The sequence below is a fragment of the Gallinula chloropus genome (assembly GCF_964237585.1).
Source record: "Gallinula chloropus genome assembly, chromosome: 12".
NCBI lineage: Eukaryota > Metazoa > Chordata > Aves > Gruiformes > Rallidae > Gallinula > Gallinula chloropus.
In genome coordinates, this window is record NC_140097.1 from 461434 (window position 1) to 598834 (window position 137401).

The 137401-nt window shown below is 54.8% G+C and overlaps 7 protein-coding genes across 11 annotated transcripts in view; 3 read left to right on the forward strand and 4 right to left on the reverse strand.

The window, feature by feature from the left end:
* Positions 1-812: 812 nt before the first annotated feature.
* Positions 813-77715, forward strand: PLXND1 (plexin D1; the record flags this gene model as incomplete). Its single annotated transcript, XM_084269538.1, has 40 exons — positions 813-829; positions 2205-2265; positions 2379-2459; positions 2666-3261; positions 3392-4841; positions 22385-22561; positions 24838-24969; positions 26722-26822; positions 27437-27566; positions 28690-28864; positions 30296-30404; positions 31250-31352; positions 35669-35773; positions 37951-38040; positions 38802-38895; positions 41180-41343; positions 42351-42502; positions 42762-42861; positions 45996-46135; positions 46887-47054; positions 48964-49054; positions 49217-49492; positions 50403-50552; positions 53274-53388; positions 54456-54563; positions 55225-55337; positions 56542-56649; positions 57689-57819; positions 58253-58451; positions 63949-64095; positions 65868-66024; positions 66510-66613; positions 67410-67473; positions 67854-67888; positions 69270-69374; positions 70132-70295; positions 71693-71840; positions 74111-74251; positions 75144-75218; positions 75824-77715. The coding sequence occupies 40 exons, from the start codon at positions 813-815 to the stop codon at positions 75938-75940; spliced, it is 6693 nt and encodes a 2230-aa protein (XP_084125664.1). The 3' UTR covers positions 75941-77715.
* Positions 77716-80253: 2538 nt separating this feature from the next.
* H1-8 (H1.8 linker histone) lies at positions 80254-81526 on the reverse strand (the record flags this gene model as incomplete). Its single annotated transcript, XM_084269539.1, has 5 exons — positions 80254-80592; positions 80677-80735; positions 80823-80958; positions 81046-81290; positions 81511-81526. 5 exons carry the CDS (start codon positions 81524-81526, stop codon positions 80254-80256), a joined length of 795 nt encoding a protein of 264 aa, XP_084125665.1.
* A 2538-nt stretch (positions 81527-84064) lies between these two features.
* Positions 84065-86737, reverse strand: RHO (rhodopsin; the record flags this gene model as incomplete). The annotated part of the gene is made up of 5 exons (XM_084269595.1): positions 84065-84335; positions 84619-84858; positions 85083-85248; positions 85347-85515; positions 86377-86737. 5 exons carry the CDS (start codon positions 86735-86737, stop codon positions 84216-84218), a joined length of 1056 nt encoding a protein of 351 aa, XP_084125721.1. The 3' UTR covers positions 84065-84215.
* Positions 86738-89719: 2982 nt separating this feature from the next.
* Positions 89720-120780, reverse strand: IFT122 (intraflagellar transport 122; the record flags this gene model as incomplete). 4 transcript variants are annotated; one of them, XM_084269389.1, is made up of 29 exons in its annotated part: positions 89720-90092; positions 90773-90937; positions 91556-91635; positions 92448-92576; positions 92875-92986; positions 93922-94087; positions 95093-95193; positions 96605-96702; positions 97661-97801; positions 98953-99055; positions 100134-100305; positions 100670-100836; positions 104104-104265; positions 106418-106471; positions 108050-108190; positions 109763-109960; positions 110824-110988; positions 111737-111874; positions 112328-112530; positions 113076-113214; positions 113931-114122; positions 114671-114746; positions 115550-115696; positions 116680-116746; positions 117184-117260; positions 118023-118101; positions 118896-118980; positions 120223-120289; positions 120740-120780. In XM_084269389.1, the coding sequence occupies 29 exons, from the start codon at positions 120778-120780 to the stop codon at positions 90003-90005; spliced, it is 3555 nt and encodes a 1184-aa protein (XP_084125515.1). In that variant the 3' UTR covers positions 89720-90002. The 4 variants fall into 4 exon arrangements, with proteins under 4 accessions (XP_084125515.1, XP_084125516.1, XP_084125517.1 ...); XM_084269390.1 differs by lacking the exon at positions 106418-106471; XM_084269391.1 differs by lacking the exons at positions 117184-117260; positions 118023-118101.
* A 420-nt stretch (positions 120781-121200) lies between these two features.
* Positions 121201-125632, forward strand: MBD4 (methyl-CpG binding domain 4, DNA glycosylase). Its single transcript, XM_084269407.1, has 7 exons — positions 121201-121285; positions 121410-122122; positions 122743-122817; positions 123333-123467; positions 123684-123833; positions 124384-124487; positions 125433-125632. The coding sequence occupies exons 2-7, from the start codon at positions 121498-121500 to the stop codon at positions 125508-125510; spliced, it is 1167 nt and encodes a 388-aa protein (XP_084125533.1). The 5' UTR covers positions 121201-121285; positions 121410-121497; the 3' UTR covers positions 125511-125632.
* Positions 125633-127045: 1413 nt separating this feature from the next.
* RPL32 (ribosomal protein L32) lies at positions 127046-128739 on the forward strand. Its single transcript, XM_084269747.1, has 4 exons — positions 127046-127102; positions 127518-127618; positions 127846-128027; positions 128564-128739. Exons 2-4 carry the CDS (start codon positions 127523-127525, stop codon positions 128691-128693), a joined length of 408 nt encoding a protein of 135 aa, XP_084125873.1. The 5' UTR covers positions 127046-127102; positions 127518-127522; the 3' UTR covers positions 128694-128739.
* A 219-nt stretch (positions 128740-128958) lies between these two features.
* LOC311196320 (cullin-associated NEDD8-dissociated protein 1-like) overlaps positions 128959-137401 on the reverse strand; it is a 17479-nt gene continuing 9036 nt past the window's right edge. Inside the window, exons 8-15 of one of the 2 annotated variants that reach the window (XM_084269860.1) lie at positions 136235-136527; positions 135388-135529; positions 132709-134214; positions 132282-132377; positions 131497-131666; positions 131224-131388; positions 130477-130584; positions 128959-130293 (exon numbers count right to left, since the gene is read on the reverse strand). In XM_084269860.1, coding sequence (XP_084125986.1) covers positions 130066-130293; positions 130477-130584; positions 131224-131388; positions 131497-131666; positions 132282-132377; positions 132709-134214; positions 135388-135529; positions 136235-136527 — 2708 coding nt within the window. In that variant the 3' untranslated portion in view covers positions 128959-130065. Of the gene's footprint in view, positions 130294-130476; positions 130585-131223; positions 131389-131496; positions 131667-132281; positions 132378-132708; positions 134215-135387; positions 135530-136234; positions 136528-137401 lie in introns of those variants that run through there. The other variant, XM_084269861.1, reaches the window with a different exon arrangement.

The following is a 137401-nucleotide window of genomic DNA, read 5'->3' on the forward strand; positions in this document are numbered from 1 at the left end:
TCACACAGAAAATGACCCACATAGTACACTTAGAGGCACGGAGTGTGGGAGGTGGGAAAGAACTGGCTGCCTGGATAGGAGCAGAGGGACCTTCTGACCGGCTGCTGCAGCCGTGCCTCAGCTTCTCTGCTGGGGTGCCAGGCGGCCCCTCTGCGGGGGCTCATCCCTGCAGGGGTCTGTGTGGGGCAGAGGAGGGGCTGCTGCTCTGCGTGCTGGGCCCTGCTACCCAGCCAGGCCACCCCTGCCACCTAGCCAGGTCTTCCCTGTGCACTCAGCATCATGAGATGGATGCAGAGCATGTTGCTCTTCTCCCACATACCAGCTCCTGAGCCAGCCGGCTCCCCGTGCCTGCTCGGGCAGGGGGTCCCAGGGGTCCCTGCTGCTGGGTGCCGAGGCAGCGGTGGTCCCGTGCGCCTGTCCCTCAGGCAGTGCCTCTCCCCACCCCTGCTGCTGGCTGCCCGCGTTCCCTGGAGCTGCAGAGCCGAGCCTGGCCACCCCGCCGAGCGAGGGGGAGCTTTCCTCCCAAATCCACAGCCCACTCTGTGATTACCTTGCAGATAAACCCTGCTAAACAAATAGATGTTTATACTCCCGTATTAGATCCTGTTTTTTGACAGTGTTGAGTCAATATAACCTGAGTAATTGCATGAGTAACTCGTGTTTCCTCTAAAGGGAAACTGTTCTGGTGTAAATATATTTATTAATAATTAAAGTGTTTTTGAGTTCTTGTGCTCCCCCACAGAGATGTCTGAGAGGCTGTTATCTTTAAACCTGTGCAGGAGTCAAACAGGAAGGGACTCTGGCAGGGGGTGATGGTCTATGGCAAGAGGTATGTGGTTTAGTTTTGACCTTTTTTTTTTCTTCCTGCACAAAAAATAATGGTGAGATCTGTGTATGAGAGATTTAAAGCCCTCCACTACTCCATTAGGAGCATTACCCTGAAATACTCACTGGAGCTTCTAACAGCCCAGATAATAGGGGTGGGAAATCATTTCTGGAAAATATTGCCCTCAAAGCATCTTACCAGAGGATTGTTTCCTAACAACAACAATAAAATCTTTGTCAAATAGTCCTTCAATACCACAAATATTTTGGCTTTAATTGTATCAGTGTAGATAACCGCTCGGCATAGGAAATGGGAGTCAGAGCTCCTGGGGGATTTTCTCTGACAAGGCCAGTGCTGGATACCTTTGGGTAAATCACACAGTTTTTCTATGTTCTTTGGCCTAATTTTTTTTTTTTTAAACTGTCTGTAATCTGGAACCTAATTTGATATGCCTTAAAAGCCTGATTTCACATGGAAGATGCTCTACTATCAGGATAAGCAGCCATAAGAAATCCTAAAATAGGCAGATTAAGGGTTTGGGATCATGGGGTTTTATTTCTGTGCAATTAAAGTCATGATCGCATTTAAAAATTGCTAACTTGGAGTTAAAAAACCCCAAACCCAACAACCGGGAGTCCCACATTTAAAAACAGCTAATAACTATTAATTAAGGATATGATTAGTAGAGACAATTAGTTAGATAGCACGAAATTCAACGTGCATTTAATTCAATGCACATTTTCGGTGGACATGGCGTGGCCGAGGCAGTTATGTATTAATTAGCGCTCTGGAGAGGGCGAGGAGGACGGGAAGGGGGTGAGGGAAATTGGCAGGTGTAGAAATGAGATTAGACAACAACAGAGGATTTTTCTCTCCAGAACTGAAGTCGTGCAGAATCCTCCTCAGCCTCGCCAACACGTTTTGTATGACCCAGGATGTGTGCCACCAGAACAGGAGGGCAGAGGGGCAGAGCCTGGGGATAAGGGGGGGAGGACAGCTTTCGGGGTCGCCTGCAGAGCATTACCAGGCGGTTCTGACCAAGCACCAGCTCCCATGTCCCACCCTTGCGTTAAATGCTGCCAGCTCTTTGTGGATGGCACCATGCCTCCACACTCAGCCCTCGTGAGGTTCCTGGGCTGTTATACTGATGTATGGCTGGACCCGCGTGGTGAAACCAAGCCTGTGAGCTTCCCTGTTGCTCTCCTCTGCCATGCAGGTGCTCTGGTAGGTCTCTGCTCTCGGGCTTGAGACAGGGACGCTGTGTCCACATCGTGTGACTGTGCTTGGCTGTCAGCTCCAGCTGCCAGCTTGAGGCACAGCACTGTGAGCACCAGGGCATCTGCCCTGTGCTGGAGCCCACCCGTGCCCTGTCGTGCAGGGGGACCTGGGCACGGGCTGAGCCTGCAGACGTGCCCTGTGTCACGGTGGTGCCGCAGGAGGCGAGTGCTGGTCTGGGCAACTGCTCAGGGCTCTGGCTTAGGCGGAACAGACATGAGCTAGGGGGGCAATGTGTCTGTAGCGGAGAGCATGGCCCACAGCCTCCTGTCCCAAGACGGACACCGGCGATCCCTGCCGAGCTCACCTGGCAGCACCGCTCCTCTGCCTGGAGCGCATCCCCTTTTACAACGAGGGGGTAAGTCTGACGTGCCCACGGACGAGGGAAGAACTGCAGCGGATGTGAAGTGACACCTTCACCCACGCAGGTACAGCGTTCCCACGCCGATAAGGGAGGGTGGATCAGAGGCTGCGCTCCCTCGGGGCTGTTCCCCCCGCTGTGGATTCCAGTGGGTGGAATTTGGGAATCGCATCAGTTCTCTTTTTTCTCTTTTCCCTCCACAGTTAAGAAAGAGCCCGTTGGAGGGCAGAGGAGATGCGCGGTCCTATTTCGAACGCGATTTTGGCAAGGCGTGCGGGCAAAGCTTCGCCGGGGGTGGAGCCCGGCGGCGTCCGCGCTTCGCCCCCTGCCCCGTTCCCCCAGGGGCTCTGCCCCCCCGGCCGAGCGGGCGGCAGCGGCGCCCGGGGTGCTGCCACCCCCGAGCCCCCCCCCCCTCCCGCTTACCCCCCGAGAGCGCAGCCCGCGGCGAGAGCGGCCGCCCGGACGGGACGGGCCCGGCAGCCCCCGGCGTCCGAGCCGTATCGGTCCACTCCACGCACTGCCCGCCCCGGTACCGGCCGGCCCGACCGCCGCGTCCTCGAATCGAGCCCAGCTGCGGGGAGCGGCGGGCGGAGCCTTTATTACTGCTCCGCAGCTGCAAGAAGGGTTCCTGCCGCCTCCCGCCCCCGCCCCGGCCCGTTCCGCGAAGGAGGCAGCGGAGAGAAAGGCGAAACGCCCGGAGGAGGCTCCGGGCGGAGCCGTTCCCGAGGCGGGGAGGGGGGGAACCGCTCTGCCCGGCGCTGCCCCGAGCGCGGCCGGCCGGCGGCGCGGGAACACGCCGGTAACTTCACCACACTCACATGACGGGCCCGCACCCAGAGCAGTGAGTAACGCCGGGAGGGCGGGAGCGGGGGCGGGCGGAGGGAGGGAGGCGCGGCCGTGAGCGCGCCCCGCCGCCCCCCGCCGCGCAGCGCCGCGCACCCGCGCACCCGCCGCGGCCGCCACTTCCCGCGGGCGTCGCTGCCTCCGCAGGAAGCGGTCCCGCGGCCCGGCCCCTCCCGCCGCTCGGCGGCGGGCTCATGCACTCTGCGGCGCGGCGGCGCGGGCGGCGGGATGGCTCCGGCGGGCGCTGAGCCGCGGCCCCCCGCGCTGCTGCTGCTGCCGCTGCTGCTGCTGCTGCCCGGCCGCGCCGCCGGCCTGGAGGTGCAGCGCAAGTTCCTCTCGCCCACCCCCACCAACAACTTCGCCCTGGACGGCCCCGGCTCCCGCGTCTACCTGGCGGCCGTGAACCGCCTGTTCCAGCTGTCGGGGGGCGAGCTGGCGCTGGAGGCGGAGGCGGCGGTGGGGCCGGTGCTGGACAGCCCGCTCTGCCACGCACCGCAGCTGCCGCAGGCCTCCTGCGAGCACCCCAAGGTGCTCACCAACAACTACAACAAGATCCTGCAGCCCGACCCCGAGCAGGGCGTCCTCGTCGTGTGCGGCTCCATCTACCAGGGCCTCTGCCAGCTGCGCAGCATGGCCAACATCTCGGCGGTGGCGGTGCGCTTCCCGCCGGGCGGCAGCGACCCGGTCACCGTCTTCCCCAGCATGCTGAACGTGGCGGCCAACCACCCCAACGCCTCCACCGTGGGGCTGGTGCTGCGCCGCGGCGGCGGCGGCGGCGGGGCGCGGCTGCTGGTGGCCGCTACCTACACCGGCTTCGGCAGCCCCTTCTTCCCCCGCAACGGCAGCCTGGAGGACCACCGCTTCGAGAACACGCCCGAGATCGCCATCCGCGCCCTCAACGCCCGAGGCGACCTGGCCAAGCTCTTCACCTTCGACATCAACCCCTCCGACGACAACATCTTCAAGATCAAGCAGGGCGACAAGGCGCGGCACAAGCTCAGCTTCGTCCGCGCCTTCCTGCAGCGCGGCGCCGCGCCGCCCGCCCGCCGCCCCTACGCCTACCTGGCGCTCAACAGCGAGGCCAACGCGGGCGACAAGGAGAGCCCCTCGCACAGCCTGCTGGCCCGCATCTGCCTGGGCGAGCCGGCCGAGGCCACGCTCAACGGCAGCGGCGAGACCAAGAAGCTGACCGAGTCCTACATCCAGCTGGGGCTGCGCTGCGGCGGCGCCGCCGACGCCTTCACCCGCCTCGTCTCCGTCTTCCCGGCGCGGGCGGCCTGGCGCAGCCCCGCGGACCCCGCCGCGCCCCCGCCGCCCGCCGAGGAGCTGCTCTTCGGCGTCTTCGAGCGGGCCGGGGCCGCCGGCGGCGGGGGGCGGCCGCAGTCCGCGCTCTGCGTCTTCCGCTTCGCCGAGATCGAGGAGACGATCCGGGCTGCCCGCAACTCCTGCTTCGTCAGCCCGGGCGCCGGCATGGTCACCGTGCTGGACAGCGTGGTGCAGGGCACCGGCCCGGCCTGCGAGAAGAGGAACATACAGGTACGGGCGGGCGGCGGGCACCTGCCGGCTCCCGGGCGGGGCGGGGAGCGGGGTCGGAGCGTCCCGGGACGCGCGGGGATCCGGCGGCTGGCGGGAGGCAGCGGCCCCGTCCCGCTGTCCCGCCGCGTCCCCTGGGCGGGAGCGCGTCCCGCGGCCGCCGGCGCTGCGGGCGGACTGGTGCGTTCGGGTCCCCGTGCCCCGCTCCCTCGGGTCCCCGTGCCCCGCTCCCTGACCCGCTCCTTCCGCGCTCCCCCGTCTCCGCGCTCCCCGCCGGTCGCCGCGTCGCACCGGGCGACACCGTCAAAGCCGGTTGGGTCCCGGCCGCTCCCCCTGCAGCCGCGTGCGGCGGGGCTCGTAGCGAACGGAACCTGTGTGTGCTGGGGGACCCCCCCTTGCCCCCGTCTGCCGGGGGACGCCGGCATTCCCACGCCCCTGTCCCCGGTGACCCGCGGTGACCCGACGGAGCGCGGTCCCTGCTCCCCGGTGGGTGCCCTGGCGCGGCCGGGGGCCCGGGAGCATCGCCGGTACAGCCGCCCCCCTCCCGCGTCCCGTCTCGCGGCCGCACAGGCTGCCTTGTTCCCTTGGGTTCGGGGAGACAAAGTTTGTCGGTGTCGCGATTTGTTACCCAGTGGCCGTAGACGATAAAGACGCCGATTTCCTTTTCACGGCGCTTCGGAAGAAAGAAAGCAAAAGGGGCTGCTTTAACACTGCATTTTTCCCTTCCCCTGGGAAGGGCGCATAACTCAGCTCCATCAAAGATCGTAAAAACATCTGTTTGATTTCAAAGACTGGAGAGTGGTTTGGGCTGGGGCTTCCCTGTGCAATGCCAGTGGCAAAGAGAGAAAGGTTTCCCATGGTAACCAAAGAGTTTAGTGTGGCATCTCTGTGCTGTGTTAAAATATGTAGTCTTAATGCACTGGTTCATAGACCTACTCTAGCAAAGTTGAATAGTTTTTCCCTGGTGGCAAAGTACAAGCTGCCCAGCAGCTAGGAAATCTGGTAGTTGTCCTGGCTTTTGAATTAATTCCATGAAGACTCAGTGTGGTAAACACTGGGACCCCAGTGCTGAAGCCTTGGCACAGTCACGGCTCTCACAGGAGTCACTGGGAGTCAGGAATCCTGTTTACAGGGTGGGAAGGCACCCACGGTTCTTGTTGGCTGTGGCTGAAGCTCAGCATCCCTGTGCATCAGCCCCGCAGCAGGATTGAGTGGTCTCTTCCAGGCGGGTCAAGAGCTGGCATTGTGGCCGAGTCTTCCGGAGGGTACTTGGGCCCTTAACAGCCTGGATGTAGCTGGAAGTCAGTGGCAGAAAGACACCTGCTTCCCCTGAGCTTCCTCTGTGCTCCAGGACTGATGGGAGTCCTGTGTTTTCGACCTTCAGCAGGGAAAGTAATCGTGGCCAACGCTGGTCTGTTAATGTCTGACATACCGAGTGCGATACCCAGGGAGGTATTTAGACAGCAAATTCCCCAGCGACTCCGGGGAGACGCAGCACAGCCGTGAGACTTCGCTTCCTCCGGGTCTGGCCCGAGATCTGTTCCAGGGCGCAGCACGCTCCCAGTAACAGTGCTCCTCTCCCAGTGCTCCCCGGGCAGGTGAGGAGGGTGACTGGGAGCGGGTTGTGGGCAGGTGCCCAAAGGCAGCCTGTGCAGCGTGGCTGCGGTGGCGAGGAGGGAAGCGGCAGGGGATGTGAGGAGCAGGCTGGAATTCGCTGAGCCTCTGGTCCTGCAGCAGTCAGTAGAAACCCCCGTGTTCACTGTCATGGTGAGATCAGGCGGAGGGGAGTGTGTTTACATGGAGAGAGGAGTACGGCTGGTGGATGCGTAGGGTGGATGGAGGGAACCGGGTTTGAGTCCCGACTGAGCGCTGCGGTGTCGCTGACCTTGAGCCAGCCATTTAGCCCTGGGTGCCTCAGTTTCCTGCTTTGCCACACGCTCCTTTATTTATTCCCATTATTCAGAGACCGAGCTCGCATGTAGCGTGAGATTGCATTTGTAAAGCTGCTTTGAGATCCTTTGATGTCAAGTGCAGCAGGATATAAATGAAGCATGCCATTAATATTCGTTCATGCCCAATATTGCTGTGCTTCCCATGTATTTGAAGCGTGTTCCTCTAAAGCCGCTGACCAAGCCTGCTGGGAAGCCTTCCTGCCAGTCAGAAGCAGAGGCTTTCATAATTTTTTTTGCCTTTTACTTAATCATTAGAATTGCCAACAAGTTAACAAGCTGTTTTCGTTTTCAAGTCCCAGAGTGGCAGTGTCAAGAGAAGAGTTGTAATACTGTGTTTCTATGTGCTGCAAAAAGCTAACATCCATTTCCACCTTCAAGACAATGAAATACTCTAATACGTTTCATATCCCAGCTCTGGGAACGCAGCAGGAAAATGTATTAAAGCAGCAGCTGGTTCGGCAGAGCAGATCAGCATCTCGCTGCCTTCCCATTACGAGCTCCACGTCTCTACCCGTCGGTGGGTTTCCAGGTTTTCTTCTGCCTGTGCATCACTGATAGGTGCTCCAGTATTATCAGAGTTGTGGTTCATTACCTCTTCCTGTGGACTGGGTGGTTGGGTTTTAAGCTCCTTCTGGAAAGAAAAATAAAAACCTAATGATTGCCTGATTCATTCGGAGCGCGCTGGGCTGAGGTAGTGGGTTGTTACAGACGTGGAGCACGGCCTGTTAGGCATAATGCGGTGTGAAAGGGGAATCATTGCCCCCTTGTGTGCTGTTCTGTCTAATTGAATGCTCCTCTCCTGCAGCAGACCTGGCTGCCAGCGATGGGTTTCGGGAGCAGGCCCTGGGTGTGCTGGACAGTGATGAGGGACCAGGCTCACTAATCCTCAGCGTCAGGATGAGAGGTCCCCCAGGAGGCTGGTGCTGAATGGGGAGGGGCTTTGTCCCCACACAGGGGAGCAATCTGAAACTGGTCATGGTCCGTGTGGTGGCAGACACTCATTTGGCTCCTGTTGTGGCCACCACGGTCCTGGCTGCACAGGGGGCTGTGAGGGGTGGGGTGGGCAGGTCTGGGGACAGCATGTCTCCACGAGCTGTTGGGCAGCGGGGTGGCCAGTTGGCCTGGGTCCCCTCCGCTAGCAAGGGGAGTCGGTGCTCGGCTGGGGAACCAGCCCTTTGCTTTGATGGGAGCCAACTTGCAATTAAGATTAAGGGTTTTGTGAGGCATGGAGAAATGTGCAGAGGAGGATGGTGGGGCCAGGAGTGGAGGCTGGCTGGTTGTTCTCAATGAGAAAAGTCACTCGCCGAGGAGGCGAATTTGCAGCGGCAGCTTAGGGGAAGGAGGATGTATTAGGGAAGGATTTAGTTTGATTGGGTTCTTGTACCAAGAGTGAGTGGGTGAGTGGTAGGATTGCTTTCCCTCGACAGAAATAGCTTTTTATAATGAATTCTGTGTCAAATACCAGGCTGTCTGTGTAAGGCATGCAGTTAAAATGAAATACTCGCAGGGAGCCACTGCTGCGTTTGCCCACTCAGAGCCCGGTGGAACTTGGACCCGAGCTGCTGAGGGAGGAGGAGGAGGAGGATGGGCTCTCTGCAGGGACAGTCTGCGGCGTCGGTCCAGGGCTGTGCCGGCAGAGCCCATCCAATCCCGAGGGTGCCGAGTGGGTTTACTTTGTACTCGAACCGTTCTGCCCCAGCAGGGTTATAGCCTGGTAGGTTTGGAGGTCACGCCGGCTGCGTGGCTGGAGCGCGGAGCAGCTGTGGCGCACCGGAGCCCTTGTGAAAGCAGACCCGGCCAGACCCTGTCCCTGAGCGGCAGCTGTGCGGGATGTCCCAGGGCTTCTACCCCAGCGACACTGAAAATAAAGACACGGCCGCTTCTGCAGTGTGTCCCAGCAGAGAAGTTCCCCCCCCAGCCTCTCGCCACTGCCCTGTCTCTCGGGCTGGTGTTTGGGATGGGTGGACAGACCCGGCACCCTTGTGCTGCTCCAGCCGGCAGCTGCCCCTCTGGCCAGGGAATGGGGATGGCAGCTCGCTGGGCCCAGCCTGCTCTGCCGGCCACGGCTGTGGCAGAAGGGAAGCAAGTGTGGGTTTGCAGGCAGCTCTGCCTGCCCATCCCCAGTGTCCAGACATTGCCCGATGTGGGGGGTCTGAGTGTAACACAGAATACAGTGTGGGGCACTCGGGGGACGGCCAAGCTGGTGACCCCAGCCCGCGCTCCCAGCTATGCTGGACGACTCGTCTTGTCTTCTGTGGTTTCGTGACAAGCCCCATGCCCCTGTTCTATAGGCTCCTCGAGAGACAGCTAGGCTTGGGCTTGTTAGAGCTACGTTTGCTAGCCAGGGATCTGCATCTCTCCTGGGAAATGTTTTGGGGTCTGAAACTCAAAAAAGGCTGAAAATCCGGTTTGTTTCCTGTGCTGAGAAACACAGGCACAGCAGCATGGGATAATGATGCGTTTCAGCATTAATTCTCAAGTTTCTGGCTCTTGTGGCTTTTTGTCAGATCCTGCTGCTCACGGAGCACAGCGTTTTGTGGTGTAGCGATCAGACACCCACCAGTGAGCTTTACCATAAGGGGCTGTTAAATTAAACGAACTCCTTGGGTAGACTGTATAAACAGTCCTAGCGTCTGTGTGCTTGGGCATGGAAATGTGGTTTGAAACCAGTCAGAAAACGTTCCCAAAGAAAAAAACCCTCATATACACGTGGGAATATGACAAAGCATCTACTTACTGTCCAAATACACTGTGGCATCTCAATGGGATTGGCTTTTATAGGAGTCAAGCTACTTTGAAGTGATGGTTTATACTAATTTAGAAATTCCAAACATGAAAATAAATGTGCTCTAACCTTCCATCTACTCAGATAAATCCAGAGGATTAGCCACAGAAAGGAAACTGGGAATTTACACTTAATTTGTACATTAAAAATGAGGCAGGAGTTCTTGTGGGGGACTGAAGTTCCGCTGTCACAGCCTGCGTTGTGCTTGGTGTTGCTGGCCCACACCTGAAGGCGCTGATGCCCTTCCCTGCCGAGCTGCATCCCGCTGCTGCACTGTTGAAACCCTCTGGGCCCCTGCTTGTTTTACAAGGGGTGGGATGTCTGTGTCCCCACAAGCTGTGGTCCAAGGGCTGGGCAGTGAGGGGTCAGTGTGCCCATGGAGGGGTCGGCAGGCCCTGGGGTGCCCCAGATGAGAGGTCTGTGCTGCAGCCTGAGCTTTGCTGGGCTTTGCAAGAGGTCAGACATGGAGCTGTGTACCACTGACCCGCATCTCTTACCTGGTGCCAGCAAGTCACAGCCAGCTGCTGGGTATGCTTCCTTGGGAAGTTACCTGGAAATCTGACCTTCTGCTGGCAGGCAAGACCCATGCAGGCAGCTGGGAGCAGAGGGAAGGAGCCGTGTGAACCTCATCCTCCCGGGGAAGGCAGGCTCAGCTCTGTGGGCTGCCTGTGCCTGGGGGCCGGTGCTCTGTGCCACGCAGGGGAGTCTTCTGCGGAGCAGCTCAGCGCCCCGAGCTGAAGGTGGGTGGTGGGAACGTGGCTTGGGGGCCCCTGGGGCTCACTTTGCATCTCAAGCTCAAACAAATCCCAAACTGCAGAGGGAAATTGGCTTCAAGTGGTAGGAGTTGCTGTGCCTGGAAACCAGGGTTGATTCAGGAGGGAGATCAGAAAGCGGCTCCTGGATGTGGCAAGGTGTCCACCTGCCCTGGAGTGCTGGGCCCACGCTGCTGGCAGGTGCTGGCTGTCTGGATGAGGCAAGGCGGGTGCTGGGTCCCTTTGGTGAGGGCATTGGAGCTGCCTCTCAGGTCCCTAAATCTGTAACCAGGTCTGGGCACGCAGAGCTGGTCGTTGTCGGTAGCTGGACAGTGAGAGTGACGTCGACCCACTGAGCTCATTGTACCTCCTGTAACTGAACAATGGCTCAGGACAGGAAAAGGATCATTTTGGCCAAGTCCAGTGTTGCATGTGGAAGGTGCGTTGTGGCTGGGAGGACACTGAGGTGCTCTGGAGAAGGGCTCTGTGAGGGCAGTGACTGTGCTTCAGCAGCAGCCCTTTCCTCTGGGATTTTCAACCACTTTGTCTGTGCTGCCCCAGACGTTTTCCAGGGCAGGCGTTGGGCTCCTGTGTGTGAATGTGAACCTGGGAACCCCGGCGAGTGCTGGCTCAGCTGCGGGGTCTCGGTGGGTGGAGACGAAGGGATGAGCCATCTCTTTTCTGACTTTTCAGTGCTGGAGAGAGGAGACTGGGGGGGCTGAGGGCGCCCGGGGGTTGAATAAGGCACCTAGAGGTGTGGGCGGGTGCCTGGGATGCTGTAAAAGCCCCTCGCTGCTCCTTGCACGACCCAGTAGGCGCCTGTGTGAGCTGGCAGGCAGCTGCAGCGCTGTGATGCTCTGGTGACCTCTTCCAGCAAGTTGTTGGAAACGTAATAGGTCTGAGCCCCTGGCTGTGGTAATTTAATGCAAACACGGGGCAAGCCTGAGCCAGCAGCGGTTGGAAACCATCAATTACAACTACCTGAGCAGCACCACACGCTACCTACAGCAGCGTGGCCGTGCCTCCCGGCCCAGGCTCACGCACAGCACGCGCGAGGGGGGCCCCTGTTGCGGCTGGGGGCTGCCCAGTGCTGGGGGCTGCCCAGCACCGAGGGGCTGCGTGTATGGCCATGAGCTGCTCGTCTGCACCGGGCAGGTCAGGCAGGGGTCAGCCTTCTTGACCAGGGGAAGCAACAGCTCCGTGGTCAGGGGCACGTGGCTGACACCCGGAGGTGTCACTGCCTGTGATGTCCCCTGTGCAAGGAACAACAGGGCCATGGCACTGGCATGGCACAGCCCCAAGACCTCACAGCACTGTCAGAAGGGCAGCACTGTGGTTGTGAACCCTTGGCACAGCATGTCAGGCTGTGCCCGGGGAGCAATATTGCCCTCTTCTCAAGGGGGAGTGGGTAGTAAGAGACCACCTGAGTGATCCTTGTCATGAAGCGGGTGGGTGACAGGACCTCAGTTCAAACCCTGACACTGAGTGCTGCTGTGTCACTGTCCCAGGGGTGCGGCGGGGCAGGGGCTGAACCAGCCCCCTGCATCTGTAGGAGGGAGCTGAGCTGCTTTGCTCTGTTCTGCTTTTGTCTTTTCTTTGTGGATCAGTAAAGAAATGCTCACAAGTGCTTGTTTTCTTTTCAAGTTGGGATCTAACACCTTGCAGCAAGTGGAGGAGGTGGCAGACAGTCTATGGCAATCTCCCGCCTGGAGACACCGGTAGAATTTATTGACGTTTTTAAGCAGAGGAGCAGCACTAATTTCTAACATCTGGAGAGCAGCTCTGCTGGCGGCTGCTGCTCTGGTGGGGGTGTGGGACGGCTCGCTCCCAGCCCGCATCGCACAGAGCCCGTTGGATGTGGTGCACTGATGAGCAGAGCCCGCGATGGCTGCGCCTCGTTACCCACTGAGTGTCAGAGGGGCTTGTCTGGTGTGGGGAGTGTGCGCTGGCTCCTCACCACGTCTGTGTTGGGGTTGGGACCGGTGTGTTCCTAGGGGCTGCAGTGTCCTGCAGCATCAGGGGTGCAGCAGCTGTGGCTTGTGCTCTGAGCAAAGCCCATCTGCTATTGCCAGCCCCGTGCCTTGATCTCCAGTTCAGGATGCAGGGTTTTATTGAGTGTTGGAGGAGGGGACCTATGGATAAGCACAGCCTTGCAGCCAGGGGCACATTGCCTTGGGGGATTTCTCAGGTGGGCAACACGAGAGGGGTTAACTTGGATATTGAGGTGTCTTTCCACATTGGGGCTCTCATTCTGCTGTGTCCTCCTCTGAGGGCAGGCCCCGGGTTTGCTGCTACACTCCCGAGGGTGCTGCTGCCCAGGTGAGTGGTGGCTGTGGGGGCTGCAGGACCTGAAGGGAGCTCATGGTGGAGCTACTCCAGTCCAGAGCACAAACCCCAGTTCAAGGCCTCGGCAAAGTTGGAGGCTCGCGTTCGGATCTGCAGCCACCGAAGCTGTGCCAGCCGCTGTCTCAGTGGTGCAGACAATGTGGAGCAGCTGATGTTGGTTGGGTGGCAGTGGTCTGGCCAGCTGGGACCAGCTGCTCAAACAGGGCTGCACTTTTTTTGTGCCCAGACCATTTGTGGTCATTGTTCTTAAAGGTTTCTGCAGTGGATGCATTGCAAGTGGCACTGGGATACAAACCTTCCGATGCTGACGCAGAAGCCAAATTGCCTCAAAGTCTGGATTTTGCAAATACATACCTCTATTATTTGTAGGAAATTTGGAACTTGCCTTCCTGTTTCTGACTCATCTCTGTTTAAAGTATTATCCTGCTTCGTAGTGCTCCCTCCTGGAGCGAACCCCCTTCAGCTATTAGATGTTCATCCCACCGTCTGCTGACCGCTGCCAACATTTAACGAGTTGTGAGCTGCTGGTGGCCATAAGCCATCACTGGTGGATTGCCTAATTAAAAGGGGCCATCGAAAACCTGGAACGTTCTAGAAATTGCCTGTGTGCAGTGTGATCTTTGTAGAAGCAGTTGGGAGAAGTTTACAGTCTGATAGCACATGATGACGAAGGGGAGATGTGAACTATGAGGAGTGTTCATGGAATATGAAGGAACAGTTGCCAAAGCTGTTTGGGTCCTGGGTCCTTGTCACACTTCAGGACGTCTTGTAGGCCAAGATGTTACCCGCAGGCAGTACGGACACACCGGGGACAGGGTATGTGGCTCCCCAGAGAGTGGCAGGCTGTGGCTCAGGTCTGGCTTTCAGCAGTCAGTGCGCCGGGTCGTTAAATGGGAAGGAAATCGTGGCTGTGTCTCTGCATGAGGGGAAAGGCGGCAGCATCTGGAGCGACACCGATGCAGATGATTTCCTCCCCGCACTGCTTGGTTTGGTTCAAGTTGGGTGGGATGGGTGGAAGTTCCCATGCATCCCTCCTGGGATTCCCCTGCCAGGAATGTGGTCTGCTGGCCTCTACGGCATCCTGGGGCTCCCTGGACATGAAAAGGCTACTTGGCCAAGGTCAAATAAGCTGCTAAGAAAGGTTTGAAGCTTTGTGGAAGAGCCAGGGTTGCAGTGTTGCGTTCCTGGGATCACCTAACTGCCGGAGGCCATATATATCTTTATGTCCTGGTCACGTATTCATTTGGAGTGCTTGGTCAATGAGCAAAAGGCTTTTCTAACCTTCCCATGTCTTCCTGTGCCGCACTACTGCAGTGGGCTGGGTGCTGGCAGCATGTGGTGGTGGCCTGTCTCTGTGCCAAGGCTGCTGAGCAGGTGGTCCTACACACGGTGGTACCCTGGGGAGGGTACCCTGGGCAGAGGCAGCTTTTACTGAGGACGCGTAAAGGAAAGGTAGAGTTCTGCTCATTATCTCAAAGCTTAATTGATTCGGCAGAACTAATGAGGAGAATACAGGAAAACATTTGCTATAAAGTATTGCTGAATGAAACAGATTTGAACTGACACATGCAAAAGACCAGTTGTGTTAGGTAAGAAGTTGTTACTCTAATGGATGCTTTTTTCAGCCTGGAATTGTGCAGATATGCCTCTGGAGCGCTGCCAGCGTGCAGGGTGCTAAGTGTCAGGAGTAGCAACGATAAAAAACATAACCCCTGAAGATTGAGGAGCCCAACTCTCAGTTCACCCAGGACTCCTCCCTGTGGAAAGGGGTCTGAATAGTTTGAGGTTGGTTACTGAAGCCGAAGCTCAACATAAATGAGGAACACAGCTTGAGTGGAGGAAGGGGGGTGTCTCCCGAGGAAAGAGTGGCTAAGAAAATACCGGCTGAATAAATCAGGCGCCTTACTCCAAACATTTTGAGGGGGACACTTCAGTTTGGCTTTCAGAGCAGCACGAGTGTCCTTGGGACGGGACGCACTCAGCTGATCCGCTCCGCTCCTCGTCGCGGGGGAGCGGGTGGGCAGAGGAGCCGCGGTTCCAGCGGGGGTGAGTTTAAAGGACATCCAGACTCCCGCTGCTCAGGCGCATGCTATTTTGACTATGACAGCCCCTTTGGAGCCTGTTGTTCGTTAATCCCTCCGCCTGCCCGTTCCCGGGGGATTTGATTGTATAATCTGAAGTATTGTATTTAATGCAGGATGAAGGCTAACATAATAAGCTTGACCAGTCTTCCTGGCGGCATGAAGGATGTGCAATTTCAGTTAAGAGGCCGCTGGTTTGTTACACTCCTCTGCTTCGAGCGGCTCCCCGTGCAGTCGCACGTGCTGCTCCAGCTCCCGGTGGAGCAAAGCCAGGTCCCTGGCTTGCACAAAGCGAGGAGGGAGGACAGTGCCAGGGCTGCCCAGGACAGGGAAGGTGTTTTTGGGGAGGGCTGTGCAGAGTGGGCCCTGCCAGGCTCCTGTCAGCACTGCCCTCGGCTTGCCTTACCAGTAGCTCAGCCTTGGGGTCGGCACTACGGGGTTGGGGTGTGCAGAGTGATGGGCGCCCACGGGTCTGGCCAGTTGTTGCAGGAGGAGGGGGCTCAGGAGGACTCGCCCTGCCTGCACTGGGGCTGCTGCTGTAGCTCCTGGGGACCCTCAGAGCTGTTGCATCCTCCCTGACTCCCGCTGCCAACACCCTCTGCCCTTTCCGGCGCTGGAGGTGACATGGCAGAAGATGGGTGGCTGTGGGAAGCCTCTGTGTGTTCAGGCTGTTGTCAGGCTTTGGCATCACTGTCACAGACCGACTGGCTTTGCCTATGGGCCAGCTGCCCCCTTATCCTGTCCCAGTCTTTGGACTCACCTGCACCTTCCCTCCGAGAGGGGCTCTTGTGGGCAGAAGCTGTATGTGGGCCCTGCCTGGGGCTGCTGCTGCTGGAGCAGCAGCCAGGTCTCTTGCTTTGCTCTCTGAGATGAGACACGGTGCTGAGAGCATCCTTCCGGTGCCTCAACCCACCTCACCACTGGTGGTTTGCGGCCTGCAGCTGCGGCGGAGCGGAACGTGGCTGCTGCCGTGGTTTGGCCTGAACTGCCGCGAGGTCTGTGTCTGCAGGCTCAATGTTTCTTGTTTGCTTTCTGGGGGCTGGAGGGGCTCAGCCCAATGGGTCCACTCTGGTCCTGAATTCGGTGTCAGGCACAGGATCTGCTGAGCACCGCGGGCACCCAGGGCTGCCGGGCACCCTGTGCCTCCACTTGTGCAGGTTCCTGAGTAACTCTCACTTTACTTAGGTCAGTGTCCTCTGTGAAGCTGCTGAGAGTGAACGTTAGGAGCTGGTGGGAAAGAAAAGGGCTGGAGTTGAGCACAGGGAGAGAGGAGAATGAGTTTTATGAGATGGTGCAGGGGAAAAGCTTTCCTGTAAAATAAAAATGAAGATAAGGGGCTGAAAAATTGGCAGGCATCATGAACTCTGCAGGAGCTGAAGGAATGCTTTGGCATGGGGGTGACATTTGTCTGTGGCGTCAGGAGGAGCGGGTGCACGGACACCATCGTTTTGCTCTCTGTGAGGCTGCTGGGGCCCTTTGCTGGTGCCGCTGGCCATGGCGCAGCGGGTACGTGTTTGGGCAGGAGCAGTGCTTTGTGGGAACCTGGCCATGGCTCTTCATCAGCAATGACTCCTCCTCAGCGAGACATCTCCTCTCCCGCTGCGGGGCTGGAGGCAGCAGTTGTCCCAGCTGTCGCCCTTGCGGGGCTGCATGGGGATCGTTGGGCTTTCCGGGGTCACGAGCCAGCATGGCGCGTTGCAGGGGAGCTCCCAGGGCTGCCGCTGCTGAGCGGCTCCTGCACACGCTGCAGGGAGCCTCCGGGCAGGTCCTGAGGGCACTGATGGGCCCCGGCATCTGTTGGGCAGTGCCCATTTATCCCCAGGACTCGCCCCTGTGCCGTGCCCGGGTGCCAGCCGGCTGGGAGAGCTACTGGTGTTGTGGAGCTGAGGCCCATGGCCCCTGTGGGTGGGAGGCAGTCTGTCTTGCCACGGAGAGCAGGCGGGGGGGTTTGGACAGCCTGTTGCTGGTGGCTCGCCGGTGGCTTGCCGAGCACCGCAGGTCAGGGCTGGCACTGTGCAGACATGCAGAGAGCACGGCAAAGCCGTCACGTCCTCGCTCAGGAAACTTGTGCTCTGAAGTCAGGGTGAGACCTGGGCGCAAATCTCATTTTAGGCCTTTTCTTTGAGAGGAAGTCTGCTGTGCTGGGAGGTGCTGATTGCTTGGCATGGGTGATGCTGGAGGAAAATTGAGCAAGATTCCTTTTATCAACAGTGCTCAGCCACAGTGCCTCACTGGCCAGGAGCGCCCGTTGATCTTGATTTGCCTCTCATTGCCTGAAGAATCTGATGGGACATTAGAGGAGCTCTGTGGTAATGCCTGCCCTTGCAGCAGCACTACGGTTAGAGGCTGCTTGCGTCTCAAGTGCCTTAACAGTAGAGTCCTCTTCTGCAGATGACATTTTCCTCCAGGCATCCCAAGAAGCCTGTTTCTGACAGCTCTGGTTGTGACGCTGCCGCAGATAAACGCGTGATTGTGTGTACAAACTGCTGGGAGTATGGGGGGGCTCCGGGATGAATGGGCTTTGCCTGGGAGGGGTTTCGTGGCCAGTCTGGGCTCTGCCCGACACAGAGGAGGGCTTGTGCTTTCTGTTTTTGTGATGCAGCCAGGCCGGCTTGTCACCATCTCTCGCTTTGCCTGTTCTCCCATGGTGCCTGTGCAACATTTCCGTGGTGGCTTTTGGCCTCTCCCTACTGTTCAACTTTGAGTCTGTGCCCTGCTATTCTCCTTGTGCAGTGTCCGAATTATTTTGAATATTCTCTCTGCAATCAGAGGTTTCCCTGAGTCATACCTAAATGTTAATAAAAGCCTAATGGTTTATGTTAAGGAAGGCAAGAGATAAAACCAGAGCCCTTTTATCACGGACTTTAATGGCCTGAAAATGTCAGATGTGTGGGAGCAACTGCCAAATTTTGAGCCTATGAAGACGATGGCTAAGTCCCACAAATCAACAAGTTTGGAGCGGATTATCGGATGCTGGCTGTGTCATTTTCCCAGGACTCCAGGCATGCTAGAAGCCAAGGCTTTAATCCGCTCTGATACGATGCATGAAAGGGGCCGGACTCCCTCTGCACTTAGTGCTGCTCCCTGAAGCTTTCAGGCCCCAGTCAGAAACGCCTCGCTGAACACAAGAGCTGCAGGGCCTTTTTTCTGAACTGCAGCCTGCTTTTGGTTCAGAAATAAACTTCATCTTTGCTTAAGAACTATTTTTAAGGTCACAAACACCGGATGCAGAAATCAGTCCGTTTCATGGTTTTCCCTAGTGCTGCCTCACCACTCCTCTTCCTCCTTCTGTTTCCAGCAGACTTCCTTCCCGAAGGGACATCCTGCGTGCCTGCCTCTGGGGCGCAGCGCCCGGGGCTGGGGGGGTGCAATGGAAACTCTGGGACATCACTTTTTCTTCTTCTCCTTTTAGGCGTAAAGAACTGAACTTGCACCCTGAAAATAGCTGAGCACTCGAGCTGTGATGTGTCTGGAAGTCTTTTATCTCTGTCCTGCTTTGTTTTCGCAGTCGTGCTCAGGGGTTAATCTGGCTAGCCCTCCTCTTAGATGTGGCTCCTTGGTTTGGATTCATTTGCATCACTGTGAAATTTTGCAGAACCGCTGTGTGCTCCTGCTTGTGATGGCAGCAGCACCGCTGGGCCACTGCCTGCATGGGGCTGCCCCCAGCGTGGGGCTGTCTCCAGCGTGCACCCCAGGCAGCTCTTCCTTAGCACCGAAGTGGCAGAGCCAAATGTTTTGGGTGTAGAAGGATTCAAATCCAGTCTGCCTGAGTATTTCCATGAACTGCTGGGGATCCAGTAGCAGAAAAATAGCAGCAATATGGTAAATGTCCTCAGGGTTGTTCTAAAATGCAGACGGCAGAAAGAGATTGGTTTGGGGAGAAAGCTTCACGTTTCTGGTCTCCCCACTTCAAGGTAGGATGGTCTGGTTTAAGATGGAGCAAGATTTAACCCATTCCACATGGAGGGAGCCTCTTAGCACAGCCTTTAAGTGTGATTTCCCAAGCCTGGTGCCGGCAGAAGGATGTGAGTGACTTGGCTGTATCCTGTTTACTGTAAGGTGACAGCGTTAAGATGTCCCCTCAGCAGTGCTGTACAGACAGCAGCAGCGCAGCGTCTCACCCCACCCTGGGACCCGAGAGAGGGGAGCACCATCTGTCTCGTCCTGCCTGTGGGTCGGAAGAGCTGATGTCATTTGAAGAAAGGTGTTTCGGAGGAAGGATGTGTGCGGCCAAAATACAGCCTGGCTGTGTTAGAATAGTTACATCCTGTTTACTGTGGAAAACACTTTGCACCCATACTAGCTCTGAAGTGTGTGATTTATAAGCAGCCAGGCACAGATAAGGCGCTTCCCGTGATTTTGGCCACCTGTGAGAAGAAAGGGCTGTGTCCCTGGGGCTGGGAGCGGGGCTGCTGCACACAAACACCGGTACTGGCTGCTGCAGGGCCAGGTGCTGAGCGTCCCTCGGGCTCCCACGTCTGGGCTGCCTCCGTGCCTCAGTTTCCCAGCAGGAAGGAGCCTCGTGAGCTTCAGGTGTTGGTGAAGGGGGGCTAGAGGTAATCATCCCCCAGACAAATAAAGAAACCAGAGCGTGTTTCTAAAGGTCAGGCTGTGAGTGAATGGGACCGTTGACTCAGAAACACGATCGGCTGGCGTGTCCTTTGTGTGGCAGGGAAGGGCTGTGCTGCCTGGTGACAGGAGAACGTGCACACTAAAGAGCTGGGGCTGCGATGTTATTTTTTAATAGAGTGAAATGCTGTAAAACTGCAAAATGCATTTAGCAAAGTCATTTGCATCCACAACACTTGATCCTTTCGTCTGTGTCCCCTGTGAGCCGAGCTGCAGCGCTGAGCGTGTTGCCTCCTGCTTGGCGCTCGCTGCAGCAGAGGAAGTTTTTCACATCAATCTCTGTTACTTCACGGCTGATGCAGACGGCAGCGGCAGCAGACTTGGGGTCTGGTGTCTGCTGGGGCGCAGGCACCCCAGGTCAGGTTGGTTCAGTGGAGGGGCCCCGGTCCATCGTTGCAGGGCATGCTTGTGCTGGGCCGGCAGCTGAGGAGTGAGCCCAGGGGGTGCCTCTGGTGCGGTGTGGGGTCTCTGGGCAGGGGCTGGGGCTGCTCCACAGAACAGGGGAACCATCTGCTGTGTCTGTCGTGGGCGCAGGGTGCTGCAGGTCCAGCGGGACCCGGTGCTTGGGAAGCCAGTGCTGGTCAGCAGCTGCAGAGGGTCCAGAGCCGGCTGGCACCCACGGTTCACAGCTGGCCTGGCTGGGTTTTCTGCCATCTTCTCTCATGCAAAGAGGGGGAAGGAGCAGTGCCACACCTCGTGGTCCCCACACTGTCCATCCCTGCACAGACCAGCCCTGGCTGCTGCAGAGAGGTGACCATCCCTATGAGGTCTGGGGGAGGAATGCTTTCCTCCCACCTGCGAGGCGATGCTGTCCCTCGCTCCCAGGGACTCAGCCCGCTTACTGCACGTACACTTGGGGTTTTAGAAGTTCCTTCCCTGTTCTTGTTGAGGGTGCAGTGTGACATTGAGCCAAGACGTGACCATGGCCAGGGTGGTGGATGGGCAGGAGGTGGCCCCCAAGCCAGGGTCAGAGTGGAGGGGTGGTCCTGCCTGGGTCTCATGTTCCTGCTGCAACGCCTGAGGATTCTTCTAATCTTTTAAACTGTGTGGAGAGAGGGGAGGGCTGAGGATTTAAATCTGGTTCCATTAATGAAATAATAATGGTAATAAGGGAATTAAAATACATGCCTGGAGCACTGGGCCCAGGGAGGGGGGGCTATGCTGAACCAGCTGGTTGTCAACTTCTGCCTGGGGCAGCATGTGGTCCGGTCTCTTAACAGATACAGTCTCCAATCCTTGTGTTTGTTCTGCTGAAATTAGCACTCCTGACGATAATTTTGGAAGGAATATCCATGTTATGGCTGAGTTCAGTAAGGCGTAAAATATGCTTAGTTTTGGGGTGTGGGTTGCAGCCTGCCGGCGGTCTCTTGTCTGGAGCCTGGTGTGAGCGGTGTGCTGAAGGGCAGCCCGTGGATGTGGGCACGTCGGGCCCGCAGCTGCACGCCCAGGCCTGGGAAGGGTGACAGCGCAATTGCGGCTGCTCTTAAGAGGAGCCTGGAATTACATGGTGGATGATGCGGTAATGGCCCTTGAAACACGCTCATCACTGGAGCGGCCTCGCCTGCGCCCACAGCACTTCATAAAGCTGCTGCTGAGTGACAGCAGGTAAATCACCAGCAGCGAGGCTGTTGTGGCGTTCAGACCTCGTTCAATCTGTCCACATTGTCTGGGCAGAAATTAAAGCAGAGTCTTGGAGGGTTTGAGTTGAGAGCAACTGTCAGTCTTGGGTGCGTCTCAGTGGGGTACAAGGCATCAGCCCTGTTTTCAAACGCCGCTGTCATGCAGCAACTGTGCTAATTAATTTCGCACGGGACAGGACAGTCTGTTGTCTCGTTTGGGCCAAGTGCCTGCTGACAGGGGCGGCCCACAGGCGGGGGTCCTGGGCAGCTGTCCTCTGCCTTCGCCCCTTGGCACCCGATAGCGGATCGGCAGAGCCATGGTGCTGGCCCTGTGAGGCCTGTCGCCAGCCCCTGCCATTCCTCCTGCCTGGCATACGACTTCCCTATAGCACAGACAGTTCCTGCTCCCCCAGCGTTTCGAGGAACGGCTCGAAAGCAGAAGCCAGAGGCGAGTGATGACCATCTTGTGGTCTCGGACGCTGGGCGCAGCTGTCCTTGTGCACTGTTCTGCAGCCAGCCTGGACAGGGCTGGTGGCTCCGGCCTTTCTGGGCAGAGTTTTGCAGCTGCGTCCTGCAGCGTGGTGCCTTCTCCTGCTCGGCAGCTCCTCCGTCCCGTCCCAGTGGAGGACCAGTGGAAATTTTGCTGTTGATTGCGACAGCAGCAAGACCAGAGCCAAGATTTACAGTCCTGAGAGTCGCCAGCAAGCTTTCACCCCCGCCCACCCCTTGGCTCTGTTCTCAGTCACTTCCTCATTTACTTGCAGGGGAATATTTTGAGTTCTTCTATGGAGATAGGTGTTGCTTCACCTTTTGTTTGAAAGGAAGGAGCCAGAGACGGCTGCTGGGCTTGCAGCCACCCCAGCTGAGCACAGCTCCGTGTGCTCCCAAGCACTGACCTGTGGGAAGGAGCACCCATTGCGGGAAGGGGCACCCAGTGTGGGAAGTGGGGCCCACTGCAGGAAGGGGCACCCACCACAGCACTGGGGCGGTGCGCAGGGCCAGCCCTCTGCGGGCAGGTGGCCATGGAGCAGGGCTTGTCTTTGGTGGGCGCATCCCCCCTGGCAAGGGGCTGCCAGCACCATGCTGGAGAAGAGATTCTGACTGCTTCAGTGGGAGGGGGGTTAAGCAATGCCCTTGTCCTCTTTTACTGTCATCCCAGCACAGCCTGGCCTGGATTTGGCTCTGAGGGCAGGTCTGGCAAGCAGCAGGAAGGCTCTGTGACAGCACTTTGCTCCCATTTTGACTGGTTGGGTTTTCCCGTTCCGTGAGTCAGTGCTGAGGAGCTTCCCTGAGCTCAGCAGATTGTCCATGCTGAGCCTGGGGCAGTGATGGGGGGGAGCTGGTGTTGACTGCAGCCTGCTGACCTGCATGTCTCTCTGCAGCTGCAGCCGGAGCAGCTGGACTGCGGAGCAGCGCACCTCCAGCACCCGCTGGCCATCGTGAACCCCGTCACCGCGTCCCCGGTGTTCACCTACAGTGGCCTGACTGCGGTGGCCGTCGCCAGCGTCAATAACTACACCGTGGTGTTCCTGGGCACTGCCAGCGGAGGACTCCTGAAGGCAAGTGGAGCCTGCAGCGGGGGGGGCAGGTCTGGGGGACGGAGGGTACGGGGCTTCCCCTTCCAGCACCTCTGGTGTGCAGAGAGGACAGTGTCTGTTGTCCAGTTTGTCTGAGCACCTTCCTGGAGAAGGAATTGGATGCTGCCATAATCTCTGTGGTGATGTGTGCTGCCTGGTGACTGGCAGCTGTTAATTACTGCTCAGGGCTGCCATGCGAGCAGGACATTCTCGATGAACCCTGTGCTGGAATTGTTATTGTGGACCATTATTAACGGCTCTTCTAATAAATTCCCCCTCTAGCTGATGGCTTTTGAAGGCTGGCTGCAGAGAGGGGAATCACTGAGAGATGTCTCAGCACAGCTGAGTCCAAGGCAGGTGTGAATCCCGCATCTGATGGAGGATCTGTTTTAAATGATGTGCCAAAGGCAGTGTAGGGCAATGCGATACCCTGGCTCCAGAGCCAAGAAGTAGGGCCAAGGTTTCAGTAACTTTAGCACTTGAAGTTTGCCAAAGAAAGTTTTGATTCTAGCCAGCCACAACAGTTTGGTGTATTCTCAGCATTGAAAGTCCACAGGGGAGAGGGGGGAAAGGCCCTGGAGTGGGGTGACGGCTGGTACCTGCTTTGTCTCAGCCTGGGGTGAGCGGCACATAATATGCAGCGTTGGATCAAAATGCTTGGAGAGGAGAACACTGATCCCGTCTCTTCCCTTGTGTCCAAGTGCTCCTGGCAGAGACGTGGGAGCGCTCGCAAAGGAGCTCCCTGCTTTGATTCCTGCCCATGGGGGCTGGTAATTCCCGAGGAGGGGAGGGCGCTGGCAGCCCGCAGAGGCAGGGCTGGAGAGGCACATGCCACACACAGCGCAGCGCGTACTCACGCCGTGTTCACAGCTCTGCTCCCATTATCATCTCAGGGAAAGCAGCCTTATCTGCCGAGCCTCCATTAGGGAGAGGCTCCTGGCTACCCTTTGCTGGGGTAATTTGCTCAGATAGCTCTAATCTAATTCTGCAACACAGCTGCATAACCAGAAGCCCTTTTACCTTCGGGGCACCTTGTTGTTTGGCACAGGATACAAGACACTTTGCGTGAGTTATCATTCAGATTTGCTGCCTGAGAAAAGACAGCAAAAGGGCAGAAGCTGCTGGGCCAGCTCCTGCCAGCAGCAGTTAAAGCTGCCCGGGGTGTGTGTGGGGGCCGATGGTCACAGAGCTGAAGTGGGGGGTGTTGGCACCCGGTTCATGCACATCTTGGGTGATCCCAGGAAAATGGCTTAGCTTATGGGTAGCCAGGTTTTATAGTGGGAATGATGGCAGCTTCCATCTTTTTCTGCAGAGCAGTTTGTGGTGCCTGCATGCAGTTCTTAGCAAGGGAAGCCCTCTGGTTTGAGCTTCTCCTTTCTTACTAGGACATGTTGGTGCTGCACTGGTGTAAGAATTAATTAATCCTATGTTAATTAATTAATCCAGACTTTGGAGAGCAGAGGCATGCTTGGCCCTTACAATTATTGCCTTGCCCTGCTAGTAAGGCGGTAGGAATTTTCCTCGCTCCCTTTCTGTTCAAAGCTGAAAAGCGACTGTCACGCGAAATTGTGTAGCCCTATTGTTATTTCCTCTCAGCAATGCCACATTTAATTTGCTGAGTTTTCAAGTCAAATGCCAAGACATTCTGGGATCTGAAGGGCAGGCTGATGCTTTGCAGCCGCCTCCATCGCTGCCAGCACGTTGGCTGTGATTTGTGTGGCCAGGTAGCGTTGGGCTGTCCTGTGGCAGGGAGCTTGCAGGGATAACAGCTGCTTTGGGGCAGGAAGGGGAACACTTGCTTTTCAGGCACACAGGCAGCAGGGAATGCCATGCTGTACAGCCCTGTTGCTGATTTCTGCTGCTTTTCATTAAGCTTTAGGCACGTTCTTTGCTCATACATGTGTGCTGAGGCCGGTGCCGCTTGGGTTGGGCAGAGCAGGGCTGACACTGCTGTGCCTTGCTGGGAGCAGTCATGCAGTGACACGGCCTTGGATTAGGAGCTTTTTGGGTGGCCCCTCAAGCAGAAGGACCGTGGGCTGTCCGGGTTGCTCCTCACCGAGCAGGGCTCCTGGCCTGACCGGCTTCCCTGGTGCTGGCCTTTCAGTGAAGCCCTGCAGAGTGTGTAGAGGTCTGCAGGCCATGAAAACATGCGGCACCGTTAGATACCACTCTGGTTCTTATTTACAGCCAAGGAAAAAGAATCTTCTCCCCATAGTGTTTGAAAAGTGGTCTCAGTGAGTGGCTTATTCCCGCTACAGATTAATCTGGACAGTGCCATGAAGGTTATTAGCAGGAGATCCATTTCGGTGGCTTACGGAGAGCCTGTGCACCCTGTGATGCAGTTCGACCCTTCTGATTCCACCTACCTCTACCTGATGACCTCCTATCAGGTGAGACCACGCGTTGGGTTCAGCGCTCAGCACTGTGCTGGGAGATGGGAGGGACAGTAACCTTGGCTCTGATGATCACTGGCAGGGCCCAGATGTGCCGAGCTCTGGCTGGGGCGTGGGAGGGTTTCTGGGGGTGTACCTGTGCCTGTCTGTTCTCCTGTGCAGCGTGGGGGTCAGGCTGAGCCGACTGGCTTGCCAGCTTTCTCCTCTTTGTGGTGCCAAGGTAAAAAGAGGAGTGAAAGATGTGGAAAGCAGCCCCAGGGATTAGGGGAGCACAGAAATACATGGAGGGTGTTGCTCCCGCATAGAAACACGAAAGTAACAGTACCCCATCTTTAAGAGGGCTTTGGGGACCCCCTGCAGACAAAAAGTCTGCCTGACAGGAATGGTCCTTGGGGAAGGTGTCTGCTCAGCCTGGCGGGCGAGGGGCTGGATGGGAGGGGAGGGGGGTCTCTGCGGAGACTGGGAGCGCTGCAGCAGGTAGGAACAGACGGTCTCGTCTCCGTCAAGTGAGCAGAGGAGGAAGATGAGGGCTGAGAGCTCCAGGCGCTGGTGGTTTGTCCTGAATTACATTTTAATCTGTCAAAACAGATGCACAACCACAAATGTTGCATGTTGCATTTATATTTTCCAAGCCCTAATTCCCTGCAGATTGGTCATTATCATTTCACAGAGCCCTCCTGGGATGCTTCTTCAGCCGATGTTTCAGACTGTCTCATCTCAGTTCCCAGGCTGGGCTCTGCACCTTGTTTGGGCTTGATCAAACACCCACTGCAGCACTTGTGATGCTCCGCTCTCTGTGTTTCTCTTCCAGTAAACCAGATGAGTTATCTTTGGTGGAATTAACATCCTGGGAGGCTCCCTAGGAGCTCAGTGAGGTTGGGGAAGGGGGGTGCTGAGCATCATCAGGCTGGGTGGCAGCACAGTGTGGCAGGTAAAGCAGGGCTCGGGCCAAGGAGCCCGTGGTCTGAGATGTGCTTGCTGGTGGAAGCTCAGGGTGTTGTCTGTCCCCACTCTACGAAATAACTTGGTTTTGCTCCCCAGATGTGTAGAAAGTGAGGGAGGAAAAAGCAGAAGCAAGCACATGCTTTTCCTCCCACTGCTCCTGCCGAGCAGGTCCCCAGAGGTACTCTGCTTTCTTTACAAATTAAGGTTTCCAGAGTGGTTTTGCTTTCTGGTCATTTTCTAAATCACCAGATCGCGTTCAGCGCTGTGTAGAAAGGCGCTTTCTGCAGGGCTGAGTGAGAGCTTTTCACAGGGAGGGACGGGCTGTGAAACCATTTCCATCTGACGCGTCGGGAAGGTGTGATGTCACTCTCCGCAGCCTGACCATCACCATCTATTGCCAGGGTGCTGGCTGGAAAGGAGCAGCTCAGCTCAGCGCTGCAGTGCACCCTGTGGGGTGACTGTCAGAGGCAGCAAGCCCTGTCCTTTGGGTGTCCTTACGGGCCCTGGGGCGTCTGGCCCCCCAGCTGGGACGGGCTCTGCGGGAGGCACCGGCAGCTGCCCGTGCCAGCCCCTATGACATGGTGGCACCCAGAGCACGCACCTTGGGGTGGTGTGTGGGCAGAGGATGGTAGTGATGGGCTCTGCTCCTTGTCACCTGTTCTGTAAGGCTTGGCCCAGACCAGGGGTGAAGCAGCCCAAGGCACCAGTGTGGCTGTGTGTGGCCTTACCGGTGTGTCCCGGTCAGGTCGGATGTGCCTGTGGTGTTGTGGAGCATTTGGAAGCAGTTGTGCTGTTGTCGTGCAGATGACACGGGTGAAGGTGGCTGCCTGTGACCAGTACTCGACGTGTGTGGAGTGCCTGGCTGCTGCCGACGCGTACTGCGGCTGGTGCACCATGGAGACCAGGTAGGGCTGGCTGTGTGCCGCTGCGCATGGGCCCTCGAGCCCCGGGCAGGAATTTCTGGTGCCTTTTACACTTCCACACCATTATGCTGCCATTAGTCTTTGTACATTCCCTAAAAAATACGTTCCTTTAAAAAGAACTGCCTCTTGTCTGAAGGGGTTGGGATGTTCTTCAGAGCCAGGGCTCAGCTGCAGCTGCATTGCTGTTACGCTGCAGTCAGCTGCAAGTGCAGAGGATACCTTGCAGGCATCAGCCGCAGCACTGAGAGCCAACACCCTGTTACAGAGCCTCTTTTGCCTTGCAAAATTAGGCTCAGCACTTACAAAGTCAAGAAGTCAGACAGAACGTCACCTTCTCTGCTTTGGCTCTGGGTTCAGCCCGGCCCACCCTCGCTGACCCCGAATCCCAGTGCTCTGTTGATGTTGGTGGGAGCGCCGCTCTTATCATGGCAACCAGATGCTTCAAATACATTAGCAAAGCTTTGGGCTCAGCTGTGTGGATGGAGGAGAAAGATGCAGGCACTGGATTTTCCATGGATCTTGCCTGCAGGGAGACAAGGGTTTTATAACCTGTTTTAGAAATAACCAACCACAAACTGTTCCCCTGTTCGTTGCAGGTGTTCTCTGCAGCACGAGTGCATGAACTTCACAGGGGCCAACTTCTGGGCAAGTGCAAGCGAAGGAGTGCAGCAGTGCCCCTCCATGACCATCCTGGAGCCCGAGATTAATATCGACAAAGAGAACCCGGTGCGTTTGATGGGCACAGCAAATTAACCATGCTCAGTGTTACCCTCTCTCGGGGCTGATAAATATCCACACTACGGCAGTGCTGCCCCGTGGCCCCATGGGCTGAGGGGATCTGAGCTTTGTTGGATGCTGCCAGGTCTGGCCAAGGTTCCCAAGGGTGCCCAGGGGGATGTGCGGTGCCTCGGTGCCCAAGCAGCAGCGGGATGGCAGCTCCAAGCCCAGGGGGAGCAGGGCCCAGGGGGAGCAGGGCTCATGAGGAGCAGGGCTTGTAACGCTGAGCACACTGGAGAGATCTGCAAAATCTGGGGATACGGGTGACCAGCTGCAGGAAGCTCAATTACCTCATCCTCTCATTTTGGATTGTTGCTATTTTAAACAATACTTTAATGGTATTTTAAATGCTTTCATCAAAACATTTTTCCTTTAAAGACAGACCCTCCCCCAGTGGCAGACATCTCTCTGTGCCAAAGTTCTCGACCCGCCCCAACATGGGGAAACCGCTCGTGAAGGGGCAGGGGCTGGAGTGCAGCCCAGACCAGCGCTGGAGAGGGATCCTGCGGGGCCCTCGCACCACTCTGGGTCCTCTTCTGCTGCGCAGGGGTGGTGGGCCGGGGTCCCAGGGGGTCACCCAGCTCAGAAGCATCCCCTTTCTGCAGAACTTGCCATCCCTTCCCCTCAGAGGCTGACTGCAGAACGAAACCCCTGCAGCAAGCTCACTTGGCCCTTGTGCACTGGGGGATTGTGGCTGGTCCCCAGCAGCCCTCCAGCACCAGTTCAACACCTGTCACTGGTGTGGACTGGTGCAAGCTGGGAGGATCAGCCTGGACCACGGGTGGAGGACAGCCTGGGCGGCTGGGGGGCTTTGCCCTTCTCTCCTGCTCCCCCCGAGCGGTCTCCAGGGAAGCCCTGCGCTGGGTTTCGTGCCGGCTGGTGCCACCCCAGTCCGTGGTGACAGAGCTCCTGCAGCGAGGTTTGATGACTTTTGGAGTTCACAGTGCATAAAGTGGAAGATAAGGACTCAGTTTGGAGTCATCAGCCTAGGAAAAGCTTGTAAAACCTTGACAAATTCCAAATATCATTTTCTGTGGCAATCACATTATTTGTTGTTGCTGTCCAAATACAGGCCCTGATCATACAAATCAACGGGACCATCCCGAACCTGAATGGAACAAATATTTCGTGTGACTATGGAAACGACATCCACACAGTAGCCAGAGTTGCTGGGGACTATGTAAACCAGTTTATTTACTGCAGTTTACTTCCACGTGAGAAATACCCAGCGTTTCCAGACGACCAAGGTATGCAGAGGAAAACAAGCTCACAGTGTTCTAACTGCATTTGTGGATGTCATTTTTCAGAGGCTTTTTTCCTGTTTCCTGTGATACATACAGATAATGCACCCAGGGAAAAGAGGCTTGAGCTGCTTCTGTTTCATAGGGCATATGACTTTAAAGTGTGGGAGTTCCACCATCTTAAAATGAATTGACAGTATTTCAAATTCTATCAATTTTTGGTTTAAACATCAGATTTTAAAAGCCAGTTCATGTACTGATTTTATTAAGATTTATCTGGTTTGAGCTTCTGGTTTGGATTTAATAAGTGCTAAAACAAAAATGGCTTAGCCCCGGGGAAATGATGTTGCTGCTGATACAGCTATTTTCAGTTACTTTTGTTTAATTCCCCACCTAAAGTGACCTAAAGGCCACTCAGAAACTCTCCATCCCGTTCATGCGATTAAAACCCGGAGTGAGGACTTCTCACATCCCTCTGGTTTTTGATGGCACCGAACAGGCTGCCCACCCTGAGGCTGGGGGAGCGCGTTCCGGAGGTGACGAGCTCCTGCAGACCTGGCTGAAGCCAGCTGCCCGTATCTGATAGCAACGCTGAGCGATGGAGACCGCCTTGATGTGCAGCTCCTTCTGAGAAGCTGGGTGCTTCGTTCCAGACTTGAGTGCTTGTTAAATCTTCATCTTTCAAGCCTGGAGTGAATGCTCTATTGAAGATGGCTAACTTCACTAGGAGAAGAATTAGCCAGTCCTTTTGAAAATCCCACTTCTCATAGCAAGTTTATAAAGCTGCATTGTTTTTCTCCCTGGCTATGCAAAGAATGGGAGATCATTAACTGTTCTGTATTGTTGGTTTCGGCAATGTCCAAATGAATTTCTGGAATCCAATGTGCTGATTTATTTCACATATTCTGAAAGAGGCATTGTCCCTTTTCCCTGGTGCTTATATGGCAAAATAGCAAAGAAAAAAAAAAATTAAGCAATTTTGGGGGAGGGGGAGTTAGTATAGTGTGTTGAGTCGCCAGAAAAGGGATTTCCAGTCTTCTCTGTGGGTTTGTTGTCATGGGGAAAGCGAGCGGGGTTTTAAAACATGATAACTAACATGTTTTAATTACCACTTTTTTTAAAAAATATCATTTAACACCAACTGTAAGCAAAGACAATAATTAACTCTGCTAATTAACACTTGCACAACACGCTGGAGTTTTCTGCTGAAAGTTGCAATGTTCTTTCTGGCGAGGGTGATGTAGAGAGCTGATTTAAGAGGGAAGAGCTGAAAGTCAGAGGGCAAAAGATGAATGGTCCAAGCTCTGAAATGCAGCTCAGAGGAAGCCCTAGAAAAAACAAATCAGATTTAGCCCTTGTTTTCCCAAGGGTCTCTTGTCTCCTAAGCGTGAGCGAGAGGCTCTTGCAACCCAATATTCTTTGGCTTGGCTCTCTCAGACCACGTGGTCGTCGAAACTGCTCTCCGGGTCAACAGCAAAAACATCATCTGGGCCAATTTCACCATCTACGACTGCAAGAGGACGGGGAACATCTACCCCAAGAGAGCGTGAGTGATCCCGCTGTGCAGGGCTGGGCCGCGCGGGCTGTGGGTGCGATGGGGGTGGATGGAGCCGTTTGAGAGTCCCCCCGTGTGGGGTTAATTGGGGAGCGCAGCCCCCTGCCAGTGCCAGGGTTGGGGCCTGGGCAGCGCTTGGCAGGGGCGCGGTGGCTGCGCTGCCAGGGATTCTCGGAGGAGGGTCCTCGCGGCGCCTCGAGCCATCTGGACGTGCTGGGGGTTTAAATATGAGTCATATTTTTATGTGAAGCTCGTTCTGTTAACCCTTTGGCAGCAGAGCTGAGGAGCTTAGCAATCCCTGGGGAGCGCTGATGGGGGGAGGGACACAACCCCTTGTTGTAGCTCTGGGCTGGAGCAGCCGGGTACCCCCATCGGCAGGGTGGGTTGGAGGGCAGGGGTCTGTGCCACCCACCTTTTGGGAACACCACCACAGGGATCCCTGGTTCCTGCCCACCAGCAGCCCCACGCCCTGTGCAAGCCACGAGGGAAAGCCTTCGTTGGGCACAGGCACACCTGGCTCCTGGGGAGACAGATGGCAGGAAGAGTGTTTTGGGAGAAAAGAGTGGTTTTTGCTAAGATGGGGAGGGCAGCTCCTCCTCCACCATGGCCTGGGTACAGGAGGTGGCACCAAAGGTGTCCTGGAGCAGCATCAGGGATGGTGAGTTCTGCCCGCATCCCCCATCAGCTCCCTGGGATGTGGGGGGAGGAAAACCCAGCACCTGCCACAGGCTTTTCTGGGCACTGTTAAAGACTGAGCAGATGTGTGAAGATGGATGGCATGGCTGAGCCATGGCAGCCCGGCGTCTGCTTTCCTCACCGCACCGTTGCCATTGCAGGTGCACCAGCTGCCTCTCGACCAGGTGGCAGTGCCACTGGTGCCCCTCCACCTACACCTGTGTCTCCAACCACTCTCAGTGTGCCGATGCGCTGCAGATGAAGGTAAGGCCCGTCAGACTTTGCTGCTTCAGAAGATTGTTGCTGTGCTTCCCTCTCCAGGGAGGGAGGCAGATGCTCCAGGTTTGGCAGCGCTGCCCTGGCAGGGGAGGGGGGAAAGCTTGGAGTACGGTGCTGCTGGGTGCTGCTGATGTGCTGCCTGACCTTGGGGAGCCCGTGCAGTTGGAAATGCCATGCCATGCCCTGGCGCCGGTGTGTGTGAGGAGACTGGCAGCCCAGCAGAAGCATTCATCTCCCCCAGCACTCTCAGCAGGCTCCGTCCCTTGGCTCTCCATCACCTCTCCCAGCTGGAGCAGTGCCACTGCATACCTGCATCCTGGGATGCCTGGGCTGGAGTCGTACAGTAACCCAGCAGTATTGTACGATTCGCTCAGCTCTGACTATGCTGCTGCGGTGTGCTGGTAATTTGCTGGAGCACCGCTGGTGGTGCTTCTCTAAAGGAGAAAATCACCCTTTCCAAATTAGAGCTTCTAATAACCCAGAGGCTCAGTGTGTTCCTGCTTCTGAAATTTAAATTGAAGTTAATTTAAATAAAATTGGCTTTTTAGCAATCAATCTGCCGTAGATCCAAGCCAAGCTTTTACACTGTAAATTAAATATCCCTTTGGCACCGGTGCTTTGCTCTCATCTCAGCTGTTCCAGCGGTTCCCTGTGCTTGTCACTGCTGGGAGGAGTTTGGTCCTATGTAGGACATCCCACCCTCATCCCCAGACTCCCCTCCAGCATGGAGGAGGTGGGCAGCCACAAATACAGGGGACAGGGAAGCAACAGGGACACTGTGTTGCAGCTCTTCATGTTGGGTCTGGGGAGACATTTCCCATCCCTTCTGGGTGGCAGTGGGGTGATGGCTGTGGGCAGCACTGGTCCGGCCTCTGGCTTATGAAGTGTTTCTGGATGCGTTGTGCTTCCTGGTGAGCATCTGGTGGTTTGGGGAAGAACCCTCTGCCTTGTCAGGTCCCCAGGTTTTAGAAAGCATCTGGTGTTTCCTTGTGCTGCTTGGGTGGGAGTGGGGCACTTGAAAACCATCGCTGGTGGCTGCTCCTGGTGTGGGACTCACAGGCCGAGCTGTGAGTGGGGTGTCTGCCCCGTGCCAGGGGTCTGGCCAGAGCTCCTGGCACAGGAGGCCGTGTGCTGTGCTGGTACCTGGGTGCCAGCGCTGCTACTTGGTCAGGGGCTCTGGGGAGCCGGTGCCAGCAGTGGCACTGAGTGAGGGGAGGGCTGTGGGGTGCATGGGGACCCCCATGGATCGGACCCCAGCAGTCACGGGCAGCGCATGGTGTGTTTGTGGTTAAAGATGGAGGAAGAGCTTTGGCTGTGAGTGGACTTCTCCAGCATTGCTGGATTGACTTTTCCCTTGACCAGGCACCACAGATGAGCCTGCAGCTCATCTGCAAACGCAGCAGTTCCCTGAGATAGTTGGTGTGCTTTGACTGAAGTGCAGCTTCTGTTGGAGAAACGGAGGCCAAGCAGCAATGCGTCGGAGCAGGGAGCCACGAGCTTTCCTGGCTCAGCCCAGGTGTCCCTACAGACCGTGTCTGGGGAGATGCTGGGGCAGATTATAAACTGTCCCCGCTCCCCTGTGCAGGGGTGCGAGCAGTAAAGCCGATGGTGTGGGGTCAAACCCTCCCGCAGTGCCCGTGCTGCGGGTGGGAGGGCACGGGGCTGCTCGTATGGAGTCTTGGGGACCAGGCCCGAACAACCCCCTGTAAAGCCAAACCCGAGGCCATGGCTGTCGGCCGGTGATGCCTGCTGCAGCACTGTGTGCCAACCATGGGGGCTGGGGGTCTCCGTGGCGTGAGGCTGGAGGGTGTCCCAGGACACAGAGCCAGTGGGGAGCAGGCTGAGGGTGAGGTGGCATCAATGCTGTCCTGTGGATGGGAGATCTGAGCTGGGGGCTCAAGGGACCACGGCTGCCCAGTCCTTCTGAGCTGGCAGGGCATCCCTGCCCTGTCCAAGCTTGCTGTGCCCCTGTGCGTGTGCCAGCATCCCTGGCTCATCCAGCCATGCACTGGAGGAACTGGCCCTGCTGAAATCAAACCCAGCAGAGATGTTGGGTGCCAATGCCAGTGCAGGGGGGGCTCGCAGGTAGTAGGATGGCTGGGCCTTGGCAGCCTAGGCTTGGATCAGCCTCCCTGGCCATGGGGACTGCATGGGACAGCATGACACGGGGTGCTCACACCTTGTCATGGGCAACAGCTGCTCTTCTGCACAGAGGGAGGAAATGAGGACGTTGAGGAGCCTCACCTCCGTGCTGCGCCCAGTCTTCCCAGTGTGTTCCCATTGCCTCAAGCAAATGAAGAGAGCCAGGGTGGCCCTCTGGCAGGGGTAACGGTGCTTGTCCTTCCTTAAGGATAACCCTGCCGTCCTCATCCTCGAGGACCTGCCTCTGATCTCCTCCTTCCAGAGGCAGGGTTTGGTTGGATGCTGCAGGTGGTTAGAGCTTATTACTGTTTTCTCTGTGCCTTGCTTAGCTCCAGCAGGAAAGGTGCTCTGTAGCCCTGGAAACACGGTGCTGATCCTACAGTCAGAGCTTCCAGCAAACAGCCTGTGGCTGGCCTGGCTGCACCTCAGGACAGGCCCACCGGGAAGCCGGCATCGGGCTGGCGTCACCCGCAGCATTTTAAGCATTCAGACCCTTTGCCCTGATCCAGACATGAATGATACAATCAGCTGGAAAGCTCTATTTCTAGCTGCTGATGAACAGCAGGAGAAGGGGCTGCAAAACGACAAGTTAATCAGTCCTCTAAAGTGTATTTATCTGGCAAGCTATGCCAGCTGCTGTGACATGCAAGGACACACCAGGCCACAGGAGCTTTTGCATGAATTTTCAGCAGTAGCCCTGCTGGTTTTATTTTAACTCTTCTGATTCTCCCAGAAGAGGCTCAGGGCTGAAATCTCCCTCCAGTGCTTTGCTTTGTTGTTTTACTTCTCTTATCACATGCATCTCTGTTACTTAATCTCCTTGTTTAGGCAGCGCCAACTGTGCTTGGTTAAGATGAGTGTCCTGATAGGAATGAAGCTGTTTTCCACAGTCCAGCAGGCACTTCCAGATAGTTCCCTGACCCCTAGCTAGGTGTGAGGAAGGCAGGAGGGAAACCGCATGCTCACTGCGTGTCCAGCACCACGGATGTGACCCGCCAGGCACCCTGGTGCTGGAAGGATCCATCTGCCTCTCCTCAGAGCAGCAGCGTCACTGTCACCATGCAGTGCAAGTGAGGAGGAAATCTTGCTGGCTGCAAATTATTCTGCATAACGGACCAAATATTGTGTTGTCTTTCACCCCAGCGGCTGCACTGTCACAGGCATTCATCTGGATGTACCCCGGGGCAGCGCAGGGTCTGCCTTCATTTTTGCGGTAGTTTTGCAGTGTGATTTACATCTCCTGGGAGAACAGGATGGGCTTGTCATACAGACCAGAATTCTGAGTCAGCTCCAGTATCCGAGACATCAATTTAAAGCAAGAACAAAAGTAGGGGGACAGATGACCTTTTGCAATCATTTTTCAGCTTCATTTAGGCCTTTCACTGCAGCTGCCCTACTGCCGCAGCCCCCCAGCTCAGTGTGCCCTGTCCTGGGTGCACACACAAGCCCCCACGCTTCTGGAATGACACCGTGCAGGGGGGAGGCTGCTGGGAAGCAGGATCTTCGCAGGGGCTCGCAGGAACACACGCTGTAATGTGGGAGCCTCGGGCTTAGCGCTGCCGGGGGGGGCACACAGGCTGTTGTAGGCCACAGTGACTCCTTGAGCGTCCCTCTGGCCCCGTCCTCTAACATGTAGGTGTGTGTGGTGAGAGTGCTGCCCGGAGTGGCACCAAGGCGTGCCTGTGCGTTGGCTTTTCAGCTGGGAGCACGGCTTATCTGGCAGCCCCAGCGCCTGGGGTGAGAGCGGCCGGTGTCCCCGGTGTCCCCGAGCTGACAGAGCCCAGCGGGAGCGAGGGGGAAACTGGTGCTGCGGCCCCCCTGTTGCCCACCCATGGCTGCGGGCGTGTGCCCCTGGAAGGTGGCCGCCCTGCCCCGGTTGCCTGTGGGCTTGCGGAGAGCTGGATCGTAAGGCAGGGCCGTGCTGGGCTGGACCTTGAGCCCGGGGCTCAGGGAGAAGGCAGCGCGTGGCGTTACCCTCAGTGTGTCACAGTGCCATCTTGTATTTCGCTCTCGTGGGTTGCAGTGGGATCTGACTTGAAAGATGGAGCGAAATTAATGTCATCAAAGCCCCACTGTGTCTTCTCGCCTCGTTGCTGAGGGTGATCAGCATGCATCCAGCTAACCTCTCTTTTTTCCTCTCTTTTTTTTGTCCCTAACAGAAGAAAATGGACTGTCCTCGCATCGTCCCTGCCTCCCTGGACCCAATGCCCACGGGAGTATCTCGAGACATTACGATCTCCCTGGCTAACACAACTTTCTCTAAGGTGAATATGCTCCTGGAGAGGTGGGAAAGCTTGGGGTGAGCCTAGGCTGGAGCACAGCAAGGTGGCCAAGTCAGGAGAAGGGATTTTGAGTCTGAGCTGGTTTCTGCCTTGGGACCTGGTCCCAGCTAGGAGCTGAAATCACTGTATTAACAGAAGATGTTGGTTGAAAGCAGCCACACCAATGGTGAGTTGGGTGGCATGGGAAAGCTGAAGGGAGATGCTGTTTGTGTCTGGGTGTTCTCCAGGGACCTCCTGCAGCTAGTGACAGGTTTCCAGCCTTTAGTGGAGAACAAAGGTGTGTCCACTGTGAGAGACAGTTGCTAGAGCAAAATGTTTGGGCGAGAGAAAATTCCCAGTTGGCTTGTGGGTGTTTGCTCCTCCATGGAGTGTGCCAGTGTGGTGCTCTCCTGGCACTGTGTGCCAGCCCGGCCCCACTGCCCTGCACTTGGAAATGAAGGACAGAGCCCAGACCCAGGCAGGGACCCTGCGCTGGCTTGAGGTACAGCAAGGAAATGTGGGAAATATGGTTTAACTTAACTCCTGGTCATCATTGTGGAGTTGTTGGGGTTTTTTTTTTTGAAAAACATCTTTTCTGTGAAACTTTCTGGCTTGCAGATTGCAGCAGGGTGAGAAGTGGGGGTAGACGTCAGATGGTGCTTTTAGAGATACATCCCACACCAGGAGGAACCAGAGGAATTTTGGGCAGGGAGGGTGGGCACTGGGATGCTCTGGTATTTGTAGAAAGCCACCCCATATCGTTCCTGGTCAGGTCTTCATCAGGGCCCATGGGCCCTGGTTCCCGTGCCCATGCAGAGGGTGCTGGTACCCTGGGCTGCCGGGCAGCTCCTTGTCCTGCCAGGAAGAAAGAGGGGTGGGAATGCTGATGGAGATGCCCGGCTTGCTGCTCTGGGGGCAGTGGGGCCTGCCAGGCCTCCATGGGGGACAGGAACCAGCTCTCCCTGCCCGGCTGGGTCTGCTGCTTCCTGCAGAGGCCTGGCCTTAGGGAAGGAGGATGTGCCCTCCACAGTCAGCAAAAAAGGGCGAGAAAACCCTCTTCCTCCCTGGATGCTGGAGGTGACTGGTGAGGAAGCAATAGTGCATGTAACCCCATAGGAAATGAAGTCAGCAGGAAAGGGGCCGAGGTGTTGCCGCTCCCGGGGCAGCCTGAGAGGCTCTGGCAGCACCGCTTCCTCCCGCCACATCTGCACACTGTCCCGGGGCACCGGGCGGGATTCCTCCTCCTTTCCTCTCCCCAGGAGCTCGTGTGCGCTACCAGAGCATCTGAGACGTGTGCCTCACACCTCCACTGCCCTGGGGCTGCCTGGGCGCTGGGCAGGAGGCGAGGGGCACGGCCAGCTGCAGAGCAGCAGCTGCCTGGCACAAGCGATGCACTGGAGGAGATGCCAGCTTCCCACAGCTGCCTCCCAGGAGCCTGGTGCTCTCTTTCATGTCTGTTATCAGATCCAGCGGGTTTCAAAGGGTAGTTAGACTTCAGTAGTGGTGGAGCATCAACCTGCTTGGAGATAAGACTCTCTGCTGCAGGATAGGGACACAGCAGTAACTCGGGGCAGGATATCGTCCTTGTGTTATCAGGAAAACAGCACAGAGAATCTTCCTTTGAACATGGTCCTTGTTTGAATTAGAGATTCGCCCTGTGCAGCTGTTGGGAGGAGAAGGAAGGTGGCTTTGAGCCCAAACCACGGACTGGTTGGGTCTGATTTGGGTGAGGTGGCTTGGGACCACATTGGTGCTCAGTCTGTGTTGCAGCAGGAGCTCCACATGCCCCCGGCCTTGAAGAACCCCTGCACGCCGCAGGTGGGGGTCTCCTGGTCTGCACGTACCGTGGGTCAGACACTCCTGGTCTGCATGACCACGTGCAGCTGTGCCCTGCCCAGTTGTGCTGTGTGACAGCAGCACCCTGGGCGAGAGCAAGGGGCAGGGGCTGGCTCCGTGTGTGGTGCCCAGCCTGCAGCAGTCACATCTGTGGGCGTGTGTCAGCCACGGCCCCCAGCCCCACGTACAGCATCGAGTCCTGATCTCCTGTTTGCCTTGAAGCTCGGCTCAGGCAGTGCTGGCAGAAACAGGGTGAGACGCAGCGCCTGCTGTCTGGGCTGCTTGAGGTGGAGCTCTGCACACGGGGCTGGTGCAGCCGTTCCACTCCTGTCTTCCCTCCCCAGGAGACGGCTCTGGAGTGCCATTTTGGGACGGACAGGACATTCGAGGCCCGCTGGGTGAACTCCTCTGCTGTAGAGTGTGTACACGTGCTGGTGAGTTGGGGGGTGAGGCTGACAGCTGGCATGGGGCAGGTCTGAGGGTAGGGAGGGTCTTGATCCCAGCCTCCTGGCTGGCAGCTGGGACGGGGCCCTCCCCTCCTCCCTCCCTCCTGAGTCCCTGATGCTGCAGTCCCTGCTCTGTGGCAGTCTTCAGCCTGTGCTCCACTGGGATTTGGGAATGAGGTGCTTGTTTACCATCTTTGAAATGGGAAAAGTTCAGTTCAGGCAGAAAATCTGGCTACCTTTCAGCACTGCTATTTCTGTAGCTTTAATTCTGCACTAGGAGTTGGCCTGAGAAAACGCTCAGATGTTCTCTGAAGAGCAGAGTGTGGCTGTTGGAGGGAAATCTGCACCTCTGAAATGCAGCAAACGTTTGGGCTTCCAGCAATGGGAGTACCGGGAGTAGAAGCTGGAGAGGAGTGCTTTCCCTCCACGTCACCTGCAAAGCTCTGTGCTGTAGCCTGGCACTGAAAGTGTGCAGACTGGTCGGTCAGTCTGTGAGGCTTCCTGCTCGTTTCTACTAAAGAAAGGAGCAAGCCAGGGCTCTGCTCTCGCTGTGTAGTGCACCCTGCCCTGGTGCCCTTCACTGGGACCCCAGCAAAACAATTAAAACAGAAACCAGCCTGTTGAAGAAGCAGTGGTGAGAGGAGCCTCATGAGGAATGTTGATCCATGTCGCCTCAATCCATGTGCATGTGGAACCTCGCATTTTTCTGGATTTCCCAGGCTTTTGTTCATTTGTGTTTCCTCATGCAGCTCCACACATCAGAGAAAAGCCATCTCTTCCCAGTGAACCTTCAGCTGAAGGACAGACCAGACAGATTTATCGACAGTCCAGAGATGATGACAGGTCTGTGTCAGAAATGTTTTTATTCTGCTCTCATCTGGTCATCTTGAAAGCCTCTGAAATCCTGGTGAAGTTAGGCTCAGGAGAGAGAGGCGGCTCAGCCAGGCACAGCTGTTGGCTCAGGCACATGCAAACAGTGTGCTTTCTGAGGTGCACCCCACGCAGGTGTGCCCGGTAACCAGACGGACCCCCCAGATGTTCCCTTTACACCCAGAGAATGTGAAGCCCCGTCCTTGAGCACAGGCAGTGCTTGGTCCTTGCCTGCCAGCAGCCTGGGCCGGGCTGTGCCGGTGCTGTGTGTCACTGCAGGGATGTGGGGCGTCTGGGGTCAGGGAGGAATTCCTGCTGTGGAAGATGAGGAATTGGGGAGGACTCGGCTGTGAGCTGTCTCTGAGCAGAGCCTGGCATTCAGGTTCGGTGTGCTGTAAACACAGAGTTAGTTGTCTTTTACCCCTGTGTGAGAAGGACTAAAATTTCACCCCTGGCCCGCTCTGTCCCTGGGAAGAGCACTCGTGTACCCAGAAAAGCCTGGCTATGTCAGCAGGCTGCAGCGGGCAGGTGTCGGGCTGCGGCACAGCCGGAGCCAGTGTGGGCACAGCAGCCTGCGCCGGCCAGGTCAGAGCTGGGTGCTCTGGCTGGAGGCTTTGGGCTCAGCCCCATAAGCGGTGTCAGCAGTGGCAGGGACTGGCTCACCCTGGATGCAGATGAGAACCAGAGCCCCACAGAGGCTTTGCTTCAGAGGGAGCTGTAGCTGTAGCAGGCAGAGGCATTAACGCCACCAGCACTGACCTGCGGTAAGCAGGGTCCCCACGGCAGACTGGGTGTATGGTGGAGGTGGCTCGGCTGGCAACAGACCCCTTGCAGGTCAAATAACCTTTGAAATCCCAGGATGGGGAGGCCTGATGTCCTTGAGGAAAGGAGAGGGTGTCTGTATTACTAGGACAGAGAGGTACTCCCAGCGGGAGGGGTAGGAGATCTGAGCTGGGACCAGTTCAGTGTGCAGGAGGAGATTCAGCGTGGTGCTGGGAGCAGGAGCACAGCAAAGAGTGCAGCCCCCTCCCCTGTGCAGAGAAGGGCTCGCTTACACAGGCTGTGCTTGCAACACTCTGAATTTGCCAGAATATTCAGAGGTCCGTTGGGACCCTCAGACTGCTCTGGCTCCTCCTGTCCTGGGTCACATCATGTGAGTGAAGTTAGTGGCCGACTCGCAAGAAGAGGCAGAGATCTGCTGGGCCGTTGTGAACACGTGTGTGTCCCGTACCTTCTGCGATGGGATGACTCTAGTTAGTGAGCTCTACTTTGGTATTTATTGGCTTGTATTGTAAGCTGCACTTCGGTAGTTCGTTGGAGGAATCCCAGCTCTGTGCTGTTGGGTGGGAAGCCAACTGCTGTAACTCCCTGCGTGGACACAAGGCGAGGTGACAGGAGCTCCTTTTTCAGAGGAGAATGGGAGACGCCCTCAGCGCGGGCACAGCCAGGCCGGTGAAGGCCCAGGGACTCGTTAGCTGCTTCTGAAGGGTCTTGAGATCCTCCTGTGAAGAGAAGTGCAAAGTGTGACTGCTGCTTTGTTTTGTGTGCTCCTGCAAATCCCCCTCCAGGGAAGAGGGTGTGAAAGCAGCGTTTCCTGAGTGCTGCTGTAGCTTATCCGAGCGGATACCCACACTCCAGAGCAGGAGGGTTTGGGCTGGAGAGGAAATGTAACCTAGGGCAGCAGCTAATGAAGGGGTGAAAGCGGTGGAGGAAAACGGGTTGGAAGCTGAGCTGAGCATTTCTGAAAGGAGAAGTCAATGAAAGGGGCACGTGGTCACTGGGGGGAAGGAAAGGAACTGTAAACACTGCACAAAGCACTGCAGCCATCCGATTTCTGTCAGTGTGGAAGCATTGTGGTTGCTTTGCTAGCAGGATGGAGCTGGCTGTGCCAAGCAGCTTCCCATGTGGATGCTGAGAGTTGGAAACATGTAGCATAAATTGACAAAAGGTTCCGAGTTTGGGTGTTGTTTGTTTTTCAAGGGGAAGAAAAAGGAAAGGAAAGTGCTAAATTATATTGCAGTGAGAACAAGCACCCAGTCCTTCTGGGAAATCTGCAGGATGGCAGCCAAGCACTGCCTCATCTTGCTGTATGTGCAAGCTGCTCCGCTCTTCCACTGGATTTCAGATGTTCCTTGGATTAATATAGCCAGGGTGGGGAGAGCCGGGAGGGGGGGGTGGGTGTTTGACTGCCTCGAGCTCAGCAAAGCTGGATGACTCCAGCCCAGGAGTTCTCATTTCCCCTTGTCTCATGGTGCAGTGGAAGTGTACAACTGTGCGACTGGGAGCGCCGACTGTTCGCAGTGCCTGGGCAGGGAGGACCTGGGGCACCGCTGCATCTGGAGTGAGAGCAGCTCCAGCTGCCGGCTGCATGGCGACCTCCCCCAGACCTCAGACATCTGCCCAGCTCCTGAGATCAAGAAGGTAAGGCCTGCAGGCAGTGTGGAGAGCAGGGCACCATGCTGTTGAGTCACCTGGTGCCACGGAGTGGCAAGTGACTAGATACAGTGCTGGTGACAGCATAGAGTCTTCATCACACCAGTGGGAAAAAGAGCAGCAGCACAATCAAAATATCCCAGAGTTCCTGGGGCTGTTAAAAGTGAGGAAGATCTGTAGGGCAGCCCAAGGATTCTTATCAGGAGTGGTATTTAATGGAGCACAGCTGACATCTGAACGTGAGCCTTGTCTCCGTCTGCAGCTCTGCCGAGCTTAGGAGTGGCAGAGGGACCTTTTGGCACTCTGCATTTTGAAATGGGTTTTATTTAAATGGGAGCTGGATAAATATTTGTTGGGAGCATTTGCATCTGGGGCTCTGCTCAGAGCGATGGAATGAGCCAACAACTTTGTCCCTGACAAGTACCAAAGGAGATCTTAAAATGAGCTCCCTAGGAAAGGAGAAGCTGGAGAAGCAAACCTGCCAGTGTGAACACTGAAAGGGTATGGGGTTTCTGTTTCCCTTTGCAGAGGGAAAAGAGCCATTTCCAAAGGCACCCTGGCTGTGGTAGGGCCAGTGGCTGCCAGGTGAAAAACCAGGGATCAGCTGGCCTCATCCCTAGCCCCAGGTGCCACAATGCTGGTGTTTCAGCCATGCTCCATGTGTCAGGACACCTTTTGTCCTGTTTCTCTCCTGGAAGGAACCACTGTGCTTGAGACAGCCCCTAAAAATGTGTCAGTGGGACACTATCATCCCTCCTCGGTTTCTGAGTGTCCGGGATCGTCTCTGCTGCAGCTCTTTTCGAAGCTGCGGTGCAGGAGGGGTGATGTTGCACCCCAGGTGTGTTTGCAGCTGGAGTAACCCCTGACCCAGCCCCAGTACCAGACCCAGCTGCAGCCAGAGGAGCGTGGTGGTGGGCCCGCTGTGGGGGGACAGGAGCGTGAGCAACAACCGTGTCTTCCCATGGTTCTCCCCTGACCTCCCCTTGGTGCCGCAGATCGAGCCGCTGCGCGGGCCGCTGGAGGGGGGCACGCTGCTGACCATCCGCGGGAGGAACCTGGGCCGCCGCTTCAGTGACGTCCTCGGCGCCGTCAGGATAGGGAGCGTGCAGTGCACGCCGCTGCCCGGCAGATACGTCGTCTCCGAGACGTGAGTGTGGGGCCCCGGGGCGAGTCCCCATCCCTTTCGCGTCCCCTGCCCACGCCTGTCCCTCGCCATCCCTGCCTGCCACACTGCCTGGGGCTGGGCCTCAGGGGCGCGGGACAGTGACCCAGGCCCGGTGAGACGTGGGTGCCCTCGGCCAGGCACGGCCGCTCACACGGGCAGGGTGTGGAGGGGCAGCCGCAGGCTCTGTGTCCCGGCTCTGTCGGGGCGACACGGCCACCAACCTCCCCCATTCCCTCTGCAGGATCGTGTGCCAGACCGGAGAGGCTCCGGAGGCCTTTTCTGACGTGGTGGTGGTTAACGTGAGCCGGGAGGGGAAGTCCAGGGAGCGATACTCCTACGTGGTGAGTAGCTGCCTCCTGGACCCTTCTGTGGTGGTTCTCATGCTGCTGTTCCTTGCATCCCTTAAAACAACCCTGCTGCCCCTGTGCCCCAGCCGGCTCAGAAACAGGGTCTACAGCACATAGTCCCTTACCTGTGGTAGCCTGAGCCAGGTCTGGCAGGACTGGGCTTGAGTGCAGGGCTGTGGCCAGGGGGTCCAACAGCCTTGGCTCCTGCAGTGGTTCATCCCGTAGCCAGCCTGCATTGTCCTTCCTCCTGCTATGAAAAGGAGCTTGTTTTAATTCCTCCTCTTTTGCTAAAGTGCTGTTAAGAACCCGTGAGAGTTTTTGAGACTGGTAAAGTCTCCCTGCTCTGTGTAAGTGATGTACCATGGACTCATGTTATTTAGGACTGATATTTTTTGCTGCAGAGATTCTCATAGGTTGCACATGAGAATAATGCTCAGGGATTAGACTTGAGCTCACCCTCATCATTATACGAAGAAAAGCCCTTTCTGGCTCTGAACTGTGCCAGCTCACAGAGATAACTTTCATCTCCACAAACCCCACAGAAAACCGTGCAGCTCTTCTCTTCCTACACACACCCTTGTCTCTGGCCAGACACTGTTCACGGCAGCCCCACACGTCCCGGGCAAACGCAGCAGGATGGGTGCCAAGGGCACGGTGTTTTCATGCTTGTGCCGGGGAAGAACAGGCTGTGCAGTAGTTGGGTGTCTGGGCAGAGGCTGCAGGCCCAGGAAACCACTCCTGATTCGTGGCAGCCGTTGTGAGGAACTGAGGGCAGGATCAAGCAGTGTAGCCCCCCTGCCCATAACTGACCACGTGCTGGGTATGTGGCTCAGGAGGCTTGCATGGCATGCAGCCAGCACAGGCACAGTGCACCCCAGTGCCCCATGGCACAGCCAGGCCTGGCAGTGCATGAGGAGGGCACTGATGAGTCGCCGGTGCTGCAGGCCTGGTTCAGCCATAGTTCCTGGGGGTTGGTTGCTCTGGGACTCATTCCCATCGTTTCCAGGTGCCCATGTTCACATCCAAAACATCTTGGAGATGTGTCAGTCTGGAGTGCAGCAGGGTACAGCTGGGGTATGACCGAGTAACAGACCCTGGATTTGGGATTTCTCGTGTGTTGCTATAGGGATTCACGTGCTGACTCAGCACTTTTCCCACTGCTGGGCTGATGGGTTTCTTGACAAAGAGGAGAAAGACCCCAAGACTGGGAAAGGGCTGGGCAGCTGCTTCACCAGCTGGCAGCACAAAGGAAGAGCCCTCTCAGGAAACACCTGTGGAAGCATCAGCACTCAACAGAGCCAGAGAAGTAAAAGCCAGTCACTGACCTCAGCACGGGTCTGTGAGAGCTCTGGGCTGGCAGCTTCCAGCAGGCCTGTGGCAATGGCCATCCTCCTGGGAGCAGAGAGGAGCCGTGTTCTGCTCGGCTGGCACAGCTGAAGGCTGCCTTGTGTCTAACTCAGCAAAGCTTGGACACCAGATGAGACAGTGCCCTGCCCTGTGCGGGGAGCGAACCTGCACAGTGCGTAGCTGCTCTTGCCCTCCACGCCGAGAGCGGCTTCCGCACCATTTGCAGATGGAGCAATGCCCTCTGGCTTGCTTGGTTCTCCTCTCACCTACAGCGCAGGAGGAAGGAGTAGACCACACAAGCCAGGCTGGTCTCGGTGAGACCTGAGCTTGAGCACTGGTGGCAGTTTACCTGAGAAGGCCTTTCAGAACTGTCCTTCCAAAGCCATTTGTAGAACACCAGGTGCTGTCTGTGCGCTGCATTTCAAGTCCCCGGTAACACGTATCTAGAGGAGGCCGTATTCAGCTGTAATTCTGCTGAGGAGAGAAACCCGGTTCAGAGACTTCTCCAGAAGACTGTAGCAGGCAGTGGGTGAGCTGAATTTGCTAAATGAGCTGAATTTGCAAAAGTTGTGATGGAGGCAGTCGGTGCTGGCACTGAGAGCAGTAGGCACCGGTGCTGGCTGAGGAGAAGAGCTGGAGGGCTTTGGGGAGCGTGGGTAATCCTCTGTGCTGCTGCCATAACTTGGATTTGAGTGTGTAGGTTAGGGGCCAAGGGCAGGAGACAGCTGCCTGCAGACATGCAGAGAAATAAAATTAACCAAATGAATCCTGTGGAAATGGGTCAGAAACAACAGAGGAAGCGTCTGCAGAGAGATGAAGCAGCCGGAGTGTAGGACAAGGGCAAGGATAGCTATTAATAAGCCTGCTTGTGTGGCTGGGATTGACGGGGACGGGCATTAGCAGCAGCTCAGCCCCTCTGCCTGCCTTACACAGCTCTGCTCTGCAGCCACAGGGGACGGGCTGTGGTGCTGAGCGGGCTCCAGCCGCGGGCCTCGTGCCTCCAGGGTCTGCAGCCTTGGACCAAGTGTGTGGATAACGTGCTCTGCCCTTGGTGTCCTGTTCAGAGTGAAGCGGGGAGGCTGCCCAGCTGCCTCTCCTGGGGCGTGCTGGGGAGCAGGCGTGAGGGTTCAGCATCGCATTAGCTATCAAAGCCTTGAGCTCATGAATCTCAGGAAGATTTCCAGGGCCTGCAAATGCAGATAACACACATGCTAATGTCTCCTGCAAATGGCGAGAGGCAAAGGAACTTCCCCTTTAGTTCCCGTCACCTCAAGAGATTCAGATTTGAAGCTTCCTTAAGGAGGAGTTTGACATTCAATTATCTAGACCCGGGTGGCTCTTTTCCCAGATCTCAAGGCCAGCATGCAGCGGGGCTTCAGCATTAGCTTTGCCTTCAGGACGAGATGGATCTAGAAAGGCAGAGATGGGGGGAGCTGGAGTGGATGAGAAATGTCCTTTTGTTGATGGACCTTGAGCTGTCAGCAGCTCTGGACACTCTGTTGGAAATCTCAAGGGACTGGTGGGATCCTGGACTGTTTCAGACTCATGCCTCGTTTATTGCAGACCTTAGGGACAGCAGAGAGTCACAGGTTTTATATGATCTTGCTTGTACCTTCCTCCTTGTTCTGAAACCCTGCCAGTGAAAGCTGTGGCTGTGCTGCTGTTTCACAGCCTCACAATACTGGATACTTTGCCATTCCCACTTACAGCAGCAGGGAGTATCCAAATATGAATTTACCAGGCTAGAAAACAGATTTTTTTTTTTTTCCCTTTGTTTTTAGCTTCCTGTGGTGCAGTCCATAGCTCCCCTGAATGGCCCAAAGGCTGGAGGAACCAGAGTGACCATCAGTGGCAGCAGGTTGGACGTTGGCTCTGAGCTCCATGTGCTCGTCAATACCTCCAAGCAGTGCACCGACCTCAGGTGGGACTGGGGCTGGGGTGCCACTCAGCTAGTGACAAGAACCGAAGCGTTAGGAAGGATGGTGGTATCTCCCAGGAGATCAGAAAGCGCAGGGGTTTGGGGGAGGGACACATCACTGTGTGCTGCTGCTAGCCTTGGAGCATCCCCACCAGCCCACCTGGCTGCCACCTGCTCTGTCCCAGCAGCCTGGCATTGCGGGAGCGGTGCAGAGCTGCGGTGTGGATGCCTGGCACTGGCATGGGAGAGTTTGTTTGGCAAAGCAATGGCATTGGTAGTGCCCTGATGTGGTGACAGTGATGAGCAGCAAACCAAGTGCTGCTTGTGCACCGCTGCAGGACGGTGCCAGGCTCTTTGGGTGGTCTGGGAGCAGGACCGCAGCTCTGGGGGTGAAGCAGACATGGGCTCCCTTCCCAGATCATCTGGAGGCAGAAGGCCCCTGCACACCCAGGGTCCTGCTCCCACTGGTTGGAAGGAACCCCTCCTGTATGTTCCCATGGCATCACTGGCAAGAAGCAGGATCCTGCCCTTTTCCTTTGGCTATATGGGAAACCAGCCTGGCAGCTGGGATGGTGCAAGCTCAGAACTGCTTGTTAGCAGGTAGTGGAATGAGCAGGTGATTAGCGTGTGGCTGGAAGCTCCTCCTTGCCCTGGCTGCCTCCCCTGCCCCAGGAGGGCCCGGTCTGTGGTATGGGGCTGTGGCTGCTCTGTCTGCAGTGGCTTTCCTCAGCTGACCCTGCCTGTCCCCGCGCAGCCGCAACGACAGCACCATCACCTGCACCATGCCCTCCGCGGAGCTCACCACGGCCGTGCGAGTCTGCGTCCAGTTCGAGAACAGGTCTTGTGCCAGCCACAACATCACCTTCAAGTACGAGAGGAACCCGGTGATATCAGACATCAACCCCAAAAAGAGCCAGATCAGGTGAGGTCCATCTCCCAACCTGTCAGGAGCTGTGGCCTTCGTTGAGATCAATCAGCCTCTTAATTTTTGCCAAATGCAGAAGTGAACAGTGCTCCCATCACACTGCAGAGCTGTCGGGGTGCCCCGGTGCTGCCCGCTGCAGGCAGCGCCAGCTCGCCCTGCCTGTGCCTCAGGCCATGCCAAGGCAGAGCAGGTCCCCAGCAAGCCCCAGCAGTCACTGAAGCATGGCCAGCACGTGGTTTCAGACCCCACGCCACGCTGCCATAGCAGCAGCACTTCCACTTCAGAGCTGGCATGAGTCTGCATCTGCCAGCAAGAGAGGGTTGGCTCCAGGCTGGGGGAGAGGGTCTGGCAGGGACCCCTGGCCTTCCTCTGCCTGCTGTCTGATGTGTTGCCATACAGAGGGGCTACAGAAGGGGCACTGCTATTGGGGTGTTTTGGGGTGCCCCGGCACTGGAGTAGAAGAGGTCTCATGCCAGCACTGTCCATAGCTCATTTCAGCACATTTAAGACATGGAAAAAAGCCAGCGTTGGTAGCTGCACTGTGTACCCAGTGGGTGCTTTAGGGAGCCGAGGTGGGGGTGTGTTACGGAACCCTGAGGATTTTTCTTGGCCAGTAAAACTGCTGGAGGATAAGCTGAGATTTGTGATTTTGGATTTCAGCCTTTCCCAAGGTCACAGTGTTTAATTTTTAAAGCACGTTGCTTTTAATTTCATGTCTCTCTGTGGAGCAGTTGGGCCTCTGTTCCTCTGGATACCATGGTGAAATCCCACCTTCCTCATCTGTGGAGCCTGGAAAACCCAGGGCTGAGCAAGAAAGAACTCTGAGAGTCCAGTGCCTGGGGGCTGCAGCTCGCAGTGCTTGGGTGGAAGCACACAGAGGCTGGCAGCCCCATGATCCCTGTCTCGGCATTCCCAGTGCAGTGCTGGGGCTGTGGGCTGTGGGCAGGTTAATGACAAGGCTCAGCAGTGACTCAGCCAACCCCGGCTCCAGGCAGCCCTGTGAGCTGTGTGAGGGGCGAAAGTGGTATCTGAGCAGAGGCAGTGGAAGAATGTCCCTGCCCAAGTTCACAGGGGAAGACACCAGGGTATTTCTCTGTCACCTTAGTCTGCTCCCTTTGCACTGACAGCAGTTTCCAGATTCAGAGCACTGAGAGCCTGGCAGCAGTCCCTCTTCAGGATGCTTGGTGGCTCATGCAGCCTGGCTGCTCCACTGCATTGCAGGATGTTGACCGTGGGGGATCAATAACTTGGGCAAAAGTTTATCTGGATCTGATTTATCTTATTATAGTGCTGAAAAAAATCTGTGTAAACAAAGTCTGAAAGAAAACAGAAGTTGTGAAGTAGTCTGCAGACGTGACAGGCTCTTGGAAACTCGCATCATAGCTGTGTGGTAGGACCCACGGATTAGAGGCAACCTGACTTCCAGTGCCTTGGACCTGAAGTCACTGTATCTGGAGTGGTCCTGAGATAACGGGATTTGCCAGTCCTGGCTGTTCCTCACAGGTCCTCTGACCAGATCAAATGGGATGTGGAGGAAAGGGAAAGGAAATCCCAGGCACAGCTGCTGCTGCCCAAAGCAGATGAGCAGTGCTGGTCCCCCACCCCTTGCTCTGCCCAAGTGCCATTTGTGCATCGGGGGCCCTTGTTAGTGGTGCTGTTAACTGGCTGCACATTGAGTGGCCCATATTTCGCATTCCCAGGCAGCAAACCCAAAACACAGCACGACTTTCACATTTTGAATCAGAAGAGTCTGGGAAGGGCAGGACCACTGTGAGCCTGAAAGGCATCTCTGCCCTCTGTAAGGCGTACAGCTCTGTGTGGGTGGCTGTGGGGCAGGGACAGAGTATCTCCTGGCCCTTGCATTGTCCTCTGCAGTCACCCTCTCTTTTTCCTCTTCTCCTCAAAGTGGGGGCAGGATCCTCACCCTGGAAGGAAGAGGCTTTGAGCTGGTCCAGAACGTGTCCATGGTGGTCCGTGGCATCGGCAGAGAGCAAACGGTGGGTGTCCCCGCTGGGTCTCGCCCGGGAGCTGGGAGCGGGGCTGTGTGCCTGGAGACACTGGGGGGGTGAGGCTGCAGCCTCAGCCCGTGCTGGGAGCAGGGCTGGCTGGGAGCACGCAGGATGCTGGGTTGTGATGCGTGTGCTCTCTCCTGCTTTCAGAGCTGCAAGGTTCACAGCGACACTGTGATCACCTGCCCCTCTCCAGCTGCCTCCAACACCACCACGGGGACCAAGCCCGCACCCGTCGATTTCTATCTCAACGGTCGCCTCTACGCAGACGACCGCCCGGCCCTGGATGAGGAGATGTACCCCGAGGAGGCCTTGCACGTCAGCAAGTTCAGCCTGGAGTACTATGCTGACCCCCAGTTCTTCACAGCCAAGAAGGAGAAGTGGATCAAACACCATCCTGGCGAACCCCTGACGCTGGTTATACATGTAAGAGGGTGGCATTTGCAGCTCTGCTGCTTCAGGGTATTGTCTGGTCCCTCTGGGAAGCTCTTCAGTCCTAAGTGCCAGCACGGGGACTGTCCACAAAGGCAGGAGACAGAAGGGGGGCAGATGAGGACAGGAGAGGCTGGAGCCGTGCAGGACCAGGCAGCTCTTGCTCAGCCTGCCGCACATCCATCAGTCCTCACAGGGAGATGCAGCCTGACCTGAGAATGCCCCTAGAGGCATGACAGCAGAGCTGTGTTTGAGGGGTGTAGGAGCAAGAAGCTAAATAAATTACTGGACATATGAAAGGGAACGATAGTGCGCTGGCCTGAAGTCAGGCAGGTACCCCAGAAGGTCCTGACAATAGCTATTTGTTCCTGCAGAAACAGGTCATGCATTCTTCTCTTTGGCTACTGAATTCGGCTCAGTTAACAAGGAAGTTGGGATACAGCAAGTGGCCCGGACAATGTGCAACAGTAATTCAAAGGCCATTGTTCACTGCAGGATATCCTCAGTGGTGCAGCGTGCTTCAGAGGCGTGCTCCCCGTGCCTCGGGCGCTGCGGATGCGCCCCCGGCTGTCCCCTGTGCTGTACATCCTTCCCCCCTCCCAGGTGGGCACTCGGATCCTTATCTGTGGTGCACAGGCAGAGCAGATCAAAAGCAGATTTTTCCAGGTGCCACGAGGGGCTTGCTTGTCCCATGCCCCATGCTGAGTGAGGAATGGGAAACAGGAAAATGGGGAATGGCCCAGTTCTGGGTTTCCTGTGGAGGGCTGGAAAAATGTCCTTGGAGAAAGAGAGTGCTCCCGGGTCTGAAAACCAGCAGGCAGGACGGAAAGTAGAGCAGGAAAATCCATTATGATCCCGACTGCCGCGCTGAAGACTGACATCCTGGTTCTATTTTTGTCGTTAGAAAGAGCCTGACAGCCTGGGCCTGGAAAGCAACGAGTACCAGGTGAAAATCGGCCTTATCTCATGTGAGATCCAGATTGTTTCGGACAAAGTCATCCACTGCTCTGTCAACGAGTCGCTGAGCACCTCGGAAAGGCAGCTGCCTGTGACGGTGAGTGCCAGGAGCCGTCCCTGCTGTGTGTGGAGGAGTCAGCTGTGTGCATGGGCAGCTGTGCAGGACAGACAGAGGGACAGAGCACACTGCTTGTAGCTGTCCCCTTGTTGGCAGGATGCTGGTGTGGCCGGTGCAGCGCGGAGCGGGGCTGCCACACTCCCCATTGTGGGGCACCGGCCGCTGCCCGCTGAGTTAACTGCGCTGTGCCTGGGAGGGGAAGGCCTTGCCAGCTCTTCAAGCCACCGTGAAGTCCCTGACATGTGAGGGTTTGTCACTTGCAGTAATTTTCTTTCTGTCCCTCCTGGGACACATTTGGGGATTTCCAGTTTCCAGTCAGCTGGTGTCCTGCTGCAGACCGGAGAACCCGCCCGCCCGAGCTGCCTGAGCCGCTGGAGATGGGTCCCTGCCCACGACCCGGAGGGCAGGAGGAGCACAGAGGGCTGGGCAGTTCTTGTAGCTCCCAGGGGCTTCTGTCACTGCGAGATGTCTCGTGCTGAGCCTGCTCTTGGCCTTTGTGTCTGCAGCACTCACAGTACTTGGTTATTTCCTCTCACTGAGGGTGTGAGTTGATGGCTCTGCTGGCCCTCAGCTTCCCTGCTGTCCTACGCACCCAGGAGGTGCAGCACCGATTCACTGGCAGCATTCTCCCGCTTCCTGGCCCCAGTCCCTGGTGTGAGAAACCCTGTTGTGAACTGGAAAGGTGGAAATGCAGAAGTAGCAGAATTTCCCCAGTAATTTTAATGAACATTTTAAGTAGGGTAATTTTGCTTTCAGTGAGAACTGAGAAACGGGGACATTCCTTAGAGGAAGAAAAGGAATTTATGAGTTTCCTGGTCTTGGTTTGATATAAAACATCCAGGCAATGCCCTGGTGGGTCCCTGGGAAGCAGGATGGTACCCAGCCCTAGAGTATCACATAGCTGTAAGTGGATGGTGGAGCTCATGTCTGCAGTGATCCAAGCACAGGAGACAGCCCTGTGAGGTGTATCCCAGGGTTACCTTCATTCCGGCTGTGATTTTGGGAGAGCCAGTTCTGTGAAGGTGTTCCCAGGCCAAGTCTGTGTTAGCAAGTGGCACAGGGTGGCTGGAGCTCTCTGTAGAGACACAGAGCTGGTGGTGAAGGTGGGGCTCCTGAGCCTGTTTGTGTCTTGGGGGTCAGCCTCTTTGGGCAGTGCCTGAGGTGAGCTGGGGTGTTCTGCTCTAGTTTAGTCCCAGGGGTATCCCACTCACACCCGGGGAGGCTGCATGACGGCTCCATCCTGGAACCCAGAGCAGCTCCCAGCACCCCCCGAGGTGGTCCCATGCCCCAGAGCCCTGCCTGTCCCCCACAGCTATTCCTGGGAGTGGGGTGTCCCCTGGCCCCATCCCCTTCTGTACCCTCCACACGCTGGGGACAGGAAATGTTGGCATTTAACCTGCAGCCTAATTAATTCCCCTTACCAAAAAATTATATTGGGTAGGCCTGTCCAAATAAACAAGAGAAGCTTGCCAAGGCCTTCAAACCCTTTTTTGTTCATGACCAAACTGTTTAAACACTGAATTAAACAGCATGCGTGGGATTTCTCCTCTGGCAAATGCAAAAGGTTGAGCTGCTGGGAGAAAAAAAGACTCAGAGCTCATGGAGCTCTGTCCTTGCGGAGGGAGCGGGGCAGGGACAGGCCTCTGGGGCCCCCCCATGCCTCTGGCTGGCAGCGTCGGAGCCCTGGCCAGCGCTCCCAGGAGCAAGGGTGTCCCAGCAGGCACGGAGCTGTGCTGTACCCTGTTCGCTGATGGACGTGGTGGGAAGGTGCTGCCTGTGGCACGGCTTTGGCCCATCTGCTGAGCGCTGCCGGTAGTTTCGCCACAGCGGGCACCGTTCCGGGGGCGTCCACGGCACTTACGTAATCGCAAGATCATTCCTTCTCTTCCCTACCCTGTTTTGGGGGTGTTTGGCCGAAGTTTCTCTCGCTTCTCATTCCTTGAGAGAAGTGAAACCTGTGTTTCCAGAAGCAGAAGACTCACGTGGTCATGGGTTTTCCTTGTCAGATGATGCTGTTGAACCCTTTCATCCCAGGGACCGAGGCAGCCGTTTGCAAGCAGTGCCAAGTGACCTCGCTGCCCGCCTGTGATGTGTGTTGGCCTCTTCCCTTCCAGGGATCAGGAGGCTGAAGGACTGAGCTCCAGCAGTTTGTGCCTGGTATCACAAGAAGTAGGGGTTGGGAGAAGGGCCGGCACCTCCTGGCACCCAGTCCACTGCTGTAGCCTCAAGATCATGACTCATCTCTGGAGTCACTGTTACTTATTTTTATTCCATTGCTTTATTTGTATTTCAAAGACTCTAAAGTTTCTTTACTCCCCTTTCTCCTGAGTGGCAGCAGTTCTGCTTTTGGAGGAGAAAAGAGAGGGATTCAGAGGCCATTCAGGGTGGTTGGTGGAAGTGGTTTTCCAGTGAAAGCAGTGCAGGCAGTGCTCGGTGGTGTGGTGAGCTCTCTAAGAAAGGTCCCTCTCATGCTCTGGTGAGGGTACAGGGGGCCCTGCCATCAAAGCCTTGCAGTGGCCCTGGGGTGAGCACTACTGCAGCGTGCTGTGAGCCAGCCTTAGCCTTCCACCACGGCACACGGGAAGGGGCTTAGCCATCCCGGGGTGAAGGTCTGCCCCAGAGCCCCTCCTTGCTCACCCCAGAGCCCCTTGGCAACCTGCCGCTCAGCTCTGCTTCTCCTCCCTCTTTCTCCCTCTCCAGATCCAAGTGGGAAAGTTCAACTACACGATTGCAATGCTGCACCTGGGGGGAGGAGAGACCGCAATCATCGTCTCCATCGTCATCTGCAGCATCCTGCTGGTCCTCTCAGTCGTAGGTAAGGGAACGGAACAGTGAGCTTCCTGGCTGTGCTGAGGCTGCTTCTCATTGCAGATGGATGGGTGAGGATGCCTCACTCACGTGTCAGGAAATCTCTGAGTGCTGCAGTTGTGGGTATCTGAACCTGGGCTGGGTGCAGCAAGTGCCTCCCCTGCTTTGTACAGCTCTGAGCCTTACGAGTGGGCAGCGCTTCCACAGCACGGGGCTTTTGCTGGCTGAATCCTTGGTTCCACTCTGCTACTGAGCACATGGCATTTATAAACTCACCCTTTTCCCCCAAGCACTTAGTAGCTACTGTGATACAACATAAAGAATGGTGCAAGAAACTGGTTTCAGACTTGTGCTGTCTTGAATAGGGCTCACTCACAGGCATGACTGTCCCAGGCCACCCCACTGGTCCACCTAGCCTGCGGTCCTGTCATCAGTAGCAGCCAGTGACAGGCACCTGGCAAAGGGTGTGAAGAACAGAGCGAGTCCTTAGCCACGCTCTGGAGCAGACACACCAGTTTGCTACCCTCACGGGAAGCCATGCAGGATGCCTGTGTGTGCTGGCTGGGGCATCTTCTCATCACGTGCCCAGGATGAGTGTGTGGGGAGAAACCTGGCAGTCTGCACCAGATGAGGTGTTTCTTAATAGAGGTTTAATTCATTTTTAATAAAGGTTGTAATGTTGGCTATTTATTAAAGGCACCACCCATCATTTGAAACCTATTTCTAGAGGCAAGGGAAGGCTGTCAGGCAGGAGCACTGCAATACAGGTGGTAAACGTCTTTAAATCTGTGTTCATTAATCAGCTGGAATACATTAATACACGGTTAAGCTCAATGTAGACAGCCCAGACCTAAACTGAAGATGACAGTTACAGCATGATCATTAGATTCCAGCTGGTTTTACTTATTTACAGATAATCAACAACTGCCTGATCAGATACCAGGCTTCTTGTAGGTGTTAAACCAAGACTGAGGTTAGCTTTCTGCACCCGTGTCAGCAGAGGACTGCTCTGCTTCCAGCTGCAGCTGCTCCTGAGCCCCCATCCAAAAGGCTTGTTCCCTTCCTCTTTTCCAGCTCTCTTTGTGTTTTGCACAAAGAGCCGCAGAGCAGAGCGCTACTGGCAGAAAACCCTGCTCCAGATGGAGGAGATGGAGTCGCAGATCCGGGAGGAAATCCGCAAAGGTAACTCACCCCGCTAGGCACCGCGGAGGAGCCAGGGCTGGGAAGGCGCTGTGATGGCAGGGTTGGAGCTGTTCAACTTCCACTCTCTGGAAGTTCAGAGGATTATTGGGGAGAATTTCTGTCATTGCCTTGGAGCTTCAGCAGGGTTTGTGAATGAGGCTCCACGGCTCTGCCGCTGCCTGGCTGGGCTTGCCACTGATCCTCAGTGCTGCTGGTTGCCCTGTCTCAGGTTGCCAGCCCTTGGCCATGCCAGAGGGTTGCTCGAAGGCCATGCCAATCCTTAGTGTGCTCTATGATGGGGTGCAACAAAAGCTGCAGCATGCTCCTGCTAGAGCAATGGGAGAAGCAATCCAAGCACCCACATCTGCTGTCCCTGTGCTTTGTGTGGGCTGCGGTCCCCTGCTCAGCCCCAGGTGGGGGCTGGTCTGATGGAGGTGGGAGAGGTGTTGTCTCTGTTAGTGCTGCAGGACGTGATGTGGGTGCTGGTTGTTAAACCCTGACCGTGATCTGTGGCTCCTTGGGAAACCCTGCTGCAGCCCCTGGAGAGAAGGGCTGGAGGAGGCAGAGATGGGCTTTGCCGCTCACTTCAGTGCCAGCCTGCTTGCTGCCTCAGCTGGTGGAGCATCCGAGCTCTTACCATCTGCGGGTCTCTCTGTGCAAGGTTTTGCAGAACTGCAGACAGACATGACAGACCTGACCAAGGAGTTAAACCGCAGCCAGGGGATCCCGTTCCTGGAGTACAAGCACTTTGTCACCCGGACCTTCTTCCCCAAAGTAAGGCGAGACTGGTTGCACGGGCACCTAATTACTCCCAGGTCCTTCTAACCAGATCAGGGCTCTGCTTTCTCACTGCTAAAGGGTTACTGCAGTGTAACAAAATCATTCCACTGTTATGTATTTAGTTGTCATGTATTTCAGCCCCAATTATCATCAAAAGCAGAGCGGCGGTTCCTGGGGTGTGAAGGAGGGTCGGGCTTGCTGGCACATGATGGAGCCTGACAGCACCGTCCCGGGCAGTGCCCTGGCTCGCCTGTTTGATACTGTCTTCCAAGAGCGCTCCCTTGCATAAGCAGAAAGCTCTAGGGGGACCCCCTTCTCCCCAGGGGCTCCAGTATCACCCCACTCTGTTTGGAGGCTGGGGCAAAAGGGTGGCTGAAGGGTGTTTGGGGGTTGGGGTGGGGCTTTGTTCTGTGCAGCATGCCACCGAGCATCCCCAGCTGCTCTGCTGGTCCTTGGGAGCTTGTTAGATGTCTCTGTCCCCCCTGCTCCCCTCTGCCAGAGGCTGGGCGCGTGATGCTCCCAGTGAGATGCCCCTTGGGTGCCTAGTCCCAGTCTGTCTGCCCAGAGCCCTCCTCCCAGACGCGCCGGTGCCATAATTCCCGTCACCGGCTGCTCCGCTGCGTCGCTGTGCGCCCTTAACAGCGGCTGTATTTCACCCCTGAGGCAGTTGCATTTCAGTGGTGAGGAGTGAGATGATGATTTATGACTGCAGAGTGTTTCATTAGTAGTTATTACTCTGGTTTTAAGTTATCCAATCTCTCTATATCTGCACGCTGCAGTCTCTAAGAGTTAGGCTGCTCTATGAATGTTGGAGATTTAAACATTTTTCCCATCTGTTTCAAAAGTTACATATGTTAAAACACCCAGTCCTCCTCTATTTTGACTCAGCCTTCCATAATGCTTTCTCTTCTGGGATTTTTCTAGCTGTCAAATGAGTCTATTTGCAGTCTCCCTACCCTAACAGCCTCGTGTCTGCACAGACATCTGCCTCCCCCCGTTCTTGCGGTGTTTGCTCATTCAAGAGGCTCTTGCAAAGTATTTAAAGGCTCCATAAGCCATACCAACACATTTCTTCCCAATGGGTGGTCTGCAGTCCCAGTGACATGTGTCTGTCTCGTTCCCTTGGGGCGTGGGGGCGAAGGGGGGGGGGTCCCCGGGCGGGTGCAGCCGCCCTGGCTAACGCTGTGCTTGGTTGCAGTGTTCCTCGCTCTACGAGGAGTGCTACATCCTGCCGTCCCAGCAGCTCAGCTCCCAGGTGGGCTCCCAGGTCCAGGAAACCCACCCGCTCCTGGTTGGGGAATGGAAAGTGAGTAACCCACTAACAAACAACTCTTGAGCGGTCGCTGACCGTACTCCTGTGTGTTGACAAGGCTGTGCTTTTTCTTGTGGTGAGTGGGGGAGACTTGATCACTCAAACCAATTAACACATGCCAGTGCTGGACCAGCTTTGGCTGATTGGAGGAGGCAGACCCACAGCTCTGCTCTCGTGGGCAGGAGCACGGTCCTGAGGTCCTCCCCAGCTCTGCTGTGGGCTTCTCTTCCTGGGTGTATCAGTTTGTATGTGACTTCAGACCCATAAGCAGTTCACCATAGGTAAGATTCCTTCCAAGAAGGGATTTGGTGAAAGCCCTTTTGTCCCAGAGCTGAGTTTTGTGTGGACAACAAGTAGGAACTGAAGAGTCAGAGTTGCTTAGGATAGAGGGGAGATCAGCTTAAAGCAGCTCCAGTGAGATGAGGCAGCTGAGGGCCTTGCCCAGCTGTGTTAACTGTCCTCAAGGAAGGAAGTCCCACATCCCCTTGACCCCCCTTCCAGTGTCCAGCCACCTTAACAGAGAAAATTTCCTTCCTTATATTTAATCCGTGTCCCATGCTCCATCTGGTGTCCCTCACCTCTCACCCTAGCACTGTGCCAGCAGAGAAGAGCGCAGCTCTGCCTTCCTCAGCCCTCCCACAGGGCAGCTGAAGACTGCAGCAAGATCTCCTCTTGCTGCTGCTTCTTCAGGCTGACCAGATGCCACCCTCTCCCCCTCTCCTTGCACACCCACTGTTGCAGCAGCCCTCAGCTGCACGTGCTCTGGTTTGCCAGCAGAGCAGGGAGCCCAGGACAGGCCACGGTGCTGGGGTAGCTGAATGGCTGTGTCACTGTGCAGCAGGTCAGGAGGCTTCAGCTACAGGTCCCGACACCGTCAGTCCTGCCCTCACCAGGAGAGCACGCTGCTCTAAAGGGTCTTCAGCTCAGAACCTCCCTGTTCATCAGGGACATCCTTGCAGCGAGGAAGGATAAAAGCTGGAGGAAGGACAGCAAGCAGGGTTTGTCTCACTCTGCTTTCCATTTTTTCCTTTAGATCCCTGAAAACTGCAGACCCAACATGGAAGAAGGAATCTCACTGTTCTCCACCTTACTCAACAACAAGCACTTTCTCATTGTGTTTGTCCATGCCCTCGAGCAACAGAAGGACTTTGCTGTCAGAGACAGGTAAGAGCTTCAGAACCACAGACCTGGCAACTGGTTTATTCCTACCCTGTAAGAACCCAGCCCATGTCTGCAGCCGTGCGTTTCAGGTGATGGTTGAGTTCCACTTGCCTCTCAATTCTCTCTTGGAAACAGCCATAAACCTCTGTTACCCTGGAGAGCACCAAGAGGTACAGTGAGGGGCTCCAGCGAGTGGCTTACTCGTGGGTGCTCACATCACACAGCATCTGGTTTACCAGTAAGAGAGCAGGAGCTGACCTGAGGTCCTGCAGTGCTGAAGGAGAGGTCGAGGATTCAGCAGAGATGAGCAGGCTCATGAAAATGATCTGAGATACTGCCTGTGTGGGGTTTTTTTTTGGGGGGAGGGGGGTTATGCCAGTCAGCAGTTTAGTCTTGTTGGGTTGGTGCTTGAGTCATACACAGTCCTGTGTTTCAGGTGTAACCTGGCCTCCCTGCTTACTATTGCTTTGCATGGGAAACTGGAGTACTACACCAGCATCATGAAGGACCTCTTGGTGGATCTAATAGATGCTTCAGCTTCCAAAAACCCCAAATTGATGCTGAGGAGAACAGAATCTGTGGTGGAGAAGATGCTCACCAACTGGATGTCCATCTGCATGTACAGCTATCTCAGAGTAAGGGGATCACTGCGGTTCCGGGTGCGAGGTCGCTGCGTGTGTCGGTACTGAGGGCTGAGGAGGCAGCTGAGAACATAAACACCTGACCACTTGAACAGTCACTCATGGGTGACAAATCCAGAGCCTCGAAAGGTTCCAGGGTGGAAGAGCAGCCTGGAGTTCGGTTGCTTCCACACTTCTGCCTGGGGGTGCGGTGAGACCAGGCGTTGTGGCAGGTCTTGCCAAAGGCCAGAGCACAGACTGGCATCTTCACTGTGCCTGAGAAGAGAGCTGTAGGGGAGCTGAAAAAACAACCAGCATGGCTTGAGGTTTTGGAAGCGGTGCCAGCTATTTGTTGTGTTCCCTGACCAGCTTGCGCAGCCGCGCTGACGGTCGCCAGCCAGGCCAGGGCTGGCTCAGGAGCCCCTGCTGCCGGGGGGACGAGGCCGCTCCGTGTCGCTGCCTGGCAGTGTGAGGGGCGTGAGGGGCCTGCCCGGTTCCACGCTGGCCAGGCAGCAGGAGAGGTGGGCTGTCTGTCCCAGAAGCCTGACTGTCTTCCGACGGTGAGGAGAAGGAATATATTTGGCATCTCAGAGCACATCAGCAGTCCATCTGCTCAGTGCTTTATCTCCAGCATTTGCCAATTCTGGTTGGAATTTCCCAGAAGAATTGAGCAATAACTTAATTGATTCCATGGCAGTTAATTGGAGGACACCCCATTCTACTCACAGGGGAGAGCCTTGAAAAAGCCTTTGAAAAATCTCTGTTCCCAAAGTGTTTGCTATAGCCACAGAAGCAATACTGTATTGTCCTCATACATACCGTAATGTCTTCTAATCCCAGCTGATGATCGCTCCTTGTCCTAAAACCCGTGGCTTTGTAGTTCATAATCTTTCATTTCAGCTCACATAATTAGCCAGCATAATGAAAGAAAAGTTAGAGGAGCAGATGAGGATGGCTGTGCCGATGCAGCACAACCATCCAGCCTGGGAGACCAGAAAAGGGTGAATTAGCGATTTTCTCTTTTTTTTTTTTAATCTTCAGTTTCTGTGCCTGTAGTTAAACCATTGGAGGAGAAAAAAATGCTGATCTCTCCTTTTGGAGAGTGGAGACCACATGTGAGGCATCTGATCCAACTCCAGTTTGTGCTAAAAATGGACATTGTGCAAGAATGGCTTCTCAGGGGAAAAACAAGAAAAAGAGGAAAGAAAGTGGAGTCTTACCACACAGGCTGGAAGAGTCAGGCACATCACATAGTTGATTAATGTGAGGACATCCCAGTGCTGCCCTTCCTGGGGGTGCCAGGGGAGGTGCCCATCACCGCAGGCTTGTCTGAGGTCTGTGGCAGGTCCGGAGGCCGTCCGGTGGCTGGGGGTGTGTGAACAGTGCTGGTGGGAGCCATGGGATGGCTTTCCTGGGCCTTGTGGCCCTGGCCCACCCCACAGAGGGAGGAGGAAGGTCAGGGCTGGACAGGGGCAGGTGTACAGGCTGGCAGTGACCCTCTGCAGAGCTGACAGGCCACCAGCTGAACCTGCATTTCCATTCGCCTGGGGATGGGTCCTCAGCACGGTTGACGTTGCGTGCTGGGCTTGCTGTCCCCTCCTTGCCTCACGTGCTCAGCCTGAAGCTGGGGCAGCGAAGACCATCCCGTGCTTCCTACCACAGCCTGTTCCTGTTTCTGGAAAGCAAACACTTCCCACACTAGGGCACAATGAAGAGTTGATGTCCAGGGGACTTCCACATCATATGTGCTCCACAGTGAAGGTGGGGGACCCAGTCAGAGGAGAAACCATGCTGCCTGCTGAAGTGCAGAGGAGGAAGAGAGTTGGTCAGTCAGGAACGACTGGAGAGGCCCTTTGCCTGTCCCAGCAGATAGGAGCTCAGCTGGTCAGAGGGGTGGCCGGGTCTCGCTTTGTGTCGGCAGAGCTGGGACCCTCCCACTGCGCAGACGAGCACGGAGCTGCTGCAGGCAGACAGCACCGCCTCACGCACGGGCTGGTTCCAGCCCGGGGCTGTGATTTAAACACTAGCTGATAGGCAAATGCCTCCCATGTGCCTTGGTTGCTCTGGATCAAACTCTGTTGCCTTCGGAGAGGCATTTCTTGGTTAAGAGAGAAGGCTGCCTGTAGCTCTGCTCTGTCAGGCGTGTGACGGTGGGTCTGGTTTTCATTCCTGCCTTATCCCCATTCATCACAAGGTCTATTCGAAGCAGCTGCTGCGAAGTCCCCGCCGTGGTGCAGTGGAAAAGTTCCAAGTGCTTGTATTTTCCCTTGTAAGTCAACGCTACATGCTCAGAACATTTGTTTCCTGTTACTGCCCTGCCTCACAGTCCGTCCGTTTGTGTTCTGTGGGACAGTGATTTGAAGGAGCTGTCTTCAACTGGGAAGGCGTCACCCGCCACAGTCACCAGTGGTCTGAGCATGTGGAGGGCACCTGAAGGCACTGGAGTCACCGTGCCGGTGGGGAGCCGTGGTGCAGTGCCGGTGGGGGAAGGACTAGCAGGAGGCTCCCTGCGTGGGGCTCGGCTCAGAGGAAGCGTTTGCACCCTCAATGCAGACATACCCCTGTGCCTGCAGAGCTGAGTGGGAATCGTAGATAAAACACCCCACGTCTCTACTTTCTACTGCAGCTTTGGTGGGAAATGCTGGGGAAAAAGCCTTCCCTGAGAGCTACATGGTACCATCGTGCCTGGCTCCTGACAGGATCAGAGGAGGGGGAGCTGAAGGAAAATTTGGGTCCTGGAATTCAGCTTTTTGGTCTGGGTCCAAGCTTCCCAAAGTCCTGCAGGTGGGATGGAGCAGCAGTTTGGTTCTTCACAGAATGCAAACAGATAATCACCCCAGAATTAGTGGGCATTTGGGATGAGCAGCTGTTTTCTGTGCTGTTCCTACCCCAGCCTCTCCCAGACATGTTGGAAATGGCTGTAACGTGTTCCTGAGAGGACATCTCTAATGACTTGTCAGCCTTGTTAATAGGGCAGCAACATGTGAATCCAGTCTGTGCTCTAAGACTTTTTTTTCCCAGGCATATAAAACCCCAGCCCTCCCACGCTCCTCGTGCGTGAAGCAGTTCAAGTAATGCCAGCCTGAACTGTGCTTCCCATTACCACAAAGTTATTTCAGTGCCCTGGGTAGCTTTAAGAGCCCCTAACAGCTCAGTCAAAAATGAAAATGAAGTCTCATTAAAATACATTCACAATAGGAGGAAAAAAGGCCCCAGACTGTGTTTTTTTTAAGTATTTTTTATCCTGAATCAGCACTGATCTCTTCTAGTTAAACTTCCTTTCTCCCAACTAGCCAAGTCCAGAGACAGTTTTGATTCATTTCCAGATGAGTTTTCCGAACAATGCTCGAGGTTTCCAAGTTTGCCATTTTATCTCTGGTCCCTGCCTGCCAGCCCTCCTTTCCCCTCTTTGAAATTTGCTGTCTGATTAGCGCTTTTGCAGATTTCCATAACATCCCGCGGTTCCTGAGCCTGAGAGCCAAGAAGCCAAACAGAAATAGCACCATGCCGGCGGAGCGCTGGCGGCCCTCGCCGTGCCGCCAGTCCCAGGCTGACACTGCAGCAGGCCCGAGGCGCACACAGCTCCACGGCGCGGGGCTCTGCCTGCGTGGGAAGGTGCCACTCGCTCAGCCTTGACCCGTGCTGCCTGCGCCCTTTCCAGGCCACGAAGAAGCTCCTGTATCAGCAGGACTCGCGCTTCCCTGATGTTTTTGGAGGCGGCCGCGTAGCTGTTGGCAGCCCCTCGCGCCGCTGCGGCCAGAGCCAGGCCCAGAGCTTCCCACGGCAGGGACGGGGCAGGCTCCAAAACCCGGCGCTGAATTTAGCCTGGGGTTCGTCCCTGCTGCGTGCAGGGACATAAACAGTGTGACATAAAGGGTGTTCCTGGCCATGGCATCATCGGGATCTGTGTCGGGTCAGCGTGGCCGTGCTCCTCGGGTCACTGGCAGGGAGAGCAGGAACGGCAGCCCGGCCGTGTCTCCGTGTCGCTGTCACCCTCAGCCCTGCTGCTGTGAGCCCCTTTCGTGCTGCGTGCTCAGCGGGAGCGCTGCAGGAAGTCATTAAACCTGGGCAGAAGCCCAAGGAGCTTCCCTGTGCTCAGAAAGAAGCTGCCCTGGGCACACCAAGCGGCTGCGGGGCTGGCGCAGATGGTGCGTGCCCACCTACAGCCCCGCCGCAGCCTCGCACCGGATAGCGCTGAGCGCAGCCCAATCAGAACCGACATAAAGCTAATTGCTTTAGCAATTACAGGGCAATTAGAATAAAAGAATCACCAAGTCTTAATTAAGAAGCAGATTGAACAGGATTTAGCAGCTCCTAGCTGAGAAATACCAAATCATTCACTATCTGTTGTCTCGAGTAAGATCTCAGATGGCAGGGATGTTTGTGTGGGGCGTGTGTGATGCTCACAGAGTACATAAATGTGCCATAATTGGCACTTGCCTGGTTGGAAGGAAGTTGCACATGAGCGCTGGGGAGAATGGGATGTACTCCAGTACTGGAAAGTTTCTTAAGAAAGTGTCTAGTGTTTTACTTGCACATCAGCGTAGCAGACAGGAGCAGATCAGGAGTCTGGCTGAACCGCAATAGCTGGTCCCTGTTATGTGTTCTTTTGTTTTCACTGCAGCAGCGTCACAGTCCACCTCTGCCCTGTAAGATGGTTTGATGCGTGCAAGGAGTTAAATGGTGTTTGCTTGCTGTTGCATGGGAACAGCTTGTTGACCCTGATCCTTGCTGTTTTGCTGCGATCAGGGCGCTGTTGTGGTATGAGAAGCATGAATACTGGTTCCCAGAGCCACAGGCACATGCAGTGGGCTCACTTCATGGATTTCAACAGCAAACCATGCTGTGCAAAGGGTTTCTCAGCTGGTACCTTTGTGAAAAAGCCTGGGCGCTCACGTATCTCTTCAGACCTGGATTTTTGTGCACAGCAGCCTTGTGCTGAGCGCAGTACACACCCTGTCAGATTGCAAGAAACATCTCTGCTGTGCCAGATTCTCCCTGATGTTCTCGTGCAGTTTCACATGTAAATGAATGCACGTTTGTGTTTGCCAAGCGTGACACGTGCCCGTCCCCCCACCGCTCCACGCGTGCCCCCACCCCCAGAGCTGTACCCCGCACTCTGCCCGCCGGGCAGCATCGCTGGCACGGCCCGCTGGTGGCAAGGCACAGCCCCACGGGGGCTGGATGGGGAATGTTGGTGCTGACAATCACAGCTCACCCCCCCGAAAGTCGCCTGCGGCTGTTGTCGGCTGTTATGTCCTCTTCCCGTCTGTGCTGTCACATTGCCACAAGTCTGAACACTACTGAGCAGCCTCAGAGAGATGTTGGTGGGAGCTGGGTGGGCGACAGTGCTGAGCGCCCCGGGGGTTCGCAGTGCCTGGTGTGGACAGTCCCGTTCCCCAGTTTGCAGAGGCAGCATCAGGGCCCCTACACAGCCCATCCCACCACGCTGCTGGAAGGAGGTACAGCCACCGGGTCCGGTTTGCTTACTTGGCCTTCTTTCCTTCCCCAGGAGACAGTTGGAGAGCCCTTCTTCCTCTTGATCTGCGCCATCAAACAGCAAATTAACAAAGGCTCCATCGATGCCATCACAGGGAAAGCCAGGTACACGCTCAACGAGGAGTGGCTCCTGAGGGAGAACATCGAGGCCAAGCCAAGGGTGAGTACCTGCACCCCAGGGGCCTGGCAAATGGGTCCCCTCGCAGGGCGGTGCTGCAAGTGGCCAATTTTGTACCTGGGTGGGTGCAATAACCACGTTAGTCACAGCCCTTACCACTGCCTAAGCACATGACCACAGAGCAGGGCTCACAGCGACTGCAGGTGCCAGGGGCTGTCCCTTGGTGGGTCACTGAGACCTCAGATTAGGGGTTGAGAGAGGCAAGAGAATTTGTTCTGCCTTGTTCAGAGAGTTAAAGCAACAGGCTTGTGGTCAAAAGAGCATCTTCACCAGCAGCAGGAAGGTGCTGGCTGGGCAGTGTCCCGTGGTGAGGGCTGTTCCCCAGCGCTGCAGGAGCAGTCCAGCAAAATGCCTCTGGAGGGAAGAGGGCAGACAGGGCTGTGTGTGTGAGGGTCCCCCCTGTGCCTGACACAGAATCCAGCAGATGACTTTCCAGAGCCTGGGTCACATCCAGCTTTCAATTACCTGGCATAAATCTGGAGCATCATCACTCAAGGCAGTGGGTTACCCCAGATGCACATCACTGATGCAGAGCAGGTTGGAGCTCCGCACCCTCTGCAGATTCCTGTCACCAATTGACCTGTGAATTTCCACACAGAGCCAGAGGGGGTTAGCAGCAGGGTGCAAGGTATTGGCTTTCTTGGCAGAAATGGCAACTTCATGAGTCTGAGCAGGGGAAGTGTGATTGCTTCCGACTTTATTTAGAAGAGAAACAGAAGTACACGGGGTGTGGTGGAGGAAGGAGAGCAGTGCAACCTTAGTGCCAGCTCACCGGCACTTCCCCGCACTGCTGGTAACTGAACCTCTGCTTTAAAAACACCTGCACGGTATGCAGCATGAAAAAAGGTCTTTGTTTGGTGCTGTGGAGAAAACTGGGCTTCATCCGTGCGTTCACACTGTGGTCAAGGCTTCTGGGTCTGTGTCCTGGCACTTAGCAGCAGTATTTGCTGTGCAAAGCCTGGCTGCACGTCGCAGGTCCACCCAGTGTCCTTCTGAGAGGCAGCTCTGGGCAGTGAGACGGCCTCTGGACTGCATTCCCAATGGATGGAGGCACAGCCTGGCCTGGCCTTCGGGCGCTCCAAGGCATGTTGGCTGCAAGCAGAGGCAGAGCTGTGGCTGTCCCGGGGCAGAGCTGTGCCTCACAAGAAAAGGAGAGGAGTTTTTATAGGGAGAGTCACTTGTTGAGCAGCTTTCTGCTGTGACCACAGTGGCCCCGGGCACCCCCAAGGTCCCAGCTGGCATCTGTGGCCCCTTGCAGCCACTCGTCCCGCTGTTGAGGGTGTTCTCAAGCAGGTGGTCGGGTGGTGCTGGTGGTATTACCCCTGTGTTGCCGCAGACCCAGCCTGCAGTGTGAGCTAGGCCAGTCGCCTCGGGGAGAGGCAGAGCAGGGAGCCTCTGCAGTCCCATTAGTCACCGGTCAGCCCTGCAGCTGAGGACATGACTGGTTGTGGGGGCTGACCTTTCCTCCTGCCCCCAAGGTGGTCTCTGCGCGTCGGGGGTAATGCCCATTAGCAGGGCGGTGCGAGGTCGCAGTGTCACTCCCTGTGTCCTCCTGGCTCCGTTAACAAACAGGGGCCTTCAGCCTCTGGGAGCTATAAATCAGTGCCTCTCACCAGTGGAAAAGCGTAGATGATGCATTTGTTCAGCCTGATTGCCAGCACATGGGGCCTGGAGCACACCAGCGAGAGCCTCCCCATGTCCTTGGGAGCCAGCAGAGCTGGGCAGGTCACCCCTAACTCAGCCTCTGCCCACAGAACCTCAACGTCTCCTTCCAAGGCTGTGGGATGGACTCACTGAGCGTCAGGGCCATGGACACAGACACGCTGAGCCAAGTGAAGGAAAAGATTCTGGAGGCCTTCTGCAAGAACGTCCCCTACTCCCAGTGGCCAAGGGTGGAAGACGTTGACCTCGGTAAGGACCAGATGCGTGGGATCAGCCAGCCCTCAAAAGCAAAGCGAGCACCTGATGTTCATGGCAGCTCTTGGTGTCTGTCTGGGGCAGTGGGTGAGGCAGCACTGGGAAGAGGGCAGACGTCAGGTCAGCCTTTTCCTGAGGATGGTCTTTAGGAATGAGCCATGGGACCTGATACTGGTGGGCAGCAATAAGCAGGCAATAACTGGAAAAAAGCTTTAGGTACGCCCAGGTGGAGCAGAGGGTTGTTGGTCTTGGACCGTTTAAAGCCTTAACTCCAGAACAGGTTCCCTCTAAAACACCCCAGCATCCACGGCAGGTCTAGTCTGGAACTCCCTGCTCCAGGGGCCAACCCTGGAGGCCATTGGTAAACGTCTGCTCGGGGTTCACGGAGCCCCAGAGGCCTCAGGGCTGTGCAGCCCCTGGGCACCACGCTGCACGTGCCTGCTTGGCTGGTGTCTCACTTCTCCCTTCCCTGTGTTCAGAGTGGTTTGCCACCAGCACCGACAGCTACATCCTCCGGGACCTCGATGACACCTCGGTGGTGGAGGACGGCAGGAAGAAGCTCAACACATTAGCACATTACAAGGTAAACGTGGCAGTGCTGCGGGGAAGCTTTGCTCCCTCAGAGCCTGCCGGGCCTCAGGGGCGAGCTGCGGTTCCCCCTCCAAAAAGAGGATTATCGGGAGCAAGCAGGGAGGTTGCCATAGCTCCGTGAGAGCTTCCGGGGAATAGACATCTGCCCTGGCGAGCAGCTCGTTAATATTGCAACACACTGAAACTAATTAAACACTCTTCATGCAAAACAAGTTATTACTGACAACAGAAAGAGGAGGAAAAAACCCTCCTATTCCCAACGGCCACCAGCTTGGCTGATTAGTATCACTCTGCTCTTGATCCGTGCTCCTGCTGAAATCACTGGCACAAGTGCCGCTGCCCGCCCTGGGAGCCGGGGCGAGGGATGCCATGGAGGAGCAGAGGCCAAAGCTCTGGGGAAATGGGGCAAATCTAATTGTTTTCTTGACCGTTTTTCCTTTTAAAATTAAATGAAACCAGAAATTCTTATATAATTTCCATATTCCCTGGCATGCCTGGGAGCACAATCCTCACTGGTCTGTAGCAGCGTGTGGAAAATCAGAAACGGAGAGCTGAGTACTGATTAATGTTGTTACTGGTGTGAGGGCCGTGCCACACAGCCCATGGCTGGCACAGGGCCCCTGTGCTGAGAGCTGAACGTGCCCCAAGGGGCTGGGCTGTGCCTGGGCACCTCTCCCGGTGACGGCACCAGCATCCCCCAGCTCCTGGGATCTCCAGGGGCCCTGCTGGCTCCCTGCGAGGCACCGTGATGGCCCCAGCACTGATTCTGCTCTTCTGTTCCTCCGCAGATCCCCGAAGGGGCGTCGCTGGCCATGAGTCTGTCAGACAAGAAAGACACCACGCTGAGCAGAGGTAACGTCTCACCTCTTCCTGGGCAGCAGCACTCGTGTTTTTAGAGGGTGTCTCTGGCCGGGGATGCTGAGAGCTGCTGCCAGCGCCCTGCCCTGGATATTAGCAGCATTTATAGGTCACCCCTTTGTAGTGGCACTTTGAGCAAAGCTGGGCATCGTTCAGGAGCTCCTTAAAGTCCTTCCCAGGGTCCTTGCCAGGCACCCTGGAAGGCTCCAGATGGGGTCATTGGACAACCACGGGGGTTGCTTGGGGTGGGAATGCCAGCCCAGTGCTGGGCTCCTGGGAAAGCAGAACCCCTCCACATGTGGAGACTGTCTGCAGAGGCGGGTTTGGGTCTGCGTCCCCTGACAGCTGCTCTGTCTTTCTCTTCTGCTTCACAGTGAAGGATTTGGACACCGAAAAGTACTTCCACTTGGTAAGTACCCTGCGCCCAGGTGTGGAGGCTGGTGGCTGGCCAGGGAGGGCCAGGGGGCTGCCCCCCCGTCCTTCCACACCAGGGACCTTCTGTGGGGGAGCAGAGCCATCGGGTGCCCTTCTAATGCTCCGCGTATCTCGACACGTCACACCGTTGCGATGGCTGCCCAGCAGCAGGCAGCAGAAGCTGTTGCTTCTGTCCCTGCAGAGGGACCGGGTCAGGTTGTCTGGGGCAGCAGCTGGCCCCACAGCACTGGGGCAGGCAGGGCCTGGGCTGGGGAACCCCCTCCACCAGGCAGTGGGGCCAGGTTGTCCTGGAGAACACTGGGAGCAAAGAGGTGACTCATTTGATTCCTTGTCTCTCCTGTGCTTCAGTCTCTGTTCCTGTTTTCTCAGCACGTGTGATGAAGGAGGAGAAAGCCTCCTCAGCCTCACTGACAGTAACTTCATTCATCACTGTGGGCTGGGATGTCAGCTGTGATGAAGAAGCTGGGTCAGGGCTCCTTAGTATCCTTCAGAGGGGCTCAGAGAGGCTCAGGAAGGTTATCTGCAGCCAAGCTTTAGTACTATGGGATGTCATAAAAAATGAGCAGGATGGGAAAGTAATTGTTGTGCCTGATCCAGCTACCAGCAGTCAGAGAGCTTGAGCGCACAGTGCAGCACCCACACAGCCTTGGTCAGGTCCCCTACCAGCAGCTCCTGGTGTGCCACCTGCTTCCCAGGGCTGCAGAGAGGGATTTGTTCTGTGAAAGTACCAAGTGCTGAACACTTACAGGCTGTTATGGAAAAGATGGACAACAATACTTCATAGCCTGATTATTGTTTTCTCTGCTAAAGTTTCCATGCTCAGCTAGAATACAGACACATGGTGATGTGTGCAGGGATGGAACCCGAGTGTGCACGCGTGTGAGAATGCCAGGAGGGACTTAAATGGCTGCTCAGTCATTGCAGAGCAGTGATTACCTGACCCCACTGGTGGAATATTTATTTCTGGGTTTGTAAAGGCAGGGTAGGGATATGGCTGAGTGATCCTGCACTTCAGATGCAAGAGAGCTGGCTTGCACAGAGCCTTGCCCAGACTGCAGCCGCACGGGAGCACTGCACGGGGCTGGGGAGGGGGAGCAGAGCAGCCTGCAGAGTGAGATGGATCGTTTAATTTTCTCTGCCTGGCTTGAGAGAGGCAATAAAGGGCACAAGAGAAACAAATGTCAGAAAAACTGCATATTATGAGCCACTTTTCAAGCCATATAAGGGTGGATTTATAACACAGTGACTGCTTTTTAATTCAGTTTTATATACAGCTGAAATTCTATACTGAAAGGGAAATTCAGTGTGACACCTCCGGAGGGGAGCGCTCTGAACATGTGTTTTGTATTGACCAGGTTCTCCCAACCGATGAGTCAGTGGAACACAAGAAGTCCCACAGACAGAGCCATAGGAAGAAGGTGCTGCCAGAGATCTACCTGACCAGGCTGCTCTCCACGAAGGTAGGAGCTGGGACACCCTTGGTTGCAGCAGGTGGGGTTGCTGTTTGTGCTCTGGAGCGAGAAGCCCTCTCGGGAAGCAGCACTGCGGGGCTGGTTGCGCTCAACAGACGCTGGGACCCTTCTGTCCTGGCCAGCTGTAGCGTGTTCAGTGAGGCTGCTGGGCACCATGGGCTCCTTGGGCTCCCACCAGCTTTCCAGCTCACCCTCTGAGCAGCCCTGGTTGGGTCTGGGGTCTGTGCACATGGCTTGTGATGCACAGTTTAGACCTGAACCCCAGTGAGAGATCCTGCTGGGAAAGGAGGGGGAGATGCTCGGCTCTGGGAGCAGGGGGAATGTCTGTGTGACCCCAATTCAGATTGGAACTTCCCCACACTCTGTGAGTGCTCACTCCAGCAGTTGGGCTCCCAGCCCATCTTTAATCCCAGCATGATGCCTCACTGGAGCAGAGATCACAAGAATGGCCAGCAGTCTCTGGTCTTCTTTGTATTTACTGTGCAGAACACTCACAGATGTGAGATCTGAGCAGTAAGAAAGAAAATCTCAGTGCCAAAAGAAATTAAACCCAAATGCAAGCTAATTATCTTGCTATGCACAAACAAACCTTTCCCTCCCTGCTTCATCATCCCCTTTCTCTTCTAATTTATCCAACTGGCAGCAAAGGGTTTCCCTTTGTGCGCAGCAGCCACAGCCCCTGGTGCTGCTTTCCTGGGCTGGGGTGCTGCCTCCCCAGCTCCCATGGGGTGTGCTTGTCCCGCAGGGCACGCTGCAGAAGTTCCTGGACGACTTGTTCAAAGCCATTCTCAGTATCCGGGATGATAAACCGCCCGTGGCCATCAAGTATTTCTTTGACTTCCTAGAAGAGCAAGCAGAGAAAAGAGGGATCACAGACCCTGACACTATGCACATCTGGAAGACCAACAGGTTTGGAAGAGGAAATATCTTCTTTCCTTCCCTCCTTCCCTCCCTCCTTCCTTCCTTCCATCCATCCATCCATTGCTCAGGAGAAGCAGCTGCAAAGGTTGCTAAAAGTAGAAGAGGGAGTTGGAAAACAGGAGGGGTGGTGGAGGGGGTGGTGAAAGATGGGGCCAAGCACAGGCTTAGATTGCTCTGAGCAGACACAGGGCTCAGGGGAGCTAGAAGAGGAGGTGTAGGCAGATAGAGGCAGAGCAAGCTGGCACACTAATACAAGCAGTTAAAGGAGAAACAAGAGGGACAGGATGATGGGAGACATCACTGGCATTAGCTCCAAGCACCAGAGACCTGAGACAGAGTCTAAAAGCACGTCAGGTCTTAAAACATCATGGAGATTGCTAAAACGGCGTGTTTGGCTCTTTTTCATTTGTTCTCTGGCTTTTCAGCCCTTGGGGGCACTTCTCCTGACTTATCTCTGTAACCAAGCTGAGGCTCCAGGGTATTCACAGGACTCCAGAGCTGGTGCTGTGACAGCAGCGTGCTGGCAGGCACCACGGTGCTGGGGACCAGCTGGGAGCAGTGCTGAGGGGACTGGTGAGCAGCAGCAGCATGGGGCAGCTAAAGTGAAGGGGGAAACAGAGCAGGGGACGAACCAGAAGATTTAACCGAGGAGAGCAGGGAGCTTGAAGGGAGCATCAAGGAGAGGCCCAGCGCTTCTGGGGCTCCAGGGACAATAACTGTTTCCAGCCCAACCTGAGAAAATTAAACCCAAACTTGGCTGGGTCAGCAGACCCAACCACTGAGCCTGCCCTTCGTTGCCTTTAATTGCCAGCAGAGCAAAGGCTTAATATTGCCTTTCAGTTCTCAGCTGCTGAGGAGCGACTGAAGGAGCTAAAGGTGCCTCACAGGGTCAGTGCAAAGGGTGAGCGAAATGCCAGAGCTGCTGTGGCCAAACGTGCAGTGAGGTAAGAGGAGGAGATGGGAGAGCAGATAAAAGATGCTTACCATCACTGCAGACTGATGGTGGCTGCTGTCAGGGGAGAAGGGAAAGGTGCTGGCACCGTCACGATGGAAACCGAAGCCAGTTCAGCAGCCCCAGGCAGGCAAACCTGGCAGTGGCTCAGCTGGGGGATGCTGGAGGAGCAGGGGATCAGGCTGCATGTGAAGTCTCCCACCCAGGCCACGTGTGTCAGCCTGAGGAAATGTCTTGGGGTGAGGGGTGAAGAAGTGTGCCTGCCCTCCAGCCAGGCAGAGGGCCATATGCTATCAGGATGTGATTAAATAGCAGAGCCTGGCTCCTCATTACTCTCCTCCTCGTTACTCAGTGTCTGTCATCACCTGTCCCACGTTCCTCCCCTCTCCCTCTGGAGTCTACCCAGTGTGTTCCTGGCTTCTTTCCTTCCCAGCCTACCTCTGAGGTTTTGGGTCAACATCCTGAAGAACCCGCAGTTCGTCTTTGACATTGACAAGACAGACCACATCGACGCCTGTCTCTCTGTGATAGCCCAGGCCTTCATCGATGCCTGCTCCCTGTCCGACCTGCAGCTGGGCAAGGTACCCTCCAGACAGGACATCTCACTGCTGCGCAGGCAGCCACAGCCCAGCGCGGTGGGAAGGCCCATCAGAGGTCACCCCCCACCCAGCCCCCCAGCAGTGGGGCACCTGGGAGCACTCGTGGGGATGTCCCAGGGCCGTCCCCTTGGTGCCATGCAGCCGCACATGGGGCGCTCTGGGTGGGCACTGCTGGAGCCCTGCCTGTGGTGCTCCTCGCCAGGGGCAGTGTCCCCATTGCACTTCAGCCACCCAGGCACACAGCCAGAGCCCAGCAGACCCAGCACCCTGCCTAGGACGCTGCTCCTGCTCTGGGTGGGCACCAGCCAGGGCCGGGCAGGTCTTTTCTCCCGCCGGCGCTCCCAGGCACTGTCCGGCACGGCTGCAGGCACTGAGAGGCATGTTCCCTGTTCCCTTGGCTGGGCGCAGTGTTGACATCTGAAACTTCCCCACTTAAATAAATTTTATGAAGAAATGCTGTAAATCGTCCCCCGCCCCCGCCCCAGGGGCTGGCGGCAGCGCGGGGTGTGACGTAGAGGGGTCCCCACGGAGAGAGGGGCGGGAGACGGGCGCTGCTCCCAGCCTGAGAGCAGCAGGAAGCTGTCACTGGGAGAGGTTAATGCTGGAGGAAGATCTAATGAGCGCTTGATTTTTTGTTTGTTTGGGTTTGGGACTTCTTTTTTTGCCTGTGTTACAAAACACCTACAATTTGTCCTTGTCGAGCAGTGGGTGAGGGGAAGAGGGGTCAGCTGGAGTCAGACAGCAGATGGAAACATTTTTCAGGAATACAATAGCATAAGTGAAGGAATTGTTGAGTAATGTGGGAAGAATAAATCCTCAGCATAAAAATCAGCTTGCAGATTACACTCACTACATCGCTGAATGTTTTCCAGGCTGGATTCTTACCCTGGTTTCAGCATTTTGCTCATGATACTGTAAATGTGAGAGCAGACTCTGACTAGATGCACTAGACGTGTATCTACAGCGCACAAGCAGTTAGTAAGCCAGACTCCATCCCTTCAGCACACAGACAAATCAGATTTAAAAAGGACTTTATAAAGAGGCAGCATGGGTTTCTTTTGTGTTTCCAAGGGGGAAAAAAAAATGTGAGCAGGCTCTGTAACTTGGCTACATTCCTGCAATGCCTTGTCATTGGGTTTGAAAATAAACTGCTGTGGGATCTGGTGCCACAGCCTGGTGCCCATTTCCCATTTCCCCTGCAGCATTAGCCACGCTACATATTGCAGCAGCAGATTGCAGTTACCCCAGGCTTCCTTATTTACTGCCCAGCACAGCCAAAGCTGCTGCCTCTGCGGCTGGAGCCCCGTCTCCTCTGGACACCCCCCTCCCCTCTCCACCTGTCAGTGGAGCCGTCCCGCAGCCAGAGTCAGGGCGGCGGGACACGTGGATCTCACTGCCCTCCGTGTCCCCAAGCCTGGGGCTGTGTCCCTTCGGGGTGCAGCGCTGGGCCAGCCATCCAGGTTCATTCCCGGGGTAATGATATCAGCGGGGCAGGACTGCCTGGAGGTTAAAATCATTCACTGCAAGGAGTGCAGGCGGGGTTATGCCTTCACTGCTGCAGCCCGATCGTGTGGCTGGGAGGTTAAGACTGCTTTGTCTGAGCTGACATTAATCAAGAAAACTCAGTATTTTCTGTTAATTGCTTTACACACACTCAGTATAGGCCAGGCGGGCTGGGTTAGCCAATGCAAAATAAATCAAAGCTACATGAAAAAATCCAAGAGCAACACTTCAACTGACAAAGTTCAGCTTGTAAGGGAGCTTTGTTCTTCAGCTTAAAGCGAGCTGGCTGCTCAAGAGACCAGAGTAAGCGCACGCAGAAGCCCTTCCCTTGTTACCAGCTTCCACACACAGAGCCGTGGAGCACAAGTGCTTTCTCTGGCACAGTTGTGCCACACTCCTCTGCAGCGCATCACCTGGTCGTGAGCCCCCTTGCCTGACCCCGTGATTGCTTTGTAGCCTGCCCTTGCTGCAAATTAAAGCCCGTCCATGGATGCCCTTCCCTGGCACTGCAGCTCACAAGCGTTCAGCTCACACAGGGGGATGGGCAGAGGGCTGGCGCCAGATGGGGGGGGTTCCTCTCCTCAGCACCTTGATGTGCCCGAACCCACACCTCTGTCATCAGCTGCTCTGTGCCCTCCCACCACCTCTGTATGGTGAGGAGCAAAGGCGTAGCTGGTGTCGGTGTGCAAGGGCAGGGGCGGGGTGGCAGCCCCGCGCAGAACAGGCCTGACTGCCGCATGTCGCCCTAGGACTCCCCGACCAATAAGCTGCTGTACGCCAAGGAGATCCCCGAGTACAGGAAGATCGTGCAGCGATACTACAAGCAGATCCACGACATGCCCCCCCTCAGCGAGCAGGAAATGAACGCCCACCTCGCCGAGGAGTCGCGGGTAAGGCGCGCTGGGCCACAGCGGGTCGGGGTGTGGGGCGGTGTGTGTCCCTGCAGAGCACCCACCCTGCCCTGCTCCAGCCAGCGACAGGCGTCTGGGAGTGCTGGGAAGGCAGGCAGGCCACAGTCAGCTACTGCTGAGGTGCTGGAGGGAGCAAACAAGAGGACATTTTGCCTCAAACTTCCACACACAAACTTCATCTGACCTAATTCCGAGCATCTTCAGTTCCTGCCGAGCTGCAGTAAACACCCACGAGTTAGCTTGAACCTAACTAGCTCTGGCACCACTGGGAGCTGAAAGCGAAATTCGGTGCCAAAGAACCAGGAAGTTTGGAAGAGGATCGCTGCAGCCCTGCAGCCCCCCGGCCAGCTGGCCCCCGGGCGCCAACTGCCAGGGCCGGCCACGAGTCCCAGGCAGCCCGCTGGCAGCCGGCCCTGGCAGCCGGCCCGGGTGCGGGATGCCATCCCTGGTACCAGCTACAGGAGCTGGCAGCTGCGCTGCGGATCCAAGCCCTGCCAGTGAAACACCACAGCTTCCTCAAAACCCAACTGGCTCCCCCAGCATTTTCACTTCAGCCACCAAACGGGTGTTCCCAGCTGTCGCCCCTGTGCCCGGCTCTTGCCCCTCCCCAGCCTTTGAAACGGCTGTGAGCGCAGAGGGGTAAATGGTGCTGTCAGGTGTGGGCATCCAAGTCTGGCTGTGAAAGACCGAGGCTGTTCCTGCTCTAAGGTGTGCCTTCCTTTAAGGAGCAAGTCAAAAATCCGACTGCATCAGTAACAGAAATACTCAGGCAACACCTTCTTTTAATCTAGTGACTGCCTGCTGGTGGGGCTTGAACTCCCTCGCTGCATTGTGTCAATATTCCTCCCCTCTTTGTTCTGTCTTTATAAAGAAATACAGGAACGAATTCAACACCAACGTCGCCATGGCTGAGATCTACAAATACGCCAAGAGATACCGCTCCCAGGTAAGGGGGTTCAGCTGCACTCAGCATACCTGTGTAGGCAATAACAAATAACAACTGGTGTGCTGTAACCACGTGCCTGCAGGCCCACAGAACAGGGATTGTTGTTTTTGCATAATCCCACGCACGTATGTGGTGTGCACACGGAGGCACCTGCTCTCGCATCCCTTGGCTGACAATGAGCTGGAAGCAAAGGCCAGCTATTCCTGGCTGGTTCTAGCAGAGTAGGGCTGTGCTGGAGCGGGGCTGCCCGATGTGCAGACCCACAGATGCTTTCAGCAAGGCAGACCATAATAATACAGTCCCCACCCAAATTAACCTGCCACTCACCACCCCAGCTGAGGCCCCAGATGCCTCCTTGAGCCCCCATCCCATGTGCTAGCTCTGCACCCCGTGCTTTACTGGTACCATGTTTTTTCCTGGTGTTCCCCTCTCACCGCTTTGCCCAGGGACCTGGCTGTGCCCTTGAGCAGCTGGAGGGTGCTGGGGTGTGCGGGCCCAGGGGTGGTGGGACAGGGTGGGCTCTACCCGAACGTGGCCCAGCAGGGCTGGTGGGGGGCACCCTGCCCGCGCGGCCTCAGCTGCCCACCTGCCTGTGTCTCCTGCAGATTGTGGCCGCCCTGGATGCCAACCCCACGACAAAGCGCACCCAGCTCCAGCACAAGTTTGAGCAAGTGATTGCACTCATGGAGGATAACATCTACGAGTGCTGCAGCGAAGCCTAGGCCCCCTGCAGCCCTGGAAGCAACCCTCCCCACAGCACAGCGCCGTAGGGAACCTGCTTTCAGCCGTGGACACGCCGTGCATCACCTCTGCCCGGGTCATTCTCAAACCAGCCTTGGGGTGGGGGTGGGCCTGGCCTGAGGCTGACGGGATCCCTCCCCTAAGAAGAAGCCACACGACACCTTTCCGAGCAGCTCAAAACCCCTCTGGTCTGCGCTGTGGCACCCACAATTTATTTGCTGTTGCCAGGCAGAAATGGAGACGTGACACTTGCGGCGAGCTCAGTTCACCACTTCCCTCTGGGCAGCACCTGAGTGGGCAGCAGCTCGCTGCATCCCTCTTTGTGGGTCCTCATGATGAGCAACGGGGCTGCAGAAGCCGGAACAACAGACGCAGAGCAGAAGGGTAGCCTCAGGGAGTAACGAGCAGAGACGGCAAAGGCCATCGGAGCAACGCCTGAGCTCCCTTCCACACCATCCCTCTGACATCCTTGTTTTGCCAACACCAGGGACTCTTATCAGCTGTTCACTATCTGCTGCATTCTGTGTATTTTTGTGCCTTTTAATTTTTGTACTGTATATGTAAACATGACCACTCCTCCATCTGAGGCCTGGGCAGCACAGGGACCTCAGGGCTCGGACAAAGCGGTTGCTCCCCAAGTAGCTAAGGCATGGTGAAAGCACTTTATCCCCAACAGAGAGAGCTGCCGGAGCCGGAGGGAGCGCGTGGGGTGGTGTGGGAAGGGCAGTGCCCCTTCCCAGGTTCCCATGCCCAGCGAGCTGCAGTCGCAGCATGTGGGCAGTGCCACACAGCTGGTCACCAGTGGGGTGAGGGCAGGATGTGTGCCTCACACTCCAGCTCCCGGCCGAGCTGCCCGCACACGCCTGCGGTGCTGCCCCAGCTCAGCCCTGGGAGCGTTGCTGATGCCGTGAGGGCTCAGCCCCTGCTGATGACCCTCTGGCAGGACAGACTTGAGCCATGTGCAGGGTGAAACACCAGGTAGCATCTTCCCTCGCTCTGCCCCACGCGCTCCAGCGTCTCCCCACCACCACCACCTAAAGCAGCTTGTTCTGCGTGCTGGGACCCAGCCACCATGGTTGTCACCTGAGAGCAGCTGAGAGCGTGCAGTTTTGCTGCGTGTCCAGTCCTTGGTTAGGCCCATAAAGGCAAAGGGCCCAGGGCCCATCCCCGCAGCAACACGGTGCGCTCACTGGCGCAGGCCAGCACGCAGCTCCAGCACCCTGAACTGCAGACACGGATGGGAAGCGTCCCACACCTGCCCTGGGCACCGTGGGCAGGGACCCGCCCTGCAGACAGAGCTCACCTCAGGCTGAGAAATTCCACTGCCGTCCCGCAGCATCAGCGCTGGGGCAGAGCCCCGTCCCGCTCTCCTTCCGCAGGCCCAGGAGCCGTGGCCGCTCCGTCTTCTCCGGCGGCACCCAGGCCCCTGCGCAGGCCGGACCGCGCTGACGCCACACGCTCGAGGCCTGTGGCTGCCGGCGGGCGAAGGCGCCCTGCCCCTGAGCGCCAGACCAGCCACAGCGTTTCCAAACTGCCAAACAGCCCAGAGAAAGACGTTACTACCTCACTGCAGGCAGGGTGGGGCCGAGGGGAGCGGCACCACTCGCCCGGCTGGCAAGGATGTGGCTGGGCTTTAGGTGACGTGGGTCCCACAAACCTCCTGGGTGACTTGCTGCCCTGGCCAGGTGGCCACCATCCATCCCACTGTTCCCAGTAACGCCACATTTGTCAGGAATGGGACCATCAGAGTTGTGTTTGTGTATATAGATATCTATTTTAAAACAAATGATAGATTTATCCAGTATGTTAACTGGGGTGGGAGGGGGAGGGGGGGGGCAACGTGGGGAGAAGGGGAAGAACTGGGGGGTTTTTTTAGAGAGAACTACAGAAAAGTACATACACTGTGGAGGTTTCGATGTCTTTGCTGAGGATGTGGCTTCAGAATAGAAACTCTAAGAATGTAGCTGGGCTACATTTTATTTTGAAATTGATTTCACAAAAAGTTCTTGAATTTCTTTTAGAAACTGTGAATAGCTGCCAGAGATAGAAGCAGGCCCAGCACAGGGAAGGGGGGGAGGAAGGACCGAGGTAGCAGAGGACGTTGAGCTTGGCTGGAGGCCGGGAAAGGGCCATGGAGCAGAAGCCCCATGTTGTTACACGGGAAGGATACAGGAGAGCTGGCAGTGTAGTTTGCCTCCAGGTGATGTGACTGGGCTGTGTCTTGGGGCCTGTTGCTTTATTATTTAATTTTTTTCTAAAGCAAAAAAAGAAAAAGTAGTTGCTACAACCATTTTAAAGGAACAACTTAACGGAGCAGAAGCTTGAGGGTTTCTAGTGTTGCCTTGAACCCCTGAGCCCTTTGTAACATGTTTTTAACCTTTGACACGTGTTGTGGGTGTAGTGCCCTTACCTGCTGTGTAGTGGAGGTGGCAGACTCTTGGAAAAGCCTATCTTTGTAATAAAACAAGGTGCTCAAAGCTGTGCAGTGGAGTTCCTGCCCCTGCCCCGGCGAAGGACACGCGACATCGTGGGTGTGCACAGCACACTCTGCGTGTACGCGACGCGCAGCCGATCCCGCCCTGTTACTGCAGGAGATGGGACTTCACCCCCCAGCCCCAGTCTCCTGCAGAGCAGGCTGCACCCATCCTGCTCCAGCGACCACAGCTCCTGCCAGGACAGGAGCTGCCACAGGAGGATGAAGATCCAGGTGCCCAAGCTGATCACACACTGGGCTGCACACGAGACTGGTGGGACCATGGTGCTGGGCAGCCTCACTTGTGCCAGGCCCCCCAGCCCCCCAGCCAGTGTTCTCTCCAGCCCTGGGGAGCCCAGCAGCTGCTCCCAGCCCGCCAGGCTTTTGCCTTCAGTGCCACGACACCGGCCAAGGCCACAGGCCTAAGCAAGACATTGCTAAATCCTCTCTCCACCTCTCCAGGAAAAGCTGCTCTTTCAGACACCAGAGAGATTCCCCCCTCACACACCCCTCCCCAGCTGGTTGTTTGCAATGCTAAATCCAGCCAATAAACGATTTGGCCTTTCTCAGAGCAAGCGAGCCCTGTACGTCAGACCAAGCACCCGCTGAGAGGACACAGCTCCTGCCCAGTTCCCTTATGGGACATCTCCATGCCAGTGAGCAGGGCTTTGCAAAGCCAAACCAGCATGGAGGGGCTGGGTGAACTCTGCTCAGTTACTGCTGCAGCATCCCCCACCCTGTCCCTGGGGAACAGGAGTTTCAACCCCATTAAAGATGGATAACCGTGGCCAAGGCTGAAGTTTAAAGAGAAGTTAGTTTGCTCAGCTCTTGCTTAAGCCCCAAAGCAAGGCCAGGAGCCTTGGAGGGCACTGGCAAGGCCAGCTGCAGATTAGCAAAATCCTCTTTAGGAAGAGAGTTTTACTTCCACTTATTTTCTCCTGCCCAGGAGGACTGTAACCCTTTACATTATCAGGCTGACCTTCAGAAGGGCTCTGTTCTGTGCAGAGCAAGAGAAATTCAGGCATTTGAAATTATTAAATGAAAGTGTTCATGTGCTGATCCATATGAGCTAACAAGAGGCTTAGAGGTGAAAACTGCCACTGATGGATAACAAGAACATGAGCAGCCCTGCAGCCTACAGCACACACCCCAAACTTTTTTTTTTGAGCCCTAAACCACTTCCATCTTCCTCTTACCTTGGTTAGAGCACAGGCAGTTCCCCCAGCACTGGGGACCCTTGCCCACGGCACGTACCTGGACCTGCTGCCCCAGCACTCCGGTAATCCCAGCTCAGCCGGGCATTAGCACAAGGGCAGCCAGGAGGGCAGAGGGCTGGACACCGACCCCACAGCTGCAGGGCTGGCCAAGCCCAAGGGTCACAGCACCCAGGCTGCCACCATGCTGTGTCCCCCGGGTCCCTGCCCAGGCCATCACTGGGGCTCACCACCAGCCAGCACACACAGCCCCCCAGCCTGGAAGCCCCACCAAGCAAGCCACTGTGGCCCGCAGGCAGGGGCAGAGAGGGCACCTCTCCCTGACAGCAGGCATGGCAGGCAGCTGCCGCCAGCACCAGCTCACCGTTGTGCCAAGTGGGACAAGGGATGGGGGATTTTGGTGCCTGAAGGCAGGAGTGAGGGGGCAGAGACAGGCAGGGCAGCAGCCATACCCTTCCATGAGGTGAGTTAATAACCTTTATTAGCAGGAGGTAGACACGGAGTTAAAACCTGTCCTGAGGACAAAAAACAATCCAGAGCTGGAAGGCAGAGGCCCAGCTGGGAGCAGGGCTGGGCTCCCATAGGGAGCAGGGCTGCCCAAAGCCGCCTACAAAGCCTTCTTGCTGGCTGGGGCTGCCTTCTGCCTCTTGGCCACCCCTTGGACAGCCCCTGGGGTCACCATGGGCTTCTTTGGCTTGCCTTGACCCCCCTTCACCTTGGGGACATCTGGCTGTGCCCCCTTGGGCACCCTCTTGCTCTTTGCCGCAGGGACCTTCTTGGGTAGCCTCGCCCTAGCACCCACAACGCTGTCACTGTCGCTGTCTCCCCCATCGTCAGCGGCTAGAGCCTGCTGGGACGCTGGACGCCCATTGCCCGGGGCCTGGAGGTGGCTGGCCGCTCGCGGGCGCTTGGCTGCATTGCTCCGGGGCTTCGCCGGCTGCTGGGCCTGGAGGGGACAGGGCAGTCAGGCTGCTGCCTCGCCATGAGCCACCCCACCAGCCACCCCGCCTCACCACTGGGCTCTACTCACACCCACAGGCTTCAGCCTCGGCTTCTGCTTCGCTCCCGCCGGCTTCTCCTCCGCAGCACCTGTGGGAGAAGGGGCAGTGGGTGAGCCCAAGCAGGAGCCTCGCCACAGGGCCAGGGCAGCCCGGGGTGGCACCCACAGCCCTTTACCTTGCTGCTGGGCGCCTGCTGGGGGAGCCCGGGGGGGCTTGGTGGTCCTTTTCCGTCCTGGCTTTGGGGCTTGGTCTCCATCAGGATCTGCCTTGCCCGGCGGCTGCTTCTTCTTCTGCTGCTTCTTGGGGGCTAACTGGGGGCAAGAGAGGAGTAAAAGTGAGGCCAGGCAGCACCTCAGCCCCCAGCCCCACTGCTTCAGGGCCGGCAGCCCCCTGCTCACCTTGAAGCTGCCAGTGGCCCCTATGGCAGAGGAGTTGTGGGGCCGCACCAGGTCCCCGCAGCTCAGCCCCTTTTCCAGCGCCTGCTTCAGCAGGTACTTGAGGCGGATGGGGTCCACCGAAGGGTACTTGGCCAGGATGAACCGCTTGATGGCAACGACAGAGAGGCCCTTCTTCTGGTCCTGCGCCTGCAGTGCCTCAATGACCATTTGCAGGGTGGAGGGGTGTGAGGGCCGCTGGCCCCGGCCTGGCAGACCCAAGAGCTGGGCTGTGCTCCCAGCTTCAGCTGCTGGGAGGGAGGAGAAGCACCTCTTAATGCCCACACCCAGCCCCAAGGCACTGCAGAGCTCCCCAGAGCCAAGCAGCCATAGCCCTCCTCATCCCTGCAGCCCCACAGGGACCAGCAGATCCCAAGCAGAGCCCCAGCCCCACAGCTCAGACCCCCCAGGCACTGGCAAACCCCTTACCTAGCTGAGGCTCCATGGCAGCAACACACAGACAAGCACAGCAACCTGAACCCCAGGGCAGTCCTGGCCCCACTTGCAGCACCAAGGCCTTTGCTCACTGGCTCAGCTCGGTTCCAGCTAATTTATGTGATTAACGCCCTCTCTGCAGGGGCTGGTTAGCACCTGCCAATGGCACCTGGGTGGAAGCAGGTGGCTGGGAGGCTGAGTGCCTTTTGCCAAGGCTTTGCTGGGGCTGGAGGGGGAAGGGGCACATCCAAGCAGAGTGTTTGGAGAGGGATGAGAGATGGGGGGGAGCTTGTGGGGTAACGGCTGTGACCGTGCAGGGGAAAGGCACCTGTCCAATGCAGGGTGGGTGGGGGAACACTGGGATTGCAGCTTGCTGATGCCACTTGCTGTGGTGTGGATGAGGAGCCAGCCCACAGCATGGGGCTTGTTTATGGTCACTGGTGTGATGTGCTGGCTCCCTTCACCCAGGATGATCCCACTGGGGAGTGGGGGGGCTGCACTGCTAAGGGACCCTCATAATGGGGAGGGGAACAATCCCACAAACAAGGGGAGGAAAAAGGACTGCTGCTTTGTTAGGCAGCAAGGGCAGGAGGAGCAACTCTCCCACAGTAGCCCCAGGTGTGTGCTTGTGAGCAGAATCCTCACTCAGCCCTGCCTGCAAATCCCACCATGCTCAGAGAGCACTGCACACACAGGCAGCTCCTCCACACCCCCTCTGTGTCCCCTCCGTCAGCTTCAGGGCAGCAGTGTCCCGTGGGCCAGGTGTGAGCTGAGTCCTTGGCCATCCGGGGTCCCTGAGGCACCCAGGGCACTTCTCTGCCACGGCCCTGTGGATGCTGAGTCCTCCTGTGACCCTGCAGACACGTTCCCCCTGTTCCCGTGGGGTGGGGTATTTGTTACTTGATGTTCTGTCTGTGCTCCTGAGACGAGCCCCTGTAATTCACCGAGTGCTCTTTGGTGCAGGAGCAGCACAAAGGTCCCCACCACGTGCACCGACCGCTGTGTTTCTCCACAGCACCGCGTCAGACTCTTCACACCCGAGCCCCGGGGCTTTGTCATCTGCCCGAGCCAGGGGGGCTGCGAGCCGGAGGAAGGGCTGGGATTACGTTATGGCTGGGCTGGCTCATGGCTCGACTCAGCAGACACCTTACTGCCTCATGTAGGGGCAAAGTGCTGCCCAGAAAGACCTTTGTCAAGGTCTGCGCCCACCTGCTGAGCCCGGGGCGGATCCTGGCAGGGGACTGAGGTGCCAGCAGGAGCCGGGTCTGGAGCAAGGGGCCGGGGGAGGCACCCAAGGGGCCCATGTGCCAGTCTGACTTCCCCAGGAAGGGGCCAGGGAGGACACCTGAGGACTGCGGGGGCCGGTGCCACAGCAGGGATGGTCACGTCTCTTCCAACCTCCTGGATCTGGCCATCGCTCCTCCTGCAGCTCCGTGGTGCCTCTGGCACCTGCCTGGGCTGGCAGGGACGGGGGTCCCAAGCCCTTGCTCTCTCCTGCCGCCGCTGGGAGCAGCCGTAGGGCTGGGTATGGCACTGGGTGACAGTCTGTGAGCTGGGGGCCAGGGCATCACTGGCATGTGGCAGGGCCGGTCTGGCACAGGCGGGAAGGCTGCGGCGCCCAGCATCACACGGTGCCGGTGGAGCACAGCCCCACGTACAGCAAATAAACACCAAATCCTGCCTCCTCTTCCCTCCAAAACCAGCTCCCAGATTTGAAGTACATGAATCAGGCATCAGCCTAAACACTGAATTATTCATAACCCGCTAATCTTTAGATTTCACTGAATATGCAGAAGTATCGGCAAAAAAAAATAATGAGAGAATTGTACTTGCAAATTGCTCTTTATTAAAGGTTTAACTCGCACGGGCTCTATACGTTCCCTATTAGACCTCGCCAAGCTGCATAGGATTAGAAATCAGAGCGGATAATAATGTACAAAAATAGTTTCAAATGTTGATAACACTGAACAGCGAGAAAAACATCTTATTTGTATGACTGAGCTAAAAATACCCCCGAAGAACAGTGCTACAATCGCAGCGTGCCGCTCGCAGCGCCGGGAGCATATTGCGGGCGTCGCGCAGCCATATGCTGCGGGTCTGCCGGCGGCAGCGCGGGGGCCGCTCCGCCGCGCCCGGCCCCGGCCCCGGCCGCGGGGATGGGCTGCGGGGGCTGGGGCAGCAGCGCGGTCGGGGCACGTCCCGGCGGCCCGAGTCTGTCCCGCGATGAGTGGCGGGACGCGCTGCCCGGGGTGGCCACGCACCGAGCCCCCCCCGAGCCCCCCCCTCCCCGTGCCCCCATCCCCTCCTCCGGCCCCAGGTCGCTGGGCGGGCTCCGCAGCCGTCAGCTCTGCGGAGCGGCGGGGGCGATGCGCAGCGGGACCCTGTCCCGTCCCTCCCCCCCCGGAGGGGTCAGTGCCTGCGGGCACCTCCCCGCAGCGGGCGGGCGGCAGCGCCGGGGAGCGGCCCCGGGTCTCGCCCGGGCGAGGGGCTGGCGCGGCCGGGGGTCTGCGCGGGCGACAGAAAGCACGGGCGCACGCAGCGGAGGAGCTAAGCCTTTGCACTTTAATTACAAAACGTGTGTCCACATGTACAGCCTTGTTCCCAGGGTGCCTAGTGCCGGGAGAGAGCAGCCCGCGCCGCGGGGCAGCGGGGGCGCGGGGCTGGGTTCGTGCCCCGAGGACCGGCCGCCCCGGCGGCGCCTACGCGGGGGAGACCTGGCTGGTGGAGACGGAGGAGGTCTCTGTCTTGCCGGCAGACGTGTCCTCGTCGCCCAGCGGGTTCTTGCCGCAGCAGAGCGTGGTGATCATGCAGTTACGGAACTGGGGAGAGGGAAGCGCGCTGTGAGGGGCGGGCGGCTGCGCCTCGGGACCCCCGCGCAGGCGGGAGGCTCTGCCCCCTGCCCCCTCGGGGCCGGAGCAGCCCCAGCCCCAGCCCCTCCACCGCCCCTGCGCCTGGGCCATGTCCCATGGGATGGGCACTGACGAGCTTTACACTGGATGCAGGAACAAGATCCCCGAAACAAGCAGCCCCCCGGCCCACCGGTACCCCGAGGTGCTGTAACTCTGCTCGCTGGTAGGAGATGGGCGGCACGGGGCCGGTTACCTGTTTGTTCATGACGATGTAGATCACGGGGTTGTAGATGGAAGAGCTCTTGGCAAAGAAAGCCGGGATGGTCATGAAGATGGGCCCGAAGTCTGAGCCCTGGTTGGTGAAGATGTAGAAAGCGACGCTGGCGTAGGGGACCCAGCAGATCAGGAAGGCGATGACCATGATGATGACCATGCGGGTCACTTCCTTCTCTGCCTTCTGGGTGGTGGCAGACTCCTGCTGCTGGGCGGCAGCCTGCGGGCGGAAGGGAACGGAAACACCACGGGGCTGGGGAGTGCTGCGCCGGCACAGGACACGGCGTCAGGGCTCGGGGCAGCCGAGCTGCACCGACACCAATGGGGTTTGCTACTCCCCGCTTCGTGCAGACCCCTTCTGTCCCCAGTCTGGGGCCTGGTGCGGGCCCCTTCCAGCACTGGGATGGGGTGGCCCCCGGCCCCCGGCCCCCAACGGGTACCCACCTCCTTGACAGTGCACACCAGGTTCCCATAGCAGAAGAAAATGACCATCAGCGGGATCATGAAGTGAACCACGAACATGTAGATGACGAAGGATTCGTTGTTGACCTCCGGCTTCAGAGTGTAGTAGTCGATCCCGCACGAGCACTGCATGCCCTCGGGGATGTACCTGCAAGGGCAGCGCAGGGGTCAGCGCCGCGGAGGAGATGGGCTGGGGGCCACGGCCAGGCAGCCAGGCCCTGGCTCGGGGCACAGCCACCTCCCTACCTGGACCAGCCGAAGAGCGGGGGAGCCGCGCAGGCCAAGGCCATGACCCAGGTGAAGGCGACGCCCATGATGGCGTGGTTCTCCCCGAAGCGGAAGTTGCTCATGGGCTTGCAGACCACTACGTATCTTTCGATAGCCAGGACCACCAGTGACCAGAGAGCAATTTCACCTGCGCCAGGGAGAGAGAGGGATGGGGACGGGGGGCTTTGAGCAGCAGGAGGAGAACAACGCGCTGGTGGCAGTGCGAGGCCTCCGCGGGCTGTCCCTGGTACATCCCACCAAGGGTTTGGAAGGAGAAACGGGCACCGGCCAAGCGCAGATGCAGTGGGGAGGTGTGAGATGACGGCCCTCACCACACTGCTGACCCACAGCAACTGCCTCACTGCTGTGTTCTGGGGTCTGTGCCTGGGTCTCCCCACCTGCCCGGGCAGCACTTCCATCCCACTGCGAGGTGCAGCGAGCGCCCGGGACTTCCCCTCACTACCCACAGCTTCCCAGAACACGTGTGCCACAGGGACCGGACCTGTGACAGGGCTGCCTGTGGCTGAAGGCAGAGCTGAGCGGAGGAGGGTGGGTTTAGATGCAGTTTTTGTTCAACATCTGTTTGGGTGAAAGCCGGGCTGGCACGGGGAGGAGAGCCAGCTCTGCTGCACCGCCTCAGCGCCAACGGCAGGCTCAGCCCCGCCGAACAGGAGGAACAAATTTGTCATCTCTTGAGGCAGAAAGCAAGCCAGAAAGATGTGCAAAGCCAGCAACTGCAAAATCTGCTGCTGGTGGCTTTTCATTGCTGCGCTGTTGTTCTCAGGGTACTGAGCAGGTGGCTACCAAAATGAGGTAAAAAAAAAGGTGTCACTTGCCACTTTTTCACCTCCCACCCCGACACACTACAACTGCCTCAGCCCCCAGCAGCAGCAGCCCAAGGGCATTCCAGATACTGTGTTTATCCAAGATCATCTGGGCATTCTCCTTCCACCTCCTAAAATCTGGGGCTATTCCTAGCAGAAGATTTTTGAGCATTTGGAAATCTTACCACCAAGTGTAGCAAAGAAGCCTTCGATGTAGCACCCTGTTACTCCAAAGACAAAGTACCCGTTCATCGACGTGTACATGGTGGTCGTGAAGCCTCCAAAGACCATGAAGAGGTCTGCGACCGCCAGGTTCAGAAGGATGTAGTTTAGGGGTGTCCGGAGCTTCTTGTGCTGGATGGTGACGTACAGCGTGAGGAAGTTGATGGGGAAGCCGAGCAGGATCAGCATGAACATGTAGGCAGCCAGCGCCGAGAACTTCCAGGGCTCAGCCAGGTAGTACTGGGGGTACTCGAAGGGGCTCCGCACCACCCCGGTCTTGTTGGACATGGGCACGTAGAAGTCTTGGCCTTCTGTCCCGTTCATGGTTGCGGCTCCTCAGGTGCCTTTTGCTCGTGCTCAGGGGTGTTCTTTGAGCGCAGGGGGATCGCCTCTGAAGTGGGGCTCCCGCCACCTCTCAGCCTTCGCCGTCACCCCAAGGAGAAGTGGCTGTGCTCACCTCTGCAGGGCACCCCTTATAAAGTGCCCCCCGGGGTAAGCTCCAGGCATTGGTGTCAGCGCAATTAGGGCTTAGAGAGTTATTAATCATAATCATCCAGGGGTAATTGGCTTTCCTGGGGAGGTATTAAGGTGACACCTGTTTCTGGCCTGTGCTGTCATTGTTGAGACCATGGCTCACGGTCATATATAAGGAGGTGGCTCTGCACCGCACCTTCCACTTTGGGGGCCCAAAGCAGAGAGCAGCTCCACTCACACAGCCTCGCTCCTTGGCATGGCTGTGCCCCCCAGGGAGCAAGGGTTTGGGGTGTCCCCGTGCCTGTGCAGTCTTTGCACCCCACAGTCTAGAGCTGGACATCCCTAGCTCATGCTGCCGGCACCCAAGGGGAGGCACTCGCTCCCCTGCAAGGCCTCCAGTCCACCCTCCACAGGCACTCGGGTGTGCTGCCCATCTGTGTGAGATGCCTCAGTTTCCCTGCGGAGACGTGCTGGGAATGGGATGTGTGGCCATCGGGTTGCCAGACAGAGGGTGCCTGGGGAAGACAAGGCCCACGAGATCCTTCTCTTGGCTGCGCTTTCTCAAGGCTCCCAGGCTGAGCTCTTGGCTCTGGCCACCAACAGAAGCTGCTTTCTGTGCCTCCAGTGGGAGGGCAGCTTGTGGGGCAGAACCCCACAGGTGTGGAGTCTGCAGACGGTGGCTGGGCTGGGCAGGCGTGGTCTGTCCCAGGCCCGTTATTAGGAGGGGACAGTTGGGTCCATGACACCAGCCAGCCCCCACTGGACAGCAGCTCCCTGGGGGGCTGCAGAGGGCGCCCTGAAGCATGAGGATCTCCAACCCTTCTTCCATGTGCTCTTGGCCACCTCTTTTCTGCTGCAGGGTTTGGCTGGGGAGGTTTTAATACCCCAAAACCTGACCCTGCTGTGGGTTTCCAGTGTGCCCAGTTCTGTACGTGGTTTGGCTCGTGGTGGTTACACTGGAAATGCCCAATAAATCACCTGTCCGTCTGTCCTGGACAGGTGTCGTCCTGCACTGGGGCTAAGCCTGTGGGACAAGGGCACCGAAGGCAGCTTCTGGCTGAAGCCAATGCTCAGCTTCATTTGCTGTTGGCAGACACCTTCGGTCTCCCTGAAACCTCGTAGGACCATCACATTCCCCAGGGAAGCTGTGCTGGAGCCTCCCCACTCCACTGTGCTGGAAACGTTCACCTTTCCCTGCTCTTCCAGAGGCAGCAGGACAGCTCGTGCAGCACAGTGAAGCCAACCACAGAGGAGCTCTCTTCTGGAGAAGGGGGTTCCTTAGGGTTGCACCACCATAGTTAATTTCCTAAGCTCCCCAGCGTTTCCCCCATCTCTGATCTTTTTTGCAGCTCCTTTATCACCTCTCCTTAGCAGCAACACTCCAGCTGGCAGGAACCTGCCGGCTCCCCAGCGAGGCCAGGCTGTGCCAGGGAAGGACAATCTGCACAGCCCCTCAGCAGGGCTGGAGCTGGGGCCCTGAGCAGCCCCTGTGCTGCTCTGGCTGCAGCCCGGGGTGGGGGGGAGCTGAGCCCTCCTCGCAGCAGGGGCAGAGGAATGGGCAATCACAACCTTGTCTGGCACAGGGGGATGTGGCGGAGCCGCTGGAGCTTACAGGGGTGAGGTGGGCAGCAGCTCACAGCCCACTGCCTGTAATAAACCTCCTTCCACCCTGGCCCAGTTGTTACCTGTTCCCTGGGGATTAGTTTAGCACATGCATAAAGTTTGTGCCTTTTTCCCTTTAAAGCACTGTATTCTCTTTAAAACAGAGCTCAAGCTGGGAAACCTCCGCTCTAAGCAGGGAGGGTCTGAAGGAGCTGGAGTGCTGGTGCCATGGGCAAAGGCAGAGCGGGCTGGCTGTAGCCAAAGGGGCTGCGATTGCTCGGGCCAGTCCCAAAGTTCCTCCTGCTCATTACCAGGGACAGACCCCGTCCTCACACACGCCCCCCTCGTCCTGTCCCTCACAATTAACTTCTCACACGTGTGGCCAAGGCCGGAGCGGGGCCACGGCCGTACTGCAAATGCAGCTGTTCATGCCTGTACCTGGGCGCACAGGGATTAGAGGTTTATCCTACACAAATCTGCCACCTTAAGCCCCGATGCAGCAAAGCCACTGCTGAGCTCAGCAGCTGCTGCTGGGCGCTTAGGGCCTGCCCTGCGTCACTGCTGGAGTCCAACCTGCCCAGGGGAGCAAATGGTGGGTCAGCCCCTGGCAGCAGCTCCAGCCAGCAGCAGGCCCTGGAACTTCAGTACATCAGGACATCACAGCACAGAGGTACCTGGGTGTTGAGGGGCAGGCTGGGACCAGAAGACCTTCACAGGGTACAGGTTTTTATCCTGGAGACCCCAAAGACACTTTTGAAACCCGGACTGTGTTCAGAGCGTTGATTCCAAAAGGAAAACTGCTTCCTCACTTGATCCCTCGTGCATCCATGCCACGGGAAATGCTATCTATTTGTCTAAGCTTTCATTCCCAGGAGTGCTGCAAAGCCAGTTTGTTGCAGGAGGAGCCGAGCCCCGCTCTGGCTCACGTCTCACACAGCACTGTTTATCCGCTGCAGTCGCAAAGTCTGTGTTGCAAACAGGGACAGAGGAGTCGAAAAGCAGACAGGCAGTAATGAGAACAGAATGTTTCTGAAGTGGCAAGTTAAGCAGACTTGGTCAGGAAGCAGTGAGGGGCTGGGAAAGGCTGCGGTGCAGAGGGTCGCTCAAGAGGAACTTGAGCGGACATGGGGACTCTGCTGCTTTCACAAGCTGCTCAGGGGGGAGCTGCTTTCCCAGCACCAGAGCCCCAGCCAAAAGCAGCAGCACTACAGCAAGCTCCAAGACAAAGGGTAGTGAAAAACAGTCCCCTTTATTTGAAGACCTGTCAGTGCCAGGTAACAGATTAAGGAACCAGTCAAGTCCTAACACAACTTGATGCTAAAAGCAGTCTGTGGCACTTCAGCTGCCTGGGAAACACAGAGGATGTTCACAGACATTTCATCTCCTCAACTCTGCTTCACTCAGGTACAAAATGGAACAAGATGACTTCAGCTGTTAGGAAAGCTCTGAACCCAAGAAGTGTTTTGCCAGGGAACAGGGAAGTCTGTCAGCTGAGGGGTAGGATTGTTTCTCTTCACTGGCCGGACTCATCTATCCTCCGTCGACAGAACGGACAACAGTTATGCTGGAGCACGAGGAGCTCGTAGTCTTCTGTGTGAAACATCTGTGAAACAGAACAGATTTAGGGACAAGTTAGACTGTGAGCAGTGCAAAGAAAACAGCCTGAATGCACTGGCTTCTGACACAGACACTGTGAAGCTGCCCCCACGAGAAAGGGTCCTTCTCCTCCCGAGTGCTGGAGTGCACTGTGAGCTGAAGCTGAGCAGCATTTCACAGACCACTGCCAGTGCTGCTGAAGGGGCACAGAACAACCCACTGCTTTGGCAGCAGCAAGGGCACAACCTACAGGTGCCATGTAAGCAAACATGACTGGATTCCAATGCCTTCCAAAGCCATCTCTGAGAGGGGAGGGGACAATGACTGAGCCCCAAGACAACCTCGTTACTGACTGGCCTTCCCAGCCAGACCAGGCTGGGAGTCAGGGGCAAAGTACTAAGTACAAACCCGTGTTCGTGGCTCAGCCCAGGTTTGCCCAAAAGGCTCTGGCTTGTCAGTGCAGCTTCTCAAATCCAGCTACATCAAAGCTGTCAGGAGGCAGCTGCTCCCCGTGCATCTCAGCCTGGTTTTCAGTTCTCATGGTCTCCTGTCGCTGCGTTGCTCAGGAATTTCCCAAGTACTTTTTAAAGAGGTCTCCATGGTTAGAATTGTCCCAGCCATGGTGTTCTCAGTAGGTGGGTTTGGTTTGTTTTGTTGTTTCTTTAAACCTCTCCATGAAAACACTACCTGAAAACAGGATGGGCACATGGTAATGGAGGCATCTGGAAGCAGGGAGCGGTAGTACTGCCAGCGCAAGGGCTTTGGCCAGCGTTTGACCAGGACGTCCCTCCGGCTCATGGACTGCAGCACAGCGCGGTTCACAACCACCGGAACGAACTCGGAGCCTCCTTGCTGCAGGAGAGGGGGTTTAGAAAGAATTACTGTTACCCACTGCACAGCCCTCTGAGGATTAATAAGATCTTGTAAGAAGCAAAGTCAAATTCAGTAGGAGCAGCTGATATAGTTGGCCTGTGTCTAGTCCCACCAACCTCAGTCAGGGTTATCAACACCTTCAGCAGCAGCAGCATCCAGCTGCACCTCTAGTGTGGTTTCAGTGAGCTTCCATCACTCACTTTAACCCGATTCCCTGTAAAGCACACCCACAGCCTTCAGAGAAATCCCAGTAGCGACTGGTTTGTGGGTGCAGGAGACACAGAAACACCCTGGGGACAGCCCCACTCTATCATTTTATGACAAAACCAAACCCAGTAACATTTAAGATCCTTGTTGTTTTGTGGCTGTCTGGGTTTTGTAGCTCTGGGGTTTGTGTTGTTTTGTTTTTAAGAGGAGTTAACTGGTAAATCCCTCCCCCTCTCAAGTCCCACCCCTTTTTTCCAGGCCCCTGCTCTGTCTCTCTCCTGCCTCAGCCTTGCTGACGCTCACACCAGAAGCAGCAGGACATGGACTGTAGGTCAGAATTTATCTGTTTCTGTAGGTAGCAAGAAAGAAACAACTGGAGGATACAGTTACCTCAAAGCTCAGTTTTGCTGTAAAGGGATCATCATCTTCAGTAAGATCTGTGCTGTCATCAAGCCTCAAACTCTGTGCATCTAGATGCATTTCTTAAGGAAGAAAGAGAGTTCCTACAAAATTAGCTGTCTTCACCCTGTTGGTCTGGAAGCATCCCAGTGGGACTGGGATCCCTGCTGCTCCAGAGGTCAGAGCATTCCCAAGCTGCTACTGCACCTCGACTATTACAGGAAGTACAAGAGAAGGGCTTGCAGTGAGTCAGGGCGAGCAGGAAATCTCTCTCTGCAGCTGCTCTAGGACAGCAGAACTGACCACAACCAAGTATGACACCAGCTCTGCTGCCTTTCCCTCTCTGGCCCCTCCTGACAGGGACAAAAAGCAAAGGACACAACCTATTTACATGACATGGAGTGGCTTGAGTCAGAGATGGTGTTTTCTCCTGCATTACTCTGCACCTGACACGTGGGCCCCACAGGGACTGGCAGCTCTGGATGTCAGAACAGATTCCAACAGGAACAGCTAAGAGGAAAGCCCAGGCTGGGTTCCCCTGGCTTGGAGCAGCAGCTGTTAGGGGAAGCAGGTAACACTTGGGATTCTCCTCAGGCTGTACAGGCAGCAGTCACAACAGTAAGTGAAGCACAGCATTCTGTTCTAGAAAGTAGCATGTCACACTGTTAGACACAAATGGTCCTGACAAGAAGTTTTATGAGAATATCAGGTTTGGTTAGTATATCACTTCAGTTGATAGACCAACCTGAAGTGTGATGCAGTTGTACCCACATCAGCCATATGACCAAAAAACCCTTTAAACCTATGGAGGGGAAAAAAGATTCAGAAGTCATTGCTTTTTTAGAAGAAAAGGACTGGAAGGCAGTTTGAATCAGAAGGATACAGTCACTCGTCGTCTCCTGCCATTTAGTCTCTCTTTTATTCAGTCTTGGAGCTTCAAGATCAATGAGAGCCACAGCTTCTTCATCCGTGATGCCTTCTTCCAAATAGAACTCAACCAGATGGAGGACTTCTAAAGGGGTGTGAAAAGCAGGAAGCATTAAAACACCCCCCTCAGCATCTGTGTTAAGGAAAGACTTGCCAGGCTCAGTCCCATAGCAGAGCAATACTGCACTGCTGCATCCTGCAGTGACCCCCCCCAGTCCCTGGGACAAGGGGCTCAGCCAAATCCAGCAACGTTTAGAGGAAAGATCTGTTTGCCCAAATAGCAGAGGGAGCCAAGGGAGTGCCAGCCTGTTAAGGAGTTAAGCCCCAGCTACCTCAGTTCACATCTCTACTTGAAGAGAACCAGCTGGGCCATGGCCACGCACCGTAGGAGGAAGCGGAGAAGACGAAGGGTTGTCTGCAGTTAACACAGACGTTCCCCAGGTTGTTCAGCAGAGGGTTGTTGGTAGAGCACCTGTAGCACAAGGGCACGAGCTCCTGCAAGACAGAGAGCACAGCACTGAACAGATCAGCACCCTGAACGCTCTGTTCTCAATCACAAGACTCCCTGGGTTTGCAGCAGTCTGGAGGAACACTGCTGTGACACCAGAGCCTGGAACATCTGCAAGTGCTTTTGCTTTTCAATAAACCAGCAAGCTTTTACATCAGAAATAGCTGTCTTCATTCTAATCATTAGATTTGCACCTTGCCTTTGAAGCCACAGGAGCAGAACTGTACATCAAACACACAGTGACAGGAGGAGCCAGGGAGAAGGCTGCCCAAACAAAGTTTTTTGTGGTCTAAGACTTGGTGAAATGTGAAGTTGCCCATTAACTCCCCTCTCTCTCGAGGAGCAGTTATTTCACACAGTCCTTAAGACTGTGTTTCCATTATCTCTGGTGCCCAGGTGCACGTTCACTTGCACAATGCAGTTTATTTTTAGTGAGTGCTCCACGAGACACAGCTTTATGCAACTCTGCAGAAAGTCAGACTCCTGTCAAAGAAGAAAAGGTGCTAAAATAAGAGTTAAGGAAGGAAGGTCATTCGGGGGGTAGGGGGAGGAGGGAGGGAGTGCCAGGAGTGGGACAAATGAAAGCGACCTCCAGCTGGAGAGACACAGAGACGGTGGAGTAATTGCATGTGGATTGGAGAGAAAAAGGCTTGGAAGAATTAATAGGCAGAGAGGAATACAGACACAGGATGGGAGAGGGAGGATGGAAGCTGCCCATGAAGAAAAGACTGATTTTAATTTGTTCTCAGGAGCAAAAAGGAAGCCTGACCTGAAAAGTAATGATAAGGAGGACAGTGTTTCCAGCAGAAATCCCATCCCTGAGAGCTGTGTGTAATAGCTTTCAGATTGGTTTGTGCATATGGCAACTCAGATTCTTGGAGTAGCCACACAGTAACGATTAACAGGAAACATTACAACTTACTTCACTGTCATGGAAGGGCTTGGATCGGATTGTCAGGCTGCCCAGCTCGATGGATTTCTGGAACCTGGCTGGGATCTGCAGTCCCTGCAGCTTGTCATAGGCATGACGAGCCAGTTTATATGCACCAAGAGCTTTACTCTGCTTTGCCAGGGCAAATAATGTATTGCTGTAATTTAATTAAGGAATAAAAATACATATGGCATTTAGGGAAAAGCTGTAATGCTCTTTCTAATCAGAGTTGTGCAATGAAGCATATCCACCAGTGGTACTTCACAGGCTGTAACGAGAGAAATCTATTTACACAGCTCCATTTAAAAGGACTATTGAGGTGTCTGTGGGCAATTATTACCAGGGTAAGGAACTGACCCTACATGGACACTGCTTTGGTTAAACATCCTGACTCCATTTACAGAATCTCAGTAGTTTTGCAGGGAATGGACTTTCCTCCAACCAAAGAGCAGCAGCAGCCCACGGACACCGGCTCAGCACACATCCCCTGCCTGCACACACAGCTAAGCTGTGTCACCAGCCAGGGGCTGCCAGGCCCTCCCAGCAGCCTGGAACAGGCACTTAGGAAAAGGAAAGCTCACATCCCAAAGCCATAAACGAGGTGGAAACAAGACAACTGGGTGTCCCTGCAAAATTTGTGGACCCTTCTTGTTACCTTTCACACAAAGGCACTTTTCCAGCAGGTTCACAGGGAGTACTGAGGTGCTCCCCAAAGCTGCAAGATGCCCAAGAGAGCTGTGCAACATCAGCCTGGCAGACACTACACAGCTACACCAGCCCCATGAGCAGCAGGAGCTCCAGTTCCCCCACTCCTGTCTCAGCTCAGTCTCCCTGCAACAACCCTGTCAGGGTTCAGAGCCTGTAGCACTGACTGGTACCCCAGAGAGAGCTGCTCTGACACAGGTGATGCACCAGGCAGGGTGGGTGGTGGGGACCTGCACCTCAGTCGATTTGTACAGCCCTCCAGAGCTACTAAACAAGGCAGAGTAGTCAGACACACAACAGTTTGGAGATGCTGGTTATTTCCCTGGGGACAAGAGTCAGTTTCCAGTACCAAGGGCTGAAGTCTGAAGATACCCTACAGGAGATCTCTGCATTGTGGATCAACATCAATGATTCCTTTCATGTATCTCACAAGATAGCTTCTAGATTGGAAGGATACACTTTTGAGATGCCCAAAGGAGTCTCCTTTGTTAAGCTGTGAAGCAGAAACCTGGAAATATTGAAGAGGGTTTCAGGCAGGTGGAAACTGAAAGGCTCCTCCTGCAGTATGAAAAAATACAGACACATATTTCTGAGCTGGAAAACCAACAACCATGTCACTGAACATCAGAGCACTCAGCATCTCCAGGACTGGGTTTCTTTCATACAGTTGCAAAAAAAAAGGTGCTGACAGAACACAGCACGAGGGCTTTTGCATGTCTCTCATTTTCTGTATGTAGCAGGCATGAGTGTCGGTGATAAAGAGATCCAGGCAGCTAAATCAGGCTAACAGACTGTTTAAAAATGAAGACAGACCAGCCAGCAGTACTGTAGAGTCTGCAGCACCATGAGCCTGACCAGCAGACCCCCACAGCACAGTCTGCTTTCAGGCAAGGGCACAGAACAAGGCTTCAGAAGGGTTTTTACAAGAGCTATTTTCACCAACAATGGTGGCAACGTTACTGTAACTGCTGGAGCACTGACAACAGCTTATCATTCCAGAGTAGTTTACACACATGGAGCAGGCTGTGGGATCCCCTAAGCTAGGGTGCCTTCTTACATCCAGCCTTGCTGTCGCATGACTGAAGGAAAAGCCTGTGTAGGAGCAGAGGCTCAAGTCACTGTGGAACCCAACAGATATAACGAGTGATAGGGCTGGGGGTGGGAAGTCAGTCACATCCTCTGCTCTACTCACACTGAGATAAGCACACGTCCTGATTTCAGCTGAGATACTGTTAATTTTCTTTCTAGTATCTGGCAAAGTGCTGCAGTTTGGATTTAGGACAATAATATTGACAGCACAGGGGTGTTTTCAGTTGCTGCTGGGTGGCTGCAGTGCCCACACCAAGCCAAGGCTTCTCTGCTCACGAGGGGCTGGAGAGCAGGGCCAGGACAGCCAGCCCTGAGCAGCCCATGGACATTCGTGCCACACCACATCCTGCTCCAGGCAGAGCTGGGAAGGAGCTGGAGGCAGGATCGCTGCTGGGAAACAGACTGAGATTGGGATGGGTTTGTCCTTCCCCATCAGATGGGTGACAGCATTCGCACATCACTTATCATCACTATCACTGTTATCATTGTTATCACTAGTATTTTCCTCTTGTTATCCTACCAGACAGTCTTTATCTCAACCCATGAGGTTTTTCCCGTTCTCCTCCCCATCCCCTCTCACAGGGGAGGGGTGAGCAGCTACATGGTGCTGTTACTGGCTGGTATTAAACCACAGCAGCACAGATCTGGTAAAGCAGCATTGCAGTTTTCAGGAACTAAGGCAACAGAAGCCTTGTACAGTGCAGCAGAAGGCTGTGTAATAACAAAAAGTTGAAGAAATAAAAAGGTTACTATAAAATATCACTAATCTCCACTCAATATTTAATTGCCTGAGAAGTCTTTAATTATTCCTCGTTATCCCTGGACTCCCTAAAGAAGAATGCTCAGGAAGCACAAGTACAGGACTGGGTGAAGTACTTACAGTGTATCTCTGAATAGAGTGATAGACATGGTAAACTTCTGCCAAATGCTGGAAGTGATGAAACTTCCCTAACATTTCAGTCTTCTGTTGTTCACTCTCTGCAGGGGCAAAGGTGTTAGTGTCAGTCTCTACGTCTTAAGTTGGAAGCAAACAGTGTATTACAGTTTTCTTCATACAGAGGTATGTCCTGGGTCAAGTGTCCCCCATCTACTATCCTCTTGTGCCCTTTGTCTGAGCAAGTTTCCAAACTAAGACAAGCATGGTACCACACAAAACCATTGAGCTTTAACACAGCTAGAGGCCATAGCTGGAGACAGAAAAGAGTTCCAGTTCATGACTGGAAGCTCATCCACAACTCTGGAGTTGACAAATAACATAACGTGAGGTTTGGAACTTTTGTTGCATAACTTAACTACACTACTGATCAGCTGGAAAAGTCTGCATCTCCCAAGTATGTGAGGGGTAACAGCTCAGTGCTTGCATGCTCAGCTGGACTAACAGAGGTACTGCCAGCACCAGGCAAAGGCAGTGTTACCAGCCTGCTGCATCCACTAAGTGACACCTATTAACTGCTGGCTCCCCCTCTCGCCCAGTGAAATCCATTCAGAAGAAACACATAGCTAAAGAACAATCAGCCTTGTCTCTGTTGGCAGGAATAGTTTGTGAAGCACCTCTCCAACCTATGTTCCAACACTAGATGTATCTTGCACTTGAGCTCATCTTCTACTGTAACCCTCCCGTCTCATCCGGCTGCAGTGTGCTGAGAGAAGGAACACGAGGACGCAGGGTCCCAGGAGACACTGTTCTGATTCCAGTCAGATTTCAAACGAGGCCTATGCATGCTGATGGGGCTGTTTGATTTGTTTTAAATAAGCACATGGGAAAAGCAGGGGAACTACACAAATAGCACAAGCCAGAGTCACACACAGCATTAATAAACACCCCACACAAAGCCCACGGCTGCGGAGTAGCCGCAGCAGCGCTGTCGCAGCTCAGTCACTGTTTGTCTACATGCACAAGGAGGTAACAAACACAAGCTTCCTTTCAGTTCCTCACCTTGGGCTATATCTAAACACTGCATGGAAAGCATCCAGTAATAATAGGCTGCATCGTTAAAGCGGCTTTCAACCACCGCGTTGTGCGTTAGCTGCTCCAGCACTCTCACCGCCTCCCGCTGCCTGCCAGCCCTGTGGAATGCTGCAGAGAAAGCCAAAACAAAGAGGATTTCACAGGGAGATTATATCAATTAACTGAAATTAATGTTTTTAAATTAAGAGCAGTCTATTCAGCCAATATCAAATAGTCTATCCGGGGCAGGATAAAAGGATTATACACTGGTATTCTGCTCCTTGAAAGCAGCGGCACTAATGGAACATGAGAAGCATCTGTAGGCATTCTGTGGCTTCTGCAGTGTCTCTGTGGCCCTCAGGCTCACAGGGTTTGTACAACACTCAGTACTTCTGGTTTTTTAACTACAGGAAAGAGCAAAAACACTCTGGTGATTAGATCTCCACACAAACAGCAGCCTCTGAACACTGCAAATCTCAGCCCCGTTCAAAGCTACAAAACATTAAGGTTTGAAGTTAGTGTTTTGGTTTGCAGAGCTGAGTGTTTTGGAGGAGTACAGCGTCTACTACATCTTTCTGTCACTAATGGTGGTTCTTTACTGGCTGCTCAGAAGCCAGGATAAAGTAAGATCCTGAATTCTCCCTTGGCAAACAAGCATTTGGCAGACACAGCCTTCACAGAGGGTAATGGGGACAGAGGGCACCGACCCCCAAAACCCCAGCACCACTGCAGCCTGGCTTTGGGCATACCCACATTCTCCCACGGCTACACAAGGGTCTCCAGGTCACCCAGCTCCAGGGCATTGGTGTTTCCTGAGCCACAGCAGCCAGAACTCTATGGGTCAGACTGGGGGCAGTGTCCTTGTGTTCCCAAGTGCAGACTCCCAAACTCCTTCACTCCAGGTGCTCAAAGCTTTGGGGCTGAGGTGGCCTGCTAATGTCTGACCTGTGCTTTCCACTCAGCTTCGAATACTATCACAATAATGTTTGTATTAATAAAGACAGTCTGGCTCATGTGCCAAACACTGTTGCCATGTGCAACACCCAGATGCACAACAGGATGGAAACATCTGGATCTGTGTTTAGATGCCATCAGTTTTGATTGGGTCTATCTCATTTTCTCATCAATTAAAGAGATCTCCAGCTACTCAGACTGGCATGAAAACCATTTGGGTGTGAATCCCACAGACAAGAAACGCTCTAGGACAGAAACTGTGTGTTCTGTAGTGGCAGGTATGGAGGGAGCTGGAGTGACCAGTGGTCTGCAGGAGACACTCCTACCTTTCTGGGCTTCTTCAAATCTGTCATTCTCTGCCAGCCACTGAGCATAAGGGACGTAGACATCATCTTTGAATTCAGGATGCTTCTCACTCAAAGCAAATGCCTGAGGTCAATCAAAATAAACAAGTTAGAGAATCCTGCCTGGTTTAAACAGTTCAGGGTTTAGGATATTCCATGGGATCAATCCTTCAGCTCTGAGTAAATTCAAAATAAAATAAACATGTACAGAGAATAGAGCATAATCCATACTTTGTCTAGTATGAAACTGATTTTAAAATAAAAAGCAATCAACAACAAAAGAAAAGCCAATCACAGGAGCAGTCTGGGGAACCTGAGAGTGATTATCCAGAAGTGCAGTCGATGCCACAGCAGGAGAGACAAATATTTTTGTTTTGACTGAATTTATCTTTTGAAAAAACTGGGTTACACTGTGAATGCAGCTTAGAGTCACTTGCTAAATTCACTAACCTAACTCTAGGACTAAGCCTACAGTTCTCTAAAGCACCCATATAACTGGGGGAGGGATCTGACAATGCCAGCAGCACTCTGAAAACTTCCTTAAGAGACTACACCTATGAAGGGCTTGATGTGAAGAGCCAAGAGGCAAGGGAAGGGTGAGGTGGGTGTCAGGGACCCATATTTTTACGGAAAACCCCAGTAAGTCAGACCTTTAGCTAATCAGAAGCATAAATGCAGTTACAGAGCAGGGTCTGCACTAGCACAGCACACATTCACCACATCTAAGCTCTATCCATAGGGTTCTCACTCTGGTGTGCCCAAACTAGAAATGCAGTTCTAAACAGACTTTCCCATGACATAATCACTATTTATTCTTTCTGATGGACTAGGAGCATCCCATGGATCACCAGAGGAAGTGGGAAACTATAGCTCAACAGGCAAACAAAGTGCTCAGCACTGACACTGAGAAAGAGTCAGCCAGGAAATGGAAAACCCAAAAACCCAACCTCAAACCCCAAACAGAAAACCAACCAAACCAAGAGCAACAAGCCAGAAACACTCCCAAGCAGCAGCAAGCACACAAAGCTAACTAAAATACCTGAGCATGTTAAACAGAAACCTTCCCCCCACTTTGCCCTTCACTGCAGCAGTGAGGGAGCCCGGCACGTGTGTCTCTGGCAAGCAGAGCCATGGCTTTAAACAGAGACAGAGGGTGTGCTTACTTCTTCCCAGCGAAGAGTCTCCACGTGGAGATGGACCAATGCTTTCAGGTCACCGACCTTCATGTAGGTTTCTGCTGCATAGCCAGGGTTGTCGAGCTTCTTGAAATAGGAGGCACATTTCAGCAGAGGCTCCCGCTCAGCTTTATCCAGCTTCCGAGCGATTTCAATTAGCCTGGGCACAGCAGAAAGGAGCCAGGTGTTTCAGGCTCTTGTAGCTTTGCCTTTTAATTATTACAATGACCTCCCCTGTAATCAGTTATTTAATAAATGCCGTAACAGCACTGCCATGCAATGCTGTTTAAGCAGTTTTATTGAGCACATTCTAAACTCTTTGTCCCCTTTTACAAAGCAGAGACCTGCTCCTGCAGCCTTTACTCAGATGTGTAACTCCACATCAGGTGCTTTGCACACTGGTGAGGACAGAGGCAGGAGTAGGTCCCACGTGACTTTTGTCTGATTTTCAAATGAGGCAGAGCTGCTAATAACTCATTTAAGCTTTTATCATAGGTTATCTCTGAGATGCAGCTGGGACCTACACATCGACCCAGCCGCGGTCCCCGCTGATTTCGATGGCCTTCATGTGCTCTCCTGCAGACAGGTACATCTCCACTGCGGCTTTGGGTTCGTTGATGTTCTTGGCCCAGTCTGCTTGCTTTTTGATTAGCATCTTTGTGTCTTTGGGGTCACCAGATCCCAGGAAATCCTGAAACAGCACAATACAGAGGTCTGCATTACCTTCTGGTCACAAACACTGTTAACAGCCCAAAATCTAAAATAAATACAGAGGTTTTAAATTAATTGTCATGATGCCTTTTAAAGAGATGCTGCATACAGACCAAGGTGAACTGACCCAGCCCTCAGCAACTAATCACCAAGCCCAGTGCTTGGAGGGAAACAGCAGCAATTTCCCTGTCCAACAGTTTTCAAATAAAAGGAAAAAAGTCCTTGATTGTGGAAGGGCCTGGGAAGAGGATGGTGCAGGTGCCTCAGGTAACAAACACATCCCCACAGGGCCTCCTGGAGAGCTTGCTCTCTGTTATCTTGTTTAGGCGGATACAAGTCACGATTTCAGGAGTACAAGGCTCCAAAGCAAAACAACACCAATCTCAAGACCCGTCACAGATCAACTCCAAGCTCCGGATTTTCTTTTGCAAGCCAAGAATGTACAGTTTCACTCCAAGATGACTCAGCCCCACTCCACGCTTGGTTAACATCAGAATGCCCACTTAATCATATGCCAGTCACAGACCGAGGGGAGGCTGAAGCCATTTCCTGCAAAGGCACGTGATAATTAGATTCCAAGAAGTTCTTTCATAAGGACAGAACGACAGCTGCTCAAAAATGAGGCTCTGAGCTGCTGGCTGGACTTCTGCAAGGAACACAACCACCAGGCCCGGGTGCTGCGGCGATGACCGCTGTGTAAATGTTTCCAATAGCTCGCTGGTTCTGTCAGTCCTGAGCCCTGGCACCAGATGGTTCACAGCTGTTGGCAACGTGTGCCAGGGAATAAAAAGTAAAATTAAAGACACAAAAAAGGTTCCTCAACCCAAAAGGATCGATTAAGGGCAATGCTGTCTGCTAATGGAGCAGGCTCCTGTCCATTAGAGCAGGCTCTGTCAGAACAATTACAGCTTGGGAGAAGTGGAATGGTGAAGAGAGCGGAAAGTTCCTCCCTCCTGTTGCTGGTAAGCTCTGATTCAGGTTTAAAATAAACCAAAACAAAACAACAAACAAGTGAGAAGCCCCCACACAGAGCACCCACACAGCACATCTGCTCCACTACCACGAGTCACCACTCTCCCTGACACAGCCTGTCAGCAGGTACAGGACAACCCCCCGTCCCTGTGTCAGCTCTGCAGTGAGCTCCACACAGGACCTTGTTCTGGCATTATCTACTGCAACAGGGCTGACTCCAGTGAGCAGCCACAGAGATGTCACCTTCGACCATGAACAAAAAGTCAAAGCAAAAGCATCAAGCAGAACAGTATCTTTGACACAATTTGTTTTCCAGCTCAGGTCCCAGGGTAAGTCCAAACTCAAAGGCTCAGCTGCCTACAGCACAGAGTTCTTTGTGAACTGCCAGTAATTTGTGATCGGTGCTGCGGTAACAAGCCCAGGACTAGATATCAAAGGCCTCCCTGACCTCTGCCTCCAGTCTGGATGCTCCAGCCAGAGCTAATCAGAGTCAAGCATGAGCAATCAGATTCTGTAAGGGTCCCTATGCACAACTGCAGCCGGTCCTGAGGAGCCACGGAGATGGTCCAAGGGCTGCAGCCCCTCTGCTCTGAGCCAGGCTGGGAGAGCTGGGCTGGCTCAGCCCAGGGAAGAGAAGGCTGCTGCTGGGGAGAGCTCCGAGCCCCTTCCCGTCCCTTGAGGGGCTCCAGGAGAGCTGGAAAGGGGCTGGTGCCCAGGACAGGGAGGGCCAGGCCCAGGGGAATGGCCTTCAGCTGCAGGAGGGGGATGGAGAGGGGCTGAGAGGCAGAAATCCTTCCTGGGGAGGGGGGAAGCCCTGGCACAGGGTGCCCAGAGAAGCTGGGGCTGCCCCAGGATCCCTGGCAGGGCTCAAGATGGGTTGGATGGGGCTTGGGGGGCACTGGGCTGGAGGTGTGGGGGCTGAGGGCCCCACTCACCCACACCAGTCAGGGGTTCTGTGAATTCCTGCAGCACTAAAACCCCCAAAATAGAGTAAAAAACCTCACCCATCTTTCCTTGGGAAAAATAACTGGCTAACAAGGAGGTTATGTGCTCGTCCACGTGCTGTGCACTCCAGGCACAAGAAGCTTCCTTCATAGGCTACGAAGTACCTTTAATTTCCAATGCATGGAATTACTCTCAAGAACAGGAGACACAAGACCTTTTGCTCTCTGCCAGTTAAATATAGACATGGCTACAGCCAAGAATTAGAAGATTCCTATGAAGACTTATGGGAAAATTTTCATCTATGAATTACATTTATGTTCAAGAGGAGCCAAAGCACTGAAGCTAACAAAGACTCATCAGCCAAAAATAGTGGAAGTCAGACTTACATCAGCAAAGCCTCCAAGTATTTATATTAAGCTCTTGGAAGAAAAAGATCTCTCTGTAGCAGAGTTTGTGGATTCTATGCTACAACAGCTTATGTGCACGTCATGGTAAAGTCTTTGTCCTGCACTGGGCAGAATAAGGCCCTGAGGAGTTGATGAATGAGACTAAACAGTGCAAGCATGCTCAGGGATTTTGCTAAGAAAACACCACAGAAGACTTAAAAGCCATGTAATGCTTTCTTATCAACATACAAAAAAGCATCACATTTTAAACCCGTATTACATTCCTCTCTACCTGGAAACAGAGGTTTTAAAAGCAAACCAAGAAAAAGCCAGGATGTACAGAAACTTTGGAAGAAAATTCTCTAGAAAACAAAAATATACTAGGCTGGTATATTATACACTTTATAAAATACACTAATACAGAGCTAACATACCTATTTAAGTTCAACCTCAAAGAAAAGATTTATCATAGTACAGAAAGGAATTAAACACAGGGTGCACTCCCCTCCATTTCACATGTGTACTACCTTACTATCTTCAGAAGACAAGAAAGGAGAAGGGACTCCCGAGTGAGACAGTGGGCAAGAAGCTGTCATAAAAACAAGATTTGGAGTTTTTAAAGGAGGAGAACTACTATGGATACACTCCTATATCATCACCACCTTTGGTGGTATCCAACAAAAAAGTCCTTTGCCAAGCCATGAATTCCATGGACACGTTTGAGACCACAAAACAGTCTGCTGCCTTGGTGACAGACTCTGAAGGGAAAGGCTCCCACTACATCCAGTCACAGATAACCAATCTCCCCCTTATAAACCCAATGAACTTCCATTATTTCACTGAGAAAATAAAGCCAGTATTCAAAGCCCACGTTTCATCCTCACTTTCTGTGTGACCACCCTCTGAAGCCACTTGCAGGCACACCAGCATTTCTGCACTCCTACCTTGGCGTAGTCGAACATGCGCAAGTCAGAGTACATGTCAAGGGCCAGGTTTTCATGCCCACTCTTCTTGTACAGCTTTGCTGCCTCATGGAATTTCCCCTGGTAGGCATAGACATCTGCTAGGAAGAGTTCATTGTTGTTCTCTCCATGCTTCTTCCGCTCCTGTAAAAGAAACCCAAGAGGGGATATTCTAGGTGATCAGGACCTAGGTGAGAAACAGCCATTGAAGAATTAGATTTTCAGGCTTAGATTTCAACTGTTAATAAAAACCTGTAACAGGATATGGTAATTATGCCTCTCCTACATTTCTGGTGAATTTATAATTAAAGGATTAAATCCCTTCTTAATTAAAATTAGGAAGAGCAAAATTAAATGTCACTATACAAACCAAAGTGATGAAAAATCACTTCTCTTGATTTCACAGAGGGAAACGAACAGGCACTATCATTATGCCATGCTATTTTAAAAGAGGCATCTGATGGGTTCCTTATTTTCTCCTGCAGAAACTCACTAGCATATAATTTGGCTAAATTAACAATATGTGTGGATGGGGTGACAAACATGAAAGTAATTGCTGGCAATAAGCAGCCTGTGAGTAAGAGTGTCACCACCAGTGTCCCTGCAGGCACCAGCACCTGGTTCCAGGTAGGCAGCATCGCTTCTGCAGCACCTATACAGACTCTTGGGCAAACTGGAACTGCTCCCTGGTTGCATGGGAAGGGGCCACAGAGAAACCCTTCATGTGAGACAGAGCTGCACCGGCTTCAAGGGACCCATGCCATGTACACACACACACAGTGTGTGTTTCAATGTGCGTGTTTATCCTCCATCTCAGAACACATTACTACCTTGCTCTGGATAAAGTCACTGCTACTGTTAGCCCATTTCACAAGGACATACACAGACAGGAACGGGATGTAAGGAAAACCCCACGAAAGGAGGAAATGCATTCTACGAGCTCACAGATTCAATTCTCTGCTGCCAACAGAGCCTCAGCTCCTGGTCACAGTTATCGACTGGGCTGATACTGCGCTGGTGCTGAACGTCCCCTTTAACAGCTTGGGTAAAGGAATAATCAGAGCAATTGTTACTCTGCTTTTAAAAGGCGTCACAAAATCTTGCCAGATAGAGATCTGGCAGTTACACTTCCTGCTGTCATCAACTGGGGGGAAAAAAAAAGGTGTCATTACTGAGAGAAAGCCATCATATTAACAGCACATGTGTACATGGTTATACCCTTCCAAGGCTGCAAAGGAATCCAACACACCGCAAGCAAGAGCGGAGCAGTGCTGTGGGACTCCCACTTCAAAAGGAGCATTTTCAAGAAGCCTGAGAGGAAGTTTATGCCTGTTTACACAGGGAGTCTCACTCATTGAGCAGAATATACATGACAATTCCCCAATAGGTGCAGATCTGGAGAAGCAGGTGTTGGAAAGAGAGGTTAGAGGTGCTGAGAGAATATTCTCATCTCCCTAGCTACCCTTAAAGGAGAAAAAAAAAGGTGGGATGGGGGTGTATCCTGAGCAGAACTTTGTCCTATGTCAGACACCAAGAGAGCTCACTGCAACCAACGGTGTTTCCACAGAACCAGGACGGCTGGGCAGAAGTGTAAGACCAGGGATGTATTCTTTCAGAGAGGCTCTGAGTGTAACCAGTGTGAGAAAGAGCAATTCCCTTTATGTCATCTCAGCAGAGGTCTTTAAACTAAGCATTATCACACAGGCTTCATTACAAGGACAAGGGTGACACCACGTCCTCTAATGTGCTCACAGTAGGCAGTTAGTGTCTAGTGCAATTCTATCAGGGAGTGTGAGAAGACCAGGAACTAGTGGTTAGTGTACAGTATAGAAGCAAGAAAGCCCAAATTCTGCTTCCAGTTGCCACAGCCTTGTCATGAGACTGAGTTTGTCAGTTTATTTCTCTGGGCTTGTTTCTGGCTCTGCAAAGAGGAGATAATAGTAATTACTTACCTCCAGGGGGTAAGGAAAGGCTTAACTCACTCATGTTTATGAAGTGCTCTGTACTAAGCTCTCCTAGCACAGTAGTATTCTGCCAACTAACTGACTATTGAACATTTTTCCAGTTTTCCTGAAGCCAGTTCCATAAGTTCTCATTGTCCCACATCCCCCTCCCCCCAAGAAGTTTCAGACACATGACCAGATTTTGAGTCATCTCTGCTAATCAGGATTGTTCACTGTGAACACTTCCCCAACTGTCAGAAGCACTGTCTGAAGAGAAGTCCCTCCAAAACAGAACATACTAGTTTGGTGCAGTGCTAAGCACAAGAAAGCAGATGATCTTTGACATTCCTTACCTCTATGCTGCTGATCAGTTCCAAGTACCTAAGGTCTCGTACCCTGGTAAATGCCTATTGAAAAGAAGAAGAATTAACTTGAAAAAGCCAGACAAATCATCAGGATATCATTACATACCCATCAAGCTGTCTTCAGACACACAGGACAGACAGAAATATGCTGAGGTTTGTGTTTGCATAGTCCCTGACCTGATGGGCTTCCACTACAGCTGGGTCCCCTGAGGCACTGCAGTAAGATGAGGGTTCAATTCAAAGAAGTTATCACTGAAAATCAACAGCAAAGGCAGGGACTGGTAGGCATACATACATCAGTGCCCCAAGAAGGAGTGCCATTTCCAACACTGCATACCTCTGGTCTGGCTATTTTACAGCTTTACCATTTTGATGTGCAACACAGACAAGGACATTTAAGGAAACTTAAAGTCCAAGTAGAAGATGTAATTGGCCAGACTGGCAAAGCACACTGCATGTGCTCATAGTTCTTACACCGTTCTGAAAATTCAGTACAGAAGTTGCTCATGGAAAAGGAAGGAAGAAAGAAGACTGGAAGATAAAAGTACTGCAAGGCAGTGGAATATCTTTTGCAAATGGAGATAAATGTGCAAGCCAAAGCCTCAAGTGGCAGAGTCACGTGTGAGATACAGCAGCTTAGCACTTATTCTTGACATGCATCAAGAAATAGAAATTTAACTCTTTAGCCTGCACGTTCAGACTAACCAAACTGATGCTTAAGAGGGCATAGAATATTCTGCTTACACCAGATCACACTATGAGAGCCTTTAATGTCAAGGAGCTGCTTTTGTTCGAATTAATCCGCTCTAATTCCAAGAGGGCACTGCTTTAAAATTCCAAGGAGGCACTGAAAACTTCTTTTTAAGAATATCTATTTGCATAAAGCCAACTGCAAAACTGGAATTATTCTGATGCCTCCACTTATAAAAAACATTAAAATAAAGCATTTGATTTCCTTTTAAAAAATATGTATTTCAGTATTAAAAGATGCCTATCCTTACAGGCCATTCCCTGCCTGTCTTTAGAATGTTTTGTCTCTCATACAATATTCATGACACTGAACTCAGTTCACCCTCTCTTATTTGGGAAAAGGTGGTGAAAGAAAACAGGGAATTACTTTGGGCTGGGGAAAACTCTGTTCTTCAGCACGTGGCCATTTACAGAGCACTCCCAAACCCAGGGCTTCCCGGAGAGACAGCGACATCCCATCACCATCCCCTTCCCAGAGCTTCGGTGTGTAAATAACAACCGCCACAAGGCATCCGAACTGCGATGGCCCCGAGTGCCGCGTCCCAGCGCTGGGAGGGGGCCCCGAGCCCCGGCAGGGCCGGGCATCCTCTGCTGCCACCCGCCGGCCAGCGCCCGGCGGCCCCCGGGTACCGCCCCGCTTCAGAGCGGCCCCTCTCCGGAGGGAGGTTTCACACCGCCTGGCCAGGCGCTGAGCGCACCACAAGCCGACACTGTCTGTGGTACTGCAGTAACATCCGTGTGCCACGGGCAAGCAAGCCCGGAACATCTCTGTACTCCAGCCACAGCACACAGCCACACCCCCCCCCTCTGTTCACCTGTACATGTGAAAATAAACACACTTCCAGCTGGATAACTAGCTGTCTGCTTTACCTTTTTAGCAGTCTCAATCTCCAGCCCCTCCAAGGCTTCCATGGCCAGTTCCTTCCAGTCAGCCTCAGTGACTCCTAAACATGCAATCTGATAGGCTTCTTTAAACATTTTTCTTTCCAGATACTGGTACATGGGTGCAGACTGAGGATGTGATCAGAAAACCCACAGGTATTAGAAAGCACAACACTGGTATTAGTGACATTCTCTACGCATGGGGCAGGGGGGAGAAACCAAACCTATTCCAGTTGCAGCTACTACAAACTCCCCAGAGGATAAGCATGTATTTCTGTGTAACAGACAGCAGAACATTCTGGGCTGATTATTATTGTACCTCTAGACAGGCTGGGTTAATTACATTCCCAACTCATCCATCCTGAAGCCTTTGGTTCCCTGCACATAAGGCAGCAGCTGAGAACATGAATTCTTCTGAGCATTGTAAAGTACAATGAACATTTCTTTTTTTAATGCTGTGGAAGCAGAGCAAAGGAGAGGCAGTTTGTTCCCAGAGGCTAAAGCCACAAGAGGCATCCCAACTGCCCAGTGTGAAGCATCCCTGGAAGCACCCGGACACGACGGGAAGAGGGATCATGAGGAGTAACCCATCCATGCCAGCCTGAGGACAAGGCTGTTTCACCAAGGCTGCAGCAGTTCAGCCCAAAAGACACCAACCTCAAGGACCAGCCCTGAGGAATGAAAGGGAGGAACTGCCAACTGCAGCTAACACGGGCAAGGGCTGTGGATCTGCAGGTACAGCTCGAGCCCCTTGAGCCAACGGGGAGCCTGGCAGCCGCACCACCTTCAGCCAAGGGCAGCGTGCAGGCTGGTCCTGTGTTACTGTTACCGATTCATCTGAGAACTCTGTGCTCTCTGGTACTCCTTCCACCCAAAAGCAGAGCTTCAGAAAAGCTGCCTCGGATGCCTGACAGCAGTTCTGTGGCCTGCTGCTGCCCAGCACAGGCAGAGCCACCCAGCACAGCAGGCCTGGGGCATCTCGCAGCCCTCACGCACCGGGACGGCCCGGAGCCCTCCTGCCAGTGCCTGCACAGAGCTGACAGGGTCTAACACAGCCAGACTGTCGTTAACAAAAGCACAGGGCACTTTTGCCTTCCTCCTGGACTCTCGGTTTCAAACCCTGCCCATACTTGGGCACAGAATTCAGCATCTTTGGGTTTGGTGTTTTCCTGGGTCTGTTCCATACCCTGCCATTGCTTCCCACAATGCTGACAGCAGTGGTTTATGGGAGGCAATCTTTACATTTAGAATATAAAGCCTACACACATACTATACATTCAGACTAAAACATACAGTTAAACATTACCTAAACACACCTAGGTGAAGAAACAAGAAGATGGTATTTGATGTTCTCATCAAAATTCATTCTTCAATGAAATTACAGCCACAGAAAAGGTACAGAGACTACTGTGAGAATAGAGCAAGAGGTAACACCCACGCTGTATCTTCATCGTTACTTTAGATTATGTGCATTTGCAAGTAGAAAGGGAGAATCAGAAACGACAATCAACAGCACGAAGGAAGTTGGCTTAATTAATGCCAAATAAACAAAAATAATTGTCAATAGAACTTAACGATGAAGAAAGTGTGAACTGCATCTATTCTGGTAACAAACAGGAGCAAGTCTCAAAAGCTGCTTCACTCCTTAAACACTGATGTTTATGAAATGCAAAGTGCCGCTTAACGAGATTAAAGGATTACCTGCGGGACTTCAACAGCTGACATAGAGAAAACATGAAGGCAGAAGATCTTGGAGCCGTTGTAACCCACAACAAAGCCTTGAAGTTTCTGCTGATGGACAGGGAAGTTGCTAGCTTTGATATTGAGGTAACCCCCTCCAGAAAAGCAAAGCATATCCTCACACTGCGTATTCCAAGCCACGCTGTTCGCATTGGGTTCCTAACGAGCAAAGTAACTGATGATTACAACAGAGGCAATTGTATCTTCTTTCCCAAACAACACACATCTTTCAGCTAAATGGCCTGGATGTGTACACACACACACTTATGTTTGTAGTATTCTAAAGCCTCCTATATTCCTAAACAGACTTACAGGGACATATTTACCTTTTTTATGAAAGGAAACTGCCTTTCCTTTTGTATTTACTAGCAACTTACACTATCAAGCTGCAGAACACAGGGTAGGATTTGACAGCAATACACTGTGGGTTAGCCAGCACACTCAGTGGAGCACTTCTCTGCCCATTACAAAAGGAAGTTACAGACCCCATCTCTGCAGCACTTCGTACTTTCCAGCTACCTACTCTGAGAACACTTCATCAACGTTAATGAGCAAACCCTCAGAGTGACTGCTAAACTGCCAGTGAAGAGAGAATTACCATTATTCACTGTACTGCCTGGGAACACAGGATGAACAGAGACGCTTAGGCTCTAATTCCGTTTGGACTAGTGATGAAGTCAAAATGCTCATTAGCTGTAATGCTTCAAAGGGAACCGGGACAGGGCGCTGAAATTAACTGAAGGGGTCACATGTTCAAGTGCTCTTAGTCAGCCGTGGCTCACATGGGTCTCCTGTCTTCCAATTCCTCGTCTACCATCTCTGCCAGGGTAGTTTTGATAGAGAAATAACCCACAGGCAGGTCCCAGAAGTGTGACTAATGGCTTAAATGACAGTTATATAAGTTTCCATACAGCAACATTTTCCATATGGTCTGTGCGCCGAGTCACCGCCTCGCACCCACCCGCCCTGCACCAAAACCCAAACTGCACCCACCAACAAACCCCCAGAACTCTGAGTGTTACCTGGAACAGCAGCTCTTTGGTGTGGATATCATAGACCAGGCAGGTGTCGTTCTCATCAACCACTGCCAGCTTGTTGCGGGAGGCGCTCATGTCCAGGCAGCGCACAGCGGTGGATTGCTTCAGCAGGACGATGGCGAAGGGGTTGTCCACAAATATCTTCAGAATCTAGGCAGATGGGAAAACAGAGTCAGTCCACACATCTTTGTTCCTAAAACTAGGAACAGCACAGCAGGTACCAAATTTAATGCTGTTTAAAGCAGACAGTTGCAATGTATAGGCTTTTCTCAGGGGTAAACTGTGCATTAAGGAAATGCTTTCAGTCTGAGGTCTCTTGCAGACTTGTTTCTACAACATGCTCTAGGTTGCAAGCCTACACAAGTAAATCACATCCTATGCATTCTGGATCTTTTAATGCTCCACTAGTTAAACAATCACATTAATATAATGCTACAGGAATATGTAAAGCATAGATATAGAAGACAGAGGAGCAGAAGATCCTCTCTTCCTGTTCTCTGTATGGATACCTCTGGGCTCCAGTTTTCAATTTTCAGCTGCTAATTAGCTAATGAAGTAGATGGCAATTTCAGCTCAGCAACATCCACACTGTCACAGTGGTCATGAGGGAAAGGGCACACACACACACACACACACACACACAACCCCCACTAAAGACAAACCCCCTCTCAGTTCCCCAAGAACTCCATTTTCACCAGTTGTTCTACCAACTTGCTACCTTTATCTAATCAGGCCTGTTTGCATTTACAGCCAGAGAAGTGATTAGTTTCACTGCAACACGAGACTCAGCCAAGGAAATGGTTAGGTTGGAGAAGAGCATGCTGCTCCTAAGGGCTCCCCTAAGAGCACAGAACAGATTTTACTTTGCAGTAGAGACATACCAGACATTCTGCATTACCTGACCATTCTTTAGACCAACTAGGAGGCCTTCTCTTCCTGGAGGTCCTCCAATTACTTTAATATAACGAATAAGAGACTCCATCAGCCATTCTCGTTCTTTAACACCACTAAATGAGAGGCACTGCAATCTTTTCTCCTGAAGACACAATAACACACAAAACACTACACAGAGGTAAAGATAAAACCCTGTGTCTTGGATGTGCTATGTCTACACCCACACTAGCATGGGCACCTGCTTCCACATATAAAAAACATGAAGACAAATAGTCAGAGTAACAGGGTGAATTCTTTAAGGTTTCCCAATGCTATGTTCAAACAAACAAAAACAACCCCACCCAACCCTTCTTCTAGTAGTTCACCCCCACCTAAAAGCTTCCCTGGATTACATGCTCATTTATCAAATTCACTCCAGAGACTGTTTGACTGGAACAGTCACCTGTGGCACACCATGAGCACTGCAAGAGCAGCACAGCCCGCAGCCTGGGGAAGAGCTGTGCCGGGTGACACAGTACAGCCTCCTGCCACCAGCCATTCGGGCAGCTGTCAGAGTCACACACCCCAAGACCACGCTGGGTTTTAAGGCACGTACCTGGCATAAAATAATGTGGTTTGAACACACAACCAGCAAGTTGCATTCAAACTTTTTTACTATCTTCTCCTTCACCCGGTAATGCATATCTGAAGGGCCATCCACGTATGACTCGTAAATCAGGATTTTCTCTGGCATCTGGATTGCCAATCTGTTTTTGTAGATTGCAATTTTCTTTACAAGCTCTCTGCCTTTTATTCTAACTGAAGAGAAAAAACACAACACAGAAAACAATACAGTGTAGGCTGACACAGAAACACCACACACAGAAGTCAGAAGACTTGCTGATACATTCAAGTATTGGGTCTAAAGCACTTCCAGAATTAAAAGCAGATTGCTGATTGGATGTGTTTGATGTTCTGCATCAATCTACTCTACCACCCCGTCACAATTTATCACCCTCTGTTATTTGTCAACAGCACATTCTGGAGCAAAACTTTGATTCCCTGCCCTGAGAAGCCAGTGCCCATGAAGAAACAATATCAGTGCAAACCCTTGAGGCTGCAAGTCAGAAAAAAGCTAAGTATGATGTACAGTATTTTTATCTCCTTCGCAGAGATTAAAGCCTTATCTTAAAAGCCTCTGCCCCTCCCAACGTCCTTTCAAATCCCCACATCTTTCATTAAGCTTGTCAGTGCTGATCCTCAGGAAGGCGAGCTCACACTCTGCTCTGTGCAGCACATACTCCAATCCTTCTGATGGATATTAATTAAAAATAAACCAAAATGAGAGCGAAGCCTGAAATTACCTTTTTGTTCAGTGATGAGGTGCTGGACAATCACATCAGTCATGCTGTCTCTGTAGGCGTAGCGGTCTTTATAAAGGCCATGAACAGTGCTGAAAATCAGCTGATAGAAGGATATGGTTCCATCCTGGCACCCCACTGCCTGAGCACAAGAAAAGAACTGTAATTAACTGGTACACAGAGGGGAGAACTGGCTTTATGTTCCCTTTCCTGCATACATACAGACTGACAGTCGTTACAGTCTGCCTGTCCTTCAACAGTGGTAAGAGTGCAATGCAAAGTGACTGACCTCATCACAAGCCAGACACAACCACAGTGGGTGAGTGGGGTTTGGTGTGGGCTGGTTTTGTTCTTGGTTTCAGTTTGGTTACTTTTTTTCGGGGTGGTTTTGGGTGGGGGGGATATTTGTTTAGAAATTCACACTGTACAGCACCACAGAGCATGACATTTGGAGCCAAGAGCTGTCTTGCAGGCATTTTCCACAAGGTGCAATGCTAGGAACTCAGATCTGAACACTTATTTTGTTCCCATTGTGGAATCAGATTTGGTCAACCTAGAAGCTATTAGCTGCCCTTTTTTTTTTCCCTTTTCCTCCTTCTTTTCTCTCCTCTCTTTTTAATCAAAATGCAGAAAAAGCCTCACCACCTGAAAGCAGGTGTTATGCTCATTTACCATGTTCTTACAGCCCAGACTGCACTTCTGCAGGTTATTTTTAATTTCAGCAGTAGGACCTCACTGGCATGGCTCAGGCTCCGCTGCCTCAGTAAGGATGCCCAGACAAAGCAACTGAGTTTGAAATTCATGGTTTTCCCTTACAGACAGCTTGTATAGAAGTGTCAGAGAAACGTTTGTGCTCACCACATAGTTGGAGTCTGGTTTAACTTTGCATGTCCAGACCCAGCTGCTCAGCTCTCCTATGGTACCCAGACGCACACCATCCTTTGTGAAGAGCGAGACTTGTTTGTCTGAACCTCCCAGTAAAAGATACTCTCCTTTAGTAAAATAGCTAACACAGCAAGGATCAAAACTGAGCATTCTGTCCTTCCCAATCTACAAGGGAAAATAATAATAATCAAAAACATTAACAAAAGAATCATTTCATATCTTCCCAAGGCAACAAGTGCTGTCACTGACAGCATTCTGCTCTTCTCTCCAGCATTCTGCTCATCTCTCCAGCCACACACAACTTTTCAATACCCAGGAACCACCAGCTCTATTAAGATTCACAAAGGCAGTTCTAAAATACATCCAGGAACCCCTCTAGTCCCAAGCCAGCCTACTCAAACTGCAAGCAACTCAGAAAACCCCCTGTAACAAGTTGAATACATACACAAAGATGCCCTCTCAAGATGAGGAAACCGTATCACCAAAGTCAGCAAAGCTGTAAGAGCCTTGAGACAAGAATTCTAAGACAGCAGCTGAGTTGCCAAGGGAAAAGCAAGAGGTGAAGGAGGATACAGTTAAAGCAGATGCAGCTGTCAGGGAAACAGAAAGCATGTGAGGAAGCTGATACAGCGCTAGTGAGCTAACACTTTGAACACAGGACACAAGAGGGACTCAAACACCCACCACTCCTGAGCGCCCTTCCCATAACCGACCTGTTTGCCACTAAGCTGGTAGAATGAAAGCTTCTGACCCCAGTCTGCCACAGCCAGAACGTCGTTGCGGTCATCTCTAGGACAGTAAAGGAAAGAGAGTGGTGATTCTGCAGCCAGTTATTAATAAATGTCTTCAAGGAGCAGAACCAAGTAATGGGATAGCAGAATTTACTTCATGTTACTCTCCAAACCCTGAGGAGCTCCTGAAAAGGACAGCAGACAGATACATCCTGCCATTTAAAGCTGAGGTAGGGAGCCTGGGGACAGGAAAGAAGAGTCAGTCTTTGCAGGAATAACTGCAAGGCTTGTGGTGTCCACCTACAGCTGCTCAGGCAGTGGGCAGAGTGGAGCCAGTGGTCCCCAAACAGCCCCTGCTCCTGGATTCTGGCCTCAGCCACAGGAACACACTGCAACAAAGCCCAAACTGCTGAGCAGGGGTGAACCACAGCCATCAGTGTGTGGGGTGGGGGAACAGATGCATGCCTGAGTGAGACAGCAGACCCAGGACAGGCTTCACGTCTCCGGGCTGTTAACTCGGGTACTCCAACATGATCCCTTCAGCTGGGAGCAAGATAGGGGCGACCCTGACCCTTCTCCACAGCACCTTGCCCAGGGGTGAGATGGCAAGTGAACCTTCTGCTGCAGCCATACACTGAACGAGGAGGAAATGGAGACAAGCCCTGACAGAAAGCTGGCTGCTGAGTAAGCACACCGAAGTAGTGGCCCCAAAGCCAAAACTCCCAATACATCACAGCTTACAAAAGGGTCACACACACGGCATTAATCTGTTTCAGCAGGGATAACAGTCAAGCCTTCCTGCAACCAATAAGCCAAGGATTATCTAGTCAAAATGGAAAAAGGAAGGATCAAACTATTTACCTGGATGGATTCCAACAAATTGACCATATTGGAGACGAAGCACCCCTGGCACGCTCTATCTTAACCTTCTCCTCACCATTTTTATTCCTGATGCTGACGGTGCCATTGAACATCCCCAAGGCAAGGTACTGGCCATCATTTGTCCAGCTGATAAGACACAGATACTGAAGAGCAAACTACCAACAACAAGCAGCAGGAAGGTAGGATGGCACAGCATACTCAAACAGGGATGATAGATGGAAATATCCTCCTAGGAGGGAGTTCTGGGAGATAGCCAGCAATCCTACAGTTTGTTTATGCATCTAAATCCACATTTATGGCAACAGCATGCACTACAGCAAGAACATTTTATAATACACACAGAAATAAAAAAATGGAGAAGTAAAAAAAAAGCTATCATCTGCTTGCAATACTTCTAACATGTGCTAAGTAACAGATACAATTTTGGGGATGACAGTGCTGGCAGCAGACCAAGCTCTTTCAAAAGCCACATTTAGAGCGCTGATCAGAGCTGCATGGCACGGGACAGGGAGACCTGGTTTCTATGCTCCTCTCCGCTGCAGTTAGCTGGGTGACTTTACACAAGTACACCCTTCTTTCAGGCTCCCTGTAACAGCACTATCTCCTCCCACTACAAATGCTCACACAGGAGACAAACAGCTCTGCAAACAAAGAATAGATTGTTTTTCCTCTTACTTCATTTTACTGTTACTGCACAGGACAGCTAAACAGAGGGAGAAGTTGAGACACTTGCTCAACACCAGAACACCTGATGCTTTCAGAAGAATTCAGTTATAAACAGCACTAAATAAAAACCCAAAGCTACTAAAAAAATAATATAGAAAAAGCAGCCCTGAGAAGGCTGCACAAGAAAGAACAAGTCATCTTTGGTGAGTATCGGGCACGTTCCTACTGGGGCACTGCAAACACTGCTCAGGCATTTTCATGATGACAGCAGTGAAGCAGCACAGTGTACACAGTGCTGCCCAGCACCCAGGTGGGACAGCTACTCAGTACCATCTCTGCACACACTGCACTACTCCTCTTGGATTTCCTTTTCTTGAAGCTTGCATGATATTTTGGATAGTCTGTACTAACTTAAAATGACACAGGTAATCTTTAAAACTTACCTACAGCAAGTAATCTTACTGCTGGTTTTATGTTTAGAGACTGACTTCTGTTCAGGAGACCACAAGCCTTAATGACACAAACAAACAAAGCAGAGGGAGTTACAAGCAAGCGGTCACCAGGGCTCAGCCACAAGCCAAAACTGTCAGAAGAGCCAGAATTGACTTCAGAGGAATCAAAGTCCCATCCACCACTAGAAGGACATTTAAATATGTATTATTTATCAATAAACAGGGCAGGGGGGAGGATCCATCTGGACAACAGAGAGGGTGTCTCACAAAACCCATGGTCACAGAGCAGTGCATTTTACCCCGTGGCTGCTCACTGCACCGGCCTCTCCAGCTGAGCCTGAGAGGCGGGTGAGTATCTGGTGTTAGTTGCCTTTAGGTAGCTTTGTATCTGGTCCTTCTGGATATACAGAGCTGCACCTGTCTGCAGTCAGCTTAGCTGTACAACTTTGACAGAATTTGCTGGTGCAATGGAAGAGCTGGGGGAAGAAGCCATACCGAAATCACTGGAGGAGCAGGATGCCAACTGGTGAGTGAGGGGGTTGTACGAAACGCACTGTATGGAGTCATTATGCCTGGAATGAAGTTACAGTCACATTTCAGTAAATCATTCTTAAATGCCCCCTTTGCTTTCAGCAAGAGCACCAGAAGGTATACTACAGGCCAGAAATAATGTGATCAGTCTGTATTACACCAAATCAATCTGCAATTACTGTAAACTCAATCAGGGATAAAAACCTTTAAAAACCCCTGTCTAAGTGATGGGATTCACTGCATTTCATCAGGATTGAGCTAAGAATGTACAGAGATGGTTTGTGGAACATGATTAAGGGTTCTATCTGAATTCTAAAACAAGTACTCGTGTATGTTCCTAGTAATACATAAGCTGGTGCATACTAAGTAGTAATGAAACTACACACGTGTTCAGAAACAGAATATGAGGATGCTGCTTATGAAGGGTATGAAAACAAAGCCAGGGAAAGAGGTGGAAAGTACTAAACCTTATCTTCAGTTTGGTCTTGGAACCAGAATTATATTAATTGTTAAACAAGACTGGAGTCATATTCTGTTTCATTTTATTTCGATCTATAGTTTCCCCAGTGCTCCTCCAGCCCTCTAAACTCAGAGATTTATCTACACTTTCAAGCCCTTTATGCCTGTAATTGCTTTCCTGCCTCAGATACTCTGACTGTTCTCATCCTCTCCCCTCTACCACCCACTCAGGAGCGCTTTCTGTGACCTCAGCCAGCCCTCTCCCCAGTCTAACAGCAGGCACTCTTTGAGAGGAGAGGTGAGTAAATCCAAGCCCGCTCTGGGCACTGAACGGCATCACTTACGTGTACTTCAGAATTCCTTCTAGCTTTGAAGTCCAAATTATCACACTTTTATCAGCAGAGCCAGACGCAAACCGCTTGCCTGGGGATTAGAAAGAATTTAAATCCCACTCGTACAAGGATCACTTTCACTCCAAATGCTCCATCAAAGAGAGAGCAAGAAGGTCTTGAACTTGACAAGGCTCAAGCACTGAAGGGCCTAACACTGCCTTGATGAGACTGTGCATCTCCAGCTAGGTGAAACTCCAACAACTTTGGTTACTCCCACAGAGCACACTTCACCAAAGCCCAGCAGTGCACCCAAGTAGCCAGTCACTCACTGGCTGGAGGTTTATGTCAGCAGTGGCAAGAGGAAAATGGTCCATTTTCACAGGCACCACCTCTAACTTCAGCAGCAGTACTGGAGAGGAAGCCCTCTGAGCCCACAGACACTGAGTCCCCACAGAAGGGGAATCAGCAGCAATCAAAGAAGCAGAAGCCAAGTCTGTGGCGAGTGAGGTACCGTGTGAAAGCTCAGAAGGTTGGGGAGCTCTGGGATAGAAGAGCCATGGGAATAAAACTCAGAGGCAGGCAGAAGGATCTCTGGGGTAAGCCTCCTCCTCAGATCACCCCACAAATATAAACTTCACCACCACTCAAGAACGGTTCTTGGGCCAAGGGGGAGCCCTACATGTAGGAATACAGTACTTCTGCAGGTAGCATTTGTATAGCAGCCCAGACTCTGGATTCAAGAGCAAACAGACACCAGCACTCACAGACACGTTTCAAATACTATCAGAGAAGCTACCTCAACTTGTCTGGTTACCAACCAGCAGCAGGGAACGTAAGACATGTGTGTTACAATCCAGCCTAGCGAAGCCCCTGAGTGATATTTACCATCTTTGGCGTAAGCTACGCAGTACACAGTGTCCTTATGTCCTTTCAAAGGCTGAATTAAGGTTCCATCAGAAGTATCATAGACCTGTGTAAAAGGAGAGGAACAAAACATAAATATTCAAACAAAAAACCACACCAGAATCTCTTTCAGCAAGGACTAGCATGTAAAATTATTGAAGGGCAACATGCTACACTTGCTTTCGTGTCTGCTTCTTTGCACAGCACACAGCCCATGCAAGACAAAACATTTCAAAGTGTAGAAGCAGCTTTCCTTGAGATAAGGCTTCTCAGAATGGAGGAACAGGCAGTATTAGAAAGCTACCTGCAACTCTCAGTCAGCCTGTCTTACTTCTTTGCCTGCATCAGATGGTTGGACCTAGTAAATGTCTGGAAAGGTCTGTCACTACATACACCACTCTGCAAGCACCTATCCCAAAAGAGCTCGCTGACCTGCAGTTCTGAACTCCTCCTCTATAATCACACCAGCCACACGGCCATCCCAGCTGTTCCTACACCTGCCCCCTCCCAAAGCTCTGCAGGAGCCCTGAGCAGCAGAGTCTGGAGCCGCTCTTGCTGGTGGGTGAGCAGCAGGCGAGCAGACCCACGGAGCTGCAAGAGCTCAGGCTGCTGGCTCTCACAGAGCAGGGCTGCCACTCTGGGTTTCCTGCCCTTTTCAGAGATTCCCATGAAACATCTAACAACACAGCACAGCACTGTGCTGTGCCTGGACACAGGTGAACGGATCTCAAACCACCAGGTGAGGTACAGGGGGCCAGGTGACACAAGTAACTTAAATCTCCTGACTTGTGGAAGCAGAGCTTAAAGCTTGGTGAGAAGCACTGGAAAGCTTCAAAACACTGTGCAGCTGGCCTGCATTAATATGCAAGCAGACACGAGCCTGGGAGCACAGAGATAAGAGGATTTTTGGTAGGTCACATGCATAAGTTAATGTGAAAGAGATCACATTGGTGCATTTTCTATACCTTATTCATGTTTGTAAATATCTTAAGTATGGGATGCAGGGGAGAATGGGCAGCCCCTTTTCAGTGTCTGTGGGGACAGGACAAGGGGCGATGGGCTCAAGTTGGAGCACAGGGAGTTCCCCACCAATCTGGGGAAGAACTTTTCCCCAGTGAGGGAGCCCTGGGACAGGCTGCCCAGGGGCTGTGGAGTCTCCTTCTCTGGAGAGATTCCAGCCCCATCTGGACACCGACCTGTGTGCCCTGTCCCAGGGACTCTGCTTTGGCAGGGGGTTGGACCCCATGGGCTCTGGGGGTCCCTTCCCACCCCTGTGATTCTGTGTGCCAGAGGAGAGGAGTCTCCCTACCAGCAGCCTGTTTCCAGCAGCGATTATCAACTGGGTCCCATCCGGCTTGAACGCGAGATCATAAATGCTGCAGAAAAGAGAAGGAACAGGCGCGTCAGCAGGCAGGAGGCATCTCCCGCAGCGCCGGAGCGCGGCCCAGCCGAGAGCCCTCGGACACCGCCCGACACGCACCCGGGCCTGCCCGCCGGGGCGGAGCGGCGGCTCCCCGGGAGGCGGAGCGCCTCCGGAGCCGGCTCGGGCTGCGGGGCCCTGGGTAAGCACAGCCGGCGGGCCCTGCGGTGCCGCATCACCGGCGTCAGCCCGGAGGCCGCGGGTCCCGCCGCCCCGCCCGGGGCTAAGGCCAGCCGGCGGGAACAGGCCCACCCGGCCCGGGACTCCCAGCCGTGCGGCGGGGCAGGGCCCGGGCGGCGCCGGCGAACGCGGTGCAGGCCGCACAGCCCCGGGGAGGCGCCGCCGCTCCCACCGCCCGGGCGGCCGCCACAGAGCCGGGCCCAGTTCTCCCTCCGGGGCCGCTCACCACTGCTCGGCCTTGTCGCGCCAGGTGAGCGCGGCCCGCATCAGAGCCGAGCCGAGCCGAGCCGAGCCGAGCCGAGCCGAGCCGAGCCGAGCCGAGCCGAGCCGAGCCGAGCCGAGCCGAGCCGAGCCGAGCCGAGCCGAGCCGAGCCGAGCCGAGCCGAGCCGAGCCGAGCCCCCCCACCGCTGAGCGCTTGTTTGTTTATACCCCGTCCCAAGGGCAACGCGCATGCGCACGAGGGCCCCGCCGGTCCTTCGCTGCTCTGCGCTTGCGCGGGACAGCACGAAGGCGGGAAGCGGCCAGGGAGAGCGGCGCAATGGCGGTGGGCGGGTAGGCGGGCGCTGAGGCGGGCGGCGATTGAAGCGCAACGCTGGCTGACGGGCCGCGGCGGCGGGGAGGGGTGTTGAGGGGGAAGCGGCCGGCCGGCCGCTTCCCCCTCAACACCCCTCCCCGCCGCCGCGGCCCGTCAGCAGGTGACCCGGCGGAGGCGGTCGGGCCTAACCGCGGCCTCCACCCAGTGAGGCCGGGCCGCGGCCCGCGGGATCGCTGGTGTGTAACCTGTGTGGGCCCCCCTCGGGCCCCCCCGCAGCTCGGTGAGGCGGCTGCCCGCCCCGCGGGTGCTGCTTGGGCTGGGGTGGAGCCGGCGGTCACGTTCTCTTCTTTCCCTCCGCAGTCCCGAGGGAAACGAGCCGGTGAGGTCGCTGGCGGGACGCCTTCGGCAAGCTGGGTGGGCGGCGTTGAAAGCAGAAGGGGCCGATTGGATGGCTCCTCGCAGGACTGTCCGCACGAGGGTGAGGAGATCTGGTGCTGCAGCTGCTGCAGGAGATGTTCCGGGCCTGGCTGCGGCGGCTGGTGAGGAGGACGGGGCTGGAAACACACAGCCTGGAAATGGGCGCCTGCCAGAGGTGACCTCTGCTCCAGAAAGCAGAGAGGCGACTGGGAACGGTGTAAAACCAGAGGGATGCTTGAGAAACGGAGAAGGGACAGGTGGGAAACGGATTCGGGATAAGGAAACTGCAAAGAGCTCAGGGAAGAGGAGTCGGGGTAACACCCGAAAGAGACGGCAGAGGGGGCTGTGTGGCACAGAGGAAGCGGAGTGCCTTCAAGACAAGAAGTTCCGTCGAAAGACAGACAGGCCTGTGGCTGATGGTCAGGGCCCAGAGGATCAGAACACAGAGCCTACGGACACAGGGAAAACTCGGCTAAGAATTCCCAGGTCACGGTCAGACACACAGCCAAGGACTGTGATGACTCGCTTGCAAAGGAAGCTGGAGAGCCTGGCAGAGGAGGAATGTGGGGAGACACATCCTAACGACACGTCTGCAGATCCTGAGGAGGAGAGCAGTGGATTGAAAACAGGGAGAGACACAGATCAAGGAAATCCAGGTAACCAGGATACTCAGTCTGATGCTGAAACAGGTGCCATGTGACAGGGAGAGCTCTGCAGCAGTTAAGGTGTATGGTGGCTTTGAGCAGAACGTGATCCCCACACTCTGCTGGGGCTTCCTGCTGCATCAGCAAAGTGTTCTGTTCCAAGTCTGAATCCACCTCACTGCTTTACCCAGCAGCATTTAACTTAGTGCAGGTTTATTCACAACTGTGACTTGCTCCACCCATCTCTTCAACTGTACAGTGTAATGCAGCAGTTACCTTCGCTGCATGAGCTCTTTGAATATTGCATAGTTGTCAGTTGGGTTCATAAAAGCAGCTGGGTTTAGTTTTTTTATGTGCCAGAGTGTGGGGACAACATCTCGTCCTCAGCTGCAGTCTGAGCCTGTTTCCTCAGGCTGTGGCAAAGGAACAGTTTGTCTTCCCAAGGCTTCTCACAGACTCGAAATGCAGAGGGGTGCTGAGCGTGTCTGAAGCACATTGTGTCCTGCAGACCTACAGGAAATCCTGGTGTTTCCATCACAGCACAAGGCATGAGTGGTGTGTGAAGCACAACAGCAGAAGCCTTGGGGTCTGGGTTTAATGCTGAAGCACTGCTTCTTGCTGCTTCCTTACAGAAGAGCCTGTCCCACGCACACAAGTGGAGAGGAGGAAAACCAGTCCGTATTTTTCCAGTAAATACAGTAAAGAAGGTAAAATCCTCCTTAGGAAATCGCTCTGTGGGGAGGAACAGGATGGCTCCAGAGGAGTGATGAGGTGGAGGATTTCTGCCAGGTTTGGGCTGGCCGTGCCGAGGTGCCGTCAGAGAGCTCAGCACTGGTCTTGTCCCGCTCAAACCTGGCTGGCTGGTGTCTCGTGGGTGTGCCCAGTGTCTCAGCAGCTCTTTTGGCAGCTGTGAGGCGATGGGGTGAGGGCGTTTGGGGGGAGGTCTCTTCAGATTGCTGAGGTGTTTCCCCTGCACAGGAGCGTGGTGGTGGCTGGGGAGGGCAAGGATGGGCAGCCCTGACCCTTACTGCAGCCTATGCCAGGGCATGCCTGGTCCCTTGCGGTTCTGCAGAGCTCCTCTCTGAACTGCCATGGCTTCCTCCATGGGTATGGCCCCCACAAAGATCAATCTGCTTTAAAAGTCTTCCTTTTTTAGAGTTATTTTGCTTTAAATCTGTCCTTTACTCCACAATAAATGTTCTTGTACTGCCTCTCTGTACAGCTCCCAGCCCACCTAGGAGGAAGGCCTTCAGAAAATGGACTCCTCCACGTTCTCCTTTTAATTTGATCCAAGAAACACTTTTCCACGATCCATGGAAACTTCTGATTGGAACCATATTTCTCAATAAAACATCAGGTAAGTAGAGTAACACAGGGTTGTGTTGTGTAAGTGCTGGGGTGGCAGTGCAGGGTCAGAACAGCTGCCTTTAACTGGCATCAGCAAACAGAGAGGTACAGTACTTTGTGTTGGTGTAAAAACGTTCAATAATTAGTCTCTCTTGCCCCAGAAGAAGCTTGCTTCAGAAGAGACTGGCCTGCAGAGCCTTCTGTTCACACTGATTTCTCTGCCTAGGTAAAATGGCAATTCCTGTGCTCTGGGAGTTCCTTAAGAAGTATCCTTCTCCTGAAGTCGCCAGGGCTGCGGACTGGAGAGAAATGTCAGAGCTGCTCAAGCCTCTCGGCCTCTACGAGCTCAGAGCAAGAACCATCATCAAGTTCTCAGGTGGGCTGGCCGGGCCAGTGGTGCTGCTGTCAGAGCGTCCCTGGGGTTCTGTCCAGCTTCGGGGGGTGCTGGCAGTGTGTGTGCAAGGTGGTGTTCCTCTCAGAGTGAGATACTGTGAGCTCTGCACAGGCCTTTGTCTGGGAGACCCGGAGTGAAGCAGGCCAGGAACACCTGCCAGGCTTGGTGTGGTGTGCTGCAGCACGCTGCTCAGGTGGCTCTGCGCTGTCCTGCATCTGGTGACCCCCTGAAGCCTCTCCCAGGCAGGTTTTCTCTGTCGTCCTGGTGTTCTCTATGCTTAGAACAAAAGTCCTCAGTGGGTTCTGAGGAGAGAGAGATGTAATTAGAACTCACCCTCAGCAATAAGGTGTTAAAGATGAACCCTACAGGGATTCATCATCTGCTTTCACCAGGAAATAGCTAAAACTTGTGTTTTTCACTTAAAACGTCCCAAAGGAGACGTGTTGCAATAGCAGAGCACGGGGTCTTTGTGCAGAGGTGGTTTCTGAGCCCCCTGCCCGCAGGCAGTGAAGCCCCTGCCCCTGTGTTGCAGATGAGTACCTGAGCAAGCGGTGGAGGTACCCCATCGAGCTGCACGGCATCGGCAAGTACGGCAACGACTCCTACCGCATCTTCTGTGTCAACGAGTGGAAGGAGGTGGGTGCCGCGGCCGCGCTGCCTGGGCTGGGACCTGGGGCTCCTGGGATTTTAAAAAACAGGCATTTTGACATCGTCAGTGGGTTGAGTCCCCAGAACGCACCCCAGGGGGTAACTGAGCACCGCTCACCCCTCCCTCCCCCGGGGGAAGGGGAGGAGAATGGGAAAAAAGCCTCGGGGGTTGAGTTACAGACAGTTCAGTGGGATAACGGGCGACCTCACTGCAGCCCTCCAGTCCCTGAAGGGACCTTATAAGCAGGAGGGGATTCAACTTTTAAAAAGGGTAGACAATGGCAGCACAAGTGGGAATGGATTAAAACTAAAGGAAGGAAGGGTTAGATTAGATATTAGGGGGAAGTTTTTTACAGAAAGAGTAGTGAGGGGATGGAACAGGCTGCCCGGAGAGGGGGTGGGTGCCCCGTCCCTGGAAGTTTTCAAGGCCAGGTTGGCTGGGGCCCTGGGCAGCCTTGTGTAGCTCCAGGCCTGAGGTTGGTGTCCCTGCCTGTGGCAGGGGGGTTGGAGCTCTGGGACCCTTGGGGTCCCTCCCAACCCAGGCCATTCTATGATTCTATAACAAAGGCAGAGGAAATCAGTAATCATTATAGCAATAATAACGATACCTACCAAAACATGGTGTGCGAACGCTGTCACCCATCTGATGGGGAAGGACAAACCCATCCCGATCCCAGTCTGTTTCCCAGCAGCAATCCTGCCTCCAGCTCCTTCCCAGCTCTGCCTGGAGCAGGATGTGGTGTGGCAGGAATGTCCATGGGCTGCTCAGGGCCGGCTGTCCTGGCCCTGCTCTCCAGCCCCTTGTGAGCAGAGAAGCCTTGGCTTGGTGTGGGCACTGCAGCCACCCAGCTGAATGCAGAGCTGGGTGCAGCACTGGGTGGTGGGTGCTCCAGGGCAGGCACTGCAGGGATCTCAAACACTCTGCTGTTGTAGGTACAGCCGCAGGACCACAAGTTAAACGTGTACCACACCTGGCTCCGGGAGAACCAGGAGAGGCTGAGCATCGACTGACACAGTGCCCGGCGTCCCTGCGGCGCTGCGTGACCCCGCGCGTGTGCCGTGCCCAGCGCGGGCAGCAGTGTAACAGGGTAACAGCGCAGTCCCACTGACCTTTTAATAAATGCATAGCAGATTCCTGGTGCCAGCTGGCTGGGGGCAGCCTGGGGGTGGGACGGGGCTGGTGCCACCATCGGCCTGGCAACAAACGGCAGCTGGTGGGCAGCCTCCCGCCATGGCTGTTGCCCTGGCCCTGCTTGGCACAGCGGTGTCTTCCCAAACCACTGCCTGTCCTCCCGGCCAGAGCCAGGCAAGGAGAGGCCCCATTTGGGTCAGCAGCTGTTTCTGGCACAACCAGTAAGAGCCAGACAATCAGCTAAGCTGGCTGGAGCACAGCTGCCTGCACCCAGCCCAAGGTCGGCTCAGCTTTGCCGGCCCAGCCCCAGGCAGTGAATTGGTGTTGCTGCACCCCAGGCTCTGCCACCCACCTTGCAGCAGCCTCCAAGGGAAGAGGCAGCCCCAGGGCACAGCAGGTGCCCCGCAGAAGCTGCAGGCTCAGGCCAGGGAGGGGAGCAGCTCCAATCTCTGCTCAGAGCGTTGGGGATGTAAGCAAAGGGGTGATGGGAAGGAATAAAGTGCAGAGCAGACAGGAGGGCTGAAAGCAAATCAGCTGTGACCCCCTGCCTGGGGCTGTGCTGCTGTCCTGCCCTGGGACCGCTGTGCTGTGTCTCTGGGCCCCTGCCCCAGGCTCCTCCCTGCCGGCAGCGCGGTTCAGGTGACGGTGGCCTCGGGCTGTGCAGCGATGGGCAGCAGATCCGCCCTGCGGTAACTTCTGGTGTTTGTAAATAACGTTTAAACGGACAAACACACCCGCCCCGTGCAGCAAACGTTTGGGTGTGGGACGAGGGAAGCCGGGTTAAAGCAAGGCAGCCACCGGCAGCCGGGTGGGAGGGCCGGCGGGGGTGGGAGCCTCACCGCAGCCTCTTCAAACCGCTCGTCGCTCTCACCTTGCGAGGGCCAGAGCGGCCCGGTGCCCGGCAGCTGGTTCCCCCGGCCCGGTGCCCGGCAGCTGGTTCCCCCGGCTCTCCTCCGCGGCTGCCCGGTCTGGGTACCGCAGCGTCCGCCGTCACCCGCCGGCCCCGGGCGGATGAAGCTGGCGCGGGTCGAACGCCCCGTCAGCTGCGGCCGGGCCGGGCTCAGGGCGGGCCGGGACCCGCCCCGCGCGCCGCGCTGCGGGGAGGACGTCAGCGCCGGGCCGCCAGGGGGCGCCCTCCCGTCCAGCGGGACTGGCGGAAGCAGCGCTGGCCCCCGCCCGGATTCAGCCTGGCGGAAGTGCCGCCCGGCAGGTCCTGGCAGCTCCGTACCGCCGCGGCGGCTCGGGCCGGGCAGCGGCGCAGGTCCGGGCTCTCGGGAGCATCCCCCGGACACAGAGCCCTGGGCGCGGTTTCCCGGCGCGTCCCGTTGTCCCGCGAGGGCCGGTTCCCGCTCTGCGCAGCCGCGGGGTCGCGCGCGCCTGCCAGGACCGCCCGCGTATCCCATAACCCCCTGCGCGCGCCCCGCCTCCCTCTCTCGGCCGGGCCCGCGGCGGACGCCGCCATCGCGAACCGGTGAGTCCGCCGCCGCCATCCGCCCCCATCCGCGCCCCGCGCCCCCCCGCCAGCCCCGGCGCCTCCCCGCGGGGCCTCGCCCGGGGCGGGCAGCGAGCCGGCGGCGGGGCGGGCCCGGGGCGCGGCGGCCGCGCGTCTCCGCGGGGCTCGGGGGGTTGTGTCGGGCGGGCCCGGCCGGCAGCCGGAGCCCGGGGTCCGCGCCGCGCGGGTGCCCTCCCAGGATCGCATCTGGAGAGCTGCCGGTGCTCTGCCAGCTTCGGAGGCGGGAGGCAGAGACACTGCAGATGGAGACCCATTCCCTCGCTGGCCTCCGGCGTGGGCAGCGAGCGGAAGACAGTCTGCGACACGCCGTAAGGCGGCTGCGGCGCCGGCCCCGCGCCCGCCGCCCGCCTCACGCCGGCCCTGTCTGTCCCAGGCGCCATGCCCGCCCTCAGGCCTCTCGTGAAGCCCAAGATCGTCAAGAAGAGGACCAAGAAGTTCATCCGCCACCAGTCTGACCGCTATGTCAAGATCAAGGTAAAACCCCTCCGGAGCTCGTTGGGAGTGAACTCCGGGCGGGCAGACGGGGCCGCCTTCAGCTTGAGGGCTGATGGGGAGCGCAGGCACCGGGGCTGGGCTCAGGCGTTGGGCCGTCCCCTGGCAGGTGGGCGCTGCAGAGGGTGTCAGAGGTCGGCTCTGGCCCCAGGCAGGTCCCTGCGGGCTGACCTCACTTCATAACGTTTAATAACTCTGCGTCTCTTCAGCGCAACTGGCGTAAACCGAGAGGCATCGATAACAGAGTCCGCAGGCGGTTCAAGGGCCAGATCCTGATGCCCAACATTGGCTACGGCAGCAATAAGAAGACGAAGCACATGCTGCCCACGGGCTTCAGGAAGTTCCTGGTCCACAACGTGAAAGAGCTGGAGGTGCTGATGATGAGCAACAAGTAAGTCTGGGCACTGCTGCCTGTGCCAGGCTGTGTGCTGCTTGCTGGGCTGTGCTGCCAGCCCCTCGTGGCACTGGGTCGGGAGGTGAAGAGGCAGCACAGTCAGGGAAGGACCTAAGCTGGAGAACAGGGAGGGTTTTGCTTGTGTGGGTTTCCTCAGTGTCGCTGGTGGGAGGGCACAGGGTGTGTCTCAGGGCTGGCAAGCTGGTACCTGTGGCCAGAATCCCACATGACAGCAGTGGTGGTGAGCAGTGCTGTACCCACACCGCTGGGGTGATCAGTGCTGTGGCTTCTACCTGCTCAGACACGGGCCTCAGTCTTGTGAGGCTTTTTCTTTCAAGTGAAGTAGTGAGAGCAGCAACTGAACCACTGAAAGCTGCTTCTGGCTGACTCCAGCCAAGAGAGGAAAGCCGAGCGGCTCGGGCAGCGAGCTCCTGCAGCAGGCTGGGCTGTGGGAGCCGCGCGGTGCTGCCCGTGGGCTGGGGTGGGAGGGATGTGCTCTGCACTCAGCCTGACGTGTTGTCTGCTCCCCCCAGGTCCTTCTGTGCAGAGATCGCTCACAACGTGTCTTCCAAGAACCGGAAGGTGATAGTGGAGAGAGCGGCTCAGCTCGCCATCAAGGTCACCAACCCCAACGCCAGGCTGCGCAGCGAGGAGAACGAGTAAACCGCCCTCTGCACCTGCCATGTATTTAATAAAGTGTAAAACCAAACTGTCTGGGTGTTTGGAGGGGCCCCAGGGGAGACCCTGGCTCGGTGCCTGTGTGCGGGGTGGGGGGTTTGGCATGCGGGGTTCCACCCCAGCTGCTGCACAAGCCTGGCTGCCCCTGTCCCCCCCCATGGTGTCCCTGTGTCCCTCATGATGTCCCTGTCCCCCCCCATGGTGTCCCTGTCCCCCCCGTGGTGTCCCTGACCCAGCAGACAACTTCACCAGTGTCTCTTTATTTTTTACACCACTCAAACAGCATGGATGTCCTTTCACACAGCACTATCGATATTTTTCACATCAACCACTCTGTCAAAAAAGGGGCAATAAAAGCTCGTTACAGCTCCCTGGCTACAAGCAGCTGGCACACAGCCTCAGGCTCTGACTCTGTTGCAGCCTCTCCCTCGCTGCAGGTGTCTCCCCTCCCCAGGGCAAAGCAGGAGTTGGACACGCAGCTGGGTGCTGCGTGTTCCCAGGGCAGGCTGGGTGCTCACACTGCTGCCACAGCCCGTAAGCCCAAAGCTGCTTCCCACAAGTGCAGCTGTTGGCTGGCCAGAGGAGCTCAGCGTGGGTCAGTGCCTGGCACCCCTGCCCAGCAACCGCCCTCAGGGAAGGAGAAGCCCGTGTGAGAGCAGAGAGCAGCTTGGTGCCAGGTTTGCTGCTGGGACGCCATCCGGTACCCTCTGGGTGAGGATGGCTGCTTGAGGTATTTTGCAGTCAAAAGGATAAAAGTAAAAGGTGAAGCGAGTCAGGGTCCTGTGGCTCTGACACAGCAGGAACCCCCACGCTGCAGGGCAGGTGCCCAGGCCTGAGCTGGGGGGGTACAGGGAGGCCCCATGCCACCCCCACAGCCCGGCTGGCCCTGCCCCTGCCAAGGGGCTGACAGGAGGGTTCAGCCATCTCAGTGACACACTAAAAATACATTCCTCAGGCAATTCTGGGTAGAAAGTGCATGTGCAGTGCTTAAAATAAAAAAAACCTTTTAAACTCTGTTTCTCTGTACTGCAGTAAGGAAATAGGTCAGGTTCTCATGGAACCATGCTCAGTGGGGGGTGCTTTGTACACCCCATAACACATGCTGAAAGATTCTACTGCTCTACCCACCTCCCACCCCTCCCCTGTGTAAGGATGCACTTCCCTCCTCCCATAGCTCCTTACAGGTCAGCAAGGTGGCTGCTGGAAACAACCCTTCTCTGCTGTGGGTGCCCAGGGACCTGGGAGTGGCTGCTGCAGCAGAGACCAGTGCGATGATGTTCCTCCTCAGCCCGTCCGTGGTGTCCCTGCTGGGTCCAAGTGCTGTGAGGGCAGGAAGATGGCGCAGGAAGGGCAGCTCTTAGCTCATGTCCATCGCCTCTGTGCTGGGCAGGGAAGCGGAATCCTTCTGAATGCTCTCAAAAAGCGATGCCATTTCAGGATTGGATCTGATCTGAGATGAAAACTCGGCCATCGCCGGGCTCTTCTCTACTTCAGGGATGGTCAGGAGAGCAGCTACTGCTCTCATGGCAGAGCGCTTCAGCTCATCCTGCTTCTCAAACTCCTGTTTCACAGAGCCAGCTTTTACCTACAAAGCCAAAGCACCGTGTTCAGCTGGCATTTAAGAAAGATACTGGAGGCAGGAAGGATGGGAGGCAGAGAAAAGCAGGTAATGTTCTAGCTGGGGGAAGGCAGGGAGCGGGCTGCTCAGCGGTGAGCTGTGGGTGGCTCCGTGGCAGAACCCAGCCCACACGTCCCTGCCTGCTCTTACCTTGGTGGAGCAAGTGGCGCGGAGCGGCTCGATCAGCCGCTCGAGCCGCTGCAGCACGGCGCTGGGACAGAGCGCCGACAGCCGGGCCAGCATGATGAACGTCAGCATCTGATGGGAGCAAAGAGAACACGCTGCAGCCTCCCGTCCCCCAGCACGGATCCGCCGGGGCTGCCTGTGCCGTGCCGCTGCCCCCGCGCGCGGCGAGGGGCTGGGCGCTCGTGCAGGGGGCTTTGCCAAGAGCATCGGGAAAGGCCCCGCTGGCAGCACTGCTGGGCCGTGGTGCCCTGCCTGGGGTGTCTGGAGAGGCTCCGAGAGAAAGGGCAACGCTCAGCACAGGGCGTGCTGGTGCTGCACCCACAGCTAAGAGGGGGTAAATCAAATAACAGCGTGAAGAGAACATGGTGCTTCCTATCAAGCTACGAGGCCATCGACAACGGCACTGCTCGATTCTTTCAACAGGGCATCACTGGCCCCACTGAGCAAGTGACCATGCAAAGTTTAAAGGTGGAAAGAACTGACCTCAGGCTTCAGTGAGCTCCCTATGGAAGCACCTACAGCTGTTTTCAAGGCCACCACAGTCAAACTAGAGTCAGACAATGTCAGATGAACGGCTGCAGCAGTTGCAGAGACAAGGAAATGTCCCATCTGGCACACCGCTGCGGTGACACACCGGCTCAGTTTGTGCACAGGTCTCAGAGGACCAATAGCCTCAGAGACATCCCCACCCTCCGGCAGCGCAGCACCTACCCGGATGTCGTAGTGATCCTTCAGCCCGTCCTCCACGTGGTTCAGGTACTCGTAGATGTCCAGCCTGTCCAGGCAGCTCTCCAGCAGCGTGTACATGCACTCAAAGGCAGCTTTCCGCACGTCAAGGCCATCGTCCACCGTGTGCTTGAATGGCCCCATTTCTACCTTGAACAAGAGACACCCCACAGCTGCCACCTCGCAGCAGGCAGGGTGACGGCTTCACCGCGGCCACGCACACCGAGTCCCCACTCCCGAGCCCAGCTGCTGACGTACCTCCCGGATGAGCTCCCGCCTGACCCTGGTTTCGTTGTACAGCCCAGGCAGAACCGTGCTCAGTAAGTCCCGGATCAGGGCAGGTTTGTTGTGAGCAGCAGAATTGAACATGGCTAAAGCCACACGACGAACGTTCAGGTCTGGATCCTGAAGGGTTTTCAGGAAGTCACCTGTGGGACAGGAACACCCCAGTCAGTCCTGCACGCTGAAAGCACATCCCAGCCTGTTTCAAGGAGCCTGGCTGTGACAGCACACAGCTGCAGGGGCCCAGCCCAACAGGAAAGAGATGCTTCCCTCCCTTCACCTGGGATAGAGTAAATGGAAGAAACACAACTTCCCTGCATCTGGGCATGAGAACAAACCGTACAGTTCTAGCTACCTCACCCTGCAGTCGAATCAGAAGCTTTGGGGTTTGAAGAAGCTGGGTTTTGCTTTCTCACCCAGACCTCGCCTGCTCAGACACCTCTGACACAAGCCCAGTTTTACATTACATGTCTGAGGCAGAGGCTCCCTACACACCTAAGACCCTTTTAATATGGTTTCTATTTTACAAGATCCTGGCCATGAGGAATCATAACTGTAAATGCAGAAGAAACTTCTGCTCCCTAAAAAACTGTCACCAACAGAACATGTCCCAAAGCACAAGCAATGAGATGGTGTTGTTCTGTAATCCCAAAAGCAGGGAAACACAGGCAAAACCGAGCTGGATCAGATGAGGGTCACACAGGTGAACAAATCCCCAGCACATCTCCCATCAGCTCCTGCTGCTGCCTGCAGGAGCCAACCTATGCAGCCCTTCAGCAGGGCATCGATGGGCTGCGGCTGGTCGGCGATCGTGAACTTGACTGCAGTTACCACCGTGCTCCGGGCGTGTGGAGAGCCTGTGGTGAAGATGGAAAGAAGAAACAGTGGGAGACAAGAGGCAAAACCACTGCTGTAATCCTGAAACACACATTCTACTCCTGGTCACATCACACACACATCTAAGAGAACCTCCGTGTTAAATCCTGCCCAGCACAGCCTGTGTGTGCAGTCCCTGTTCCCAGCACTGCCCCCTGTGCAAACCAGCGCTCCTCAGCTGCCCCCTTGCAGAGACCCCGCTTCCTTTGTGCCTCTGCAGACTGGCTTTGCCCCCCGTTGTGCCCAGCAGCACTTTACACCAGGGCTGTCCCACAAAGGCAAGCCCTTCCCCACCCTCACCACTGCCCATACCTGAGGAGAGCTGCTTCCTCAGCAGGGGCAGCAGCTCGGCAGGATTCACCAGCGTCAGCTTCCCCAGGCACTCGGCCACCACGTTGCGCGTCCCTTCCTCTGCACACTCACAGTGCTTGAACAGCAGAGCCCAGATGTCCTCCACGTGAGGCTTGAGGCCATCGGCCGGCGAGGAGCCGATGGCTTCTTTCAGCGAGTGCAGCAGCAGGTACTGCCTCCTGGGCTGGCTGCCGATCTCCCTGAGCAGGAAGGGGAGGTACTCCTGCAGATTCCCAACGCTGATGTTCCCCAGCGCGTAGGAGGCCGCAGACTTCACCTCCTCGCTGGGGGAAGAGAAGGCTTCCAGGATGACTGTCCTGAGCTCCCTCTGCGCACTGAGGTTGGTGGTGCGCCCCATCTCTGCCAGCGAGAGGAAGGCCAGCACTTTAACAGCAGGGCTGGACTTGGGGCTCTTCACCTCCTGGATAAACCGGCTCACGGTGGCAGGCGCCTCCTTGGGGCAGGCCGAGGAAAGGGCTGCCACACACCTGGCAGCAGAGTAATACGCCTGTTTGTGCAAGGGCAGGGCCGCCCCCGCTGCACCCGGGGAGTAAACGGGCGCGGTGAGCTGCCTCAGCAGCTCCGAGTAGCCCGTGGCGGCCGCCCGGCTCTGCACCAGCGCCCGGAAGAAGTCGATGATGGCGCTCAGCGCCCCGTCCTGCAGCAGAGGAGAGTGCACGAGCTGGAAGGTCTCTGCAAGGACTGAGCTGCTCATCTTGGGGACGCAGGAGGGATGGACCGTGGCCAGAGTAGTCAGGAACACGATGGCCACCTGGGAAACATGCATGTCGCTCTCGGTGATCAGCGCGGGGAGCTCGGCCAGGACAGCCTCTATCATGGCAGGCTTCAGGCTGTCGCTGTAGTTCTTCACCAGGATGTCCAGAGCAGTCAGGGTGCTCAGCTTCAAGGCACGTTGGTTCTTTCTCAGGAAGGAAGCTAGAATAGGGAAACCTTCCCCTAGGATGGGTCTCAAATCTATTTTCAGTGGAGAACTGGCAATTAAGGTCAATGCTTTGACTGTGGTCAGTCTGGTGATTTCATTTTTGAGCCTCTCCAGGAATATCTTCAAGGTTGGCTGGAGATCAGTGCTCAAGTGGTCTCCCAGGTTGTAAATAATCTGCCCCATGCAGGAGATAGCACGCTCTTTCACCTCCTGGTCGATGTCAGCTGCCTTCAGTCGCTTCAGAGTACCAGAGAAAAGGTCCTTCACATAGGGCTTGGCATCGAAAGTGCACAATTTGTCCAGAGGCCTGATGACTTTCACAAGCTGCTGAGTGACCAGCAGAGCTTCTGAAGTGATCTTATAAAAGGGGTCTCCAATACAGGTCACAACAGGAGGCAGCAGGCTTTTGATATGAGGATGAAAGACCTCTGGCTGGTGGTTGCAAAGAAGAACATGAAGGAAAGACAGAGCATCAATCTTCATGTTGGAGGAGCTGGATTTATCAGCCAAGGAGAAAACAATACCTGTGCAGGAGAGAGAAGAATGACTGCTGTCTTATTTCAGCAAGTGGCTGTTACCCCACTCCTGCCCCCTCAGAGCGGGACACAAGCAGAACAGGTTTTCTTTCTTTCTTTCCTCTCCCCACCCCAAGGACACACACCACTAGAGAGCTGCTCTCCCTGCTGTCCTTCTGCTTTCCAGGAACTGGCAGCTGGGACACAACTGGCCATTGGGTCAGTCCTGGGCAGCTACAGAAACTGCTGGAAAAGTTAACTGGAAAAGTCAGCCTGGGCTGAGCCAAGGGGTGGTTAGTCAACCACGGGCAAGCATGACAGAATGGCTTGAAATCAGGGCTGGGAAAGCCCAGTCTCAGCAACAGGCACTCCAGGCACCTGGAATGCCCCTTCCTGAGTTTTTCCTTCATTCTTCCCAGAAGTAACTCCCCCCTGAAAAAACCCCAAACAACCCAGGGGCTCTACGTCTGTCTAGTACAACTTCTGTTAGCACTGTCTGGAATGTAACTGTGGGCCAGTAAGGACGGGCTGCTCCTGCAGAAGGTGCTACTCCCAAGTTCTGTGGCGTGTATTTGAGTTTCCCAGATGACTTCATGAGGAACATGTACAGCAGTACTGCTCAGCACCCCTGCAGGCATGCCTGACTCCTGGCTTGAATGTTCATTTGCAATCCATTAATTGGTAAGAGGGAGATGGGTGGGTTCAGCCCAGGGACAATCACAGACTTTTTACTGTACAGTCACATCAGAAGCAAAGGCAGGACCCAGCACCACCAGCCTTTCAGCAGTGGGATGCTCTGTGGTGGTGCCAATGGTCAATACAGGTAACTCTGTAAGTGCCACTGCACTGTGTGAAGGCAAATGCCTGTCACTGACCCCAGCAGGCTAACAGCGACTCCAGCTGGCTTCAAAGGAGGCTGCACCAGAGCCTCCTATGGCATGTCTTCTGGGAGCTGTGGGAGTGAACCTGATACCCCTACCCTGGCTTTCAGCAGAGACAGAAGCCAGGACTGATCCAGGAGCTGTTCAGCACATCAACATGAGCAGCACTCGATGTGTATGTCCTGACACTGAGCAGAGTGATGCATGGGAATAAAACTGGATCACACAGACAAGGAGCATGTGTGTTAGGAAGGGACTGAGCCAACCCAGCTCCTCCTCCCCCATCCACAGACAGGCTTACCAGGGACGAGTGCAGGGATGTGATCTGCCAGGCAGCCGGGAAGGACATTAGCCAGTTCTGTCAGGAGGCTGAAACAGCCCTGTCTGGATTTGATGCTCTTCTCTTTCAGCTGCTTGTGCAAGGCCTTGACAATGTTGGGGACCTGCAGTTTGGAAAAGAAAGGAGCTTAGAGTTTTATGATTCCTTCCAGGTCAGCTGTTTCAGGACCTAGCCCCATCCCTGTATCTACATCTAAACCTGGACACCCTGCCAGAGTTTCTGTGAAATCCAACAACAAATCACAGGGCTGAAGAGCCAGTTATTTAATAAGCATGTATCTCATACATGTAAGATGATTATCATTGATGTAATTACATTTCAGCAGGGATTTTAACCCTCCTGCTTCAAGGACTCACCAGCTGGCAGTAACACCTGCCAGAAAAAGCTACTCTCATGGTCACGCTGTTCTACAGCAACACGGTTACTGCCCGTGTCTCTTCTGTTTTCTTCTACAGTGGTGTGTGGGCTGCAGCACTAGCGGGGACCCTGGGCTAGGCCACGTCCTGCCCAGCATGTCTGGCTCAACTCTGCTGGCTGTAACTCTCACAGCACCTTTCTCAGTTAAAGCAGCATGTCAAGTGCTGTCTGTCTGATGAGCGGTGATGTGCAGACTGTCCACAGCCCCAGCAGGCTACTCTGGCTCCTCCCCAAGCAGCCCGAGCTGCAGGGCCCCGCAGGGCTGGGGCCCCTCTGGGTGCCTGGCCCACCCAGCCACGTGCCCAACCCAACGGGGCGTGCCCACCCGCAGCACGGGGCCTGCTTCTCTTCACCGCTGTGGGTGGAACGCAGGTGCCACCTCCTCACACACCTGGTTCTGCAGCATTGTCAGGGGAACCTCAGCCTTGCCAGAGGCATCTGCAGCATGCAGCCAGCTCTGGGCCGGCAGCGTTTGCTTCAGCAAGGAGATGTAAGTGCTGAAGATGTCAGCTTTGACATTCTCCTCCCTCTCCTTGAACCTGCTTATCAGGACTGGAGACAGAGTTCTGTAGAAGTCCTGAAGGAGGTCGTGCCTGCTGCTGACAATGGCCTCCAGGCACTTGGCTGCAGACCTGCGGACCTTCCAGCTGATGTCATCATCGTCGCTGTACTCATCATCGCTTTCTGGAGAGAAGACAAGGGACAACAAGGTGCACCACTATGAGAATTGCTTGATCCTCAGAGCTTCCCTCTCCAGCTGACCAGACAACATGCCAGCACTCACACAGATCTAGGGACATGAAACTGTCCTGGATAGCCTCTCCTTATAGAGACTATTACCTGCCAGCATGACCCAGGGCTGCCCTATGCCAGATCCTTCTGCTCCAAGTAAGAGCTGATGGAGAATCAAACTCAGCGTTCCTACCCTTACCCTCTGCTTCAGCTCGGGCATCAAGGCTTTTGTTTTGAGCAGCAAATGGGATTCCCAGGTTTTAAAGCCAGAAATATGTCAATATTTGTCTTAGCAATTCCTGAACGGCAGAGAACAGCGCAACGATTTCCTATGTTATTGCAGAACACTGGCATATTGTTCAGGAAGACAGCCAGGATCTTCCCCCAATCAGTATGAGAGTAAACAAAAATGCCTTTCTTCCAAGGCATTTGAAGATGCAAAAGTCAGAACAAGTTGTTCTGAACTTGTCCTGACTTTTGCTGCCACACTACATGCAGCTACAGAGACATCATGAAATGCTGTCTCCAGCTAACAAGCATCAAGGTGCCCCTTCTATGTGACCAAGGCTCCACATCCACCTCCAACTCAGCATGATTTAGAAAAAAATGAAAGGCCTCTGCTGAAGATGGTGTCACGTTGCTTTCACTCATGACCAACGTGTGGTGGCCCAAGACCTCTTTATCAGTGGCACTTTGCTCAGGACTTGCTCTCTGCTGGTGTAAAGTATAAAACACATAGCTACTGTACAGCAAAAGTGCCATTGTGTGGTTAAGTTGCCCTGAAAGCGTTACATCAACATTGCAGACTCATTTCAAACTGCAGCCC

What these genes read in the sequence shown, in the direction of transcription:
- MBD4 (XM_084269407.1), top strand. Translation starts at nt 121,498, where the DNA reads ATGGCTCCTCGCAGGACTGTCCGCACGAGGGTGAGGAGATCTGGTGCT. An exon ending in ATTTCTCAATAAAACATCAG is followed by an intron (nt 123,468 to 123,683) that starts GTAAGTAGAGTA and finishes TTCTCTGCCTAG; the next exon opens with GTAAAATGGCAATTCCTGTG. An exon ending in AACCATCATCAAGTTCTCAG is followed by an intron (nt 123,834 to 124,383) that starts GTGGGCTGGCCG and finishes CCTGTGTTGCAG; the next exon opens with ATGAGTACCTGAGCAAGCGG.
- RPL32 (XM_084269747.1), top strand. Translation starts at nt 127,523, where the DNA reads ATGCCCGCCCTCAGGCCTCTCGTGAAGCCCAAGATCGTCAAGAAGAGG. An exon ending in ACCGCTATGTCAAGATCAAG is followed by an intron (nt 127,619 to 127,845) that starts GTAAAACCCCTC and finishes GCGTCTCTTCAG; the next exon opens with CGCAACTGGCGTAAACCGAG. An exon ending in GTGCTGATGATGAGCAACAA is followed by an intron (nt 128,028 to 128,563) that starts GTAAGTCTGGGC and finishes TGCTCCCCCCAG; the next exon opens with GTCCTTCTGTGCAGAGATCG.